We start from the raw sequence: 144,179 nt of genomic DNA, 5'->3' as shown, positions 1-144,179 counted from the left end.
CATCATTGCCGAGAAGCATATTCCAGTTCCTCCACCCACCCACCCACCCACCCACCCACCCACCCAAGTAGTCACATGGGGATTTAGCCAATGGTTTTTATTAATTGGCACCTACTTTGCACCAGCAGAAATAAACTCAGGAAAAGCATTTGTATACATACACCAGGTCTTTTTTTTTTAAAGTGAAAACAGAGTCAAAGTACGATTTGAGTAAACTTTCAAAGTGAAAGCCTATAGTCCTTGCTCCCATTAACTTCCATTTATGCAGCCGATTATCCTGTTTATAATAATGTATAAATAAAAAATCTCTTTGATTGCATTTCACTTTTCAAGCAGTATTAGAGGCAGGGATAGGCTTGAAAAGAGGCTAGTCCAGGTGGTTGAAAAGTTTTGTTTTGTTGCTTTAGTGGTTAAAACACATACGCACCCCAGCTCTTCACCAATGGATTAATAACTCCCGAGACCTGCTTTGCAGAAGAAAACTTCCTTAACCATCATTATTAGGATGTTAACATTTTGGATCCGCTTATGCAAGACATTTTTAACAGAGTTGGAGAGGAAGTTTATGTCAGAAGTTTATAGTGGAGGCATACTATTAAGGACACCCAGTCATTAATGTTATTACTTAGGCACTGACATAGGGGTTCAGTGCCTTGATCGGTTTTCTAGCCTGATAGAAGATGACAAAATGGCTGCCATCCTTCACCGAATCCATGGCAATCCAGGATCCTGGGAAGGACTTCTTCAGCCTGCAGTCTCCATTTTGGAACTGAGTCTATGAGTTGACTTTGTGGCTACAACATTATGTTTCTTACCTTCAACTCCCCCCCCCCCAATTTAATTAAATAAGACTAATAAAGGGCTGGTTCTCTTCTGGAAAACCCACTGGAACTCCCAGTCCTCTTATAGATGGCTTCTTGAGCAGGACTGCATTTGGGAGACTTCACCATAAGCACTCATGTAGGAGGCAAGGCAGAGAGTCCTCAAATGCATCCAGTCTTGTGAGATCCTAATCCGCTTCTCTGACTTTATCAGAACATTTTCTTGAGAGATACTTAACCTTTCTAAGAAACAGATCATAAAATGTCTGGTAAGTCTTGCTCAACTCTGCCTCTTTAAAATAGCCGTGGTACAAATCATAGCCTATAAAGAACACAGGAGATAAGAAGTGAACTGCAGAGGCTTCCAAGAAACTCAGCTGGTGAGATGTGAAAACACGAAGGGAGAATAGTTAAAGCAAGGGAATGAAAGATGTGTGTATTCAGAACAACCTTATTTTACCCTTTCGACCGTGCATTTAGTGCATGTCATGTTGGGACAGTGTCCGTTACCATTTGTGGAGCAGATTTGAGGTAGGATTAGCAGTACCCAGGAAGTGATTTGTAGAGCAGACTAATGAACATACAAGGAAAGAAGGGAGCCAAAGGAAGAAGGGGAAGCAGAGGGGAGAAAGAAACATTGCGCCTCATTGGCGTGATGTTCAGTATTGTTGCAGACCAGACTCAGAACATTAACACACAGCATCAAAATTGATTAGAAAGCTGGGCTTAGGAGCCTATATCAGGGCCTAGGTAAGCCCATAAAGGAAAGGGACACGTAAAGAAAAGGTTGCACCAGAATTTCTCCAATGGCCATTGGGAAGAGCAATGCAACCTCCATCCTTTATGCTGGGCTGTGGGAGGTAGGGTAGGTTAGTGAGGTCTCTTCACCCAACTGTACTGGGCTCCATTGGCCTCCAGCTGGCTGCCAGCTATGATGTGATATTTCCAGAAACGTTTCCAGCAGATTTTGACTGGTGGCATTCAGCAGAAAGCCCCCCTACCACCAAAAAAAACCCAGGCTTTCTGGGGCCAGGGAGGAGAAATGATTGAGCTGCCCTAGTTCTCACAGGATCCCAAATTTGCCCCACTGCCATCTATTTGGGCCTGATCACTGCACCAGCTCCAGTCTGGCACAAAGAGCTGCCTGCTCCCAACTTTTGTCCCAGTTGCCATGTGTGAAGGGCCAGTGGCCTTGCCGCTTTGTAAAATCCCACTAAGATGGTATGATAAATTAGGATTGCTCCCTCAAGCTTTACTACCGTGAACCTATTTTCTCTATATAAGTTTGCACCTGTCATTTTATTCTTTGGATATGTTGTCTTCCACTATTGGAAAAAAAATGGTCTTAAGGTGTCTCGATGGGAGCAGCAGGGACTGGTGGAGGCTAGAGCACTGTGTGCAACACATAGCCTGGCTGTGGTATCTAAGTAAGCCGCCTGCTTTCTGATGCTGTGGAGGATGCTGCTCCTGTAGCAGTGGTGAAGTAAAATCTGCTTGCCTGTCTAGTTGGCTTCTGTATGTGGAAATGGGAGGGGGCACCATGTTTGCTCTTCCTCTCTCTCACATGGCAAAATGCTTTCAGATGGCCATGGAGACCTAAGGTGCTGTGAGCTATTCAAGGAATTCAAAGTGTGAGAAACAAATAAATGAAGTTGTTTTTACACATTATTTATCATTTCATTTATGCATCTCTTCCTATGAAGCACCTCAATGCAATTTTCGAACACATTTAACGCGTACAAAAAAACACTTAAAACAATTATGCGTGCACACATAGAAAACAAATCCGGCACATATCCTGCTTGGGACACAAAAAATAAAATAAAATCTCATTTTAGAAGACTTGTTGGAAGAGGTAAGTCTTTAGCAGATGCCAGAAAAAAATACAACAGACATGGGGCTTGTCTGATATGTAATGGGGAAGAGTTCAAAAGGCTTAGGTAATGCCACACTCAAGACCCAATTCTGACATTGTGTGGGACGGACCTCTCGAGAAGGTGGAATCTGCAGGGCACAGAGATTTGTTTCGTATTTAAGGGATAAGATAATATCATGTGGAACAAGTATAAGTTCAGCTCCTGAGCCACAATGTGAATTGAAGTCCTTAAAGAACAGTAATAATTCCACAAACACCCAGCAGAACAAGAGTTGAGAACTTCAGTTACACCCAGAGAAAGAATCTTCTGGTTCCTGCCTGGGCACAACTAACAACCACACTAACAAACAGGCTTGAAACTTAAACTGAACTAAAGCAATTGCTTTGCCCTAAGGGGCCGTGTCAAAATTCCAAACAGTACAGTTAAGGAATATCCCCAAATTCCAAATGCCAACAACAGATATTCCTCACATTGTGATGCAAGCAATCCCTGAATGATCTTTTCCAAGTGGTGGTGTTTATCCAGAGATGAATAATTTCCTACAGGCTGTAGCCATTTGGCACAAAGTGCTCTCATTGACATGGGCTACTCTGAAAATCTGTGTCCAAAACAAGTTTATGAGTAAAATGCTCAAGCTGCTGCCACATCCTTTGTAGCATCAGCTGTTTGAAATGCTGGGAAGGTGATGATGCCTTGCTTTATATGGTCCTATCCGTACTATGGAATAGGAATACTGTATTGTAAGCAAATGCTCCGTTATTACTTAATGGTGCCTACAGATAAAATTATTTTAGTTGATTAATTACCTGCCTTTTATTTCAGAGAGTTGTTTCAAATCACATTTAAATAAATCACTGTACTATACAAATCTCAATATAGGTGATTTTTATGTAGAGTAAAGAAAGTATGAGATCCTAAGCCTCTTTTATTAGAGGGAAAGGCAATCTTTAGTATTTTATTTTTCATCCCCTCTCATAATAAAACACCGGAGATAAATTAGCCTCTGATTTTAATAATAATAAAGTGCTCTTGGCTCCAGTTTAAAATTTGACCTCACCAAATAAACAAATAACAGCACAATCCTTTGCATGTTTATTTAGAAATAAGTTCCAGAGTATTCAGTGTGGTTGACTCCTAGGTAAGCATGATTAATCCAGCTTTACTTAATTAATCTACCAATTCCAATTGATTAACATTTGGGATTTCAAGCCCTCTTTATTAAACATTAACTGGGATGTAGAAGAACACAGTTTCTTTTACAAAGGAGGTATACATAGGAGGCAGATAGGAACCATCTCTACTGTTAGAGAGCTTTGTTTTTCAACAAGCCTTTAAACCGATTTCCCCTGCCCCCCCCAGACAGTATTTGTATTGGATTTGAAATTGTTGGTGTTTTTATTGTTAATTGCTTCAAGATTGCTTTTATGGGAAACAATGTGTTCTTGTGTGCACATGCGCGCGCGCGCGCGCGCACACACACACACACACACACACACACACTGAAATCAAGCAACTCCCACAGGCTCAATAAAATATTTCACCAGATCTTTAACATTTTCATGAGAGGCCCTTCTCTACTTCCAGATATGGGGAGACATTTGTAATGTTATGAAACAAAAAGGGCCTCCTTTGTGGTGGCACCCCACTGTTTCTGAACTCCTTTCCCCTCTGTTGGCATTCGTTCTTTTTTCCAGATCGAGATACATTTATCTGCTCAGGTCTTTGAGGACTGTTAACCTATGGAAACTGGTGCCATTGTGTAGTGTTGTGGAAAGGTTAGAGATTGTTTAATAAATGTTGTATCAATGATGCTGTCACAGCCAGACCCTGGGTGAGCTTCCTGGCGACCCAGCAACCAATCAGGGCTGGGTGTAGTGTCATCGAATCAGAAGATGGTAGGGAGTTAAAAGTTAGAACCTGATAGTTCTTCTGTCAAGTAGGGCTTATTGATCAGTGAGTCTTTTCCAGGTTAGGGTTGATGGGGATCAATTTTGAACCTGGTTAGGGCTGAGTTAGGGCTTTGCTAGACTGGGCAACCCAGATTGTTTCTCTCAGGGGAAAGTAAAGACCCGAGAAATGGCTGGGGGTGTTCTAATCGTGGTGTAAGACCAATAGCTATTCTAAGAAGAATTCGTCTAATTAGAGACAGGTTTCAAGTGTGAATTTTAAGAAAGTTATTAGCTATCTCTGTAAAGAGTGTTTGCTTGAAATGAAGTGTTGTGCCTTTTCAATGTAACCATTAAGTTATAACCCTCTTGGAGTGTAAATAAGTGAAGTTCTAGTTTAGTCTCAAAAGTGCCAAAGCATAGCCTCTGAGTCAAGGATAAGTGGTCACAAGTTTCCCTTTCACACAATTGCCATACCTTGCTGCTGGTTATCAAGAAATGTTGCCACATACAGTTAATAACAGACTTCTCAAGTGTTCTGACAGGGAGAGTCCAAGTTTTTAAAACCACACAAAAATCTATTACCTCACTCCCATCTTTGTGGAGGGAGGATGCCACAGAAGCTCCTGTCTGTTGGAACTGAATTTTTTGTTTTATATTGTGATTTCATGCTGTTAAGCCCATGCTGGGATTGACAGCAATGAAGGGTAGGCTAGAAATTTATTAAATAACAAATAAATAAACACATAACAGCCATGTTAGAGCTATAGAGCAAAAGCAAGAACTCTTAATAATAGGAATGCAATACAACCACATGAATACACACTGGCAACAGAAATGTAGTTATAAAATGCCATTAAACAGGAGGCATGAAAGAAAGTCAAATGCAAATTAATTCCAGGCAGTCAAAACATTATTATATAACTTCATCCCAATAAGGTCTTGAGAATCCAAATGTGGAATGCATTATATCAAGAAAGGAAATACTCCAAATATAACTCCAAGAGCACTATCTAGCCAAAATTAGGCATTTTTGAAGTCCCATTGGCTTTGGTGGGAGACTTAAGCATTGAACACAGTTGACATTTGATTGGCTTGTGGGGCAGATATGCCAGGATCACCCTCAGCATCACGCACAGAAACATGTGCCCATATCAGGCACTTAAAACAACAAGAAAAAATCCAGCAGGTGTCAAATACTAGCAAGTCATAGCTGAACATAATCCTTAAAACTTTCAGATGGCTGGTGACTTCTGACTCACACAAAATTAGTCAATTTTATCATCTCTACAATTTGCCAAATTCTTTTAAAGCAATCATAAAAATGATGGTATCATTTTACTTCTCTCTAGCAAGCTGAACTTGCCATTCTGGTTGCACAACATAGTTCAGATCATGTCATTCCAGGACAGTAACCTGGTTGAGTAGAAACCAACCAAAATTCTGTTTTTCATATGTATGCATTCTTGTTGATGTCTTCCCACCCCTAATTGCCCATTTATAAAATCATATTTCATGCTATATTGAAGTTTTCCATTTCTGACAGAAGCTCTTTCAAATACTTTTCAGGATGACACAAAAATTGCAGGTGACATTGTGGTCCATTTAAGAAAAACAATAGCAATCTAAATGTGACCGAGGGTAATACTTTGATTATGACTATTCAAATATCTCAATTTAGTGAGCAAGCTTTTGGTATGTTTTCACCCAGCATGATTTATTTAAGTTTGCATAACTCCTCTTGCATTCTAGCTTGAGATTGTTACAATTGTCCAAGAGGCTGATTCTGAAAAAGCTAGAAAGACAAAACAGGCTGAGATATGGATCGTTGGTCTCATTAAATGCAAATGTATCTATTGTGCACTTCCTGAAACCATATATGAACCAAAACATAGCTAGTCTCTCAAATCCACATTTTCCCCAATTTTGCACCAAAAATAAAAAAGTGTACAAAAAGTATGTTACAGAAAGGTCTGTACAAATATGCCCGTGTTAGTGAAAACAGCATGCAAAAATGCATTTTACTGGGGAAATTGCTTAAAAAATGTGTGTATTAGAAGAAACGTACATAAAAATACTTACACATTTTAATGCAAACTTTAAGAAAAGTTTTCAAACTGCCGAGGGCAAGCTGAACTTAAGGATGAAAAAGTTAGAAATGGAGAGGAACCAAAACTGACAATTTTTTGTCAGGTCTTAGCTCTTGCAGTCAATGAGATACTGACTTACATGAAACGGGAGAAACTAGCTATATCTGAAGATACTTGGCAGGGCTTTCTTGACCTCTTCAGGAATTAAGAGGGCATGTTGGTCTTCTGCTTACACTGAGCGGCTAACAGAGAATATTAGACATTCCCTTCTCCCTTTTTTGGTGCTGTTACTATTATTTTATCATAATTACATTTCTCTCTTCCCTCTTGCTTCTCTTTCTTTGTTTGCTAATTTAGTCAGTTGTGCCTTTTGAGGCTTGAGCATTCTAGGGATAGGACTTTCAGAGGGTGGAAGAATACTTAAAGGTCTTTACCGGGATAGCCAACATGGTCTCCTCCAGACATTTTGAACTACAACTTCCATCAACCTCTACTATTGGCCATGCTTGCTGAGGCTGATGGGAGTTGTAGTCCAAACATATGGAGGGCACCATGTTAGCTCTTCTCTAAAGAAGGCATGGGTCCACTTGGGGTGGGAAGAGTTGAAATTTCCATGTGGACCAAACACCTTTGGAATAGAAGTTATTTTATTGTACTGCTACATTTCAGATAATAAAAAGGCCATAGTTGATGGGAAGCTTCGTGTGGAAAGATGTGGTCTTTAGATTTCCTGGCCCCAAGTTGTTTAACATCATGCCTGAAGAAGCATTATGGGGAACTTCAAAACTTGCTCAGTACATTAAGACACTTATTTGGCCCTGATTTAGGTACCTTTGGATATGGGCGTCATATGTTAACAAGTTACTGCTAGTCCCAGGGAAATTATGCTTGGACAGTGATGTTCAGTCAGATTGCGTGACACTTGAAATCCATATAGAAGCCAGGAGCTCTGCTACTATTGGATTTGAAGTAGGTTGAATTATGCGTCTCCACTAATTATCAACTGAAGCATCTTTACTTACATATTTTGCACACTTGGTCTGATTTCAACAAATCTTCCTTTTTAACATTTGTTTCTTGGAGGAAAATAAAAGTGGGTTTCCCTATGTTTGGCAAATAGGCCACATTTTAGTTAGCCCAATTATGTTAATCTCTTACGGGAAGCAATTCGTTTGAAGCTGTGGTTTGAAACTTGTAAGATTGCAATACTTTGGCCACCTCATGAGAAGAGAAGACTCCCTGGAAAAGACGCTGATGTTGGGAAAGATGGAGGGCACAAGGAGAAGGGGACGACAGAGGATGAGATGGTTGGATAGTGTTCTTGAAGCTACCAACATGAGTCTGACCAAACTGCGGGAAGTAGTGGAGGACAGAGGTGCCTGGCGTGCTCTGGTCCATGGGGTCACGAAGAGTCGGACACGACTAAACGACTAAACAACAACAAGATTGCATTAGATAACATCAAATGCCCTTTAAAAAGCATGTGCCCTGCTTTGACTTGTAATCCTGAAGATGAGCAAGCAAACTCAACAGTGTGGGCATGAAATCCAAATAATAGGGTTGCTGCTTCCCTGCCAAAGGAGCTGGCTGGGAGTATGGTGCCTGCCAATCTGTGGCTCACAAACAACATGTAGCTTATGGTCCTTCTGATGCAACTTACACTCCCTTGACTTTGAATTTGAGCTGGTGCTTTTTGGAAATTGGTGCCAGTCCCATGGAGAAAGGACTAGTGGTTTTCTGAGTCTGCAAAGAGGCAAACTGGAAGAGGGCAATAGTTATTGTTTGTATTTAGATAGGAATGTGTGTTTGCTTTCTCGGTCCTAGGCAGTACTTGGAAAGTTCTTTTTAAAAAGGAAGTAGTTCCATTTCCAGTTCACCTTCTTCAAAAAGGAATTAGTTCCACTTTAACTCACCTCCTCCAAAAGGGAACTAGTTAAATTCACAGTCTTGGTGCTTGGCAATCTTTGTCAGCCGTCAGAATTTTACAAATTGCCCTGCTAAAGTATAAAAAATACAGGAAGAAGAAGAAGAAGATACCGACACACACAGTGTTCGGTGAATAATTGGGCCCCACAGTGGTTTAGGGGTGTGTTGCTGAGTTTGGAATAAGAGGTATTGGTGGTGACCAAATTTTCTTCCAGACTCCAGATACAGGCCACTAGTTATTTATTTGTGGTCTTTAAATCCCACCCTTTCCCTCCAAGGAGCTCAGGGTGGTGTATGTGGCTATCCCTTTCCATATTTAATCCCCACCACAACCCTGTAAGGGAGGTTAGGCTGAACAGCAGTGACTGGAACAAGATCCCCCACTGAGCTCCATGGCCTTGTGGGGATTTGAACCCTGGTCTCCCAGGTCCTAGTCTGACACTCCAACCACTACACCACGCTGGATCTCTTCCTGCAACGGGTGGGCGGTTTGTGACCTATCTATGCAAGTAGCACCGCCATTCGCTGCTGCTTGAACTCACTGGTGCACTGCCACTCTCTGCTCAGCTACAATTCCCACGCATGAAACAACAACAACAATAAAAAATTCCCACCCACATGGCATACAGGCACAGGCTTGCTGGCCTTGCCACCTACTGCTGATCAGTTGCCTCACCACCATATGTATCCTCCCTGCTGCTGCTGTGAGCTTCAAGTTGCTGCAGGCAGCAGATGCAATAGGATGCGCCTCCTTCAGGCCTGGTGCTTATCTCACCAATATCACATCCCCTTCATTCCAAGTACTGGAGAACATTCCACAAACAGGGAGCCACTGCTGAAAAGGCCCATTTTCCCCATAGCTATCCTCTGCACTTCATTTGGAGGGACCATTCAGAGCAAGGCCTCCAAAGATGACCTAAGGGCACAGTTAGAGGTACATATGGGAAGAGGTGTTCCTTTAGATAGGAATGGCTAACTTATGGTGCTCCAGATGTTGTTGAACTCCCATCTTCCCTGAATGTTGACTATGCTATCTGGGGCTGATGGGTGTTAGAAGAATAAGAGGGGATGACTGTTATTGTGGCTGGTTGCATCTCCAGTGACAATGATGGATCCACGAGCTGAAGACCCCCCAGACCATGAACACGATCCTTTAAGGTGGGTGAACTAGATCCAACTGGCAGGTTGGATCTTTTTCTTGCCCTGCCCTAAATAGGTGAAGTTTGACAGATGGGTGGAGTCATCCACCTGTCAGTCACTGGTGTCACAATGACATGAGGTGACCTGTTTTTGGACATGTGGCCACTGAGCTGAAGCTGGTGGAGGAAGCAACTACCCCATCTGGGTGGAGGAGCCCCTCCTAACAGTGCCTTTGTCTTATATGGATTGAGCTTCAGTTTGCACGTCATGGCATCTGTGTACAAGATCAAAATAAAACAAAATACACCCCCCCCCCCCAAATCTAAAGAACTATTTAAACCATTTCTAGAGATTTACAGTGCTATGTCATAAATGGTTGGATCGCACCTTCGTCTAGTCCCGTGACCTCAGCCAGGCACTAGTCTAGCAGTATCTTCCACTTCACCAGAACCAGATGAATAAGAGAAATAGAATTGCTTCCATGCCATCTGCATGCTGATGGCAAAGCACTTCAAACCCTGGAGAACCTCGCTCAGCAATTTCCACTAGATATTGTACAGCACAGGGTAGAGTGTCCAACCCTACAGAATCCCAAAGCACAAATCCCACCTCCTCCTGACTATTCACAACAAAGAATAACAACTCCACATTTTAAAGAGCTCTGTTATTCCTATTTTTTAAAATTCATTTAATAACAAAGGCTTCTGTTAAACCTGAAAGACATTCTCCTCTGCTTTGCATAAGCCCCCAGAATGACCCAGACCTTGCTTTCAAGTTGCCAGCATCACACTGAATTTTGACACCAGTTCCACCCAGTTGTGCAAGAGGGCCCCCTCCTTCTGTGTGTGTGAAGTCAAAAGTGGCTTGGAAACATTCATGGGAAAGTCTATTGACTCTATATTTCAGAATAATGAATCCTTGGAGGCAACACCAAAAAAGAAGAAAGGAAAAAATCCCCAGCAGACTTCATGTCCTTGGCTACATGACTGCAAGCAAGCTGTAATAAAGCTAAACAAACAAACAATACTACATGGGATGATCCAAAGGCAGCGTTCTTGACTGAATGGCAGATTAGTAGTTGGCTTTTGGAACTCCTATTTGCGTTCTTATTGGATTAATTGCATTAGTGCTTCTTGAAATTCTTGCCTACCCAACCAATTACAGTACCCAGTTCGACAACTTTGCTCCCAAGGCTGGAACTAGATATTATGAGAGGCTTGTGGTGCTGATGCCAAAAGCAGCAGCCCTGCATCTCCTCCCTCTCTCCCACCATAAATAAACCTAATAAAAAAGATATATGCATGACTCAATGTCATTGCACTGAGTTTCTTTGTTCCTGCAAGTGGCAGAGAATGGATTGCTCACCAGTATCCTTTCAGCTGCCTTCTGGACCAGCTAAAGCTTCCAAGGATTTTCTAAAAGTAGCCTAATGTAGAGCGTGTGGCAACCCAGGCATGACCAAAGCTGACCTCAGGAATGGGTGCGGCAGGCTCACTAGCTTTAGGTACCCCTGACCCACAGCCACCACTGATCATGCAACTGTAAATCTGAACCCAGTAGCAACACCCAATGGTGAAGCTGCTTCTTCATGGGGAGTTCTATGCCATTCAGAGCAGTTTACATTCCTAATCCAGGGTCCAAATGCTTTTGACCAATGACACTTCGGTCTTGTCCTCGATTAAGATCGCCCATATCCAATCCATTACTGATTCCAAGCATTGATTCATAAGATTTGCAGCTTCCTTGATATTGTTTACTGTTTGCTTGTTTTGGCAATTGGTATATTGCTTAGCCACAGGAGATCAAACACAATAAAAACAAAAACAAGAGAAAACAATAAAATATGAATTCTATTAAAAGGCCTGCTATATTATTATTTTTCATGTCTTCAGTAAGTATCAGAAGTTGAGAGGGGCCCTGTCTGACCTCAACTGGAAGGAAATTCCACAATTACAAGTTGAAAAGGAGAGAGATGTCCCTAATAAGCAGATGGAACGCAGCACACCCCAAATCCCCAGATGATCTCTCCCAGCAATTCCATGCAAATATTAAATAACATGGGGATGTGATTGAGCCCTGTGGGACTCAAGAAGCCAATGGCCTTAGGCACTTGGGCCGGCCAGCCCATGAGGCAAGCTGAGGCAACCGCCTTGGGTAGTAGGAACCACAGGGGTAGCAGATCCAGCCTCCAAGGAATGCGTCACCAGCTGTGGCACACTCCCTGGACGAAAGATTTGCTGCCTCCTTTGCAGCCCCCCCCCCCCGAGTGCTGTCCCCACAATGGCCTTTCAGCAAATAGGGGATGCTGCTGGTCTCCTCCCAACCCTAGGAAGGAAACGGCAGGGGGTGCCTTCTGGGGTTCCCTGGGCTCTGTAATTTAGAGCACCTCCATATTGGCTTTAGATTTCAGCTTCAACTGTCAGGTAATATTGAATTAAACCCTGATGTAGATCTTCGCTCATCCCTTCTTCCCTGGGCAGGGAGGGCACCATTTTGTGTTTCGCCTCAGGTGTCAAAATGTCTTGGGCCGGCTCTGCTAGGCGGTGAGCAAGAAACCCACCCAACGCTATATCCTGGAACCGACCCTCAAGAGAGGCCTGAAACTGTCAGAAAGCAGCTCCTTCTAACCCCATCCTTGTAAGGTGGTCTGGAAAGATATCACAGTCAATGTTTTCTCTAATGCCCTTTACCCAACCGGGTGGGAGCCATCGGCTTGTGATGGGATCCCATGCAGCTTCGGTAGTGTGTGTTTTCTGGATTGCAGGACAGAAACTCATTGAAGCAAAACCATAGTGACACTTACTCTACTTAATGGTGATGCTGTGAAGCTAAGCAAGAACCAGGAGTTATTTTGTTGTCAGACGAAGGACTCTGTGTGCATCTGTGTAGTCAGAACAGAATGTAAACTTCCAGCACCGCCACATGTTATGTATCATTTTGGGCAGTAATAGTATCTGAAATGAAGGAGCATGATAACACACATACACATGGCTGGCCTTGGGAATGGTGATCTGTTCCATATGGTCACCACATATGAAAAGCTAAAAATAATATGGAAAACCTCACTGCTGACTCATCTGAATTATGCTCCATGAAGGATGGGAATCAGACAAAAGAGATAGCCTTGCTCAGGGGGCAAAATGGGTGAAATGTTTGTTAAAAGCAGGCCCTCAAACGAGGCTTAGTGAGTTGCCGCATCCTGACCCTCCTGACCAGCTGCAGGCAGACTCTTTAAGCTCCTGGCTGTGGATTTCCCCCAGCATTCTGAGTTACTTATGGTAGCCAACTGGGAAAATGGCTATGTAGGGAAAGTGACAAATCATGTTTCCTTTTTTACCAGCTAGCCTTTTAAATTGGGGGTGTTTGTTTGCACAGCTTTAGTCTCCTGAGATCTCTGGGAAGAGGAAGTAAAGCTAAGAGATCATCTGCAGTAATGGGACAGGGTTAAGGGAGAAACAAAGAGATAATATTTTTCAGTGATAGTACACCAAAAAGATATTTCTGACCTTTGAACAAGTTTTAGAAGCTGGGGGTGCTGGATTTCTGCCAGTAATACCCATGTTCTATAAACAGCTTCATCCAGAAATTTACTTTTTGAAGCAAAGCTAATTCAGAGAGATCAAATCCCACTTCCCTTTATGCCTCCTTCCAAAAGGGCTCTCATTAGGCTATAATATAATTTTCTGCTATTTGATTTTTTTCAGCATCTGATTTTTTTAGGTGTCTCTTTTTGAAAGAAAACTAAGACATCCCATTCTTGCCAAGGCATTGCACTCGTTTTGCACAGGTGACAATAAATATTTAAGGTGACATAAATACAGCTTTATTTTTGGGGAGGAGGGGAGAGTCAATGCTGGTTTATTCTTCTCAGCAGACAGCTGAATGACAAAGCACACCTTCCTTTCTCCTTAATAACAAAATATCACATTGGTGAAATGACATGAACAAGTTGTGGGGTAAAGCAAAATGGTATCATCGCATGCAGATTCTGATGCCTGTTTCTTTGAAGAATTATGGTGTCTTGCTGTGGAACTCTGACCTTCTCCATTTGCAGACTGGCTAACATGGCTGTCCCTCTCCCACAAGGCTGACACAGCTAAAAATCCACCCAGAATAGAACAATCGTAACATTCTACTTGTTTTCTGTTAAGGGCCATATCAGCCATGGCTTTAGGTAGCTTGTGGAACCCAGGGCCTTGGTTTAATAGATTGTGGTAGGGTGATGCCTTCTATTTTTGTTTGTTGTCCTTGTTCATATCAAGGAAATATGACCAAGTATACATGTGGAAACAATAACTTTCAAGCTATCAGCTTGACCTTCCAAAACACCCCTCTTCCTGCTTTCTCTCTTTCTGAGAGGCCTTGTAAGACAAAAATGTTTCAGTCCCAGAGGGGGCAGCAAGCAATGTTTGCTGTAGGTGGCTTCTGGACTAAATATAGGCTTGAAGCTGATCCAAAAGAAGGATCCCTAAATAGTAAAAAGAAGAAGTGTTTCTGTATCTGATGAAGCTGCTACTTCCAATAATTTTTGCTATTCGATATATATAGATACACACACACACACACACACACACACACACACACACACACACATATATATGTATGTATGTATATGATACTCATTGGCAATCACTGCATCCAGACTTGTCTGCAGACCAACCATGCCTTATGTCATACCATGTATATAGATATAAATACATTATGCTGTGCTGCTAGGACATTTCTGAGCTTCAGCCTTATGTTCTGCAGTGGCATATACTGGTGTCAGTGTTGGCCCACCTGAGGTCTTGTAGGAACATTTCTGATCTTATAGGAAGATTTATGATAAAGGCATGTGTGTGCACTTGCCAACAGTCATTTGACTCATCGCTGTATGCGAAAACATTTGAGAAGACACTGACCCCTGTGTTAACTCCAGCCATGCCTGCAGCTCATGACAAGCTTGTCATGTGCACATTCCGCCACATGTGGGATTCCGTTTTTGTCATACCATCGCAAACCACCCTAAATGTGGGTTACCGGTAGCATGACCAAAGCTGAATCCTGAATACAGTTACAGGTTAGAAGTGGTTGAAATCATGCGGCAATTTTTATGAAACTGGGTCACCCACAGCACGCTCATAAAAGAATCCCATGGACTTGGGAAGCTGCCTTCTACAGACGGACCCACTAGCCGTTGTTTGTTTTAAACCAAGTTTTCACGAAGCCAAGATTCTTTGAAATGGAAAGTCCTCTGCAGGAGTCTGAGGTCTGATGTTTTTCCAAGGCGGCTTCCTGTGTTCCTATCTTCCTCAGGCTAAAGACTGGGGGTGCAGTGATGCGGGGCACAGACGTGACATCACGTGTGCACCATGAACCGTGTGCCTGTGACGTCGCATCACGTAGCCTCGTCAGGGGAGGCGTGTCATTGGGAGGAGGCCTTGCAGCCATTGAAACTGTGTGGCGCTGGGCGACTCCTCCTGTCTTATGCTCAAGAGCAGCCTGCCTTTGATGCTGTGCCGCACTAAGCTCAGTGGTTCAGCTTTCTCCACCCACTCAATATTGTGGGGGCTGACAACACCTCTGTCCCCTAGAGTTGGCACATCTGTTGTGTATTTTGTGTTCTCATTTTGTATTTTTATGTTGTGAACTGCCATGGGACCTTCGGATGAAGGACAGTATACAAGTTGTCTGTCTATCCATCTATTGTCGCCAGCTATGATGACTGCTTTTTAGAAGTTTGTATCAGCTTAGACCCATGGATTCTCCTTTCTCTTTGATGTAGCTGAGAAGAGATACAAGTGCAACATGCTAGCCATGTGACTAGTCGGCGCATACCTAAAACTATTAAAAAGCATTATTGAGGAGGCAGTAAGGGAGGCGAGAGAAGCTTATGCTCTTAATAAGTTTGATTTTGTTTTTTAATGAGCCATTTCTGGGAGGTAAAATAAATCGATCCTCTGTTAGCTGATTTAAAAGCTAGTTGTGGGGATGAGGACAAATGTGGACAAATTGACCTGGTTGCTGAAGAAAGACATGACTTCCGTTTACATGTAAAATCCATGACGTCTCCCTCTGCCTAAGTTTACTTCTAGTAAAGAGGAGGATGCATGGGCTCTTGATGGTGCCTGGATGCAGGACTTCTCATGGGTGGAGAGGCACACCCACTACCCCTTTGCACACCGGCTTCCAAGTGCAAATAAAAGAGCAAGGGTGATTCACTTTTTCACTACTCTCTGGTGATGTCTAGAAACAAGTAATAAACAAATAACAAAGGACAGATGATGGCACCACCACCTACTCATCCCCACACTTGCATTTTCGTGTCATGCTTTGATGGCACTTAGCACATTAATAAATCATAGCCATCTGTAAAACTGTTCTTGGGAAAGGAGGCTGCAGTTTTGTTCTAAGTTCAGTTTTGTTCTACGGTTTCTCTCTTGGGTTGGCAGGGCTGCAACTTCCTTTCTTCTTCCTGTTGCAGCACGCAACTCACCTGAGAAATATGCCTTTTTGTCTTGGTTTTAAAAGTACTGTTCCTTCTCCAGCCTAGGAGTAGAGACTAGCAGCAGAAGCCTGCTTTTCAGGTGTAGCAAAAATAGAAATTTCCAAGGGGAAAGTGCCTTGTGTTCTCCCTTTAGAATACAAGATGGGTTACATCTCAAAGCTGCAGGGCTGACTACAATTAGCAAGTCAATTCTCTAGGCTGGTGGTTTTGCCAGCCCTTTCTTAAGGAAGCCCTGCAACTCCTTGTGATACCCTACAAAACCCCAGCCCTCTCTCCCTGTCCCGGTCCCACCCCACAAGATGAAAACGGATAACAAGTAATCTGATTAACAATTGGATCAAAGGAACATAGGAAGTGGCCTATACTGAGATAGGCCACTGGTTCATCAACCTCAGTATTGTCTACAAGGATTGGCAGTGGTTCTCCAGGGCTGCAAGTCAACGGTCTCTCCCAGCCCGATGTGGAGATGCCAGAGATTGAACATGCAAAGCAGATGATCAGCCACTGAGCCACGTGGCAGGTCCCCAGAGCAATTTGCATAATGCAAAGTCAACAGCGATAATTATATCTTCGGTATGCTTCCAATATCATGAACCAAACGTAAACTCAAGGCATGGTGGGCACTAACATTTTGACTACTCCTGGGGGATGCTAGTGGAGCCCAGAAGCATAGCTGGAAAACATTATCTAGGCATAGAGAATACCTTGCTGGAAAAGTTGCCACATATACCAATGTGGCTGGCAAGTCTTTATGACTCTCCCTTCCAAATCCCCATTACCAGGCCATTACAAGTATATAAACCATTAGACTAATGTATGCTGCCGTCATTGCCGTTCATGGAAAGTGAGAAAGGGCTCTTTATTGTATAGTTTTACTCAAGAAGGCTGCTGGATTGCTGGCATTTAAATTTGAGGAGAGAGAGAGAGAGAGGGATAGGGAACAATGAAGCTTTTTACAGAGTCAAGATTTATATGAATACAAGTAGACATTTAAGAAGTGCTCCAGATACGAGGCCTGGCTCGCTACCTCCTCCAACTGCATTTCTAGGCTGTTATCACACACATGTCACTTAAGAGCCTTGCGGACAATAGAAATTAACCCAAAAATAAACCTCCAATGTGGCAGAGTTAAGGTTGCTCTCTGCATTATCTTTCAGAACTGAGATGGGTGATAAGCAAAATAATCCCAAGTTAAGTAAGGGGGAATGATTTGCATGCTCATCCTTGCCACGGGTTGGAGACGTTCTTGTAAGTTTAATGCATGCTGTTTGGCCTCCGAGCGCAGTGTCACTTGGGGTCTGCAACAGAGCCCCCATTGAGGCATGACAATTTAAGATGTGTTGAGATGGCAGCTTCGTGAGCTTGCTGCTTGGCGGTGCCAAATCAATAATTAGGCTAGGTATGCTGTGGTGTGGTGCAGTGATGGTTCAGTCCCCAATAAGGCAGAACTTCCTATGGGTGTAACTACATAGCAGTTTCCCATGTTCTCAGTTCATGGGAGAATTTGTATAAAGCTCTTCATACCCTGAAAAAGGAGGCACATTTCACAAACTGTCCACAAAGTTGTCGTCATCTGTACCTGTTGGGTCTCAGGGACTGGACTGAAGGGGAAAAGATTGAGGAGGAATGGTGGAGGTTGCCTCCCCCCTTCTCCTGGAGCTTCCAGAGGAGAGGAAGACAGCCTTGAACTACAGCAGTGGTTTGAGGAAGGTCACAGCTCAGAGACAGGTGAACAGAAGAGTTGGGAGGTGTTGGAAGAAGGGAGGGGGGAAGACAGAGACAGAGACAGCGGAGACAGAGACAGAGCAGCCAGCTGACAGGTTATCACTGGAGAGTATTTCTGACCCCCCTTCTCCCAGAACTCGGCGTTCATTGGGGGTGCAAGAGCAAAGGTCTCAGAGACAATTAGCCCCTGATGGACACCGTAAACGGAAGTGCTGTTGGTAGGAAGGGAGGCGGGAGGAACTCAGTTGGAGCAATGACATCAAGGGAGGCAGCCTGCGCTCTTTGTCTCCTGCTGTGATGATTGAATAAACTCATTAGTAAGAACTCTTTGTTTTTATCTGCTCCTTGCGGCCACCAGGGGAGGGAGAGAATTCCCCAGAGTCTGACACATGTTTTAGGGGGTAAAGCAACAATACAACCACCAAGGTATTAGGGGCATTGGCACTGTTTGCAATGCAGTTAGTTAGTGCAATCCTAGCTTTTGATAGCTAAGGCTGAGCCAATGTATCTATTTCACTTGATAAATATTAGAAAATATGCTTTATTTTCCTACTCATCACCAAACAAGTTCATCCCCTTACCAGCCCACTGTTACCACATGCTCCTAAGGAAGCCCTTTATCCTGGAACCTGTCATTTAAATGGCATGTGCGTTTTGTTTTGGTACTCTTCGACTTCCTAGAATGCACAGCGCAAGTTCTCTCTGTCCCTTCTTCTTTATTCTGCAGGTCTATTCTTGTTCCGTCCACTTTCCTCCCCACCACGTCTCTCCCACTCTCTTCACAGGATGGGAGCTGGCACTCCAATGGCAGCCTCAGTTTAAATCTGTGGTGCTAGATCTTCCACCTAGCGGCATCTGACAAACTGCAGAGACGCCTGCGACACGGGAGCAATTATCGCACAAAAATACCCGTCTCTGCAGCGTCCACCCCTCTAGGCAAGTCTAGGCAAGACTGTTAATCAGCAAAGTTTTGGTAAATGTTAATTTGGCATTTTTCTCCTAATTGCAATGTTGTACCGAAAAATAATGCAACATCTGAAGCCTCTGTGGCGCTTGAGGAGCGCCCATCAACCCAACACCGCTTTTCACTCGGTTTTATTACAGCAGCTTGAGTCACCATCTGTCATCATGGCTGTTGGAAGTGTATATGTTGCTGTACTAACACAACCTGCTTATATACACAAATCGAGACCTGTGAAAATCTTTCCACCATTTGTGTGTTTTGTCCCTACTCTCTCTCTCTCTCTCTCTTTGTGTGTGTGTGTGTGTGTGTGTGTGTGTGTGTGTGTGTGTAGTTTACATTTTACCCACTCTCTTGTCTTTTTTTTTTTTTTTTTTTTGCAGTATTAATTACAATGAACACTCTTTTGATTTTCAAAATCGCTTCTTTGCTTTTCAGCAAAGGCTCCTTTTCTTTGAAAATAAAGACAACATCCTTTTGGTTTTTTAAAATTGCTTTTCAATTTTTTAAAATAAAAAAGTAAATACATACATAAAGGTAAGCATGTTCCTATAAGAATCTACTTCTACATATGTGATTCACTTCTAAAAAATGTCTTACCAAACTGTAAGAAGTATCAACAATTGCTAATCAGTTTGATTTCTTTTCCATTTTTAAAGCTTTTCTCTGGTTTCTACCTTTGGGCAGAGCAGGGCAGCTGGAGGAGAGGGAAGTTGAAGGACAGAGCTGTGTGTATGCCAGGCAATCTGTTATGTGCCCCCAAAGCTCACCTGTTGCCCTCAGGTGCTGTGTAGGCAGCCACTGTTGAAGTCTGATTCAATATCAGCCTGGTTGGCTCCTGCATGTAGAATTGGGGGTGGGTGACATCTTATCAGCAAATGTCTTCGGCGCAGCTCTGTCAACTGTTGCTGCAGCCCTTCTGTTCAATCTGGAACCACTCATATGATGGTGAACAGTAACTCTGGAGTGCCTTTTCAGACATGGGTCTATTGCACCAACATGAAAGATACCTGATACTGCTGCACATCTTCTGATCGTTGCCTTGAGCAGAGAGGCAATTGAGGAAGTAGGCGTGTTCCCGGCACCCGACTCTAGGACTCTAGGACTCACAGCACAGAGATGGAAGGATCTGTCCATTTCAGTTCCGTGCCAAGGCCCCGTGACCTGCAGTTCCCTAGTGGTTAATAAACACATGGACCTGAGTATTTAGGTTTATGGGTTCAAATAGGACACAACTTAATTGGTTACAGATGTGAGTGGTTTGGCTTAGGCATTGGGTGAAGCCAGGCTATATCTCGACTCCCACCCATCTGCAGGGAGTCCAACTAAGGGTAAACCACCAATAGGGGGGTCCCTATGACTTGCATCAAATAGGGGCACCCTGAGGGTCCCCGTTGGGGTCGTGGCAACCACAAACTGAGTGCAGCTCAGCACTGTCTGTGCCGAATGGCAGCGACCACAAACTGAGTGTAGCTCAATATTATCTACACTGAGGGGTAGGACAGCCCAAAAGTTTTTACAAAAGTGCCAAAACTGAAGTGATATTTTGATTGACTTGCCTAAGCAAGACATCCCCCTGGATGTCAATTCCATCTTTGAAAGTCCTAGGTAAGGCTGGCCTTTGTAATCTTAGGAGATAGTTTTTCTCTCCACCAGGATCGGAACCCATCAAATATGAACCTAGCCTTTAAACTATTGAGCAGAGGCCATCAAATCAGTTTTTAAAAATTCATAAATCACATCCAATCAGTCTGGGAGATGTTTCTTTAAAGCGTTTCTTTAAAAGAGATACACAAAGAGGAGGCATGTCAGTGCTCTTTGCAGTAAGCGAGAATATCTGAGTTGAACTCGTATCACTTGAGCCTTTAGTCTCTGTCCCAATCATTTCATCGAAACCAAATTAAAGGCAAGAGCATTGGCAGGGGGCCAGAAGGACAGAATTTGCAAGAAAGTGAAAAGCTATTCCTGAAAGATTAGGCAACTATCAATCATTTCCTGCAACCATTTCCCCAAGACACTTAATGTTAATTCATACGCGAAGCAGCAACATCAAGCAACAGAGCCCTGAGGAAAGTCTTTGCACGATGTCATTTGCACATCTGCAATAAGCAACTGATCCCCCCCCCACTCCCTCGCTTCATAGTCATTTTCTCTTTCTTTCGTTCCAAAGGGTAATGCTGGATAATGGTCAACTGTTCACCTTTTGCAAAATGAGAGCCTGGGCTCCCATTTGTCAAATGAAAAGAATAAAACTTGTGGATGCATTTTAATGAGGTGTATAAATAGCAACTAACAATCTATTATGCCTGTAAGGCTGAAGTACATTGATACACACACACACACACACACACACACACACACACACACACACACAAGCATGGATGAACTCCGAGTCTTCTGCTAGTAATGGCCAATTGGGAATAAGAGTTATTTCTCTATAACAGATGTGGAGATTAAAGTTCACTGGAAGAGCATTCTCACAGCGAGCTCAGCATGTATTATTCTGTAAGAAGACCAAGACTAGTCCTTCAAGAGACTGTGGAACAACTAATTTCATTATTCAGAGGAAATGAGAGGGAGGGGGAACAGGGAAAGGAGGGGATTAACTCTTTCATATTCATTTTTTTTCTTTTTCCCCCCTCTCTGTTTCCCTCCTTTTTGAGATCTGCTGTACATGTTTCTCATTAGAGGCAAGAAAGAGTGTGGTGCTCATATGGACACAACACACATGTAGGGGTCTGCTCATCAACTTTTGTCATCAGCATAAAAATTCATTTCAAACAGATGTTCTTTCTAAAATTACCAGTTTTACTGGGCACAAAGCTTGGCTTCCCGGGGATTGAATCCTGTGGGCCGATAATAAATCAAGCCATGCCACTTGGGTTGCTGTCTGTAAACAATTACCGCCAATCCCATCCCGCTATTTCTCCCAACCTTTTGAGCAATAGAATAGACAGCAGTCGCAGGGGCCGCAAGACCTTTTCTTTTTTCTTTTTGCTAACGGGTGATGAGGGAAATGATGCAGATTTGAAGAAAGGGGGATATATAAAGATTTTAAGTAAGCTGTTTGCCCCAAAGGGCCAAACTAGAGGTGAAGGTTTGTCATAAAGCTTGCCTTTGTGCAGCTTTCTTCAAAACAAGAAATAGTGCAATTTTCTATCCCCCCCGCATTCTAACTGGGACCATGGAAAGAGTCAATGGTTAATGGTTCTGATCCAATTCTGCTCCCCACTCCCCGGCTATTTTAAAAATCAGCTGTGTGAGGGCAAACATTTTGGTCTTCAGTTTAATTCTGTACTTCGCCAGGGAACTCTGAAGCATCAGTTTAAAAGCGGGTCTCAGTTAAAGCCAGCTCTTAAAACACCAACAACATGGTAATCTCTTCTATGCAGCTGCTTCCCATATCACATGGGCAACGTGAGGAATGGGCCAACCGCATAGAAGTTGGCACATCTACCCATGCCAGTTGCCATGACTTTTTGAGGAGGGGTGGCACTGGTGCAGGAAGTAAAACCACTCTTATTTATTAACTCAAATGTGCATATCTAATCTTTCAGTTGCAAAAACCCACCCAAGGTAGCCCACAACACAATGTTTAGGAATATCCTGCAACACCTTGATATTCAACTGCAAAAAGCAGAAGCAACCATTTATTTATTTATTTAAAATATTCATCAGAAAATCTCAAAGTGATAAAAAAAAAGATAGCATTGTTCTGGAGAGCCTGGGCATCCCAATGGGGAAATCCCTCTCCCATGTCCCTGCCAACTGAGTGTTTTTTTTGGATCACAATGGGATCTAGAGGCCTCCTTGGATGGGCCTTTAAGTAACCTGGCCTCAAGCCATTTAAAATAATAGCTAGTATTTTGAACTGAACCTGAACATGGACTAGAAGCCAGTATACTTTGACCAACAATAAATTACATGCTGTAATTCTCCCTGCCCAGCTCTGGTCAACTGAAAGTTTTCAAACACTTTTCAAAGCCAGTTCCACAATAATAATAATAATAAAATGACATGCATCCAATTATGATGTGACTAAGGCATGTGTTGTTGTCATAACCAAAGCTGTGTTCCATATGGCTTCAGAGCATGGGTCACAGCAATATGGAAATGTCAACCAAACTACACAAGCGCCTCTTATTTTGAGAATCTAACAATATCTTTGGAGATGGACCATAGGGTGATAATACTTGAATACTCAAGCCTAGGATTCAGTTCCATTTGCTGGCTTCCAAATGAGTGCATAGCAGTACGAACAGCAGTTTTACCTATCCTTTTCAATGTCATGGAAAGCTCCATATGTGACTTGAGTTCTGAATCATGGCCTTTCTGTTCTAAAAGGACATCAATTAGCATCTCTTTAATATTTCTGGTTTACACTTGCATTTAGTTTTCTGGCACTTGATGACCAGCAGCTGAAGGTGTATCTGAACTGACTTAGTTGGAAAGTGATAGAAACATTTTCTGGTTATAGTATTTTGACTTACCTGAACATGCATGGCATCACTTGGTACATCTGTTATCAAGTGTTGAACACACATGCATGAATCAGCCCTAGGACTTAAAGTTATACCCCAAAAGGAGAACTCAGTCCTGTTGACCAACATCATTGCCAGTCAAACTCAGGATTCAAGAGATTTTTCTGCTTGCTAGCTTTCTAAAATGATTTTGCTCATTTTTGTTTTGAAATTAAAAGCTAAAAGCTAAAAAATAAAATAAATCATCCGTTTAATCCAAAATGAAAGGAATAATGGATGAACTGATGGTACTGCTCTGTGTCAGAAAACCACCTTGCTATCAATAGTGCCACATAGCACCAGCAAGTGACTAATGTATTGACATTACTAGTGACAGTTCGTTGTCTGAATGCAGGTCCAACTAGTTTTTTCTGGTGGAAGCACAGCCTGAAAGGAAGTCACCCTTATCCTTTGCAGTAAAAAAGTCCCAGGGGTGCCCAATACACACATACATCATCTACAGATGTTCAAAGAAACTTTTGCCCCTGTCCTTCCCCCTCTCTTGCTCTCTAGGTCTTTGCACATGAGAAAAGTGTAGGAATTATCTGGATGCAAAATGCATATTTTGCAGTTAGATGTACTATTAATCTCTTGCTGGTGGATGGAGGGGAGGGGTCCTCATCTCCTCCTTTCATCAGTGGAGTCTACTAGATTTGCTTTGATTTGCTGTACGGAGCACATTTTCTCAAATGCATGAAATAATTAGAGGGGAAAGGTGTTGCTATGGCAGCTGTATGCTTTTCTGCTGGGAGAGAACCCATGAGAAATTCTAACTGAGTCAGCAGCAAGAATTCTTCCCTCCTGGGGCTTCTGAAGCTGCAGACGGCCTCCTACTTCCTGTTTTCTGCTTGTTGAGAACGTGCCACTTGTGGCTGTTTCTGAAATGTCCCAGCGTTTCCCAGCCTTCCAGGTTACTGACTTCCAATTACATTCCTTTTATTTCCCTTTTGCCGCTGCTGCAATTGTAATCGCCGCTGCTGAAACTGTGGCGAGGGGTCCTGACTTTGGCAACAAAAGGCATTTCAAAATCACATGCGAAACTGTGTGCAGCTCATCAATAGTAAAGGTAAAGGTGAAGGTAAAGGTAAAGGGACCCCTGACCATTAGGTCCAGTCGTGACTGACTCTGGGGTTGTGGCGCTCATCTCGCTTTATTGGCTGAGGGAGTCAGCGTACAGCTTCTGGGTCATGTGGCCAGCATGACTAAGCCGCTTCTGGCGAACCTGAGCAGTGCACAGAAATGCTGTTTACCTTCCTGCCGGAGCGGTACCTATTGATCTACTTGCACTTTGACATGCTTTCGAACTGCTAGGTTGGCAGAAGCAGGGACCAAGCAATGGGAGCTCACCCCATCACGGGGATTCGAACCGCCGACCTTCTGATCGGCAAGTCCTAGGCTCTGTGGTTTAACCCACAGCACCACCCGTGTCCCTTCAATAGGAATAGAAATGGGAGTAAATTCCAAAATGGTAACTTTGTTATTCTGTCATATTAGAAAGGCCTGATATCTACTACATATTCAAAGCAATATCATACCATGTTAAGCAGTCATAGTTTAGATCCCATAGTCATAGGGATTGCTAAACTGCCTTGGGCATTTTAGCTCTGTGAGGGAAACAGGGGTCTCTAACTATTGCTAACTATCATGTCTGTAGCAGTATTAACCATGGTTAGCACACACAAACAATGGTCACCACTTAATTCAGGATGTGAAACTTTGGCTTGTTTCAGATCCTGCTTTGAGAAGGATCCTGATCTAGCTTAGGAACATAGCTTATGCTGAGTCAGACCCTTGGTTTATTCCCCCCCCCCCCATTTTATTTGCACTGAGTGGTAGGGGCTCTCTGGGTTTTCAGGTAGGGGTCTCTCCTAACCCCGTTCTATTCACCTTAACTCTAGAGATGTGAGGGACTGAACTTTGGACTTTTGCAAAAGCAAAGCATGTTAAAGATACAGCCCTCTCCTTAAACACAGTGTAGCACTAGCTACAACAAATGTCTTTGTAGATATAATAGTTATAGTGCATGGTTTATTGTGGTCTTAATGGTTAAACCTTGCTGGGGCAATTCATCTTCCAGAAGTGAAGGAGGCTGGGTGTAATCTTCCTTAATTATGTTTATATAATTAGAAATGTCACATCATCTACACAGAGTATCGCAGCATAGAAACACTGAAAGTGTATTCGCAGTGGAGGTCAGTAAATATGTTTGTTTTATACCCAGCAACTTCCCCCCAATTTAAGGACATGGTATTCTCATTCCAGCTCCTGCTCTGTTAATTCTGTTGGACTTAAGTTTGGTCGCAACTGGACTTACCTCCAAGTGTGCGGCATCAACAGCAGCTTCTCTTACCAGGCCATATTGCCATTTCAAATCAGTGCGTGTGAGAGTACTGATTCGAAACTGCAAGTGGGGTAGGGAGATTTAACACCCCTTCTGCTGCTATTTGAATTTTAGAAACGCACAACAGCCTTGTTTAGCCTTGAGCACCACCCACAGAGATGGCCCCTCAGCCCTCGCTAAATTCAGAATGCGGCCCCTGATCAAAATGAGTTCCTGAGCAGCGGTTTCACCACCTGAGCATACACTTGAAATTTGTGTGCAATGTGTGTGTATGTGGACAGCAACGAAGAGAAAAACAACAGGGCTTTCTTCTCTTGCGACCCTGCCAAGGGGTGGTGGGTTCATTAGGGCTGATCCTCAGCTCCCATAAAGCTGTGCATTATTTGTCCTCTCCCACCCAGGGAAGGAGGCAGTCCAGCCTCTGAGCCAAAGCAGTGGGAGTCGAAGAGATACGTGGAATATGTCAGCTGCACAGCGACGTGGTGGGAATTTACAGAACACTCATGCTCGGCTAACAAAAATAACAGACAGCTTCTTCCCAGACGTTATGAAAACAACAAGAATAGCAATAATTGAGAGCCCTAGGAGTGAGGAATGACATCACTCGGCTGCAGTTGGAGAAATGCACGCAGGAGCAGGTTGTACTGCCGGGATGTCTGCTCCACAGCTGTAATTTTAGGAGCAGCTTCAAATCTGGGTTATGTGACTGTTTACTGATACCCAAAGCCTGCGTTTTCTCTTATTAAGAATCAGCATTGCTGGCTTGCACTGCTAGCCTGGGGTGGGGTGTGGGGGGATAGAGAGACAGGGACCCAATGACTGCCCCCCACCCCACTTATTTGGTCAGGGTTTCCTGCAGCCTCGGCGACGATTCGACTCATTGTGGGGCAAGCACTCGTATTTTTCTTTTCCTTAAATGACTTGAAAAGGTTGGCTCCGCTGCGGTTAACCCATCCGAGGCCTCTTCCTGTAAACTCAGAGGACAGCAAGATTCAACATGTGCTGGCCGTTTGAAGAACAGATTTGTGCTGAAACTGATACAGCCGTTTGGAAGGCTAGGAAGGGTGTGTCTCCGCCCCCCTTTAAAAAGGTGAGCGTCTGAAAACAGTGCAGCATTTGATTGTTTCAGATTGACACATAGGGACAAAAAAAAAACACATTAGTAAAATTTGAGGCAACCTGGATTAAAGGACATAAACTGGCTGGGTTCAATAGAAGGCATTATCTCAGTGCTGTAAAGTTGGCTTTTACTGGATCAGGTGAATGGTCTATGTGCCTATGGTAACTTTCCAGATTTCAGTAGTAGGGGATATGCGAGGCCAGCCCTACCATTAGGCATGCTGGGTGTGCATAGGATAGCCCAGGCTGCACACTCTAGCAGGCATGTGATGACCTGCTCATGTGACAAATGCTGGCTGCATTTCTGCATTTGTTCTGAGTGCAGGGTCTGCACAAGAAATATTGCAGCCTGAGACGAAAGACAAGATGGTGCCTCTCCTTGCCATGTACGTAAGTTGAAGCTGAACCTTACATGGACTCTGGTGGTGTCCTGCTCTGCAACAGAGGGCAGCAGGCTAATTTGGGGGGCACCACGCCACATCTCCCAGCAACTGCCGCCTGAGGTGCCTGTCTCACTCTGCCTCATGGTAGGGCCAGTCCTGCTTGAATGGATAGTGAACAGGTATTGGGCAGAGCAGTGAGCGAGCCGCAGCAAGGCACTGGAAGACGGAGCTGCATAAGCCACGTGATCTGTCCTGCACCCCCAAATACAGCCCACTGCCCTCAGGTGTAGTGGAGGACCCTGCAGGTGCAACGGAAAGGGGATGTCATCTTGAGCTTCACCTCAGGCAGCCAAGTGGCATGGATTCTGAGCAAGGTATAAAAGGCCTTCTCTTTCATCTATCCAAGATTTGGACTGCACACTCACCGGAGAGGAGAAGCGCCACTGGTCACAGTGAGACTTACCTTGGAGCAAACATGCAGAGGACTGCGGTACAAATCACAAAGCAAAACCCCCAAACGAAACAACCAAACTAGCTTGCATTTGAAAGCATTTGCCTGGGCTGCTTTTTTTTTTTACATCCCAGAATAACTATAGTGGGGGGAGCCAATATGGTGCCCTCCAGATGTTGCTGGACTCCAATCCCCATCAGCCCCAGCCTGTGGCCAGAAATGATGAGAGTTCAATAATGTCTGGAGGGCACAGAATTACAGAAATGCTATTAGAATAGGTAACAAAAAAATTGGGGATGGCTATAGCTCATCTTTGTGTGTAGCATCTGCTATGTGTGTCAGAAAGTCCCAGGTTCCATCCACAACATCTCTGGGCAGCTGTGGGAATGTCCCCCATCTGAAACCATGGAAAGCTGTTGCCGGTCAAACGTAGGCAGCCCTGAGCTGTATGGACCAATGGCCTGACTTGGTATAAAGCAGATGCGTATGAAAGCTGGCCTAGAAGGATTAGTTCTTTTACGGTAAAGGTAAAGGTACCCCTGCCTGTACGGGCCAGTCGTGTCCGACTCTAGGGTTGTGCGCCCATCTCATTCTAGAGGCCGGGGGCCAGCGCTGTCTGCAGACACTTCCGGGTCACGTGGCCAGCGTGACAAAGCTGCTCTGGCGAGCCGGCACCAGCGCAGCACACGGAAACGCCGTTTACCTTCCCGCTATAAAGCGGTACCTATTTATCTACTTGCACTTAGGGGTGCTTTCGAACTGCTAGGTGGGCAGGAGCTGGGACCGAGAGACGGGAGCTCACCCCGACACGGGGATTCGAACCACCAACCATGCGATTGGCAAGCCCTAGGTGCTGAGGTTTTACCCACAGCGCCACCCACATCTCTTAGTTCTTTTACGGTTCTGCAATTGGTTAAACAACAGGAAGCAAAGACAAGGAATAATTGGGCTGTTCTTACAGTGTAGGAGGTGGGGGAGCAAGCAGCAGGCTCACCCAAGGGCCCTGGGGCCAGTGCTTTCCAATTCTGCCATAGACATCCTCAGCCCCTACACACAATTGCACTCTCAAAGGAGTCCCCGAGAGCTAAACGTTTCCAAGCTGCAGTTTGTCCATACCCATGCATGCAGGGTTGTCTCTGATTCTGCAGAGCTGTACTCCCTCCCCTGGGATAGCCAGAGCCGTGCACGACTGAAGGACATATCATTATTATTTTTTGCTGAATTGTATTTCTTTGTATTTTTGTAGACTGTCTCTAACTTCCCTCTGCTCTTTTTAAAACTTCTTGTCCCCTCTGAATTTCTGCTTTTGACGTTGCCAATGACAATATGCATCACCACATCCTCTGACTGCAGCATACAGTGACACCGACTCTGCCTTCAAAAGTTTGGTTATTGTGCGCGTATAGAGACTCCACATACATCCTCTGCCATTTAACCCACTACTTCACCATATGTCATTGGCAAATAAAGCCACTCCCTATGCAGTAGAAGGGTCTGATTCGCTTGACTTCCCTCCCTTCCCCGCCACATCTCTCCATTCTCACCTTTTCAGGGTTGTAGGTTTGCCGGAATTTTACAGGCACACCCAATTTTCATCTTCCTGGCCAGTTTCCAGAATAAGAAAGCAAAATTTTTGCTGAGCTGTTTTTGCTGTCGTAACTATATGCACGCACCGTGTAGGAATGGTGCCTCAGATTGCAATGTGAATTCTGTATGCTGTGCAACGTAAAATCTCTAGAAATATCTGGATAAGGATTCTGCGCATGCTCAGGACTTATCTGTCAAAGATGCCAACGTTTTTGCTCCCCTTTCTTTCTGCTCTTCTGGCCAAGTTGCAGCAGCAGTAGTACTAACAACATGAAGCTGTTCCCTACTTCAAGTAAGGACCGGTGTGCCGAACTTTTTCAGAACAGGTAGGCAGGCATTTTCTTGCCCAGTGAATATTGCCTCCCATCCTATGGTACTGAATATGTGAACAGTACTGTTAGCAAGTCGGTAGTTAATATGTAGAAGAGGAGCTGTCTATCTTCTAGAGTAGCGTGTAAAGAAGAAGCTTTTTGTTGTTGTTGTTGTAGTTGTTAAGATGGCTGTTAAGATGATAGTGGTTCTTGGCCTTGCTCGTTTCCCCTTCAAAAATAAGAAGTGCAAGGCTTTTTTTGTGCCCCTCTTGCAATTCACATGTCCTGGCACACGGTTGTGTTGAAAGTAGAGATGGGCAAATCTGTCAATTTCAGTGTCTCTCAGTTCCTCATTTTTCTAACCTGAAATTCAGTTCTCCCCATTTCCAACAATGGTCTATGGCTCCCCTCCCCCGTAGTCCTCATGAAAACACACCAGCATTTCTGTGCGAATTTCTTGTTACAAGTTTTTCCATGCACTTTAGCCTAGTTTACATGTTTTAGCAAAACAATTTCCCCTGATATAATGCATTTCCCCCCCATATCCTTTTCACTAATATATGCATTTCTGTACACATTACTTGGCTGTATAAGTGCATTGCAAAATTTAGAGAAGTGCCAAGTTTGAAAGACGGCTGTGGTTCAGTTCAAGTACTGTTTCGAAAAATGCAAATTGGGTGGGGGGGTTGCCTTTAAGTGTGAACTGACTCAAATGTTTCCCCCCATCCCTGGTTGAAAGGGAATATGACATAGCGTGTGGGTGCTATGCTTGATTCAGGACGTGTGCTTCCGACATGCAAATAGTTCTGTTCTGCCTTGCTTTTTCAGATGGGAATCCTATGCACATTTACTTGGGAGAAACTCTGATTTAACACCCTTAGTTGAAGACACAGGCTTAGGAACTAGGCTGGAAGTACTCATGTGTTTTTGCGAAGCTCTCATTCTCGTAAGAGGGCTTTCTGGTGGATCGTGTCCTCTGCCAATTAGTTTTTATGGGCCATTTCAGTTTTCCACTTCAAGCTCCAAAGTGACATGGACTGGACGGATCTGAACAGTTTTAATTTATGCAGATTAGTTCTCCATTTACCATCATATTTAGAATCTAAGCAGATTTAGAGCCAGTCATTGTAAGCTCACTTACTGAGGGCCAAACAAGATGTGACACTATTCGAACAATTGGAGCCAGCCCTACCACTGGGCAGAGTGAGCTAGCTGCCTCAGGCAACAGATTGTGGGCAGTAAATTGTTAGTTATTATTTCTATATTCCCTACTCCCTGGGGGATTTTCTGCCTCAAGTGTCCAAATAACCCAACCAGCCATAGCTTGACCACAATCAGCAAATTGACCTTGCAAGCAATTAGCAGTATCATGAAAGTAAATAATAGGGGTCCCTAGTCCAGATGGAGACTCTGGTGGGAGGGTTTAAAGGGACTTCAGCCCTTTGACCATAACCCACTGTGGTCCTGATCCAGATATGGGACCTCGTGCATCATCTTTAATTTTATTTTTAATGTAATTGCTAATTGTGCGAATGGTGTCACATCTAGTTTGGTCCCTGGAAGCAAGTGGTCATGGAAATATGTCAAAGATTCAGATGTTAGTTATATTATGACAAATTCAACTTCATGCTATTATGTTTGTGCCATAAGCTCAAGTGTTTCAGCTTGCCAGGTGGAATGATCTCCCCTCTCCTCCCACCCATGCCCATTCTCAGGGCTCTCCTTCCCAGAAACTTGTTTTGTTGGATCTGGGCCATAAACCACAGACCCAAGCATTTGTTGTGCAGATTGGGTTGTACAGCTTTGTTCTGGGGCTAGCCCTACAAGGCAGAGGACTCCAGCAGAAGCTGACCTATATATTCTGTAAGGCATGTTAAGAGAGCTAAGCATTGCATTGCATTGCATTAAGTTGGTTAAGCTGGAAATGGAGGAGTATAGCCGGCTTTGTACAGCTGGCTTGTCTCTATCCTGGATGAGCAGTGCTTTGCATCAACAGCACACGTAACAGCATAAAGTAATGCTAGGAGAAAAGCTCTAAGATACTCATGTCTAATATCACAATTTTTTTTTGGTATGCAATTTTGGCTAATGTACATATTTTTGCAAAGCAATTTCCCCTGGTGTAATGGCTCACTCAGTAAAGTTACGGCGAAACCCTCCTGGCAGTGGCATCTCTGTTGTCTACTGGGAGTGGGCAGTGAGGTCGGTGTTGTGTGGGTGCACCAGCAGAGCCAATCCAGTACTCCTGCTGGTGCATCTGTGCAGCCCCAGCCTTGCCCCATCACCTCACATAAGCAGCAGTGGGACCTCTGCCCCATTGAGGGAGCTGCCCCTGGTCCTGGGAGAGGGTTGTGTCCTAGAGGGAGTTTTGAGGTCCCAATAAGAGATGACTGAGGGGGCTGTATTTGGATTCTGGGCCTGAAATTTCCCACCTATACAGTATCATAAAATCATAACATACACCTGTACATTTTTATCTTATTTTTTCATGGGCACCAAATTCTTAAATTGTGAATCCCTATTATTTTAATTCATTACTACTTACATTACCCTCATTTATTTATTTACAGCAGCATTGCTATATCTGAACATAAGAATTTTGTGTAGTTTACATGGTAAGATCTTGCAAGAGCTGAGAAATCACGTATCTAAGTCTTGTTTGTTCGGATGCTCTTGTGTGATGCTGTTGCTTAAATCCTACTCAACTTGCAACACCGCTTTCCTCTTTATTTAATCAGCGTACTGTATTTTTGTTTTCAAACCTTCCGTTGTCGTTAGTTAAGCTTCAGATTGTGTACTTGGCTGCATCGTTTGTCACGCACACGACAACTAACCCAACTGAGAAGCTATCGGTCTGCTAATCAGACAAAGATTTGATGTGTGTTTGTTGTAATGGTGTTATCAGGGAGTATGCAACCATGTTCAGAAAAGATAAAAGATGAGGAAGGAAGGCCATCTCGGTGCAGGAGCAGGTGATGCAAGAGGTACCATCCAGTCCTACCGGAACTATGTTCTAAAAAAGATCTCTGAAGCTTAGCTGTGGTTTACCACAATGCTCTACTGATCAGCTGAGTGGTCAGATGCATAAGGCGACTGAAAGCAAGTTCATTTTCCCACAGTAAGAGAAATGCAGACATGTGCACATATGGGCATGCACATGCACAAAACCTCTCTGCATGCATGCAGAGGTCACTTGTGCATTACAGATGCTGGCTGCAGCAAGGCTTAAGACATCCCCCCCCCCAACCCTTGTGACTTAGGCTTAAGCAGAACATTCACAATACAAACAAACTTCTGTCCTTTAATTGCATCAGCTTAACCCATTCTTCCTTTAAAATTTTCACTTATAAACATAAGCAGCCTTTTGAGTGCATTGTGGATGTACGTGCTCCCACAGTTCAAGAATGCATGAGAGTCAAGCACGATCTCTTTCTCTATAAAAGAATGGAGGCCAGAAATGAACAAAGACTCTTCCATCTCCAGGTCTAAGGACAATGGAACATTGTCGTCTCTCAATACTTGAGGAAGCCAGATCCTTATATAATCATAGGAATCAAAGAAGCTCTGTTGATGTCCTGTTAGTGGGTCCTTGCCCTCGCGGTTGGTTGATGTGTACCTAAAACGAAGCCTTCTCAGTAGTGGCACCAAAACTCCAGGGTTCTCTCTTTCTGGGCATGTGGCAGAATGCATTCATGTATAGCTGTAGACACTTCATTAAATACTTGCATAGCCCTAGTCTTTTGTTACTTAGCATTCTCCTTATCCTTCGTATGTTAAGGTTGCTTTTAGTGTGTGCGAGTATATGCTCAGCTGCCTATATGGCTGGTTGTGTTTGTGCATTAGGATTATATTATTGGTATGACTTTTATTTATTTATTGTACACCACTTTTTAATCTATCAGTTGGACTTATGCCCTACCTTTCCTTCAATATGGAGTCTAAGGCACCATACAAAAAAGGAAACACATGTGTCTATAGTTATCTCTCTCTCTCTCTCTCTCTGTGTGTGTGTACACACACACACACACACACACACACACACAAAGCCACAATTAAAATGTCATAAAATACAGAGATACTTTGTGCAGCGCTTGTAAAACAAAAATAACCTTATAAACCAGTAAATAAATCTAAAATGACAATTTAAGATGCCATGTGAGGACTACACACTATTTCTCTGGTGTATTCTGTGAATCACTGACAAGAACAGGAGGATGTTTAAAATGTGTGCGATGCACGTAGTGTACAAAGGGTTAAGATATCGTCTGTGATTGCAGAAATGGCTTTTAGCACTAATCTTCCCAGACTGAGGGCTGGGTGGGGGTGGTTGGATGGGTCGTTTTAATGCAGTTCAATTTTCTTTTATGATTATATGCACTCTTGTCGTTCCACTTGTAATTTAATGATAACCCTGAATGGCTTATCAAACGGGACAGTTATCTCCTCTCCCCCAATAAGATGTTTGTAGATGGCGAACACAGCAGGGAGCTCAAAATATAATGTCGGGAATATTTAATTTTTTTGCAGGCTTTACTCTGGCATGAGATGGATAGCACCAGCCTTACTCAGCAGATAACCCTTTCTTCAGAGCCCTTGCCTATTTCTTTTTGACATAGTGGCTGCAAGCCTGCTTGTTCTTGCAGGTCCTGCTACCCAAATCTCACTTATCCAAACTTGAGGAATTAGGACCCAAACTTCACTATACACACTGCAGATTCAGATATCCAAACAACTGGACCTGTGTGCAGTACTGTACACAAATAAGCAACCTTAAACAAGCCTTACTTTTTGTGTTTTGTTGGTCCGCGATAGCCGTTTTGCCAGAAACCATGGAGAGAAAGAGGGAGGAGGTAGGAAGGGGGGGGGAATGGTCACATTAGAGAATTTTTCGTTTCCACATTTGCCTTTTGCAAGGTCTCACAGGGTTTTCTTGTCCCCACCCACTTTCCAGAGTCAAAATTCTGTGGTCAGGAACGCATTAGAAATTTCCCCATAGAGATCAATGGAAAATGTTGCCTCGTCATGCAAATGCTTGCCTAACAATATCCTGTGAATGCATTGTTTTCGATAGTGAGACCATCATGTATACCATTTCAGAAAGACTCACACATATTGTCAAGGAGCCAAGATGTCAAATTTGACCATTAGTACCTTTGGTACCACCTAGGTGAGCATGTTTGTGTATGTGTGAGTCATACTGAAACAGTGTGTTCACAGGCATGCAGGATTGCAATGGCTGCATCAGGAAAATAATCAAGAACTCAGGAGGGATAGGAAACAGGTGATAGCAGATCATAACACTTGACTTCTCTGTGTTGTCAACCATTCATCTGAGCTTGCCTGTGGCTAGATTTCTGAAGCTGCACTGCAGGGCCTCCCTATCAATTTCTAACAACAGCAAAGAATTATGCATTTCTAGCACCAATTTTCAACCTCTAGTGGTCCAGACTAAAATTATAATAAGCATTTATCTCCCTGTGTGGTTATCAACCAACCTCGCTGGCTCAGGGACTATAGAACTATTCCAAAGCTGGCACTGGGCAGTGTGATGTAGGGCTGCTTTATCAACCAGTTTAATATCAGCTGCTTTCCCAAATGGTATACTGGTACCATTCTGGATACAGATTGATTTGACTGAAAGTGCAACCCATAACAAATCGCTATTATCCAACTAATACAATGCCTGGGGCAGTGGCCGAAGGTGACATCATCAATGTCTCTGGATTTTAGCAAAGCAGCTTACCAACTGCACATCAGAACCAGGATTAGAAAGGGGGGTGGGGAGGAAATCACATCCCCCCGATTTCTCCTGAATGTCTGCTCGCCAGCTCAAGAGTAAACAGGCTCAGGAAGAAGATCCCTTATTCTCTCTCAAACAGATCATCTGATCCGCCAGACACAATCACTGTTGTCTAGCCCACTCATAACTGTGCCTTAATGATAGGCATTTGAGCCTCACTCTTCATTATTTCACTTCTGGTTTGTGAAGTTAAATCTGGTGGGTGGGAGGGAGCATGTAGTTCTACGATGCGACGAGCAAAACCTAATGCCACGGAGCTGTGCCGCATCAGCCTTCTAGTTCTGCATTTTTCAAACAGGAACTTGCCAGTTTGTAACCATCTGCAATTTTAGGAACAACTGTTACGAAAGCTGTGTGCTTCTGCTAACCGAGGTTGAGCTAATGTTTAAGAAAGGTATTGTCCCTGAAATTTCACCTAAAGCAGAAGAAAAAATGGGGTGGCCCTCCTTAGGTGAAACATTAGAATAATTTCAAGGGAAACCAAAAGGATTTCAGTAAGAGTAGTGAAATGGCTCCAGTGTGTCAATTCTATCCTCACATCCTTGACTGGAGCAACCACCACACAGATATGTTTTAATTGCCTTCAACCTGACCAGGTATAGACCGTTCTCAGGCAGGGAATAGTAATTTTGTGAGGCATAAACTACAGTGCCTGGAATTCTTTGAGGGAAATAATGTATTTTGAATGTGCTTTACAGGCAGTGCTCTCCCCGCCCCAAGTACTTAAGGGTACGCAGTACTGGTACCTCCTTTTGTTGTTGTTGTTAAAAAGTGTGGCACTTACTGTAATAACTTCCAGGTGAGTAGCTGCACCTCTTTTTCTAGGAAAAAAAAGCACTGTTTACAGGTATAGTGTGTACACAGCCTAAGTGAGTGGTGGGGGGCTAGGTTGAAGTTTGGTGGCTTGCTTACACAATGTACATCACTTAATTTTTCTTTGCTTGAGGACTAGGAGCTGAGTGTGTGACTTGACTCCTTTGAAAAACATTGCTTTTGAGTCTATGTCAGGTGTTAAGGAGATTCCATATGTGGTGTATAGTATTTCTGTTATGATGATGCAATATACTGAACTGAGGGTATACATATATGTGAACCAGTGCTATATATAACCCAAGTTGCCTGCAAAAGACTATAGTCTGTTGCAGGAAACTTGGAATAATTTATTAGTTTAAATGGAGAGGACATACCAGGAAGTTGTACCTAGTAAGGAGAGGTAAAGGCAGTGAACAGAAGAAGACAGTGTGGATGAGCACTGCTTTTAAACACATAATTAAACCACATCCGTAGATAGAGACTGTAAGCTTGATGGAACCCTAAGCTTGATTTTTTTAGCTTCTTTTTTATACTAGAAACCCACTTTAAACATTTATATTATTATTACTACATTTATATTCTACCTTTGATACAAGGAGCTCAAGGTGGTTTTACATACTTCTTCTCTCCCTCTCCATTCTATCCTCACAACCACCCTGTGAGGTTAGGTGAGGTTGAGAGTGGCTGGTCCAAGGTCACACAGCAGACTTTATGGCTGATTAGGGCTTTGAACCCCAGCAGTCTAGCCACGAAACCCCAGTGGCTCTATTCAGTGATGCTGGTGGTGTAAAATACCACATGTAACACATTTGAGATGCTGTGAAATGTCTCAAGATTCAAGGCTGGAGTAGAATTCACAGGCCTGCTTAAGACAACACATATGTAGACTAGACACACAAGACATGCACCCTCAACCTGGATGAAGCTAGTAAGTCACTGTGTACACATTGTGTGCTTCAAGGGCCTCTTTTTGCTTGCCCTTTTTTTAAAAGAAAAAGAAAAGCAGCAAGGGAAGATCTCTCTTCAACAAGATTTTAGGGAACAAGATTTTCAGTGGCCAAATCCATTGTGAGGCCTATGTTGGTTTTCATCTCCCCTCACAAAGCCTTGTTTAGGACCTAAAAACCAACTATATTTCATCTTTTTTTCGTCTTCTATTTTTACCCTCTCTGACATTTCTCATCTTTCCCAGTTGGTTTCTCTGAACATTTTTGAAAGTTGGGCAGATTTATGATGACAAGTTGATGCAGCTCTGATGCACAACTGATAAACACCCCTCTATAATAGCGAATATGAGCTTTTGCATCCCTCCAAAATACATTGTGAATGGCCTTAGCAGAAAAGAAGCCTACAGTCCATACATTACAGCTTTCCTTGTTCCTTTGCAGAATAACAAACATCCGCAGTTTAAGTTTGACTTAGTTTTCTTTTTTTCTCTAATAGCTAGATGAAACTCCTATGTCACAGTGTAGAGATGGTAAATCCATTTATATTTTCAACAATTAAGAGTAAATAAATAATATGAAAGTTAACAAATAATAGGAGCAGAGGTGATTTTAGACACTGGATTTCATAGTCTTACCTGGGTGGCTTTTTAGATGGTTCTGAGTATTATTTCACTTACTTTAAAATGTATTAAGCCAGCCTTGCTGTTTTTCGGAACCTCTAGCTCATTCGGCTGAGTGGGGCCCTGGACTTTTGCTCTGAAGTCATGACTGATGACACCAGTGAATTTGATCTTCCACAAATATCTTGGAAGCGAATCTATGCTAGGATGTTAGTTAAGACCACAAGTTTCTGGATCTGTGGAAATTCTATTCCTCTGCTTTGATCTTAAATGTGTACCACACCAAGAACCATATTTTTTCCTTCTACCACCCTGATTTTTTTGGGGTAATCTCTTTTTTAACCCTCCCAAACCCAAATTCTTTGAAGTTTCATAGCTCAAATATATTAGATTACATACAAACAGAACTAAACATACAAACCATAACCTAAATACATGCAAATAAAACAAAACACAGAATTACAAAACCAAATAAAGTATCTTTCCTTAAAATAATAATAAAATGCACATCTGTAGAAGTATATCCTACCTATCTATAAACTACACAGCCTTCATCAGGTCAGAGAGCAACTTGCAACCTTTAAGGAATATATCTTAAATATCAGTAGAAGATTTTGGAAATTTTATGAGGCACAGATGAATCTTGGTCTTCTTCAATGCAGATTTTTATATACATCAAATCCAGCTTCAAACTTTTCGTCTTATTCTCTGAACCTTATGTCACATTCTAGTGTGACCAAGGAACATAAACTAAGACAGGGCTATCTAAATGGGAGCAGGCTTCCTTAAGAAGAAGAGTATAAGGAGAGCTCTGCTAGATCACAAAAAAGCTCCAGCATAAAATTTTTATGTCAACAACATAAAATCAAACAAAACAATACCCAATGTCCATAAATTAACATGACAGTCATGTTTAACCCATAGCTTAACGATACCTATTTCCTTACAAAGGTTTGGACAAATAAAAATGTCTTCAAATTTCTGTTGAACGTGGACAGGGAAGAGGACAGTCTTACTTCCCATGGAACGGAATTCCAGAGGTGGGGATGCTCCAACAGTGAAAGGTCTCTGCTGCATTCCTGTCCTCCTTGCCACCCCCAGGGGTGACACTGAGAGAAGTCCGCCTTCCCTAAATCTGGGCATGTGGAGGAAGGCTCTCCTTGGGTTCCAAGTCATTTAGGGCTTTGTATACTAGTACCAAAGGACGTGGGTGGTGCTGTGGGTTAAACCAGAGCCTAGGACTTGCCGATCAGAAGGTCAGCGGTTCAAATCCCCATGACCGTTGCTTGGTCCCTGCTCCTGCCAACCTAGCAGTTCGAAAGCACGTCAAAGTGCAAGTAAATAAATAAATAGGTACTGCTCTGGCAGGAAGGTAAACAGCGTTTCCGTGCGCTGCTCTGGTTCGCCAGAAGCAACTTAGTCATGCTGGCCACATGACCCGGAAGCTGTACGCCGGCTCCCTCGGCCAATAAAGCGAGATGAGCGCCGCTACCCCAGAGTCTGCCACGACTGGACCTAATGGTCAGGGGTCCCTTTACCTTTACACTAGTACCAATGCCTGAAAGGGGACCTGATAGGTCACTGGCAGCCAACACAGACCTCTCAAAATTTGAGTGATGTGCTGTTCTCTAACAGCTCCACTCCACATGTAATATCTTCATGTAAATACAGATGAGTAGATTAATTTTCCTTTCACTGTGAGGATCACCCCCGCCCCCAAATTCTCTGATCAAAATGTCAATGCTGGTCTCAACAACACATTTATTTTTCAAAGGATTTTAACAATGTTAAAATAGCTTCTCTACACCCCCCCCCTCTTTTTTGGCAAGGTAATTTCCTGCTTGCAGAAAACATTCAAGGTGGAAAAAAATTACTGCTCACTTGTGATCATTTGTCATCCTCAGCTCCTGAACAGGACATGTGGGCTGACAGTTTGTTAATTAAGCTTTTCCAACACAGCATCGTAAAGTTTTATTTCGGCAAAGGCTGTGCTTACTAGCCAACATGCATTATATCACGCAGCTACTAACCCCATTTCCCAGCTGAACACACATATGCTTAAAAATAAAAATAAAAATGATTAGCTTCTGTCAATTTCCTAAAGTTTTGTTTTTTTTAAGGAAATGGGCTGACGGGTTCTCAATAAAAGACAAACACACACTCATAAGTGTTTCTGGGAAGGGCCATAGAAGTGCTTAATGGGGCCAAACTCAAATGGTCTCCAAATTCTGAATTTCTGTTCACTAGTGATAAATTTGGGGGACAATTTTTTCAAGGTTTGTTGTCAAGATTGTGTGTTATGTGTCAGTCACAGTGGGAATCCTTAACCTCCCTTCTGAACACAGTGTACTATCATGGCTGCCATTTTTTCCTCACAACACACTGGACGCAAGGAACTGTGTTCTTCCTACCCTACCTAACCAGTCAGATTACCGAGGAGAAACAGGCACATGGCCTGAAGTTTTATTGAGGTTTCTGTTGTAGCCACTTGTGCTGCAGAAGAGTCAAGCTGCTTTTCAACTTCACATTTTCAACACCATCAGCAACAAAACTAATTGTTTTTTTTCACCATACAGGCAGATACCATATTTCAAACAACCTGCAGGCTTTTCAGCATTTCCCTCTATTTCCATTGTGATCTTACAGGCAACCTCCAAGTTGCTTTGGACTGTGCAACAGTTTAAGAATCACAGATTCATCTAGCAAACAACTGAGCTATTGCAATTGTCTCCCAGTTTTGTTTTTCTCTGCTACACTGAAAGTTGCAGCAGCCCAAATGCAAGCGAGTATATGTTAGCGGACACTTCAAGATAACAATTTGAGTAAAATGTGATTGCTGGAAGAAACATAAATCGACTTAAGTTTCTTTCAAATCCTCTTAATTCTTTCCTTATTGTGCACAGTCAGATTGTTTGTTGGCCAGACAACATACAGGATAAGAAAAAGCAAAGCATTTTCATTCACTATCAAAGAGGAAATGGGGTAACAGTGCTCTCCTCTACATGTCTATGATTGAGTAAGTCCCACTAAGTTTAATGGACCCACTCCCAGGTAAATGGGTATAGAATTGCCGCCTGAATAGCTCTGCCATTCTAGTAGATTCCTCAGATACTGTGCACACAAAGCCACTGCCTGCTTACGACAAAGAACTGTGGTAAATAAGTCAGGGTAATGGCTTTTAAAAAATCACAAACTGTTAATTGTTTTAGGACACATTATTATTATCTCGTTCAGTGATTCTCAAACTATATTTCAGCAAGCAATATGTTGAGGGAAATAATTAGTGAAGTTTGCAATGAAAACTGAAGCCACAAAATATTTGATATATGCTCTTCAGTGAAACCATGCAATTCCACAATTCTCTCAGAAGGCCTTTGTTTGGCAATAGTGATTTTAGGTGGCCATTTTAAAAGGTGGAATAATCACCATGAGGTGACGTTCCTTTGCATTCACGTGGTAAAACGGTTCTGTAAAAAAGTGCAAGGCCATGAGGTACTATGAGAGACTTTGGGTGCTACCTTGCTGCATAGGAAAAGGTTTCATCAGTTCCCCTGCACTTCCTGTTCTGTCCCATTTTGCATTGACATCACTGCGTAGAGAACTGGTTCGTGTCATTTCTGTGCAACAGAGAAACATCCAAAGCATGTTTTGAAATAGAAGCTGTGTCGTGATATTGGCTTCCCCAGGATTTGGCAACCTGAACATTTTGCAAGACCGTTTTAGCGTGTGAACATGGGCAGGAAAGCCACACCACCATGGCTTGTATATCCCAACTTTGTTCCATTGTGGAACTCAATCTAGTGTCCACTGGTTTTCCAGGTGGCCTCCCATCTAGGCCCTCACTGCATCCAGCATGGTGGTTGCATCATGTGACTTCATAAGAAACTGGTGAATACAGGTGACACAACTACCCATTTACCACATTGGCTTGCTGTTCTTTGGTGGTTGGTCCCTATAATAATTCAGGAGGTAGTCTAAGGTTTCTTCCCCCTTACCCATCTAAAACTGGTGGAAATGTTTTGCCCAGAGCTGGGGAATTTGAGTGAAGACAGAAGGCATACAACCATTTTGATGTATGCCTGACACTCTGTGAAGCCAGAAAAGTTATCACAGTGAGTGTCTTCAAGGCAGAGCAAATAAATAAGCAACATTTCCAACTATCGCAATAAATCTGTGAAACGTCTGAAGACTTCTCATGATTTATTTCCTTAAAATAGAGGTCAAGTAGGTCAAGTATATCAAGCTTTAGTATATTGTATAATTCGTTATAGAAATAAGATGGCATGGGGGTGGGACAGGAAACAAACAAACAAATGATGAAAAATCCTACAAACTGGACTTCAAAGCCTGCAGAATACTCATTGCTGAATCTATGCACCCATCAAAGTTGGAATGAATAAATCCATCACCTCCACAGACAAGAAACGGTTTCGTATGGAGAGTTATTTGTCCTGGACTGCCAGGGAAAGCTTTGGTAACCTGGAATAAAAAACAAAACACAGAGGGGATTAGAAAAATAAGTAGCTATTCATTATATTGCATGACATATGAGTAACTCATATCTCAAGGAAAGACGTGTGTTAATTAGAAGAAACAGTCCCTTCGTTTTAATAATAATTGACACCTATCACAACAAACATGCTTAGTGCTCTTTCATTCTATGGTAAAATGCTTTATGACATGAGAAGGGAAAAGGAACTGAAACCTCTATAAAATTCATGAAGGCCATCTGCCTAAAATACATTTGCACTACTGATGTTGCCAAGTTTTGGAACATCGGCAATACGAATCTTAGCAGCACACAATACTTGTCTCAAAGAAAATACAAAGTACCAAAGCCTGCTTTTTCTGGTTCCAAAGCCATTTCCACTCACTCGTAAATTTACCTTCCTCGCTGGATCTCATGGGGAAATCGAAGGAGGTCTTTCATTCTCCTCTCTTGCACATGGCATGCTGCCGCACACGTGAGCCAACTGCACTGGCACCTGCCAAGCCAAGTTGGTTTGGTGTGCCTCACCTGCACCCACCAACATGGTTGCCAACTTGAATAAAATATTGGGGGGGGGGGGTAAGTCCCACCCTGCATATTCAATCAAAAGACATGGCATACTGTTTGAATGGGAATTCCCTTCAACTTTGGGGGAGAGTGGCCCCTTCAACTATTTTATGGGGTGGGGACGAAGGGACCTCAGCTCCTAGGAGTTGGCTTCTATGCCCACCAATTTCAGCATAGTCTGAAGCTGCATGATACAACACCCATGATTGCCAGAGTTAAGCAGGTCAGGGTGGAAAAAAGATTCTGGATGGGAGTCCCCCTGGGAAAATCAGTCAATGCTGCCTTGAGTTTCAGGTTGGAACAAAGGTGGGATATAAATGTAAATAAATGGATGCATGACTAGAGAGATAAATAAATAGATTTAAACTTGGAAAGATTGAATCCCCATGTCTTATATAGGTTACGACTCCAGTTAAGAGATTTCTTACGACAGCTAGTACTACAACACCATCCTCATTTAATATAGCTACCCACCAAAAATATCCCTTGTTTGACTTGTAACAAAACAATGTTAAAAAGACAAGATGTAGCAATTAAAAGCAACCACAACAATAAGAGGTAGCAAAAACCTCCTTACAACTGAGAGCGAATGAATCAAGTTAAGAGTCTGGATTTTAAGTACAATTTGCAAGTCTGGGTAAATAAAAAAAGGTTTTCAGCTGGCTCCAAAAAGATGATGATAAAGGCATCCAGGTAGGCGTCTCTGGACAGAGCATGCCTAAGCCTCTGCCCACAAGCCATGTTATCAGTGTGCAGGTTTGCATTATGGCTGTGAATACCCCTAATCTGATTCAGGGCCTCATTTGGCCCTTTTGAGTGGCCCTAATCTGTTCCTGACCTTGATCCAGGGCTCGAAATGGATTGGGGGCTTGCAGAGTTTTTAATTAGGGCTTAAAACCACAATTGAACATTGGGTGGGTAGGTGGGGGAGGGAGAAGGAGGCAGTGTGCATGTGTTTCCTTCTACTCCTTCCTCACCTCACCTCCTGACCGACTCTTTAAACAGCCACAGATTGATCTGGGAGACCTGGGGCTGCCTCAACCCACTCTGGCCAAATCCTGGGTCAACCAGAATCAGTTCAGGATTTGGGATTTAGCTGGAGCAATGGTTTGCAGATATTCAGCTTTGTTAAAATGAAAAACAAAACAAAAACACCTCTCAATTTGAAGAGAGCACAGAAGCAGTGGTCCAAATCCAGTACATTAAAACACAATGTATGTTGAGCCTATGATATTGCTAATGGTCAAGGAATTCTCTAAACAGTGAGAAACGGCATTACATTTCTCTGGGCAAAGTAAACACTGCATGCGTGGTCCCCCACCCCCCTTGACTTTGTTAGGAGAGGAGTGGAATAGATTCCTTTTAGCATCAATAGACCTGTTTACAGAAAGAGAGTACAATATAAATAAAAAGGAACATAGACTGTGATTACTGCTGATGCAAATGGAAATAGCTGTTTATATGTTTACAGATATGGAATTTGCCTGGGCTTTGTAAAAGGGACACATCCACAGATTAATGTCAACAGGGCAAAACAGCAACGACTGCTTATCGAAACCTCTGACTCAGATGAAAGAAGTGATACGGAAATACTTTATCTTGAATTAAAGCGATGCCTGCCATATGGCCGTATGGCTATAAAGATGAGCCACAGCTGAGTCAGCAAGCTAATGCCAGCCCCTTCTTCCTTCCTTTCTGTCCTCCTGCACTCTTAGCCTTCTCCTGCTTCCTGCCTTTTCCTGCACATCTTGCCTCATCCGCCCTGTTCATTCCCATCCCTTCTCCATTTGGCTATCACTTCTACCATATGCCTTTTCCTAGGCTACCTACTGCCTCCCTCTTTTGACCCCCATGTTTACCTTCTTGCCTACTCACCTGATCTTTCTGCATTTGTCCCCTCTTCCATAGCTCAGTGGTAAAGCATCTCCTTTATACAGAAGGTCCCAGGTTTAACCCCCAGCCTGACACCATGGAGAGCTCCTGCCAGGCAGTGTGGACAGCACTGAGCCATATGGAGGAAGGGTCTGCTTCAGTACAAGATATCTTCCTATGCTGCCTTGTTTCCATATATATAACTCATAGGGAAGTTCACCCAGCCTTGAGATGGCTGAATCCTTCTAACAACAAGCAGAATTTTTTATTATTATTATTATTCACTCCCGCAAGCCTATAAAGTCTGCTTTTAGAAATCCTGCATTGGTCATGTAGCAGTCTATATTACTAGACAATGCCTGTGCACTGGGCTGCTTGCTTCTGTAGGTTTGCATTCCTTCTTTGACAATTATTGTCCAAAAAAAGAAAAGAAAAAGGCATTGGTAATCCTTACAAATAGGCCTAGTTAATGTTAGACTTAATCAGTGGTATTTTTTTATATAGAAAAAGAGGTGCTGGAATTCACCATGAACACCTCCCTCGTTCTCTTAGAATGGCAATGGCACCCACCTGAGAGGTGCTGGAACTGACGTCCAGTGAGTTCTGACTGAACAAAAGCACTGAACTTAATAGTCTAAGAGCAGCCCTCACCCCCAATGTTAATGTGTATTACTCTACATCCTTCTCAAAATGTAGTTAGCTGCTTGCTCTACTGCATTTGGTGGCACACTTACATATTCTGCCAAGAGTGGCCATTTGACTTTTGCTCCGGCAGCACCAACAATTTTTAACCTTTAACCCTTTTCAACTCTGAACTGAATTTAGCTTGCAGATATAAGGCATATTTTATTTATTTCATGTGTTAAAATCCGTACCCAGTTTTCCACCAAATGGTGCTCAAGACGGCTAACAGCCACAATGTAAATACAATATGAGAAAGCATCAATAAAACACATTGTAAAAAAGAACTGAAGTAAGGAAGGCAAAACATTACTACAGTGGTACCCCGCAAGACGAATGCCTCGCAAGACGGAAAACCCGCAAGACGAAAGGGTTTTCTGTTTTGGAGGCGCTTCGCAAGACGAATTTCCCTATGGGCTTGCATCGCAAGACGAAAGCCCATAGGGAAATGCTGGCGGTCGGGAGCAAAGACTTTCGCCCACAGCCGGCCTTCAGAAGAGGACCTCTTCTGAAGGCCGGCGGGGGGCAAAAGTCTTTGCTCCCCCCCGCCTGCCTTCCCCCCGCCTGCCGGGGGCGATCTTAAAATGCTGGCGGGCGGGAGCGAAGCGTTCGCTGCCGACCCCCAGCATTTTAAAATCTCCAAGGGACAGCAGAGAAGTCTCTGTCCCGGGGAGGTTTTAAAATGCTGGGGGTCGGGAGCGAAGCGCTGCCGACCCCCAGCATTTTAAAATCTCCCCGTGTCCCGGGAAGGTTTTAAAATGCTGGGGGTCGGGAGCGAAGCGCTGCCGACCCCCAGCATTTTAAAATCTCCCCGTGTCCCAGGGAGGTTTTAAAATGCTGGGGGTCGGGAGCGAAGCGCTGCCGACCCCCTGCATTTTAAAATCTCCCCGTGTCCCGGGAAGGTTTTAAAATGCTGGGGGTCGGGAGCGAAGCGCTGCCGACCCCCAGCATTTTAAAATCTCCCCGTGTCCCGGGGAGGTTTTAAAATGCTGGGGGTCGGGAGCGAAGCGCTGCCGACCCCCTGCATTTTAAAATCTCCCCGTGTCCCGGGAAGGTTTTAAAATGCTGGGGGTCGGCAGCGCTTCGCTCCCGACCCCCAGCATTTTAAAATCTTCCCGGGACACGGGGAGATTTTAAAATGCTGGGGGTCGGCAGCTCTTCGCTCCCGACCCCCAGCATTTTAAAACGCTGTTCCGAAGGGGGGGGGTGGGGACACCTGCCCCAGCCGCCCCACTTCGGAAAGCTGTTCCGAAGCGGGGAGGGAGGGCGGGGACATCTGCCCCAGCCGCCCCACTTCGGAAAGCTGTTCCGAAGTGGGGAGGGGGGCGGGGACATCTGCCCCAGCCGCCCCACTTCGGAAAGCTGTTCCGAAGTGGGGAGGGGGGGCGGGGACATCTGCCCCAGCCGCCCCACTTCGGAAAGCTGTTCCGAAGCGGGGAGGGGGGGCGGGGACATCTGCCCCAGCCGCCCCACTTCGGAAAGCTGTTCCGAAGCGGGGAGGGGGGGCGGGGACATCTGCCCCAGCCGCCCCACTTCGGAAAGCTGTTCCGAAGCGGGGAGGGAGGGCGGGGACATCTGCCCCAGCCGCCCCACTTCGGAAAGCTGTTCCGAAGTGGGGAGGGGGGCGGGGACATCTGCCCCAGCCGCCCCACTTCGGAAAGCTGTTCCGAAGTGGGGAGGGGGGGCGGGGACATCTGCCCCAGCCGCCCCACTTCGGAAAGCTGTTCCGAAGCGGGGAGGGGGGGCGGGGACACCTGCCCCAGCCGCCCCACTTCGGAAAGCTGTTCCGAAGCGGGGAGGGGGGGCGGGGACACCTGCCCCAGCCGCCCCACTTCGGAAAGCTGTTCCGAAGCGGGGAGGGGGGGCGGGGACACCTGCCCCAGCCGCCCCACTTCGGAAAGCTGTTCCGAAGCGGGGAGGGGGGGCGGGGACATCTGCCCCAGCCGCCCCACTTCGGAAAGCTGTTCCGAAGCGGGGAGGGGGGGCGGGGACATCTGCCCCAGCCGCCCCACTTCGGAAAGCTGTTCCGAAGCGGGGAGGGGGGGCGGGGACATCTGCCCCAGCCGCCCCACTTCGGAAAGCTGTTCCGAAGCGGGGAGGGGGGGCGGGGACACCTGCCCCAGCCGCCCCACTTCGGAAAGCTGTTCCGAAGTGGGGAGGGGGGGCGGGGACACCTGCCCCAGCCGCCCCACTTCGGAAAGCTGTTCCGAAGCGGGGAGGGGGGGCGGGGACATCTGCCCCAGCCGCCCCACTTCGGAAAGCTGTTCCGAAGTGGGGAGGGGGGGCGGGGACACCTGCCCCAGCCGCCCCACTTCGGAAAGCTGTTCCGAAGTGGGGAGGGGGGGCGGGGACATCTGCCCCAGCCGCCCCACTTCGGAAAGCTGTTCCGAAGTGGGGAGGGGGGGCGGGGACACCTGCCCCAGCCGCCCCACTTCGGAAAGCTGTTCCGAAGCGGGGCGGGGGCGGGAACACCTTCTGAAGGCGGGCGGGGGGCGAAAGTCTTTGTCCCCCCTGCCTGCCTTCCCAGGGGCTTTTAAATCGCATCGGAGAGCGGAGAAGTCCTCCGCTGTCCTGGGGTTTTTTAAAATGCTGGGGGTGGGAAGAAAAGCCCTTGTCCCCCCCCCCCAGCCTTCAGAAGAGGTCCGGGGACAGACTGTCCCCGGACCTGGTCTGAAGGCGGTTTCCCTAGGAACGCCTTAATTGATTTTCAATGCATTCCTATGGGAAACCGTGCATCGCAAGACGAAAAAACCGCAAGACGAAGAGACTTGCGGAACGAATTAATTTCGTCTTGCGAGGCACCACTGTAAACAACTCTTAAAGCAAATTCAACATCAAGTCTTAAACCTCAGCATTCTTGTTTCGTATTCAAATTAACAACTAAAGACATTCACAGGAACATAATGCTCAGCCTGGCTGATGGAGACATTTCTCCTTAATCAGTTTTATTTTACTCATTTATTGCTTTATCTTATACATGTTTATTACCAAGCGTTGCAACACCAACTTTTGCAAAACTTTTATTTAGAAGGCAGTTGTTAACAAAGAGCATCAGCCTTTGTATCATAAAAATTGACAAGATGTGTGAACTGAAACATCCCAAGTGGCTTTTGCTGAAGTCTGCTGAAAATCTCAAGGGAATGAATAACGTGGGTGATGCTAATGGCTGCATGTGACGACAAAGCAATCAGCATGGCTGAAAAAGGTCCAATTTTATGCTCTTCCTGGTTAAGTTTTTCACTGCGATGGATGCCAATATTTATGAATGTTGCTGTCTAATATTTATTGAATCAGAGATACGCTTGTAATATTGACTGAAATGTACATCTTCTGGCAAGACTAAGAGAAGGGATTGTGCATCATGTTAACTGAGATCAATGAATAATTTAGAGTGGCCTGCATTTTCATTTTCCTTTATGCATGTAACATAAAGCCCAATACCCATCCTCACCACCGACAGAGCCATATAAAGCCAGGGCTTTACATTACAGTGGTGCCGCGCAAGACGAAATTAATCCGTTTCGCGAGTCTCTTCGTCTTGCGGTTTTTTCGTCTTGCAAAGCACGGCTATTAGCGGCTTAGCGGCTATTAGCGGCTTAGCAGCTTAGCGGCTATTAACGGCTTAGCGGCTATTAACAGCTTAGCGGCTTTAAGAAAAAGGAAACAAACTGGCAAGAACTCGCAAGACGTTTCGTCTTGCGAAGCAAGCCCATAGGGAAATTCGTCTTGCGGAACGACTCAAAAAACGGAAAACCCTTTTGTCTTGCGAGTTTTTCGTCTTGCGAGGCATTCGTCTTGTACATGCACTTCATGCCAAGTAGCATGCTTGGCTATTGACACCAATTGCGACATCCACTGGTGTGTGTGTGTGTGTGTGTGTGTGTGTGTGTGTGTGTGTGCTGAGTGTTGATGGAGTTTGGGAACAGACAGAACCCAGGCCCTTTTCTTTCCTCTGGAGAAAGGTGGGGTGTCAGGGCTCACCATGATATTTGACCGAGGGAACTTCCAAGCTGTCAACAATCTATGGGAAGGGCTGAAGTGCATACTGGGAAATTTAGCCTTGCATAGCTGAAGTGGGTTAAAGCACTCCGCCATCCTAGCACAAGAAATACACTTTTAAAAAAATAAACAGGCTTTTTGCAGTTAGGAAGGTGATGGGGGAAAAGCGTGGAATGAATGAATGATTAACCAGAAGTACGAATGCCCTGAAAGCATATCAGAATGCTCATTGTTGTATCCAGGCAGAGGCTGGGTACAATCCAACCTCCTTGTAAGCTTAGTGCCAGCAAATCAGGATGCTCAATAGACTGTCTGGAGGAGCCATGAAACTGAAAATACAGTGAGAGAAGGCTGAGCTTCTCTTACCTTGCTGCTCCATGAGCATAGTTTAAAAACCATCTAAGTATACAGTGCCTTGAACTTTCTAAATTTAACATTGGATTTTGTTTTTAGATACTTTTGTCCAATTTAATTCTTTTTTCCCCTTCCATTCTGGGGGTGGGGGGAGCAGCCCCTTGGAAATTCCCAACTGACCCATTACAGAGAACAAATAGCTGAGCCTGCAGGATGAGAGAAAGAAGGGGAAAGGAATTATTTAGTACAAGGAGGAAAAGGGGAAGATAGGGTGTGAAAACAAAGTGGAGCAGGGGCCAACAGGAAAGTGATGTGACCAAATTAAGCCATGGCCTAAGAAGAGCCTGCCAGGCCCATCTAATCCAACATCCTGTTATCAGGGGCCAGACACATTCCTATGGGAAAGAGGACTTTTGAATCTCTCTCTGTCTTTCTCTCCTCGCCTCCTGCACCAGCCTTCCCAGCACAGTCAATGGATATTCCCCCTACACATTCTACCACTGTGGTTAAGGATCTGCAGCCAAGAACCAACTGTGCAGTAAACCCAGCAAAGTTTCTCCTCCCCATGTGTATCAGCTCCCTTTAACATTTAGCATGCCCAGTGGCCTTTTTTTTGTTTAAAAGGCAGGGGGGTGGGGGGTGGGGAGAGGAAAGAACTGTCTCCAGCCATTGCAAGCCAGCTGTCATATGTGGGCTACTGAGCTTTCTTTAATAATGGAAGGGATGTGCTTTTAGTAAGCAGTTCGAGACTTGACAGCTCGTGGTGGCCTGTTTGTCCTGCCTGATTTCCACCTTTCGCAAACGAGCCCATATAAAAAAAGCAGGGCTCTCTGGAGAGCGCAGAGTACAGTAGATGAGTCATGCAGAGCACTACTGTGACATCTGCTACCACGGCTATCGTTATGGATCCGTAAGCCTGCCTGTTCAGGCTGACGGTGTATGTGTGTGGGAGGAGTTAATGGGAGAGAGGGAGAGAGAGAATTTCTCTTTCCCGAACTCTGTAACGCAGTGCCAGACTGCAGTTTTCAAAGCTGCAGCTGCTCAAGGGACATGCGAAGGGGCACGGCATCTATGGCAGTGCCTAGGAGCAATCTGTCTGCAGAGAACATACGTGCAGGAGGAATCCAGCCGCACGCTTCTGGGACCAGCTTTCGCAGCTCCACATTGTCACGGAAAGGAGGGCAGGGGCAGGGCATGCCCCAGTGCAATGGCAGTTGTATCCAGGAATGAATACAACAAGGGGAAGGAAGGAAAGGAAAAGAATGACCAAACTCAGTGGGGCCTTGTAGGCATCTAGTGCAACCCCTTCCTTGATACAAGAAACCCATAGCTAGATGATTTGACTAGACTCTGCTTAAAGACCTCCATCTCTCCCTTAGATAACTGGTTCGACTATAGCCTTGTTCTTACTAAGACGTTTCTCCAGCTGAAATCCACCCTCCTATATCAATTTAAGCCCAACAGTTTTATTCCTATCTTCTGGGGCAGCAGAGAACAAATCTTTGCTGTCTTCTGTGTGAGAATCTTTGGGTATCTGAGTGCTGTTGCAATCTGCCTCAGACTTCACCAGACCCAAATTGCTCATTTTTTTCAAGCTTTCCTCATAGGCTTTATTTTCCAGATTCTCAATCATCTTTGTCGCCTTTCTCTGAACCTGTTCTGGTTTGTCTATATCCTTCTTAAAGTGTGAAGGCAGAACTGTGCACAGTGCTTCCAGATGAGCTCTGAACTGTGTAGAATAAAGTGGTGCCTTTACTTCTTACATATTGGAAACCATGACTCTATTAACTGCAGGCTAAAACTGTATTAGCCTGTATTGATGCTGCATCACACAGCTGACTCATGTTCATGTTGTGCAGGCCTTTGATCCAGACATCACAGCCAGGTATTCCCCCCAAATCCTATACTTGTACAATTGATTTCCTTCCCTCTAACTGAAGAACTCTGCAATTTTCTCTGTTGAATTCGGTTTCTTTTTGTTTCAGACCAGTTTTCTATTCCTTTTCATTTTGCCAGAAATATTGACGAACAATGGGAAAACATCCAGAAATTTCAAACGCTATGAAAATTGTATTATATTTATCAGGACACCTAATGTCCATTAATACTTCCATTATTATGTGGCTTACATTATTAAGATTCACTTGCAATTATCACTCTTTTTAGAGACACTAATCAGTGCCATGCTTTACTCAAATCCTGTACTGTGATGTATGGTTGCTTCTGAAGACTTCTTGTGAACAATTAGTACTAAATGTGGCCACCAAACGGCAGGATGGACCACAGAGAATATACAGCCGTACCTTGGAATTCAAACAGAATCTGTTCCGGAAGTCCGTTTGGCTTCCAAAACCAAATCATGGCTTCTGATTGGCTGCAGGAAGCTCCTTTTGCTTTCTGTCTATGGTACAGAGCTTTTTAGGGGGAAGGGTCTGCTGCTTTTTTGATTTTGTTGTTGCTGTTTTTGTAACTGTATTTGGTTGTGATGTTGTTTAGCTGCCTTAGAGTGTCAGTGTTGTGAAATGTGAAACTAGATGAAATAGAATAGAGTGGCAACTGAAATGACAACAACTGGAGCAAAAGTCATCTGAACAACCAAACCCCATTTTAATACACAGTAGAAATGAACATTATTAATGTTTTTGGTGGTGGTGGTGGGGAATGGGACATAGATCTACGCTTGGTTCAGAGTAAAGGTTCTTTTAGGTAGATCAAAAGATGTACATCCCTCTGGCAGTGAAACCAAAGGATATACTGTAGAAGTGAAAGGCAGCAAAACAAATGAGAAGGTTTTAAAAAATAACAAACAACAGCTTGAGAAGAAGAATGCAACCCCCCCTTCAAATCTTCCCAGTAAAGTTTCCCACTTGACTCTTCCCTGGAATCTGTTGTTGTTTCGTTTGGGTTTGCTTCTTCCGGATCAAAGATTTGTTTAGAAGTGCAGCTGAACTACAAATGTCAAGTTTACTGCTCTACTTCCCTTGTGTTATTGTATGCCACTAGGTACAGGGCAGCACAAAGCACCAACCTTAGTAAGAAACCAATGGTACCGAGCAACAACAGCTCCGATCACTCATAAGAAAAATAATTGTCTACAAGATGTGCCTCAGGCTTGGAAAATCCAGCTCCTCTGCTGTTAAGAATTTAACTAGCACTCTAAGCCAGTTAAAACTAGGGAGCCTAGCTCACCTGTTCCTGGACTGTAATGGGGAGGAGAATGGACAAAGCAAAAGAGGGCCACCTGAAAGGGAGCAGGGCGCAACAGGAGTGAACAACAGGTGTGCAGAAGCAACTGGGCAAGACACAAGCCTCTGGACCTACAATTCTTGATTCAAACAATGGACAGAAGAGAACCCTATCCTATGGAAGGGAAGAGAGTTAAAAGAGGTCTTCTGTCCTTTGGCCACTTTGGATCTTCTTGTCAGTGTGTACATAGAATAATAGCATTGTAGAGTTGGATAAGATGCTGAGGGTAATCTAGTCAAACCCCCCTGTAATCCAGGAACTATGCAAGTATGCACACATATATACACACACAGGGAAGAAATGCCCATGTAGGATTATTATTAGCTGACAGTGCTATACTTCCAAATTCAAAATCCCCTTCCATAGGGTCGTTTTAGCTGTACGATACCTGTGGCAGAGATGCCCTTCTGATTCAGCAGGAGAGACCAAGCTAACGTGCCTCTTGACGCTTGGGAATGGGAGGCAGGTCTGCTTTTAAATGGCGCTACCTCTTTGCTTTAGGAATGTGGGCTCCTTTAACATATAATTTCAATGATACAGCAAATGCGCTGCTTATAAAAAAAGTATGAAATGGCCATATTGCTCAGGCTATCCCCCCCTCCCCCAAGTCCTACCACAATGCAACATGATGGCTGAAAAGACTTTCTGGCTCAGGAATCCTTGATTGCTGATGCTAATGTTGTCTTATCATAATTAAACCATGGGATAGAGCACGGCAGCTGTGCTACTAAGTAGTATCAATAGAAGTTAGGGAGGACTAATCCCACATCTTCCATGGATAATTGTAATGTCTGCATTTTAATCCTGGGATTGTATTTGGCCCATATGAAGGGCATAATGGCTGTACTGAATTAACAAAAAGAATAAATCCCGCTTGAAAGCCTCGGGGGGTTGGGGGGACCACGTCCACCCTTCATTTTCTCCTTTTGCTGCTGTGTCAATAGTTGATTGGAATGTTAAAGCAAAAATGGCTGTAAGGTAATTAGTGAGCACCACTGTATAGCACTTAAGCGTAGTCAGTTCTTGTAGGGAGCTTCCTTTCTGAGAATGCATTCTTCAATTACATTCACTTAATGCCATCTATGGGGACAGATCTATGGCTGACAAATAAGCTTCTTATGAATCAGCCACATCTAATATATAAGGATGTGTGAATTAATGGGGCAGGCAAAGACCTCTTTGTCATCGTCATTGTCATCATCATCATCATCATCATTACCACCACCACCACTGTTATTTATTAAATTTCTATACCACCTTTTACTTGAAGATCACAGGGTGGTTTACAATATAAAAACAGAAGAAATACATACCATAATAACAAACCAAAACAATAGAGTGGTACCTTGGTTCTCAAATGTAATCTGTTCCGGAAGTCCGTTCGACTTCCAAAACGTTCAGAAACCAAGCCGTGTTGGACGTTCGGCTTCTGAAAAACGTTCAAAAACCGGAACACTTACTTCCGGGTTTTCGGCATTCAGGAGCAGATTTGTTCGTCAACTAAGCCGTTTGAGAACCAGGGTTCCACTGTATCTCTCTCCCCCTCCCCAGATTAAAAGGTCACAGTTTAATTATCTTAAGGCCTGGGAGAGGAGGTATGGTTTTGCCTGGCACCTAAAGATATGCAAGACTCCCCGGGAGAGAATTTCACAAATGGGGAGTCACTGCAGAAAAGGCCCATTCTCATGTTGCGGTCCTTCAGGTACTGCAGTCCTGAGCTGTTTAAGGTTTTATAGGTCAAAACCAGCAGTCTGAAATGGGCCCAGAAACTAATTGGCAGTCTGTGCAGGTGGGCCAAGATTGGCATTATATGCTCAAAGCGTCATGCCTCAGAGAGCAACCTGGCTGCTAAATTCTGCACCAGCTAAAGTTTCTGAACTGTCATCAGAGGCTGCTCCACGTATAACACATTGCTGTAATCTAACCTAGAAGTTACCAGAGCATACACAACAGCAGTTAGACTGTCCCTGTCCTGATATGGGTGCAGCTGGGCCACCAGCCAAACTAATGGAAGGAACTCCACGGCACTGAGGCCACGTGAACCTCAAGTGACAGCAAAGTACCCCCGAGCTATGTACCTGCTCCTTCAGAAGAAGTGTAACCTCATCAACAGCAGACAACCTCCCAGCCATTCAGTCTAGGGAACCACTCACTAACAATGCCTCATTCTTATATGTATTGAGCTTCAGTTTATTGGCTCTCATGCAGTCCATTACCAAAGCAAGAAAATGGTCCAGCACATACACTGCCTCACCTGCAAATGTAAAGGAGAAGTGGAGCTATGTGCCACCATCATATTACTGACAACATTCTCCAAAACACTAGGTGATTTATGACTTCACATGCAGAGGACATTATCTGGCATGTGGGTCATTATGTGCATTATAAGGTTTGCATAAATGTTAAATGCAAAGATTCATTTCATGTCCCATTTACTTTGGCCCTGAGCCATATGCCTAGCCCTAAAGTACCATGCCCCACAACCCTATGCTTGGTTCTTGGCTAACCTGTAGTGGACACAGAAGGCCACCTCCATCGTTCTGCCCGGACACTGAGGTCCAGCGCCGAGGGCCTTCTGGCGGTTCCCTCATTGCGTGAAGCCAAGTTACTGGGAACCAGGCAGAGGGCCTTCTCGGTAGTGCCACCCGCCCTGTGGAACGCCCTCCCACCAGATGTCAAAGAGAAAAATAACTACCAAACTTTTAGAAGACATCTGAAGGCAGCCCTGTTTAGGGAAGCTTTTAATGTTTAATAAGTTATTGTATTTTAGTGTTTTGTTGGAAGCCGCCCAGAGTGGCTGGGGAAACCCAGCCAGATGGGCAGGGTATAAATAATAAACTATTATTATTATTGTTGTTATTATTATTATTATTATTATTATTATTATTATTATTATTATTATTAGTGGTGGCTAGAGAATATCTAGGTCCAAGGAAAGATCTGTTCAAAGCTCCCTTATTATTTTTGATGTAGACAGATGGTGCAATCCTGCTACATTTATAGTACTGAAATGTTGTTGTCTTTTGCATGCTCTTATGTTCCTTGTATGTTGCTGTTTTATTATTGCTGTTGGTGTGAAATTATTCTTACAATTGTTGATTATGTGATGTGTTGTTGTTCTTGTTGTTGTGGACAACACAACATCTTTTTTGTGTGGAAAGGCGGTGTACAAATAAAGTGATGACGCTGATGATGTTTGTCAGGGAAGCTCACTCCTAGGGTAAGGGTGCATAGGATTGAAACTTTAGATGCCTACCTAAAAGTTGAAATGTGGCAAACAGATAATTGCAAATACATTTACGAGACACACACTTGCCAAGCACTGGCTGCCTCATGTTTTTGCCCCATGGTAGCCCTAAGATCCATGAATCGTGTTCAGAGTTGTGCATCTCTCTTCCTCTCTCTGGGCTCCAGGAATTAAATACCATGTCCCTAATTTCAACCAGCTATTACAGTGCAGGCATTGTGGGCATTACAGTAGCACGAGTGATGAATTATAATAACCACAATAAACCTAATTAACAACCTGGTGTTTTTATCTTTGTAATTAAATCTAGCTGCCATAATGATAACCACTCTGGAAATCCTGCTGCTGCTGCTATTATATTATGATCAAAACAGATTACCTTATGGTAGTATTTTTAACCTCTGGTCCTCAGACGGCCTCTTGCTGGTTCAGAGGCTGCTTCCTGCCACTCTGGAGCAAGAGTGGCATTTGAGCCTTCTGCTGCTGAGGCAGAAGCTCAATTGCCCCTTCCTTCGACAGAAAGGGAGTCCCAGAGCCAGATCACTCTGCAGCTAGATGAAAGTGGGGAGATGAGCGAGTGATAAAACTCAACTTTCAAGGCAGGCTATGCTCACCTCCTAAGAGGCTATTGCACATGTGTCATGGTTGCAACATTTAAGAACAAGGGATAACCCACGCTACAAGATGAGTATGAATCATGTGCATCAGCCAAAAACCGTGGCTTCAAATTTACTTTTCTTCTTTTAATTTCAAAAACACAGGCTCCAGTGCCATGGCAGAAATGGAAAGGTGACTGACTATTCAGCGGCTAAGTTTATATGGCCCCTTTCTACCAATGCATACAAGACGATTGGCGATTTAAAATAATGGCTTATAAGGCACAGTACAAAATGAAAACAAAGCAGAGAAATAAGAAAACAAGCAAATGGAGTTATCAAAGATACTCACTGTTTCCAGGGGAATTTATTTTTCATGTTCATCATAGTTTTGATTTTTAAAGCTTAGCAGCCTAAGGCCAGGGTGTGTAAAGGACCACCACTTTCAACATGAACTTATCTTCAGAGTCCCTTCAGTCTTCTGGGGGCAGGGAGGTGCTTGCAAGCAAGGGGGTCCTTTTAGAGGTGGTGGCAAATTATGGAATCCTGTCCCTAGATATGCTTTCTGGGATCTTTCCTTAGTTATATGTTGGGTGCCAGGCAAAGATTATACTGTTCTTTCATGCTTTTAATGTATCTAAGATCCTCTCATTGTCTTTTTTTTTTTTTTTTTGTCTTTTTAAGCTGCTGTTTAATTTGCTGGCCTTGATGTTTTTATCTTGCAGTTTGATTGTAGTTTACTTTGCTGTTTGGTATTGTTTATTCTTCTACTGGTTACTTGAGGTATTGACTTTAAAAAATGGACTTTTTATAAAACAAACAAACAAAATAGTTTCTTATCTTAATTCAGGGGCAGTGTGATGAACATACCTAATAGCAAACAGCGTACTGTAAGTGTTAACAGGTCTATCTCCATGTCTGGTCCTGTCCTGTAACATCTTGTGAAATTCATTGTGCGATATGACGTCCTCTGTCGAAAACCTTGGTTATGGGGCATCATGGAAGAACCATAACTAACAGCTAACTACACACCCACCCACCCCATTTTGAGCTGCACTAAGTGGTTAGGCTGCTAAATTTCATTTAAAAAGGAGAAAAAGAATTTTGAAAAGCCTGGCCTGAATTGGACACTTCAGATATGTGTCCATCTTTACTTTTACAGCTGGTAACTATTAGCATCTTCTGGTAATTATCTGCACACACATACAGTATACACACACATTACAGTTGCTTAATATATATATATATTCCATTCTCCTTCTACAAATGTTATGGCTCCATTTGTTTATGTGAAGGCATAGAAGAAGAGAAGGAGCTATGCCAAAAGAGAGACATATATAAAGAAAACAGCCATTTCAGCCACCAGAGCAAGGTGTCTCATATTTGACAGTCAGCTATATACTATTTCCCTTTATCATCTTTTGTCCAGAGATAGGAAAACAGCTAACCAGGATTGCATCAGAGGCACCATGTTTTTGTTCCCAGCATCTGGCTAGCTGGAGGCCCAGCCTGGGATGGGGGGCATGTATCTCCAGAAGGGACTCACACGGGGAACCAAGATAGCAATAGCTTCTCTGCTCCATTTCACACATTTGATAAGTAACTGTCCTGCAACGCTCAGTTGTCCTGTAGCAAGAACAAAGAACTAACAGGGTCAGAAAGAATAAAGCAGAATAAAGAATAGACTTCAGGCCCTCTGTGCGACCAGGTTTTCACACCACAGTGGTGCATGGATATAGGATCTCTCTGTGATACGCTTGACCACCATGATTGCTCCTGATGCCATTGCAGCACGGAATCACAGCCACACAGGGTGGTTTTCTTAAAAAGGTGGGTATGAACCTACCTTAGACTAGGTCAACCTCAGGGAATGCTTAGCCCAATTCTGCACATTTTCCAGTTGGTGGCAGGCATAATACCTAACTGGAGATGCCAATAATTCAACTAAACCCACACATACAGAACTCAAAATGCTGTAAATGGTGTTGGTAGGTGGTCTCCCTTCTGTCTGGATCTAGACCTGCTTAGCTTCAGTGAGGGCATCATGTGCCCTCATAACAAAGCCCTGGCTCTTTGTGCTCTACCACAGAGCTTTAGCAAGGGGCCACATCCTGATACACTAGAGCTATGTAGGTAGGTGGCTTGCATTCAGATGTCTCACAAAATGCTGAACAAACTACAGCGAGTCAGTGTTCAGAAGCCAGTGCCTTGCTTGAATAAAAATCATGTGCGCCTCTCACATTCCCGAACAAGCTATCATCGGACCTGGGCATTTTGCTATCATCCTTTATTATAGATTACCTGAGAATACCTCCACCTATGGCACTTGATGCTGGCTGGTTCAGGCAAACTAGGTACAACATCTTTCAGCTGTTGTAGGATCAACTGCTGAACCTTTTCCTTGTCTGACTCCAAGTGGCTAGTTCCAAAGGGAACAGTGGTGTGGACAACAACAGATGGAGCGACATCAGGTGATTCTGCAAGAGACACAAAGAAATATATATATTATTTGGCATCCAAATAATTGTGTTCAAGATTCAGCACTGTTTTGTACCTTAAACGCAGCTTCACTTGGAATCCAAAAGCAACTAATGGCATAGTAGCTCCCTAAGAGTTAATATGGTTAGCGCAAAGTAAGCATTATAACCTGTTTTCTCTCTGAACAACATTTAATTCAGGGATGGGGAACCTTTTTCAGCCTGAAGACTGCATTCCCTTCTGAGGGCCACATGCCAGAGGTAATAAATGTATTTTTTACTTTTGTACAATGGGCTAGTGTCTTCACATATCCACAAGCCCCTCTCAGTCATCTATCTGCGCAAGCAGGAGGCATTATTGGAGTTCAAGGACACAATATAAGCAGGCGAAAACACTAAAGTTCTGGCTTGGGAACAGGGGGTGTAGCTTAGAGAGAGAGTCTTGAGGACGATATAGAGAGGAATGTACCACCTAGTAACTAAAGTATATAAAAGCTAAAAGGTAAATGACCCCTGGATGGTTAAGTCCAGTCAAAGACGATTATGGGTTGTGGTGCTCATCTCGCTTTCAGGCCGAGGGAGCTGGCGTTTGTCCACAGACAGCTTTCCGGGTGGCCAGGATGACTAAACCACTTCTGGCACAACGGAACATCGTGACGTAAGCCAGAGCATACAGGAATGCCGTTTCCCTTCCCGCTGCAGCAGTACCTATTTATCTACTTGCACTAGTGTGCTTTCGAACTGCTAGGTTGGCAGGAGCTGGGACAGAGCAAGGGGAGCTCACCCTGTCGTGGGGATTCGAACCACTGACCTTCTGATTGGCAAGCCGAAGAGGCTCAGCACTAGGCACACAGTGTGCCGAGGATGCAGAACCTGTGGTCCTCCAGATGTTGCTGAACTCCATTTCCCATCAACCCCACCTAATATGATCAATAGTCAGTGATGAAGGAAGTTGTAGTCCAGCAATATGCAATATGTTGTAGTAGGTAAAGCGTTAGACTAGGACCAGTGCGTTCCAGGTTTAAATTCCTACTCAGCCACAAAGCTCATTGGGAAACACTTGTACTGGTCGTATTCTCTTCACTTAACCTATTTTCCAGAATTGGTGTGAGGCTAAAACAGGTTAGCGGACAGCCATGTGCACCACACTGAGTTACTTGGAGAAATAATTGTAGTAAGACAATAAATCAAAGTGTGCTGCCACCAGTGAGACAGTGGTAGATCCTGCTGCCTGGTCCTGTCAGCTGCTTTCTCCCTTCCCTCACTATTCAGACCAACCATGTCCCTACTAACCACATTGGGTGAATGCATTAGCAGGATGAATTAGGGGTGTGTTACAGTGGAAAATTTAATGCCATGAATCTGATTGCAAGGTGGCAACCCTGAGATACTTCCAGGGGTAGAGGCAGTTCTTACTAGACCTCCTTCAAGTCTCTGCCTAGCTTCAGATATTCTTTCTTTCTTACATCTTTTGCAGGTCACACCTAAAATCCTCCCAAGCCACCTGAGGCTGCTTTGGGCCTAACTTTGTGCAATGTGTAAATGATTTATCTGCCAACACAAGCTCTTCTCAGCTCGTCCCCAAAGGGGTGCTGTGAGGGTTGTGTTGCCCAGGAGCAATGAACCACAGAGGAGATGGGAAGCTTCCTAGTAAAAGTAAAGGAAGAGAGGGATGCTGTGCTCACTCAGCAATAAGAAACGGCAACCGAGAAGCTGTTTTTTTGTTGGGATGGCAGCAGAGAACTGTGTGTGACTGAGGCTGAAACCCAAACTGCGATGGATTTAACACTGAGGTAACTGGAGCAAGATCATTCTTAAAATTAAGGGTTATTCTTAGAAGCTGACATTCTAAAACACGCGAAGCGAAATCGGATTCTGAAGGGCTATGTTTTTATGGGGGCGCAGGGGAATCACAGTTAAGTTCCATGAAAATGGTGGTGTGGTGAAATGCAGAAGCTGACCAAAACTAAAAGTGATACAATAGGAGTGCATCTTCCTGTATTTTGCATATTTGCTGCTCTTTCTACACTTTGCTCAGCATGTGCCTCATCTGATTTCAGGCACAGAACTCATTTATCACTCAGAAATGTCAAACATGCTTGTGTTTGGAGCCAAAATGTAAACAGGGCTCAAGCACTTGGTACAGCCCCAGTTCTGTTGCGTTTGACCACCAGGACAGTCTCAAAACAAATCTAAAAAATTTGTTACCGCTCAAAGGCTAGGGGAGGATTATTTATTGGGAACCAGAAGCTTGCTATGGTGAAGTATCACTGCCCACTCCGAAAAGATGGCCGATACCACATGGAAAATAAACAAATAGCAGTGGCGAGTCTAACTCAGAGAAACAAGATATCACAACAGTGAAGAAAGAGAGGGAGAGAAAGAGAGAGAGGCCAATAAGAAGAAAGTACCATATTTGTGATTTCAGCTATAGGAAAGATCTTGGTACCAATGGCCCTCCGGCTTATTGCCAACTACCATTCATTCACTCATTATTGCCAACTAAGGAATGAATCAGTAACATTCTAGGAACTGGACTAACACAACTAAATTTGGTTAGATGCTTCCAGAACAAGTTAGGCAGCAATCGTAACCCTACCTACCTGGGAATAAGCCCCACTTAACTCAATAGGACTTACTACTCAGTTAGGATTGCCAACTACATGCAAAGGCATTTGGGTCATATTGATGCTCCTGTTCATCCTTCTCTCCCACTGCGTCTTTTTTCATGACTCTCCTGTATATGTTTATAGGCATACATTTCCTGCTTTGTCTCCTGCTAATTTGATTCTTTCCCTTTTCTTGACTGAATTATCTGAGCGATTTCTTCTTCGTTCCCAGGGTGTACCTGCAATCCGATGGAGGAACGTTATGATTTGAGGTGTATGAGTTGATTGGTTTCTGCTGTAATTATTGATTGTTACTGTATGCTAATGTTTTATCGTTGACGGCTAGAGAACAGTGCTATGGGGAGACAGATAAATATTGCAAAAAAAGAAAAGAAAAAAGCCTGCTCTTCCTTTCCTCCTTTTTCTTCAGCAGTTACCATATTCACCCCATGGGCTGTGAGCAGTAGATGTCTTTGATGTTTTCCAGCCCTGCTGTATCCATGCTAGGCTGTTTCCCCACACCCCTCTTCTTGGTATAGTTAAAATGTAAGAGAATAAGGCATTCTTTTTTCCCTTTTGCTTTTAAAAAGAGTCCTTTCATCCCTTCTTCAGAAGGCAGAAAATAACCTAAGGAGAAAAACTGCAGTTGATCCCCCAATTTCTGATGCAAATTATTCAGAGTGTTAGAGATTTTGCAGAAGTCTTTCCCCTGTAACTATCAAACAAACAGCCCTTTCACTGCATTTATAGTCGTCTTCCTGCCAGGGGACCATCATACTACTTGCATTCTGCATAGAGGAAAGTTCTTGGGATAATGAAACCTCATGAAGATTTTGCACTGGACTGTTCTAAGTATTTTTGCTCGTCCCCCTGCCACCCGCTTCCCTCCCAGCCCATAGTGTCCTTATCTGTTTGCCTTTCTATCTAGTCAATTCCTTAAACTAGACAGGTTTCTCCGTTTGCACTCTGACTTGCAGGTGATTATTCCACATGAACCTTCCTGTGGATCTGTTTCAAGAGCTCCATTGCAGTTCTGATCCCAGTCCTACTACAGCTCACCTTTCAAATAATTGACAGCCTATGGGACCGATGCTGGTGGAAAGGCAAACAGAAATAAGCAAGTCAGAATTTGCTCAGGAAATAACACCAGAACATGCTGAGTCACTATATGGAAATATACATCAAGTAGCACTGTGCTGTGGCCCCTCGCTCCATACACAATGACACTGGGAAAAGTCAACTTCCAGCACATAAAAAAGGACTTCTCCAATCTGGCTGGCACAACTCCATAATAAAGCTGGGGAGGTGGAGCCTGTAGTGCCTGGGTGCTACTCTGTCCTCAAAGCTGCTGTCATCACAAATATTGGCAACAGAGTTTGAGGTTGTCCCTAAAACAATCACCTATTAGCTTGTATTGACTGCTGCTTGCATAGCCAACATGGGCAAGAAGACTGCAAGCCCTTTTGTGACAGTTTACTAATACTGTCACTTGATGCTAACCAGTTACAGATAGGTAGCCGTGTTGGTCTGCCATAGTCAAAACAAAAAAAAATTCCTTCCAGTAGCACCTTAAAGACCAACTAAGTTAGTTCTTGGCATGCACACGAAAGCTCATACCAAGAACTAACTTAGTTGGTCTTTAAGGTGCTACTGGAAGGAAATTTTTTTTTGTTTTGATGCTAACCAGAAATCCCTCTGGTCAGAAGTCCAGGGTGTATTTAGTAAGGTTGTAGCATTTGGTTAATTAATTGTTTCAGTTGGCATATTCATGTTTTGACTGGCTAGAAACTTGTCACCCGATGAATTGGGAGGCTATTTTAAAATAACTTACAAAAACCTGTCGGTATTAGCTGCTATCTTAGTAGAGAAATTCCCTCTTGAGCAAAGGATATGTTTTTTTCTACGTGGCTTCTGCTGTGACAAATGCCTGCATTGTCCAAAAACAAAAGAGGTTTTCTATTCTATGATTTGTTTTATTCACTCGTAAAACCATGCAGCTTTGATCAATCAACTAACCATTCAGCTAAAACTCATATAGTTAATCAGCTAGGGTTTATCATTTTTATTGTGTTGTATTTAGACTCATGAGCTGAAATAAAAAAAAAGCAAAGAGACAGGCCAAATAAATTTGAGGAAAGATACAACGCAAAAAACCAACAACTTGGTTTCCCAAAAGTTCTGATTCTAGGACTTTTGTAGCCACACTGACTGTTTTCAAACCATCCCATTAAAAAATTGTTTCAATGAATTGGCCCACATCTGATATTATGTAATGGGGGCTATGAATCTTAAGTTGGGGAAAATATATTAGCACTGTTGATGTCATACATCTTAAAATATTAATTGCTTTCCATTTTCATTTTATCAGCTGAAACACAGAAGGATTACAGCACATCAATGAAATCATTTAATCTAATCTCAGTTGAACAGTATTTTTGTTCTGTGCTAATTCACATTTAGAGGTGAACCCACCTAATTTACACTTTCTGAAACAATACATGAACCAAACAAAACATGCCCATTTCTTTAAAATTCACACTTCTCCAAATTTTCCAGTGTAGTTTTTGCCCCAGTGATGTGTACATAATAATGTAAATATTAGTGAAAATGATATAAAAATAGGTTACAGTGGTACCATGGTTGTCAAACTCCCTGGAACTCAGACGTTTTGGCTCCCAAACGTTCGAAACCCGGAAGTGACTTTTCCAGTCCAATGGGGCTTCCGGGGCTTCCAATTGGCTGCAGGAAGCATTTGGAAGTCAAACGCTTTGGAAGTCGAACGGACTTCCAGAACGATTCCGTTCGACTTCCAAGATACGACTGTATATTAGGGAATTTATATTATATTTGCTTTGCAAATATGGCAGCACTGAATAAAAATGTGTATATTATGAGAAATTTGCATTAAATGCTGAATTTTCATGAACACCTTTTTAAAAAATTGCAAACTGAACTGGAAATGTAGAGAACTGAAGACTGGAAAAATGGGGAACTGGGATAAACTGAAAGTGATAACATAGCTAACAAGTAGCTATGTTATTGCTACTTGTTTCTGATAAAAGAAGGACTTTGGGACGGACAGATATGGATATTGCATGCTTTCCCACATATTTTCAAGAAACAATTTTGTTCACATGTATTTTGCCTATGGGAAAATGGATTTTTTAAAAAAAATGAATTAAAGAAAAATAAGGAGTTTAAGATAACTACTGCCAGAAAGGGGTTGGGAGTATCGCGATAAAGAAAAGTTCATGTTAAAGAGGCATTAAATGTTTAAGAAGTTATAGTGATTTAACTTTTTAATCTTAATGATTAAAAGTGCTCGTGACATCTATGAGGTTTGAAGGAAAGAAGTATCAGTGAAAATGGTTCTACATTATTCTTAGCTAAACTACAAACCTGAGCTCAGTAATGTCTAAGCTATCTTAGCAGATTGTAAATCATGAAGAATTAAAGGTTTTGCTTGAGCAAATGTCTCTCTCAATACACTTCACAACGTGAGAACTCTTCCCGTGGAGACTGGAGAAGGTAGAAATTATACGTAGTCTATGAAAGTGGGAAACAATACAGCAATTCAGGAAGGTTTTAGAAAGTGGTGAGGTCCGAAAACAACAGTTTAAAGTCAAGCAGGCAGGGATGCCTTGTTTGTTCAACCAAGAAACTTCTTTTTGCAAAATTCGCTACTGTGTTTGCCAGCTACCTTTTCACTTACAGTATTTCTTATACATGTGAAATAAAGGTAAAGGGACCCCTGAGCATTAGGTCCAGTCGTGACCGACTCTTGGGTTGCGGCGCTCATCTCGCTTTATTGGCCGAGGGAGCCGGCGTACAGCTTCCAGGTCATGTGGCCAGCATGACTAAGCCGCTTCTGGCGAACCAGAGCAGCGCACGGAAACGCCGTTTACCTTCCCGCCGGAGCGATACCTATTTATCTACTTGCACTTTGACATGCTTCCGAACTGCTAGCTGGGCAGGAGCAGAGACCGAGCAATGGGAGCTCACCCCGTCGTGGGGATTTGAACCGCCGACCTTCTGATCAGCAAGTCCTAGGCTTGGTGGTTTAACCCACAGCGCCACCCGCGTCCCACACATGTGAAATAGGGAAGGAATAAGCCACTGACAGCCAATGCGGGATTTTCCAGGTGCTGTGGGACTCTTATTCCCATCAGCCCAAGTTAGCATTAGACAACGGTCAGGGATGATGCAGCTTCTGAAGGGCACCACATACCATACCCCCATGAATAAGTGGTCTCTGCTCTTCTTATTCATTTTTTAGACAACCGCACAGAAAGCCACAGAATTAGAATAATTCTGCCCTTGTTTTAAAATGCTGTTTTGACAAGTTATCAAGCAAGTTCTCACAGAAACTGACATTTCTTATAATAAAAAAGAAAGCTCTAAAATCTTTGATTTTTCTTTAATATAAAAAAACACAAACAAACTGTATTTGCCCAAGTATAATCGCATTCTGTGCAAATTGAATTGGTGATTGTTACCCAGTTCTGAACTTAAAAAAGGATTTGATGCCAAAAGTCCCTACCACAATCAACACTTTTGTTCACGGTCTCCACAGGGATACAGAGAACAGAATGTGCTGAGAAACTAAACCACATTTGCTTTTAGAAGTGGTAGTTCCTCCCGTTTGTGAATGAAGTGGTATTTCTAGGGCAAACTGAGGAAGCATGTGCTAGTTTCCATATGCATCTCTGCCCCGTGGTTCATAGTGTTTTATTTTATTGATGTGTGTGAGAGAGAGAAAAGGTGAACAGTATGACTATAAAAAACCTCTTTTTAAAAGAACCATAGGTATTTGTTGCAGGCCTGGTTGAGATCTTCAGTCTTCATGCCAACACATACAATGACCTAGAATCAGACCTTGGTCACTTTGTGAAAGGTCGATATAAAAATGTTGGGTGTAAACATGCAAATAAATCAATAATCTCCCTTTAAAGCCATCTGAACTCACGTGAGAGTTGGGAGGTTGCATGTAATGGATGTGCAATGTGCCTAACCCTTCTCCCTCCCCAAAACAGCCCTTCCCCCAACACCATAATTTATGTGATCCTGGGCAATTAGGTTTCTTAAGTCTCATCCTTATTCTCACCATATGAATGCTGTTGCCCAAGGGCAAAATGACCAAACCACATCCTCGGGCTTCCTTAAAAAAGATATTTCAGTTAGCCACTTGATTTTATGGTACAGCAGACATTTTATGGTATGGTGTACACATAGCATATGTTCAGGACTTGTAAGTGGTAAGAGACAACACTCTGACTTTTAGCGTAGATAGAATCCGCTGTGCCATGCATGTTTTGCCCTGAAATATTGCTAAAACAACGGCAATTAGTCTGCCTACTGAAGCGGGGTTTGTGCTCACTATTTTTTAAATGTTGCATTTGTGTCCTGATCTAACGATCCGTTCCAGGTGCGCAAATTCTGACGCATGCCCTGAGTTCATTCCCTGCAATGGTTTTGCCATTCATGTCCTGTTTAATGGGAAGTTAAGACCTGCTTGTTCAGGAAGATCGCTGGCTTGCCTTTTCTTTTTTTAGTTTTAATTAATACTGCTTATTTTATTGTGTTTTTTTAATCTTGCTTTATTTTACAGGATCGATATATGGCTCAATCAGCAAAATCTCTAAGTGGTTTACATAAAATGCACATTAAATTTACCAATAAAATCAGATGCTAAAGAAAGTTAGTCTGAACTTTTTCAAAATAAACCCATGATGTTAAAATACATGTCAAATGTGTACGTCTAGGTAAGCTTGCATAAACAAAAACGTTTTTAGCAGGCATCAAAAGCAGTACAGTCTCAATGAGCAGGGAGTTCCACAGTGTAGGTGCTGCCATGGTGAAGGACTGATTCCTTGCAAGCGCTGAACGAATATTATGTGGCACTGTATTTTTATAAGCTATTAGCTATTAGCCACTTCACAGTCCACTGTGCTGAGACTGCACAATTAGAATTTTTGAAATAAATAAGAAAGCATTTGTACAAGAGGTTAGCCTCCAGTGCAATTTATTTTAATTATATAGAGAGAATGGCAGGAAAAAATGCCATTTCTGACTACTCCCCTTTCCTTTCTCCTAAAGAACAAAGCAGAGGTCTCCAACCCAGTGCCCATGGGCACCATTGGGCAAGTTCCCTAGACCCCGAGTGTTCATTTAAAAAATAAATAAAATCTCTAGCTCTCCAATAAAGAAAGCTGCAGGACAAATATGTGAGAAACTTTTATGCCATTTTCTGTGAAATGAGACTGGTGGTGTGGCTACCTTGTATATTTTTCCTAGTGCTTAGGAATGATATTTCTCTCTCTCTCTCTCTCTCTGTGTGTGTGTGTGTGTGTGTGTGTGTGTGTGAGAGAGAGAGAGAGAGAGAGAGAGAGAGAGAGAGAGAGAGATCTCCATAATCAGGACCAGTAGGACATAGCTAACTTCCCATGGAAAGCATAAGGATGTCAGGGGTGCCCGTCTCTCTAATTCTGAATTATGCCATGCTCCCTGTGGCAGCCATTTTGTGATATGCCATGCCTCCTCCATGGTAGCCATTTTGTGACTGGCACTTCCAGCCCTCTTTCAGAATTTGAAATGCTCCCCAAAGGGCTGGCAACCCCTGAATTAAAGTCTGAATGGCAATCTGTGAGGGAAAATGACACACACAAATAGAGATCTAATGACAAGCAGGGTGAGAAGAAAAAAACCTGGAAAGTAGGTAATCCGTTATTTGAGCGGACTGGGTGCCTCTAAAATATCTATCAAGAAAAATCATTTTGGATTTAATAAGATGTATCTAGCTATGAATAATGAATAAAAATAAATTCCTTCGAATCTAAAAATAAACTTGGAATTTCCTCTGAAATGTCAGTACTGACGTTAATGTACTACTTTGCAAACGGATGGGCTGTTCTTGGTTTTTCTATTAAAAATTCACATGGCTTGTCGAGTTTCTTCTATTCCTCCTGGAATCGCCTTAATGTATAGAGCACATATCAGAGGGAGTCCTGCAAAGAGAATGCTGGATAACCTATTCCGTCTTTCGTTATCTTCGTGAATAATTTCTTAGTGGCCTTGAAAGGAGCTACGAAAGGGGCTATAAAGCAAACCGATAAAGCAAAGAGGAGTCAAATGTATTGGTGGAGTGACCTGCTGATGGAGGCAAAGTAAATAAAGGCCTTTTTGCAACAGGAGGAGGAGACGAAACTGTATATGCGGAGGCTAGAGCAAGCTTGAAAAAGCTGAAACCTTTTCCTGCAGATTTCTTAACTACAAAGCAAGCCACAAGAGAGGCAGTATGCAGCATGTCTAGTGGTTAAGGATGATGATCACTGTAGTTCAATAACTTCTGGAGGGCCACAGGTTCTCCATCCCTGATCTACTGAGTCTCACCAGGCGAGAATGAGCCTTGCAAAGAACTCTGTTTTCTGCTCTGTCTGATGCATATTGGCATGACACAACTGGCACCATGTCAAGAAGCCTACACAAAGCTTGTAGGCAGGACAAAGAAGAATGACACCTTCTGTCTGCACCCTATGGCTTGCTTCTTCTTTCGGCAAAGCCCACTCTTTGTGGGTTTCGTGCACCAGAGTTGGCCAAACATGTTATGCACTGCGGACTGAGAACAATGTGTATGAGTTCAGTTTTAAGCACTTATTTATACCCTTGTACTTATCTTCCTTCCAATGGGAGCACAGGGCAGCTGACATGCCTGTGCATGTGAAGCATCTATAATATCTATGCAATGACTGTGAGCATTACAGTTTTGGGGAATCTAACTATATCTATCTATCAATCATCTATCTATCATCTCTCTATCATCTCTCTCTCTCTCTCTATCTATCTATCATCTATCTATCATCTATCTATCTATCTATCTATCTATCTATCTATCATCTATCTATCTATCATCTATCTATCTATCTGTCTGTCTATCTATCTATCTATCTATCTATCTATCTATCATTCTATCTATCTATCTATCTATCATCTATCTATCTATCTATCTATCTATCTATCTATCTATCATTCTATCTATCTATCTATCATCTATCTATCTATTCCTGGCTAGATAGTCTTTATCATAAGCATCCTGGCTTGCAGTAATGCTCATTAAACATGGCAAAAGATGTATGTCCTTAAGGACAAAAATCCCCTCACTCCTACTGTTCTCATTCAGCTATTTCATTGCTATTTTTTAAAATTAAAGAAAACCCAGAGAATATGGAACCATCTCATAAAACCCCTGAGATTAAATAGAGCCCTTGCCATCACAACTATTTCTGTTTTGCTGCTAATAAGCACATTGTCCTACTACTACTTTTCTTGGAACGGAGTTGCAATTTGCAAAATTCAACCGAGTTAACAAGGGGCAACAGAGTACAAAAGAGAAGGAGGACCATATGTCATAATGAGGTCTTGTGGGAAGAAATTCATCTGCAACTGCTGGTCTTCAGCATTTTTTTTAAAAAAGCTTATAACAGTTATATAGTTCACTCCCTCTGAGAAAGCTGGTTATCTTAGACAAATTACTGCCAACAAATTTTTCTCCCCCACCCCCACCTCACTCCCAACTCTCAATTTATAAATCTGTGTCATGAAGGATGAGCATGCTTTGATACACTGTGGCTTTCTCTTAATCCATCAGGAGCAGCTGGTTAAATCAGGCTTACATGTATACAGGCACAATGGCATGATATTTCAATCAACGGAGGCTGACATTTTATTCCCCCTTCCCTTCATGTTTTGTTTATTATTAATTAAACACAATAGAAACAATAATGGAGTTGGCACTTCATTGGGCAATACAAGTTTCCTAACAGGCACCTGCCCATCCCATTACCGTAGCTATTAGCCCTAAATATTTCTCCCCAATGTTCCAGAAGTGGCTAGCTGCTTCCGTTGTGCATTTTCTCAGCTTGCAGAAGAGAAATATCCATTTGCAGGTGTGGTCTGAATCCAAACTGCACCTGCAAGAACGTTGTCAGGTGGGTGGGGCTGTCCACCTGCCAACGTTGGCCACAGGAGGCGGGCCCTTGCAGGATTATGGTTGATCTGGGCAAGCACAGCTGCCACAATCGCAGGACCATAAGTTGGTTGATGCCAAGATGGCAATAGAAGAAGAAAATGAAAGAAGCAGCTAGCCAAGCCAGATTCCCTGACAAACCATGGAGAATTCAGGAGAAAAGTTATGTCTTTCCCCTATTCTGAAAAAAGATGATGTCCTTAAATATCAATTCTTAACCTATACTTTAATATAACTAATATATTTTCATGTTTCAGATGTTTTAAATGTGAGAATCCTCACAGCATACATGATTTTGTACTGAATGCAGAATATAATAGATGGAAGGTTAAAATTCCTCTCCCACATCACAAACATAGACCGTAAGCCAACTGGGAGAGCAGAGCAAGATTTGGGGAACAGTCCAAGAGATGCTGATTGAAGTGAAAACTGGGAAGATGCCCTGGGAATTTTATGGAAGGGTACGATATGAATCTCTAAAATAAATAAAACAAAGACAGTATGACTGTTGTTGACAATGAGGACAGATAAAAGTAGTTATTAATAACTGTATTTTTCTGGTTATAAATTGAGGTGTGGGGGTGTTACTGGCTTGATTTGGTTTTGTCCTTGTTTTTATAATATATTTAGTGCTTTTATCTTGTATTTTTATGCTGTGAACCACCCTGAGATCTACAGATGAAGGGTGGGATACAAATTTATAAATACTACTACTATTTTTTTTATAAAAAAGCATGTCTTATATATGGTTCTTACACTGTTGGAAGTCAGGGCTTGCCTAATAATAATAATAATAATAATAACAATAATATCCTGCACAACCAAACTAAATCTGTGCAATTTTTATTTAGTGATCTGAGCAGAGAAATGAAGGCTGGGAAACATATAAAGTAATTTATATCTAGATCTATACATACATAGACATAGATGGCTATGTATATATAACCATATTTGAAAGAAGGCCAACTTAGAAAGCCGTCTAGGAAACAGCAGGCTGCAACTGAAAGCACATCACTCTAGTACTTCTCATGCTTCATTGCCCTGTGTTCAATATTGGATTTAGGTCAAGGTCCAGATCTTGACCTTCTATGCCCTTGGTGGGCTGCACCTCCCATGGCCTCCTGATATGACCTACATGACAGATGCATTCATTAGGGATGCTGCAGTTAAAGGGACAAGGGTGAAACGGGTAGGAGCAGAGGGCAGCCTTTCCTGGCAGATGGCCCACAGCGGTGCCCTTAAAGAGCAGAGGCTCGAATGTCTACAGATTGTACCCAATTGGTGCAAATTGCCACTGCACTTGCACCTTTGCAACAGCACCTCTGCAGAAAGAGCTTGGCACAATTTCTCCTGAAAGAATACATTGTACACAACATGCGGACTGTGTGCGTTCCTGCCTTGGAAAAAGGCAAGACTCACTTCAAGAAGACACCTTTGAAAATATACAATCTAGAGGGACTTCGAAGGAAGGTGTGCTGGAAATAGGACTTCACTTTCAGGGGCCCACGCCACTGTCCTTCGAGACAGATAGATGTCGACAACCATTTGCACATCATTAGAACCTGTGGCAAAATGCAGAATTCTGGAGACTTTAGAGCCAAATGTGTGGTTTGTTAACCGTGTCTTGGAAACTGCAATGTAGGAGCAGCTGAAGTTGGGGGGAAGCACATCCTAACTGCGACAGGAGAAACGAGGTGGGTGGGTGTTAAAACCTTTCTTCCCATGCCACAGTCCTGATGAAAATCTCTCCTCCTCCAAAGAAGGCATTTGCCTTAGAAGGGGGGGAAATAAAAGTGGCATCCAATGTCTTTTCCACAGCCATTTTCAACAATGTATTCCGAAACACTGACAGAAGCAGCACTTTGCAAAAAAAGAAAAAAGAAGAAGAAAAAAAGGTCTTCTCGAATAATATATGGAATTACGGAAACGTCATGGTCCTTCCATGCTAACCACACACCCATGTCACTAACACAGGACTGGGCTCAGCAGCCAGGCCTACACATTTCATTTCTGGAGCCAAGCATACTCAATAGGGAGGAGTGACGAAGGGTAGTAAAATTCTGGATGGACGGTAGAATAAATTGTACAAAAATCAAAGCTTTAAACAGCAGAACCAGGGCATTTCTTGGAATAGCCGGGTTTTGATGTTTTCCTTTGTTCTTCCTCTTTCTCTTTTTAACCATCTCTGACACTGCTTTCATAAAATGCTATAATATAAACCATGTGTCGGGTGATGATGATGATGATTTTAAAAAATCCTTCTTAATTTCATTGTGCATTTTATTACAGGCCAAATGTGACATTACTTTTTTTTTTTTTTTTTTGTTAATCCCCTACGGCATGGAGTTAAATACTTGCTCTGTTCAGAATAGCAACACTCAATTAAGTCGCTTCTCCCCCCGCCCTTCATGATCTACACCCTCCTTTGTTACTGTGCTTAAAGGGAATAATGGGAGCACTGACCTATATTGCGCTTCTTATTATCAATGGAGATGAAGCGTATGCAGGGATTATCGGAGATGTACCGTACTGCCCAAGGGACATCAATCTGTGTGCCGGCTTCATAAAAAAGGCCCAGAGCGTAACGAGAGGAGTAGCTCACAGATTCCAGTTGCTGCCTTTGACTTTTGTTAATTACTGTGGAGAAAAGAAAAGAAAGACAAATAAAGGAATTAGACAATTACTTTTCTCTCAGAGCATTAAACCTGCAAATAATGCTATAGTTAAGCCGCTTAGACTTTTCCTAAAACAGCACTCATATGTGCCTAGAAATAAAAGGGAGGGGGGTTGGGGGCAGCAGAAGCCATGCGCCGTTGCATAGTTTCAAATGACAGAACACGAATGTAGTCCTGGGTCTTTGTTACTGTCACACAGAGGGTCATCAGACAATTTTAAGGATACTTAAGAAGCCACGTTTTATGAAACATGGGACATATCCTTGTGCGTAAAATTGAAAGGGAAGGAGAAAGGTAGATGCGAGCGGAGGTGAAACAGAACAAGGGGTGGGGAGGCGATATAAGCCACTTGCAGACCCCCCCCCCCAAAAAAAGGGTGTGTGTGGAGAGATTTGCCACAACAGAATCTTGAGAACACATTATGGCTAAGAGGAAAGTCCTGCAAGATAAAATCGTATCATCCACAAAATATATGTAATCGGATTACTAGCTAATGGCTATAACGAGGAGGAGGAGAAGAAGAAGAATTACATCTCACAAAGGGTATCGTATCACATATTAATACATTTAATTTGGGACATTTCATAACTTACAGTAAATTCTAAAAGCCCACTCAAGAACAGAGACGTGGTACTCCATTCGGAAACCCGTTCCAAAAGTGTTATTAGGCAAATAGGAATCCATTTCCTCTCAAGGAATAAAACTCAAAGGAAATCCCAAGAGGCCGTGTCCCTGAGTGTACTTTCAAATCTTTGTTATTATTGCTATTACATTTCTACCCCACCTTCCCTTCAAGGACCTCAAGGTGCCATATGTGGTTCTCTGTTATATCCTCACAACAATCCTGTGGGGTAGGTTAGGATGCGTGATAGTGCCTGGCCCAAGGTTGCCCAATGGCTGAGTGGGCTTTCGAACCTGGGTTTCCCCAGTCCTACTCTGACACTCTGACCACTACAACACCGTGTTAACTGTGAGGAGCCTACATCATTATTCATGCCCTAAGAACTACTTTCAGATTTGCTGGTGGAAGTACAGTGGTACCTCAGGTTACAGACGCTTCAGGTTACAGACTCCAGAAATAGTACTATTTCTGGGTTAGCGGAGTCTGTAGCCTGAAGCATCTGTAACCTGAGGTACCACTATATCCCCAATAATGCAACAAAACAAAACAAAACAAAACAAAAAAAACCCCTGCTCATTCTATCCGAGCTAGGCCATCTGAGCTATTGAGGAAGTTTCCTCATTCAATATACCATCAGCTGACGGAGATCCCCTTAGGCATAGAGCCCTGAGCCCCCAGAATGGTCTGCGGTGGCCATCTATCCAGGGCTTCGCTATTCATCTCAGCACCAAACTAGATATGTTTTGTCGTGTAGTTTGTTCTTTAACAGGTCGGTCTAATGTGGTGGAACTGGATCATGGAGTATGGCATGGTCAGAATGGTCCCATTTGGTATTGTACACCTATCCACAGTGGAAGGTATATAGAAAAACTATGGAACAAACATTTTCTTTGGCCCCCAGTGATGAGGTCAGCTTTGGTGTGTAAATAAATATCAAATATGTGAATGGAGTTCCCCTGGTGGTGAATAGGAAAGGGTACTGTATATGCAGGGTGGCGGGTGGCGCTGTGGGTAAAAGCCTCAGTGCCTAGGGCTTGCCGATCGAAAGGTCGGCGGTTCGAATCCCCGCGGCGGGGTGCGCTCCCGTTGCTCGGTCCCAGCGCCTGCCAACCTAGCAGTTCGAAAGCACCCCCGGGTGCAAGTAGATAAATAGGGACCGCTTACTGGTGGGAAGGTAAACGGCGTTTCCGTGTGCTGCGCTGGCTCGCCAGATGCAGCTTTGTCACGCTGGCCACGTGACCCGGAAGTGTCTCCGGACAGCGCTGGCCCCCGGCCTCTTGAGTGAGATGGGTGCACAACCCTAGAGTCTGTCAAGACTGGCCCGTGCGGGCAGGGGTACCTTTACCTTACTGTATATGCACCAGGGGCTGCTGTGGTGGTCTGGGCTGGTGACCTTGTCCTCTTATTATAATGCAGACATAAATTCAAGAATGTGAGTCTTATTTTAGTCTCTTTCTCCTTAAAAGTAGTCAAGGAGAATACTTTCAAGCTTCCATAATAAATAACAATACATACATAATATTGTACTCAGTAGAATTACCCGCATGGGTAGATTTCCTTTGCGTGCAAAAAATTACTAAAAAGTCATGCAACCACATGTGTGCATCTGCATGTTTGGAATTTAGAACAAGGACTCCAGAAAATATCAATCTTAAGCACCAAATAATCTTTTCATTACTAATCAGCAACATTCTTGACAATGCAGACTCAGTTCTTGGTGACCTCTAGATCTGGGAGTTCATGAGTACAAAAATATATATGTCTATGCTGCTGTGAGTATAGATAAGATTGTGAGTCGTGGACAAGAACCAGTGCATTCACGATTAGAGATTAAAAGTGCTGTTTCATTTCAACATGGCTCCAGAGTAATTTCCCCGGACTAAACACACATGGAGACATTCATTCATTTATTTATTCCACTTTCACGCCTGCTAAGGACCCTCAAAGCAGTTGGTACCATAAAACTAACCCCCCCCCCACAGAAACATGCTTATATATTTGCAGATTTCTTGACAAATAAACAATTTCAGATAAGAACAGAGGAGACTAACTGCTAACCTAGTAAGAAACCATTAACTGGTTACTACCTCGCTAAAGCATGGTAGAAAGCAAAAGTCTACATTTCTAGCAATTTCAACAGAGCCACCCGTTCGCACATTGAGTGAGAGAAAATTCCACAAAATCAGAATGGTATTTCCTGATAACAGATATTCTTGTTCAGGTTCAGTACAGAGGGGCTTTAGGCTCAGTGGTGGGGTACCTGCTTTGCATGCAGAAGGTCCCAGGTTCAATATCTAGCTAGGGTTGGGAGATACCCTGTGTGAAACCACAGAGAGGCAACGCTAATCAGTGCAGACAGTCCTGAGCCTGATGCAGCAATGATCTGACTCAGTATAAGGCAACTTCCCATGTTCTTAATGGTGGCAGCCAAAGTTTTATAAGTCCATTATTCTCTTAAGGTCCTCCGAAATATGGCCAGCATTCTGAAGAGTGCTATTCATTGGGGAGGCAACATTTTCACATGTCTTCTGTGAAAAGGAAAATTATAGTGCTCTGGCCTGAAAAAGAATGCCACGGTATGTGATATTATATTTTAAAAAATTCATTAGGAAAAATGAAGGAGCATCAGGGGGGAAAGGATCCACCAGAACATTGTGTAAGGCAAAGACAAATACAGTGGTACCTCAGAAGTTGAATGGAATCTGTTCCGGAAGTCCGTTCGACTTCCAAAATGTTCGGAAACCAAGGCGCGGCTTCTGATTGGCTGCAGGAAGCTCTTGCAGCCAATTGGAAGCCGTGGAAACCCTGTTGGATGTTTGGCTTCCAAAGAACGTTCGCAAACCAGAACACTCACTTGAGGGCTTGCGGCGTTCGGGAGCCAAAATGAAGAAGTATCAAGGCATTCAACAACCAAGGTATGACTGTATGTTCTAAATGAAGGTGATGCTTCCTTGAAACTGCAGAAATCGCCAGTGCCATCTGCAGGTAGTCACAGCTGTCACTGCTTCACGTCACCCAGCAGTGGTTTTGAAGCAAACTCCAGAGCCGCAAGCCCCACAGGGCAATAGGAAGGGCTGCTAATCCATAGCTGTCATGCACTTCAACTGTATTCACAGCCTCCGCCCTGACTACTTGACTCACCCTTTCATCGGTGCCTCGTTCACCCCACGGGCATTGAAGTTTAATGACTCTTTAAAACACTTTATATACACCAATGAAGTGGGAGGCGACACAACCCAGTCCGCCCTCCCCACCCCCATTTCATTCAGCTGAATGCAAGAAATCTGCAGCTAAAGCATCCCCAACAGTTATTAATTTTATTATAGAGGTGAGGAAACCTCCGCTCCTACCCCCAGTCTGAGGGCAGTATTCCCTCATGAGAAACCTTCCAGGAGCTACATGGCAATGATGGGCAGGGCCCGTTGTGAAAGCTGGTGAAGCAATGGCTGTGATTCGTATATTTGCACAGCAGGATGCATTCAAGCTGTGCAAACGTCAGAAGGTTTCCATACAGACATCTGTCTATCCTCCATCCATTATGGCAGTTCAATGACACATTTTAGCCAGGCAAAAGCAATAAGAGAGGGTGTAGGTATGTGGCTTTGTGTGTGTATTTTTATGGGGGGGGGGGGGCAGATTGGAGAACAGCTAGGAGAAGCCAGGAGGCCTGAGGTCCTGGGCCCTATGTTTTATTATAATTTTTTATCATAATGCAGGGGTGGTGAAGGGACGCGGGTGGCGCTGTGGGTTAAACCACAGAGCCTAGGACTTGCCGATCAGAAGGTCAGCGGTTCGAATTCCCGTGACGGGCTGAGCTCTCGTTGCTTGGTTCCTGCTCCTGCCAACGTAGCAGTTCGAAAGCACGTCAAAGTGCAAGTAGATAAATAGGTACCGCTCCGGCGGGAAGGTAAACGGCGTTTCCGTGTGCTGCTCTGGTTCGCCAGAAGCGGCTTAGTCATGCTGGCCACATGACCTGGAAGCTGTACGCCGGCTCCCTCGGCCAGTAAAGCAAGATGAGCACCGCAACCCCAGAGTCCGCCACAACTGGACCTAACGCTCAGGGGTCCCTTTACTTTTAGGAGTGGTGAACTGGTTTTAGCCCAAGAGCTACAACCAAAGGGGCAATCATTCAAGGGTGGGTGGAACCAAATGCCAAGGGTGGCCAGGGCCAGAGGCAAAAGTGAGTGGGGCAACAAACATTAATGTTAGCTTTGTACCGTATGTTACCTGGTTTCTACACATACCTCTATCTATCCTCCATCCAGGCAAGCAAATGCCATCATCAGAGCTTCAGAACACATTTCAACATGAAAAGAGGGGCTAAAGCAGGGTAGATGAGGAGCATGACCTAGGGAGAGGTTGTGTGGCAAGAGGAGTCTCCAGAAGGTCAGATAGGAAGGCCTGGAAGACTGCACCTGGCCCTCAGATCTGAGGTTCCCCACCCCTGATATGAAGATTTATGCCTCACTTTTTTAATACAGACAGCAACCGTTTTAGGAGTATCCAATATGTGCTCAACAATGTACACGCATATTGTGCCGAACCTGGAAGTGACCCCAAAACATCACCAAAATGTCACCAAAAAGGCGACCGAACGGGGTAGGCTGACGTGGGCCCCAACGATACGCATGGGAGTCCGGAACTGATTGTTGCCTGTATATATGAGCTATTCAAGGCACCCTGCAATAATTAAAATCACAGTAAGAAAATACAGCAACAAGAAGAAATATATATAAGAGACACAGGCATGGCAGATAAAACAGTCCTTCAATAAAAACACCTCAATGTGGAAAATTAAAAGATTGATAAAATAAAAGGATGTCTTCACAAGTCAGCAGAAGGCCATCAGAGAGGAGGCTCCCCAAACCCCATAGAATGAAGCATTCCACCATCCTAGTTGCTGTGGCTGTTGTCCTGCTCCTCATCAGAACTGAACATTCTCCCAAAGTGGGACATAGACAAGGGCTCTGTGGTGGCTACCCACTCCTGCTTAGAGACACCCTGTGAAGTTACAACCTGGTGCCACCATAAATAACTGGTTCCTAAGTAAAATCACTCTTACTATCAATAGTCCCCCCCCCAAAAAAAAACTTCAGTCAAATCTACCCTCCTGTAAATTAAGCCCATGAGGTCTAGGCATGCCCTCTGAGGCAGCTGAGGACAAGTCTTTGCCATCTTGCACGGGGCAGCCATCCAGGTTTTTGTAGACTTCCATCATATCCCCCCTCAATATTCCTTTAACCTAGTTCATAGGACTTTGTTTCAAACGCCCACCAGGTTCCTTGCTCTCCTCTTAATTTGCTCCAATTTGGCTATATATTGCTTAATATGTGGTGCCCAGAACTGGGCACAGTACTCTAGATGAGGTGTGACGACTGCAGGATAAAATGGGACTATCACTTATTGCTACTCGGAAACCATGTCTCTATTAATGTAGCCTAAAACTGCATTTTCCTTTATTGCAGCCATGTTACACTACTGACTTACGATCAACTCATGATTGCCCACAATCCTGAGGTCTTTTCACTACAGCTAAGCCACTATACCCATGGATTTAATTTTACCTCTGTCCTGTATACCTGAAAGAGCGTCTCCACCCCCATTGTTCAGCCCGGACACTGAGATCCAGCACCGAGGGCCTTCTGGCGGTTCCCTCATTGCGAGAAGTGAGGTTACAGGGAACCAGACAGAGGGCCTTCTCGGTAGTGGCGCCTGCCCTGTGGAACACCCTCTCTTCAGATGTGAAGGAAATAAGCAGCTATCTTCTTTTTAAAAGACATCTGAAGTTTTTAATATTTAATGCTGTATTGTTTTTAACACTTGATTGGAAGCCACCCAGAGTGGCTGGGGAAACTCAGCCAAATGAGCGGAGAATAGATAGTAAATTATTATTATTATTATTATTATTATTATTATTATTATTATTATTACCCCTCCCCACCAGCCTATATCTGTGTATCTGATTTCCCTCACCAAGCGCAGCACTTCAAAATACGAAACACACCAAAGTAGTCCAACTACATTCAATTCTACAAGTAAGGGATGACTAACCTTTTCAGGCCTGTGGGCACACTTTAACCCTTTAGCCACTTATCTCCCCCTCCTCTGGATCAACCTCACTAAGAGACAGAGATAAGGGGGCATGCACACAAACACACTTCACTTTTCCAAGAGATCTATGTCAAAGTCGGATCTTGAGGAGTTAATCTGACCTTTGAAAAACACTTAAGATAGGAAAGAGGAAGTGGGAAAGAATGTGGCACATCCAGCTTCTGCTCCATGTATTTTTCAACAGAGAAAAATGTAACCACCCTCACCACTTCATGAGCAGTGAGTTGTGTGTGTGTGTGTGTGTGTCTGTGTGTGTGTGTGTGTCAGAAGACTTGTGGGTGCTAGGGAAAGAACTAATGGGTGCCATGTTTGTGACTCCCTTCTACAAGTTGTGTTTCCTTAGTTGTGGCTCTTGTGAACTATTGAGTGACAGTATTCCATGTGCCAGATGTTTCAGGTGAAGGCTAAGCTGAAATGAATACCATTTTACATTCACATGGGATAGCTGATCATCTGTGAACAGGCACAATCTGGATCTTATGGAGTCCCCACGTGTGCTCAGACTTCTGAATGAAGCACCCTCCCCGTGGCGCCCTTCACCTTTTGTTAGCTATCTCAGTAATAACTGTGACTGAATAGTCACTGGAAACATGGCTTAAATCTCAAGGTGAAACACCAGTTAAATGATTAATGTGACAAAAAAGGATATAAAGCAGACGCTTCCCTTAAAAGAGTCTGTGCCAAACTAACCAATCCTCTACTAGCTTTATCTTTTAAAGTAAGTTTATATGATTATTCAAATTACCAATGCACTTGCACCAACTTTCTCCTTTAATTGGAACAGATGGATATATATACACAAAATATGCACTATCCTCCCCATGGATCTACATTACTGTGATGTTTCATTATTAAGAAGCCATTTGGCAGGTGAAAGTGTACATGTATGGTCGTGTCTGAGGGCCTATTAGCATCTAGTCTGAGCAAATAAAAGCCTTTGTGAACTGAACGTCAACGTAACATTCAAGTTTCGAATGAAAGACAAAAAATGTTCACGTTAAGTGTTGTCTTTCACCCATTGCCTAGATCAGATTAACAGAAATATTGCATAACAATGCACAGTTATATGCCTGGCATTGTGACGATTTCTACAAAGGACAGTGAGGTGAGTCAAGTTCAATCAAGGTGAGAGTTTCAGTTTTGGGAATTCTGCGTCTGTTGGTTTGAATTTGAACAAGGTAGATGATTTGACATTGTTTCTAAAATAATATATAAACCTCCTTCCTTCCCAAAGCAGGTATGATTTAATAACAACTCTAGAGTGTGGGTGTTGGGGGCAGAGTTGCGCTCTTGCTTTTAGACTGCACTCATACAGAGTACAAGATGCTGGAGCTCTCTGAGAGTTCTAAAAAGCCAAGCTAATTAAGTCATGGATAGAAGGTTTGCAACAGACCACCACAACTGGAGCATAAACGGAAGCCTTGGTCATAACTGTCCCACTGGCAATTTAATTACAAAGAAACAGAGATGGTTATTTCCCCCTGAAACAAACTAAAAACAAAACTGTATTATCATTCAGATGTAGCAACACCTCTCCCATTACGACTTAGAAAGAAAAACCGCTATCCTGATGCTACAACATTCAAACAAAGATGCTAGTGCTCTATCCTAATACGGACAAGTGATAAATTAAGGACTCCAATGTGCAGAAGCCAGAAGACACTCCCATGTACCATGAGAGCTGGGAGATAACCACGTTGAGCACTTATAAATTAAGAAATGAGAACCAACAAACTCTCTATAGAGAGTGACGGAATTGACCTGAATACCCAATATTGACTTGGAAGTGGTAGAGCAGTGGGACAATGCCCAGCAAGAGTCATCTGCTGGGTCAAGGACAGTGATGACTTGTGTGTAGGCTCTAGGTTGGTGCAACTGGATGAAAGCAAAGGGCAGGTGGGTTCTGTAAAGAGGAAAGCAGAAAACACATGGCGGGGGTTCAAGGTATGCCTCACCTTGCTAAGGCTCCCAGATGCAGGGGAAGGGCTGTAGCTCAGTGTTAAGAGTACATATTGTGCATGGAAAAGGTCCCAAGTTCAATAAATGGCATCTCCAAGTAGGGTTGGGAAAGAGTCCTGTCTAAAACCCTGGAGAAGTGTTGGGTAGCCAACACTGTGCCCTCCAGATTAACTGGACTGTAAATCCCACCATCCCTACCCATTGGCCATGCTAGAGATGATGGGAGCTGGAGTTCAATAGCAATTAGAGGGCCACAGGTTCGCCCACTTTTGCTGTAGACAATACTGAGTGAGATGGACCAACAGATTGACGTGCTGCATCCTGTATTCCTTATAAGAGTGGTGGTACCCAAGATGAAGCTGAATGGGGCAATGAGCTAGGAAGGAGAGAAAAAGAGACCCATGTCCTTGATCTGGCGGGAAAACCCCTCATAAGCAGTAGTATGTGTGGGAATTAAGGACCATTTATGAGCAAGGAAAGGGAGACTGTAGGAAGTGGGATCAGTTGAATGAAACATATTAAATGGCAAGGAGAAAGGAAACCAGGGATAAAGGAGCTCTTGATAGTAAAAGAAAAGAAGAAACAGGCTCCTTGTATGAATCTTCTTTATACTAGGTCAGGTCATTTTGCAATGTACTCTCTATTGATTCATCTATTTGGAAAAAATCATAGTTAAAAATTAGTGGTGTGCAGTAATAAAAACACAACAAATAAGGCAGATTAAAAACAGTTTCCCAAAAGAAATCTGATATCTGACATTGAGTCGACAGAACCTTTTGGGAATAGTTTCTAGCATCTGATGAAGTGTGTATGATGTTGGTACTTGTCTAACTTCAGTGGACAGGCCTGCTTAAGGACCTGATCTGAGTCACCATGAAACAAACCTCTGGTGCCCATGGAGCCATGAGGTGGGCCCATATAGTGAGCAGACAGGTATATAGGGAGTAAACTGATCTCTCAAACATCCTGGTGTTTAGGGCTTTATACACTACCGGTAAACTTTAAATTTGGCCCGGGAGCATATTAGCAACCAGCGTAGCTCTCAGTGCACTAGTGTTATGAGTTGACTCTGATGTCCTACACACAGAGATATGCTGCAAACCAGGTGAGGCTGTTTACCCACCTTGCCCAATGTTCACTACTCAGGCTGGCTGTGACTCTCCAGATTCTCAGGCCAAAGTCCCCCAAATCACCTGATACTTCAGGTAATGGGGACTGAACCTGGGAACTTTTGCATGCCTGAGGCAGTATGCTTCTGAATACAGTTGCTAGAAACCAAAGGAGGGGAAGAGAGTCCTGATGCTTGCTTCTGTGCTTCTTTCCCCCATGATTGTTTCTTGTCAAACAGAGGTTTGAATCAGTAGAAAAATCTAGGGCTTGGTGAACTACCCTTCTTTCACGTCAGAAGGTTGATCTGATATGGGGAATATGTGGCGATGAGGTGATATTCTAAAGCTTTTGGGGAGGGTTTAAATATTAGGTGGCTGAAAGTCTCTTTCTTTCTTTCTTTCTTTCTTTCTCAAATACTTATCTCACCTTTTCCTCAGGTACAGTGTGCAGTCCTCCTTTCTCCTCATTTGATCATCACAACAACCCTCAGTGACCTTCATGAGAATTTGAACCTAGATGTCCCCAGTTCTCTAGCTCTGATACTTTAAGCACTGAATTATGCTGGATCTATTCACACAAGGAAAGGTTAAATGAGACTGGCAGATCTGGACTGCTCAGTAGAGGAGCATAGAATTGTATTGTTCACCTTTTATTTTGTTACTTTCCTTTTGTATGTATATACCTATGCTTGGGGTTGTGTGAACACACACACACAAACACACACACACACACACACACAATGTTCAATGCAGTTCAAAAAATATATTATTTCTTCCTTCAACAGACTGTTTTGTTTAAGATGATTTTATTTGTAGTGTCTGACTAAATCATACTTTGGCCAAGAATTTAAAACTAGTCAATTAGATACAGATTGCCTGAACAAGCTGTAGTATTTTGAAGCTGCTGCTGATTGCTGTTTTAAGTTAAAAAGGAAATTGTGGTTAAACTGTAACATAGGTATTTTTAGCGTGGGCATTCTGTTTAACAGAATTCAGAAGAACATTTGCCCCGACAGATTATGCAGCCTGACCTTTTTTTTACCTTGGAGCTGATGGTTGCCAAGACCAAATTCCAAGAAGAAGGGATACAAGAAAAGATGTGGTGTTAGTTCCGTGGAGTTGGAATGTTCCAAAAAACAAGGAACATCGATTGTGCCATAACTAGCAATAGGATTGTTGAAGTGGTGCCCAATTAAATGTTCTTTTGGGATGACTCACTGGAGGGGATCTGACTGATCCAACAGACTCCAGGCTGCGAAGGAATCCTCCTCTTCCCACCCCCCACCCCTGGCTAAATTGGCTGGAGACCCTGGGAATTTTATGCCTTCTCCTTGCATTGTGTGGTTGGGCTCTTTGCCTGAATCATCTACAGCTATTCATAAGTATCTTGTTGCTGCGCTGCACCTGCTCCCTTGCTTGTTGGCCAACGTGGACTAGATTGTGAAGGCTGCCGGGTGGACAGATACAGCCCTTGCTTGTTTCAGGGGGTTAAACCAGAACACATGTAGTCCCTTTCCCCATTCCATGAGACTGATGGCAAAGCAATGAATGTCTAGAATAAGGGGGTGGGGTGGGAAATGGAAAGAAAGGCAACTTCCTGAAATGTTTTGATCAAGGAGATTCATTTACTCATGAGACTAAAAGCCGTGTCTGAACATGCATGGGAAGATACCAGGGGGGGGGGGATGATTAATACATGCACAACAATACCTAAGAGAAGAACAATACAAAGCAATGTTCAAGCATTCTGCAGTTCCCACTATACTTGGGAGATGGATCCAGATTTAATCACCCTTTAGAGAATACTCAGAAATAAATGGGACTTCAGCTAGTGATGATTAACATAATCTCCATTGATTTCAGTGAATGTACTCTAAACTGAACTGGAAATCACAGAATCATAGATTTCGTGCCACAAGATTCCTCAAGCAAAAGCACTTCCACATAGGAAATGTTTGGTATATTTATAACCCTGGCTTTCTTCCCATTATGGAACTCAAGGAGATGTACATGGGTTTCCCAGAATGTCTAACATCTAGGCACTGACAAAACCCAAACCTGCTTCACTTCAACTAGATTGCTGCCTCATGTGCCCTGTACACCACGCACTGTGGCACAATACCTTGAATCCTTAATACGGGTTGGCATATGAAAGGAGCACAAATGTGGTGAAGAGAAACAACGATTAGTTGCAGCCAGATTACATGAGCGTGCATTTTTTAAATGGGTATCACATATCTATCTTGGCAATCCTATACATGTCTCCTCAGACGTAGGCCCCACTGAGTTCAGTGGGAGTTACTCCTACGCAGGTCAGTATAGGATTTCAGCCTAAATCCATTGAGTATGCTTCCTGTGCACCAACCAAATTAATTTCAAACTAGGTAAAACTCAAGTTAAACATTAGCACTGAACAGACATATAAGCAAAGCTTCCACATGTTACAATAAATATGCTATTCTGGTGTGTCATTAAGGGTGTAAACAGTAACAATAATATTTAATAACTGACACCTCAATCCTAGGCATGTCTGCTCAAAAGTAAGGCCCATTGAACAGGAAAGTATGTACTGTATTGTAGCCTAAATTTTATTCAAAATTGTTGGTAACTGGGAGCTCACACATAGTAATTGCTTAATTTTATGAGTGAGTTCAAGACGGTTGCTCTGATACCAGTTGTCTGAAGCCCCACCTGCTATGGTGACATGCAAGTCTAGAGATAGGTAAGTTTTTTGATTCTGTTTGATTCTATAAAGCCAAACCTACCTAATTTGTATTTTCCGAAAGAATACATGAACCAAAACACAGCCATCTTTCAAAATTTACACTTCTCTGAATTTTGCAATTCTCCAGCCAATGTGTATACCAATGAAAGCATCACACACAATCTGATTATATCAGGGTACATTGCTTTCAAAGAATGTGTGCATTAGGCAAAACTGCACACAAACATCTTTATTACAACAAATACACACTAAAATGATGGTGAATTTTCATGATTATTTTCTTTTCTAATGCAATCTAGAAATGGAACTGTGGTAAACTGAATTTAAGGCTAGAGAAACAGAGTGAAATCTGTCTTGGGCCCGGTCTTATTCAACATCTTTATCAACGACTTGGATGATGGACTCAAGGGCATCCTGATCAAATTTGCAGATGACACCAAACTGGGAGGGGTGGCTAACACCCCAGAGGACAGGATCACACTTCAAAACGACCTTGACAGTTTAGAGAACTGGGCCAAAACAAACAAGATGAACTTCAGCAGGGAGAAATGTAAAGTATTGCACTTGGGCAAAAAAAATGAGAGGCACAAATACAAGATGGGTGACACCTGGCTTGAGAGCAGTACATGTGAAAAGGATCTAGGAGTCTTGGTTGACCACAAACCTGACATGAGCCAACAGTGTGACGCGGCAGCTAAAAAAGCCAATGCAATTCTGGGCTGCATCAATAGGAGTATAGCATCTAGATCAAGGGAAGTAATAGTGCTGCTGTATTCTGCTCTGGTCAGACCTCACCTGGAGTACTGTGTCCAGTTCTGGGCACCACAGTTCAAGAAGGACACTGACAAACTGGAACGTGTCCAGAGGAGGGCAACCAAAATGGTCAAAGGCCTGGAAATGATGCCTTATGAGGAACGGCTAAGGGAGCTGGGCATGTTTAGCCTGGAGAAGAGGAGGTTAAGGGGTGATATGATAGCCATGTTCAAATATATAAAAGGATGTCATATAGAGGAGGGAGAAAGGTTGTTTTCTGCTGCTCCAGAGAAGCGGACACGGAGCAATGGATCCAAACTACAAGAAAGAAGATTCCACCTAAACATTAGGAAGAACTTCCTGACAGTAAGAGCTGTTCGACAGTGGAATTTGCTGCCAAGGAGTGTGGTGGAGTCCCCTTCTTTGGAGGTCTTTAAGCAGAGGCTTGACAACCATATGTCAGGAGTGCTCTGATGGTGTTTCCTGCCTGGCAGGGGGTTGGACTCGATGGCCCTTGTGGTCTATTCCAACTCTATGATTCTATGAAATTAACAGATCCACCCATGTCTATAAGCAACTTTGGACATTTGTCTTACAAGTAAAAAGTTTATTTAGGCAATTTAAATTCTGCTTATCCATAAAAAAAAGCAGGGAAAGTTTAAAAACATACTCTTTATGTAAGACTATAGAGAATTACTGTTTGCGTTATGGAGAAAACTTTTAGAAGCACTTCTGAGAACGAAACCGTAACATAGGAAGCCGCCCTTGAACACTGTTGCGACTTGTAAGGGTAGAGCTGTATTTTTAAAACGCAATGTGAGAACGAGCCTGAAATACTTTATTTCCCTTTAGAATAAAGGACATTTTGCAATCAGAAGCGACACTGTTTCAACCTGACAGGCCTTAAACTCTATACAGCATTATGTCTGAGGTCTTGAATTATACAAAATTACACATTACATTAAAAGTTGATGAAGTCAGCAAGCAAGAAAACCATTCCTTCCTTTGTGGGATTTCTCTACCAGAGAATCAGAAGCTGCTTATTAAGATACTATCTGTGAGGAGGCTATAAAGAAGAGACTTTAAAAAGAAAAAAATAGAAGCCATTTGTTAATCATTAAGGGTTTTTTTTTTAACTGTCACAGTGAAAGGATGCTGGCTTCTTGCCACCGCATAGGCCATTTCCAGCTGCAGAGCATTTGACTGCTTTTATACTTACGTAGGAGGTAGCAAAGGTTATGAGAAAGACATGGTCCTTGAGCTGCGTTTCCTTATCATGTCTTCAGATTTTAAAGGGCAGCACTGCAGATAAATTCAGCCATGTTAAGGCTTGCACAATAATGGCAATTTAAAAAAAGAGATATGCAAAAATGTAAGTGCATATCGAATATGCTGAACTTCCACTTTGGTGTTTCTACTGAGCATAATAGTTATCTTTGCAAGAGCACAGCGCTTAGGAACATTACGGCAATTGTCTATTAACGAGCGGCATTTCTAAATCACTGTCGTCATGAATGGTTTCCTATAAAGTTTATTGCCTGAAGTTTGTGACACGTGAAAGATGTGTAAAGGGTACATTTATGGAGTTATATAATCAAAGCAGGGGAAAAGACACAAAGAATTACGTCGCAATGAGTTTTATGAAGTAACATAATGAGTTACAACAACTTTTCAGGTGCGTGTATCAGTTCAGTGAAACAACTGAAAAACAAAACCTGGCCTCCATTATAAGAAACTCAAGCAGCTATTCATATAAAATCCTAAATTACTCAGCTAGAATGCTGTTCTGATACAGGCCAACTTAAGTGGAATACCCTGATTCTAAAAATATTACGTAGGCATATGCCTCTCAGTGATATCACTGCCACATATTCCCAGATCAAATGTGCTATCTGGCTAAGGCAAAACACCCCTGTTCTCTTTGGGAAGGAGTTAAGTACATCCTCTGAAAAGTGCAGCAAAAAGAGCTATAGCTGTGTAAACTTTCATGCATCGAGATTATGAATCATCTTTCTAAATACAGATAGTGCATGGAGAAAACAAGGGCACTCAATAGTAGTTTATTGTAAAAGGTAAAGGTAAAGGTACCCCTGCCCGTACGGGCCAGTCTTGACAGACTCTAGGGTTGTGCGCTCATCTCACTCTATAGGCCGGGAGCCAGCGCTGTCTGCAGACACTTCCGGGTCACGTAGCCAGCGTGACAAGCTGCATCTGGCGAGCCAGCGCAGCACACGGAACACCGTTTACCTTCCCGCTAGTAAGCGGTCCCTATTTATCTACTTGCACCCGGGGGTGCTTTCGAACTGCTAGGTTGGCAGGCGCTGGGACCAAGCAGCGGGAGCGCACCCCGCCACGGGGATTAGAACCGCCGACCTGACGATCGGCAAGTCCTAGGCGCTGAGGCTTTTACCCACAGCGCCACCCGCGTCTCTATAGTTTCTTGTAAGCTCATGCTTAACCAGAAAAGCCTTCCTCCAAATCCAATCACAATGATTTGGAGGGCCCTGCTCATAAATATGCTGTTTCATTATGCAAAGGGGAGAAATGGCTCTTCTGTTAGCCTAGGCGTTGTACTGGTGGGTGGTGAGAGCCACTCTGGATGCCTGCCTGTGCCAAGAGATTGGAACGTAAATTACACCCATCTGACAGGCTGCACCTTCCAACTGTTCAAAGGTTTGCTTCATAGAATCATATGCACACGTTCCCAAAAGGAATAGATATATAGATTTTTTTGGTTCATTTATTTCCCACCTTTCTTCCAAGGAGCTCAAGGTGGCGTACATGGCTACCCGCTCCCAATTTCAGTCCAAAGTTGCCCACTGAGCTTCATGAATAAAGGAAGATTTGAACCCTGGTCTCCCAGGTCCTAGCTGAACATTCTAACCACTGCACCACACTGGCTCTCCTTATGGTTGTGACCTAGGTTTTAATGTGTTCATAGACACTTCCTAGAGTGCTACAGGACTAAACAGCTAGAACAAGTGTGGTTAATGGAAAAGGGTATAGCGGGCATGACTAACCCCTAGTTCTATAAGCAAATTGAGTCACTAGGCAGTTCCTGAGCTTAGCTAAGCACCACACGTGTTAGAATTGCAGATCTTGTTGCAATCATGCCAATAAAAATTGTGGTCCTGGCTATCCAATATTCTGATGTCTTATTTCTTTCTTCCAGCAAGTACCTGCACCAGCATTACAAGTGAGATCTGTAACAAAATGTTGCATTATATTGCCCCCTAATAATAGGAATACTTCTGTTCTAGGTACCAGCCAGCCAACCAGCCAACCAGCTGTGCCCTCCTTTAGGCTGCAACAAATCAGGAAATGGTAGCTTGTGACCACCCAGATGTTGTAAAATTCCAATGTCCACCCGTCTCAGTTAGCATGGTCAGTGTTCAGGTATGATGAGAGAACAACAATATATGCTATAAGGCATTAAGAGGTCAAACTGGGCATTTCACACCACACAACTTTCTTCCCTTTCTGACACTCAATCTTCTGTAGGTAAATACTATACTCCGTTCTTATTGGGGTTTTGTTTTAGGAATTTGGGTTATATTTAATGTTAATCTTACTCAGAGTAGACCTACTGATGTTAATAGACATGACTAACTTAGGTTCCTTAATTTCAGTGGGCCTACTTTGAACAGAACTTAGTTGAACACAGTCCTCGCCTCCTTGGGTTTTTTTGTGTGTTAAAAATTTGTTGTGCTTCGGTAAAACATAGGGTTCCCTTCAGCATACTGATACCTCTCTCTTCTTTCTCAGTAACTCCATTTTGGCTACAATCCTGTTGGTACCTTGCACGCAAGTTCACTATTAGAAGGAGTGCTATTTAGCTTAGGGGGTTCAGTAGTTCATATTTTAGCAAACCCAGCTTCTCCTCTGGGGATGGGTCATAGAGCATCTGCTTTGAATGCAAAAGGTTGCAAGTTCAATCCCTGGCACCTCTAGGTAGGGCTGGGAGACAATTCTAGAAAATTACTGCCAGTCAGTGCAAGTGCAGACAATATTGAGTAGATGGACTAATGCTCCAACTTGTTATAAGGCAACTTTCTGTGTTCCTGAAGTGCACACATACTGTATTCTGTTCTGTGCATTTTGAAAACAGGGTAACTGGTTCACTTTTATCAAGTGATAAAATTATGAATTCCAATTGTCTGACTTTAAGATCATGTGCTGGCAAAAGGGTGTGTGGCATAGCAACAGCCTCCCCCCCCCCCCCATGGATGTATTTATTAATTAAGCTGGAATTACTCCATGGTCTTTGTAATCATTTGGACCACGCCATGGCAGCTTTGTTTCCTACCTTGAAGTGCGGAGATTTAGACAATGAACCTTTTCACGGTACATGCCATAAATATAAAACTCTCATTGCTTATATAATCTTAATTACAAAGCACTTAGCAAATAACTTTTGCATAAAGCATAGCATGCCTCAAGCAGTTGAGGTGAACAATGAAATAAGAGCATTCATTTTCTTCGTGCATGACACTATTTGCAGAAATGGCACTAAAAGCCTTTTAAGTCACACAAAAGAGAATCTGGGTTTCTGAGGTGGCCCCTCCCTCGTCAGAGAACAAAGGCGCGTCTAGTGATCTTGACCGACCTGTTTATCTCCTCCACACTCATGAGGGATCAAAATAATATTTGGTTTAGGAGAATTCACTCATGCACCTAGCTCTAGCTGGTAGATCTCAGGTTTTACACACCTGTGCTAAGGCACCTGGCTTAACCTCTGTACCACGTAAGCCAGGGATGGGTAACTTGTGGTCCTACTGTTGGAGTCTAACTCCGATGAGCCCCAATCAGCATGGACAATGGTTCAAATCACTTGGCTCCCCATCCCTGATGTAAGCAGAAAATGCTTACTTCCCATTTGTTCCAACATTCACATGCTGGAAGAACGGTGCTTTGGAGCGGGCTGCCCTCTGTGTACTACCCAGATCTATGTATTCTTTCCCTCTGAACCAGATAGGGGCAAAGGCAGAAATCGAGCAGATGAATCTCTGTGTCCTGATGTCATTGCTCAGTGGGACGCTTAAAAGTCTTCCGGGCAGGAGAAGTGAGAAGAGCAGGCCGAACGTGGCCTAAAGCATGAAGTCAAAAACAACTGTGAGACCAGCTGGAAGGGAAAAGAAATAAAATATATGGGCAATACCCCAGGTTGGCGGATCACAATTTAAGGCAATCCCATCTTCCGTAGGCACAACACCAGCTTCCTTTCCTGTTTCATCCAGAGATGGAATAGACCCACAAGATTCACAAAGCTTCCTTAATGCTTCTACACAACACAGACTGGCCCAGTGATTCCGGAGTGGGTAAGAGGATCTGGCCAGATCCCAGTTCTCCATGTACCATGCTGACAGGGAGGCAGGGCTGCCCACCTGTCAATCACCTGGCAAGATGCCAGGAGACACAACATCAAAAGAAATAATAGTTTAATAGCATTCTGAGTGCGCTCCCCATTCTTTCCTTTCTTCCTTTGCAGCCTGGCTTAGACACAAGTCAAGCTACACCAGGGGGTTCTCAGTTGGCTGATTGGCACTGACAACATGCCTTTCTTACCAATGAACAATTAGGTGTGAATTCCAAGGCTCCCACTTGTTCCTTTGCAGCTGTGTCTTTACCTGTCCCCCCCATCTGTCAGGTGTGGGCCAACTGGGTGTTATTTGTGGAATGGCCTCATGGGCCAAGTTGGGTCTAATTTTGCCTGTGGGCCATAGACCCCCCACTTCTGCAGTAATGTACCACCACATTCATTTTGCATGGCTCATTTTTTGGAGTCAGAATATTGACAGATCTTTCCGCCAAGTGCAGTCTTAGTTTCCCTCCAAACCGAGCTTCCATTGTGCTACAGACACTGTCAAGACACTGTCAAGGATTCTCAGCAGCACCACACAGAGTTGCTGAAGTGAAAACAATGGCTTGTTACCTCCAGCAGATTGGAAGCCACTTCTCCCCACTCTTTGGGGTGGGGTGGGGCCCTGTTGAATGGAAGGGGAGCAGGTAGAGTGGAAGTTCACATGTGAATGCATCCCAGGCACAAAAATCATCTGACCCAGCCTATCCTTCTGGGGCCAGAACAAAGAGCTGACATCTACTCCCACTTAAAGTCCTCAAGTGATTCAGCGAAACCACATCAAAACACTATGGGAAGCAGCTGATGGGCTGAGCAGCACAAAAGACATACTATAAGCATAAAACAATCTTTCTTCACTTCTGTGAAGCGAAGCATAGTCAACCCCTGTCTTTTCTGGTCATGCTTTCTTTTAAAAAAAAGTCTCTTACAACATACAGTGGTACCTCAGGTTATATACACTTCAGGTTACATACACTTCAGGTTACAGACTCTGCTAACCGAGAAATATTACCTTGGGTTAAGAACTTTGCTTCAGGATGAGAACAGAAATCGTGCAGTAGTGGTGCAGCGGCAGCAAGAGGCCCCATTAGCTAAAGTGGTGCTTCAGGTTAAGAGCAGTTTCAGGTTAAGAACAGACCTCCAGAACGAATTAAGTTCTTAACCCGAGGTACCAATGTATACCACTTAATGCACTGTCTTGATACACTTGCATATTGCTCTCACAGCCCACCCAATGAAGTATTGATCCTTCATTGCAATTGCTGCTCCGCTTTCATTCCCATGAACATATCACTGTGTATAAGAAACAGTATTTCTTACGCAGGACTCTCTCCTCATGATCGCATGTCCTTAACATTATGGGCTGGTTAGTTTTACTTCCACTGATTAATCCCTCTGTGTATTTTCCCCACCTGGCATTTCCCTTTAAAATGATTCCTTCCTGTTTTTAAGAAACATTCATGGGGGGTTGTGAATGCAATTTTTAAAAAACTAGTCCACTTCATATTTGGATAGAGGGTCTGTATTATACACCTGGTACAGTGAGTTCTATGTAAGCTCACACCATAATAAAGCAATTCACTTTGGGGGTGTTTGTAATCAGGAACAGCTTAAAGCAATGAGGATCTTATTATACTCAGCCAAAGACTGAGAACCCACCTCCCAGATGGGGGAGGAACAAATCTGTCAGTTTTGGGTTCTCTCCTTTTCTCACCCACCCCTCACACACACAGTCCTATATCCTCTCAAAACAACCTTTGGACGCCAGTGGTTGGTGCTGGTAGTGTAGTGGCAAATTCAGAAGTGCAGGGTTCCTTTATGACAGTCATTCCACACCTCCTCACAGCCATGCCGCCTTCTAAGATTGTACAATCTTCTAAGATTATACATAAAAAAATGAGCTTTCGGTCTCTTACTTTGTTTGGAGCTCTGATGAACAATATATGCAGGATCAGGGTATGGGTTTGTTTGTTTTTAGTTCATCAAGAAGACGACAAAGGTAGAAAGAGCAAGAGGCTTGGCTTTTGCTGAGAATAAGTTACAACTCCGAGCAAATCACACAAACACACGCTCAGAGCAAAACATTTTTGGGTTTTGTAGAACAAAGCAAAGCAGCTTTTAAAAGTTTCAATAACACAGCCCAGAAGTAATTTTTTTTAAAAAAAACAAACCAACCCTTACAGGGCAGAGACATAAATGTGCAGAAATTAAATTACAAGTCCTCAGCTTCAAAATACCAGGGTCCTTCCCAAAGCAATAGCAATTTGCCTTCAAATGATGCCCGTTTCAAGTGTTTCCCCAGAGGGGAGGAGGAGGCAGAGAGCAGAGCCTTTAGATAGCCCAGAATGTCCTTGGCAATGCTCTTGGCAAGGACATTCTGGTGCAAAATTGCAAAACTGCCTGAGGGAAAAATCTTGGGTGCTGCAGATAATGACCTATTAGTCTCGTTCTTTAGCTACTTAGAGGGCAATTAATATGAGAACTTTGCAGCAGCAATGCATAAGTCAATGCAAATCATCACTCATTGGGAGCTGAGTTGTAGGGTGCCAACATGGGGACTTTCCTAGAACTCTGCTCCCACAAAACATAATGGATCAATGACCCGCAACCCTGGCTAACTACACCCTTGGTTGGCGCAATCCTAAACTAACCCAAGGTTAGTTAAAGTTCAATGCACTAGAAAAGTCTCTTGATGTTGTTTAGCGCACAAGTAATTGAGCAAGAAATAACTATAAGGCTAAACCCACTGACTCCAGGCTACAAAGTGAAACAGGAAACAAAATATAACTTCACGGTCTTTAAAAGAGATATGGGAATTGCTATGGCAGAATATAAATGACATTTTTTTCTTTCCTGTCCCTACATTTCTTTGAAAGCAAAATCTCAAGTGAATTGTGTTGGGCCAAGGAACCGTTTACTTCAAGGTGGAGACAGTGAATCATGAGGAAAAACTGGAAGTGCTGGCAGGCATATGCTAATCCGCTGTACAGTTTGTTCTCTTGACATATATTAGGAAATTGCTTAAATAATAATAACAATATTAATATATTTAAGTATTTCCAGCTGGCATACATATCCTTGATCCAGCACATTATCTGCTGCACCAGCTGGGTTAACCGAAATCCGTTTATTAGTGACAGAAAACAATTGTCACTGTTCTGGTCAAAAGGCGCTGCTCAATAAGGAAATTAAACTCCCTGCTTTCTCCTCAAATTTCACATCACCCTGATTGGGCAGATGAAAGATATTTGATAAGATAAGTGGAAGTAATTGGCATTACTCAAAATATGTATTAATTACCTGTGACTGGATGTATCAAGTTATTCAAGCTTGTACATTAGAAATTAATGAAGGATATGCAATATTTGCCAGCGAGGCTTCGAGAATCTTCGGCGATCTAAATATATTGCAGATAACAGCCTTCTAGCATTGTCATGTTTTCTGTGCTTGCGCCAGATAACCTTCAAGGTTCCTGTCTACATGTGTGACAGAAGGCCTGTGACAGAGCTGTAAGCAAATGCCTTCACAAAATTCTCTAACTCAGAGGTTCTCAACCTTTTTAAGTCCACGGCTCCCTTGACCAACTGCATTCTTTCTGCGGCACCCCTGTGGGGCTCAGGAGCCCAGTTATGTCACCCCTTGCCTGCAGAGCTGGCAGCCTCTCACCCTTTTTCGAACACCCTCCCTTGTGCAGTGTTCTCTCAGCTTCCTCTCCTCTCCCCTCTCTTGGGAGTCCTCTGGGCTCTGCTGCCCTGGTGTCTGAGCTGCCCCTACCATCCCAAAGAGAGGTACCTCCTCACACTGCCCCACAGGGGCCTGGGAAGAGGATGCACCAAGCCTTAGTAGTCTAATGGAGACTGGCCAAAGGTGAACACTTTACCTTGGGAAGCAGCAGTGGGTGCTGCAGGGCCTGCATGGTGGAAAGGCTCCCCTTCAGCACCGGTCATTCTGCTCCCAGGCAGGTCTTGCAGACAGCAAGCACAAGAAAGGCCAGCCCAGTGCCTGCCTGCCTGCCTGCCCAGGCTCCCACTTATCTGTCCATTCCCAACTGCAAGGGCTGGTGGACTGGCTGGCTAGGCTCCCTCACCTGCTTACTCCAAGGCCGCCTCAGCTCCAGGCAACAAGCACTCCCTGATCAGCCCCAGAGCCACCACTTGCCTGCGGAGCTTGTAGCCAGGGCTGCTGCAACAAACAGATGTGCAAGCCTTGGGGAGGCAGAGATGCAGGGGGGGGGAGGAAAGAGGGGCAGAGGCCAGTGTTGCCTGTGGCACCTCAGGCACGGCACACTGGTTGAAAACCCCTGCTCTATTCTATCTGTGGGCAAAGAAACTGATGTGTTAAAAAGAAATAAATCCTGAACTTCTGCAGTGGGGAGTAAAAATTATCCCAAAGGTGCTATTTTTCTAGAAAAAGAGATGCTGGAACTTATTATGAGTGCCTCCCTTGTTCTCTTATAATGGCAAGGGTGCCCACCTAAGAGGTGCTGGAGATGAGTTCTGGTGAGTTCCGGCTGGAAAAAAGCCCTGGTTCTAGTGGTGGAGAGTACTGGGTCTCACCAACAACAGTCACAATAGCACACTTGAGGTTGTTTGTTTGTTTGCTTCCCTTTCAGGGTTGGGGGTTGTTGTTGCTGCTGCTGCTTCTGCAGGTGGGAGCAGTAGCAACCGTGCTGGTAGTCTGGCTACCATTTAAGGTAAAGGTAAAGGTAAAGGTACCCCTGCCCGTACGGGCCAGTCTTGACAGACTCTAGGGTTGTGCGCTCATCTCACTCTATAGGCCGGGAGCCAGTGCTGTCCGAAGACACTTCCGGGTCACGTGGCCAGCGTGACATCGCTGCTCTGGCGAGCCAGAGCCGCACACGGAAACACCGTTTACCTTCCCGCTAGTAAGCGGTCCCTATTTATCTACTTGCACCCGGGGGTGCTTTCGAACTGCTAGGTTGGCAGGCGCTGGGACCGAACGACAGGAGCGCACCCCGCCGCAGGGATTCGAACCGCCGACCTTTCGATCGGCAAGTCCTAGGTGCTGAGGCTTTAACCCACAGCGCCACCTGCGTCCCCGAGGCTACCATTTACATCCCTCCAAAAATCCCTGGACCTACATAGTGCCATTCTGCGACACTGGAGGAAGGTGGCCTACAGAGAGGATGACATCTACTCTCTCTCCCCCCCACAGCCAGCACATGATGGAGAAGATTATGAAAAGCAGACTTTTTCTAGCTAAGAAAAATAAAAGATTTCTTCCACAAAAAAGGTCTTCTGAGAAACGTCTCATGTTATCCTCAGCTCCAGGAAGCACAGGCAGAAATAGGATGGGGCCAGGAACTTGTTGCAGTGGGAAATGGTGGGTTAAGGAGTTTGGCCTGGCAAGTCAGGAGGCAGACAGTTTGGGTGGTGCTCAATGCTAGTCCTACTCAGAGTAGACCCACTCAAATTAACAACAATCAATGACTAAGTTAGTTCCACTAATGTCATTGGGTCCAATGTGCACAAAACTCTCCCACAGGGGTGGGAAATCGAAAGATCAGGAAGAAACATCCATTAACTATTTCTGCAGAGAATGTGATGTGGTAGATAAAATGTTAAGCAGAAGCCATTCTACAATAGTGATCCTCTGAACACAGCCTCTGTAACACTACACTCTCGAGGTCGCATTATATTTCAGTCCATCTCAGATCTCAGTCCTGAAAGATTGTTGGCAACAAGGTGAAAAGATGAAAAAGATTGCAAAACGCATTGCATACCATTGGATCACCTTTCTGTGGAAATGATACTGGGTAGACTTTTAAGCAAGGCATAATAATTATTCATGACATGATGCAGATTGTGATGAACAGTTCTGTGTACCTGCCAGTTGTATATTGCTGCACCTATGAAAGTTGAGCTTACCTATAATGGATTTGACTGCAATCTGAAACACGAGAGATAGGAAACCGGCGGCCCTCCAGATGATTTGACCCCCAACTCCTGTCAACCCCAGCTATCGTGGTTGAGAACAACAGGGGTTGTAGTTCAGCAAGATCTGAAGGGCAACAGGCTTCCAACCCCTGCTAGACACACCTCCCTGGGAGTAAGTCTCGTTTAACTTAATGAAACAAGGTTCTGAGTATAGGACTGCCCTACAAGTTAGCTGCACGATGTTCAACGGATGGGACTAAAGGGAAGTTTTCCTTCTGCCCATACCTGCTGCTCATCAAAACTTGACTTAAGTCCCATTGATTTGATTTGGATCCTGACTTAGTCTGGATCCAATGCATTAATTTTTCGTACTTTCAAGCAATGGAAAGGAAATGTCCTAAATTACTGAGAGATACATTCACACATTTCCAGCACAGGCAGAAAGGCTAGTGAGGAGTTTTGCTAAGAAAGATTGCCACAGTGAACCGATAAAGGTGAAAGCAGCTGTCCCCACTCTTAGCTTGTGTCATGGAAGGTGGTAGTGGAGGGGAGGGATGACAAAGGCCAGTGTCATTTCAGTGCAGAGCCACTGTTGACATCAGAAGAAATCCTCAGAATCTGCATGCTTGCAACCAGGAATGCTAAAAGGATTTCCTGGGCCCAGGATACTGCATGTGCATTGGGTCCCTTGCATTCTCCCCTCCCCAAGCAATCTACTGCCAAGAATCAGGGGTGGGTCCTAGGGGCCCTTGGGATCAGATAGCGGTAGGCATTTTGTCCCCCACAACTTGTTCCTCCTCAAATGACACTCCTCCTCCGCCCTTGTGGCCCCACCCCTTTAAAATAAATCTTTACCAATATGGCAGTCCCCTCTTGTTAAGGAAAAATATAAAATTTTGAATTTGTTGGGGGGTAAGACTCACCCATTTTCTATGCCTCACCTCCAAAGGAATCAGTTACAGATAGGTAACTTACTAACTTAGTTGGTCTTTAAGGTGCTACTGGAAGGATTTTTTTTTTCTTTTTTCTCTCCAAAGGAATCATTATGGTTTACCATGCTAGTTATAGCCAGATTATAGCAACAGACTGAGATCTCCCTGGAATCTTCCACACAGCGTACAGATGAAAAATAATTTCAATTTTGGCTGTTTCTGTTTGTTCACTTCTCTATATTAATGTTTCCACACTCAAAAAGTGTGTGTCGGAGGGCAAAAACCATTCTTTACTGGCATTTGCAGGAATCTTTGAAAATATGCACTTTGAATAAATAACTTTCGTTATTCACCAGGATTTTCTACTCGCAACTTAAACAAACTTAGACATCAGAAGTTTTCTAGGATTGATCTTTATTATCATGTGCCCATTATATTGGTACACCAATGCACAAGGCGGAATAGTAAATTAAAGTCTACTTTCTTAAACTAAATACTTTTTTTAAAAAAAAAGTTAATTTGCTTTCTCAAAATAAAAAAAAGCCTTTCATAATTATTCAGCTACAATTCAACCACATGTGAAGCATGTATACAGTGAACAAAAATGGCACACTGAAAACCCCAAGGGGATTCCCCTCCCACAATCTTTGATCTTCTGGACCTCATCCTAGTTTTGCAGAGAGAGAATGAACGATGGGTTCAATCACAGCTCTGGGTTCACTCCTTGGCTAAAACCCTTAGTGGCTAAGCTAGTTTATTTCACAGCAACTGTACGGGGAGGGGGGCAAGGAGATGTTTCAGTTTATAACTTCTTTTACAGAGCATGCAAGGACTCCCCCGCCCCCTTTAAAATGCAAGGTAAGAGTCTATGTGCCCTGCAGGGTTTGCATTTATCTGCCCTGAGCAAATCTGCTCATTTCCTACGTTTTGTCAGTTTTCATGGCAAATTAGCAAGTTGTATTGGCTTTAAAAAAGGATTTTGTATCCATAAAATAACGACACAGTATATGTTACGCTGACATTATTGTAGCCAAATGTTATCGTTTATCTTTAGATACAAGGGCAACCAATCACATATACTTGGCCAAGTCTTTAGTTCTGCAAAGGTCCATTGTCTCTACAAAAGAGAATGTGCTGAGCGATCTACTTAACAAAAGAAGCAGATTATGTTGAACATGATTCCTGAATCTAAATATGAGCTTGATGAACAACGTATAATCTGGTGTGTGATGCCAACAACAACAACAACGGGATAGGGAGAAAAAAACTATTTCAACATGTTGGATGGGGTAATGTGGGGAAGGGAATACAAGCTGTGCCCTGGACAGCAAAGTCCACAAATCTCTAATTTCTGTTAGCTCTTCCACACTCCAAATTAAAACTTTTATTAGATGCAGATATAGATAGATTTATCACCAGATCATTTTTCTCTTCTCCCACACCTTTTTATTTTTATTTTTAAGAAGCTGTCTAGTCTAATGAAGAGTTGTGGACTGCTTGAAAACTTGAAGATCTTTTTGTGACATTTTTGTTTGCCTAATAAAAAGTACTGCCCTACTTTTGAAGTGAGTTTATTTTAAAATAACCATAGTTCATGTTAACACAGTTTCATATGCGCCACCAAAAGAACCTGCTTTGTCAAGCAAAAAAATAATAGAGGAGCACTAGTCTCAAGAGGAAAATAAAGGTTGGGGGGGGAGAAAGGGGTGGACAAAGGAAGAATTTCAGAACTAGGCATTGGGGGAACATGTTAGACCTTTAATCTGAATATGGTGGCTTGTCATCTCAAAAGATGTTTGGAGCATACCATGCAAAAACAAGCATAAAAAAACTGACTTTGGTTTGAGAAAGTGAAGATGAATCATGGGGCTATGAATCATGAGATTGATTCCTATTGTGCATTCTGGTAGCCTCAGAGAAGGCTTCTAGTGAGAGACCGAAAGAGGACTCTTGCTAGATGAAATGTATCAGAATGAACGGGGCACAGATAAGCAACGGCAAAGGAAGATATAATCTGGGGAAATACATACAAATACACACAGACACACACAAACACATATCTCAGCCTTTGGTTGATTACTCATCGCTAGAGAACGTTTTATTGTGTTGTGCAAGTCCTTTTCATTTCTGAAAATTTTTAACCCAATGGCCCACCACCTTTATTACATACCACAAATCCCTTCCTTTTAAAATAATGGTTATAGTTCAGTTGTCTATTTCAAACAGCGCGTAATTGGCATTTCAGTTTTAAACAAAGTATGCCTGGTACACACCTTTCTTGCCCTTATACTGGGAAATAAAACTTGCAGATCAAAGCACAGCTTTATAGAAAGTACTATCTAAGCGAGGGGGGAAAAACACTTTTGTGGAGTATCACTACATTAGTATGTATAATTTAAGTGTGTTTGGGGTCTGAAGTTCTGAAGGACCCAAATATTGATATGAATTTGCATACCACTGAAATTCCATAATTTATTGATAGGGAAGCCTATTAAATAATAGAGGTGATGCTTGCAGCAGTTAGAAAGCTTATGTATAATTTACAAATTAAAAAAAACCACATAGGTGGAATTCCAGTTTACTTGCACAGAAGTACTGTGCATACTGTACATTTAAAAGTCAACTTCTAATTTCTATTTCCACAAGATGCATTTTGAGATCTTGGGGGCAAGTGAAAGCTTTGTTTGAGAAAACTGGCTTTGCTAGATAAACATCTCTCTGAATATTAAATATTCCCAGTAATCGGAGACCCTCGTGTTACCCAGATCAGGAGCTGGCCTGAGCATCAAGCAGAGTGAGGCAGACACCAGTAAATTTCTGTTCTTAATTATAAAAGGAGGACAGAAAGCATGAGGGTCACTCCCTTCTTCCAGGACCTGGTACCTTATTTACTGAGAAAGATTTATATCTTGCAGGGATGATGAACCCTGTGCCTGTCCAGATATTGTTGGACTCCAACTGCCATCATCCCTGACCACTGGCCATGCTGCCTGGGGCTGGGGGGAGCTGGAGTCCTTAAAACATCTGGAGGGCCACAGGTTACCCACCCCTGATATACTGCTTTATCATAAAACTCTCTAAGTGGTGAAAGAAAAGTAATACAGGAAGGGACACTGCAGATTGGCACCGCAAAAGGGAAATGGTAAAACATCACTAATCTACACCATCACTTGACTAGAAGAACACAGAAAGAGCTTTCAGGATCAGACCATCTAGACCAGCATCCTGTTCTTGACAGTGGCCAACCAGATGCCAAGTCCAGAAGAGGACCCGAGGGAGAGAGATCTCCCCGCTCCTGTGGTTTCCTGAACCATCCTCTCACCGGGTACCGCAACTGCAGTTTTTCTCGAACACACCTATGGAAATCACTCTACTGTGCCATGCTAAATTATTCTTTGTACAAATAAATGGCCACATTTTCTGCAGTCTCAATAATGATTGTGGGGGATCAAACATAAAACGGCAGAAAAATGACTGGACACCACATAAAATGTGAATGAACCAAGTATGGCTATTCTTGTATGTAACTGTCTCGTATGGAAGCATCTCTAATCTCTACTTGAGCTATCTTATTCCTAACCACAAAAAGTCAGATCAAATAAAAAAAATATGGTTTAACAAGATTTTCAGAAAATGCCTAGGCTCGGACTTTAGCAAGAGCAAAAGTGACTGGGCAGATGCCAAAAATATATCCCCACATGCCCTCCGTACTGGCCTTGTGCACTGCATTGCTGACTGCTCTCCTGGTTGAACTTAGAGCTTATGATGGGTGGTCTTTTAGGTACACAGGACCAAGACATTTTTGCAAATGCAAGCCTTGCTTTTAACAGCATCAGATCACTTCAACTGGCACCTCCTTGTTCTAGAGCTTGAAGAACAAGACTGGTGTCACATGAGAGCTGATTTAGTTACATGCCACTGAAAACGAGCATCTCAGAAGCCTTACTTGCATAACTTAATTTGTTTTATTATTATTTTTTCAAAATTTGAGAAAACGTTTTCAGGCTGAGACAGGCCGCCTGGAGCAAATTTTTACAGCCGAGCAATAAACCTCTTAAAACATGGGCTTATAATGGAAATCCTGTCAGGGCCTTAATTAAAGTAGGCGCCACAAAAGCGCAACCACTTAGACAACAAATGGATTTTGCCGAGAACACTGGGCATCTACTGACCCGTCTGCCTTAAATGCTTCCATTTCTATTGAATTCCCAACCCTTTTGGTCCATTATTCCAGACTATGGTTCCAAAGACGTCTCTGAATCAGATCTCTTGTTCATCTTGCAGTAGAATTCGTGTTACACAAAAGCCCCATTCACTCGCTGTCCCCTCATGTGATTACCACTGTGTAGGGGGAAGAGTAGGACTGCACTCGAAGGCCCAGCCCCCCTCTTTAACCCCCTCCCCCACCTTCCATGCATGGAGGAGGGGAAGGTCTGAATGAAGGTGACCCCTAGGAGAGTAGACTCCCCACATGGTTTAGGGCGCTAAACCCACATGGTTCAGAACTCTACACTCAGGTCCTGCATGCAAGCTCCCACGGGCATCTAGTTCACTACTGTAATAGGATGCTAGACAAGGCACATCTACACCATACATCAGAAGCACATTTAACACACATTTAAAGAATATGGCTTGCGCCCAAAGAATCCTGGGAACTGTAGCCACCAACATATTGTTAAAAGGGCCATAAAGAGTTACAAAGTACACAGACTTGCATAAAACCGTCACATGCTAATTTATAGGCATGGATGCAAATTTGGAAACAATTAGTAAAATTTAAATAGAAATAGTGGGATACATTTGTGTGCCTGGTCAAGTCTGTGACTCAATATGCTCATTGTTGATGAGAAACCTCAAGGCCCCTATCTACTCTTCCTTAGTGGAGTTATTTTTATCATTAATCTGACCTTGGACTGGACACCACTTCCAACAGAGAACTGTCCTCTGAACTTGGAAAGATCAGGGTTCTTAGCTGAAAGGGAAGTCTTCACAAGTAGAAAAGGTTTCCTGCTGCAGAAGTAATCAAAGCCAGCGCATCTTGTATGATGGCAGGAGTGCGTCTAATCGTGTAGCCTTGACACCCTTTTCTTCTCATGTTAGCTTTTCAGGACTGTAATACCTAAGCTCTGCAGAGGGCTTAGGAATAAGTTCTAACCACAGCATGGCCTTCTGTTAATCCCTTCCCTCTGTCTAACAGAGGCCCATGGGAATATCCACGACCAAACTTACTCATAACCAATGCAAAATGTGAGTGTTAATGATCTGTATCCCACAGACTTGCCATAAGGTTTAATGAGTTCGTCACGCCTGCAAAGCAATTTGCACTTTTAAATGCACTCGGAACCATTTCTTGGCAAACTGGGGCAAATGAGACTTCAGAAAAGAATTCACATTCAAATAGTGTAATGTGCTGTAACCTCCTACAGGGATCACAAAGGCACTACTGCTTAAATGTTAAATATGGTGTGTGCATTTTGAATCCAACTATATATAAACACCAAAATACATTTGGAAATTCACTTGTCAGTTCCCAACTCAACCTGGAAGTGGATGGTGGAAATGTACTTGGTTGTGACAATTCCCTGAGCAGAAATCCCCCCCCCCCCACAACATGGGGTGTGCTTGCAGCTGTTTCCATTCCTATTTAATCTGTATAGTCCACATGACGCTACCCGCAAACACCAATCTCAGTGCTTTCCCCTGAGATTGGGGATCTGAACTACCCTGGTCTAATTTAAATAGGAAAAGCATGGATTAATAGCCAAATATTGCTCAAATATGAAAAAGGCCTATATAGGTTTAAAAATACAAACAACCCTCTGTTGTTAAATTCCAGCTCTCATCAGACCCAGCCAGCTTGGCCAATCGTCAGGGCCACAAGTTCCCCATTCCTAGCACACTAGGATTCACAAGAATCAAGGCCCACGTGAAAGCTGGTTGTTTGATGTAAGAAAGTGAAGGACGTCTGGGAAATGATTTAGAATGAGATGGGGAAAAAATGTTGAAATATACATTTGTTAAAAAACCAGAAGCCCTTCTATTGGGTATTGTGGGTACAGAAATTCATAAGAATGATAAAAAATTCAATTTTTATTTTTATTTTTGCTTGTCAGGGGCTCAGGAGCAGAGGCACAGGGGAGAGAGGAAATGGAGAGCGAAGGGGAAGAATCTGAGGGCAGCGTAGGGGAGTATGAGACTGGCCCGAGAGATTCCATGAGTCTCTCCAGCGAATCAGAAGATTCCCAGAGGGGGGCGCCGATGGCCAGAGCAAGGGGGGTCCCAGGGGGGACACACCAGAAGCAAGGGGCCAGCGGGGAATCCCAAAGCAGCAGCGGGAGAGCAGGACCAGCTCCTCCACCAGAGCGTAGTGAGGGGGAAGAGTCACATGTATCAGGGCCAGCTTCCCCTCCAGCAGGGAGAGAGGATGAGTCAAGGGTGGCCACGCCTCCATCGCAGAGTGAGGGAACGGAGGGAGAGTCAGGTGCAGCTAGCCTCCCCGAAGGGGGAAGCAGTGACAGGAGCAGTGTAACGGTCAGGAGGAAGGTGGCCGGCTGGGCGTGCGCGCCAAGTTCGAATGTACAGGCGCGCGGCACAGCAGGAAACCAGGATTGGGAACCAGGTCCTAAAGCCCGCCGGAGGGAGGGGGAGGACTCAGGAGACTCAGCGTCAGAAGAGTCTAGGAGAGGCGAGACCCCAGCGGACAGGCGGGCCCAGAGGAGAAGAGAGCAGAGGAAGAGGTGGAGCAAGGCTAGAGTCTTAAACTGGTGTCTGGGGGGAGGAGATTCAGACGGAGCTTCGGCGGTCTAGAGTTTGAGACGTAGAGCTGCGCGCTGCGGCTGTGAAAGCAAAACTGAGCTTCAATAAAGACTGTTTTATATTACAACGAACTGGCGTTGGTCCTTTGTGAGCTGGGACCTAGGGCAGCTCTGACATTGCTGTTTTAATGTTCGGTGTTGTATAATGAATTGAGACTAATAAATAATTAAATAAAAAAAAGAATGATAAAAAATTGTTTTTATATGCGGTAACTGCAGCAAGGATACTATTAGCCCAAAGATGGAAACAAGAAGAAACACCAACTAAAGAAGAGTGGCAAGAGAAACTGATGAGCTATGTTGAGATGGAGAGACTAACAGGGAAAATTCGGAAGCAGCAGGACCAAATTTTCCTAAAGGAATGGAAGAAGTTTTGGATATATTTGGAAAGCAATTGTAACCAATTGACATTGCTTGTAGGGTTAAAAGAAGTTTTGTAAGGAGCAATTTATAAATTATTGTGAAAAGAATTAAGAATAGATGTATTGGAAATATGAGTTTATAGCAATAATTATAGTAACAAAATGCATACTTAGAAAGACTTTAGAAAACCATCAGTTGAGGTTGAAGGAAGTCTTAGGCTGTGATAGCCAAAAAATTCGAAATGATGTTTGAAAGGATGTTATGCTGGAGAATATGTGTAAAAACTAATAAAAAATTATTTTAAAAAATAAAAAAGAAAGAAAAGAAAGCTGGTTGTTTGAAGTCTGCTCATAACTCAAGTGTTTAACTTCTGAAAATTGCCACACGGGGCAAAAAAAAAAAAAAAAAAAGGCAACCTGTCTCAACCACAATGCAAATTAGATGTGCAAAGTGGCACACAAAGTATGCAAACCATTGTTAGTGGTGGGGACACACACAATACTTTTTAGCTGTGCTACAGAGATGTTTCAATTCTATATCTCCCCACCTCTTTTTTCCTCCTGATTAAATGTACTATCTTTTATTTTGTTCCCAGATCTAAATACTTAAATTACTTGTATTGACTTTGTCCATACATCAATAATATTGATTTATTGTTTATGTTTACTGTTTGTATGTTTACAAAAGCCTTATATTATAAGAAATTAGAAATTGGGGGTGGGGATAAGAAATGAGAAAAACTGCAAGTCTCTACCAGAGGCGGCAAAGACTCTTCATAGACATAGAGCATCCAAGGCCAAATGATCGTGAAAGGGACTCGTAGACAGGATCAAACCACTTTATCGGTAATTCCAGGAATGAAAAGTATTATACTACTCAGGTATATATTAAAAAATGTAATGTGTGAAGTGGTGCTTAAGCTTTCATGTTTTCTGGGTAGATTAAGATCTGTAGTTTTGATGTCCACGTAGGGAAAATGTGTTTTAAAATACTTTTCTCTAATAGTATTTCCCCCCCCCCCCTAGTCAGACAAGTCTCCTATAAATCTGCAAGTCAGTCGTTGCAGGGGTTTGTAAATGATCTAAAAGTACAATATGATTAAGCCTTTAATGGACAAACTGTAAACCTTAACAGATGCACTGAAATATTTAAAAGATCCTTATGACCTAGTTCTGATTCCATTGTTTCACCCCTCTAATGATGTTTTGAATTACACTATAAGCATTTAGAAGCTGCACCTACTCATAATGCTGGCAACTTCTCAGAGTTTTAAGCATATTATGTTATTACTATTAGCAATCCCTTGCTGGTATTATTTTGGAATTATGTTCTTAAAGCATCCATTTTAAAATTATGTCTTTAAAATGCCCTAACAGAGGATGGAGGGAGGCAGGCACAAAATCACATAATATATTCACATTTCATTCTTGTAATTTACCAACAAAACAATCTGCTATATCGAGCACTATTGTTGTCCTTATATTAATTTAATTTTGAGAACTAAAATATAAGTTCTCGCTGTGTCATTGTGAAGCCTTCATCTCATCCACAGAAGTACCTGTAGGGTTTTAAGGACAAGAATCTTCTGGGAAAATATTGCCACACAATGTCATAGGATTTTTAAATGGCTAAGCTAGATACATTAAATGAAGTTGCAAAAGGGCGTTTTTTTCAAGTATTAAAATACACAAACTTCAAAGCAACACGTAGAACAACCCTGTACACTTCTGAGTTCTTTGCATGAAGGACAATATTCAAATATGGTTACGAGAAATAGTGGTACAGTGGTACCTCGCAAGACGAATGCCTCGCAAGACAAAAAACTCGCTAGACGAAAGGTTTTTCCGTTTTCAATTTGCCTCGCAAGACGAATTTCCCCTATGGGCTTGCTTCGCAAGACGAAAACGTCTCGCGACTTTGTTTTCTTTGTCTAAAAACAAAGACATGTTTTGTTTATAAAGTTAATTTATTTTCCCTTCAATTTTTGAACTGCTCTTTACAGTATGTGTGACTTTAAAGAGCAGTTAATAAACTGTTGTTGTACCAAATTTGGCTTTGTTTGGACTTTTTTTGACCATAGGAACGCATTAATTGATTTTCAATGCATTCCTATGGGATTTCGTGCTTCGCAAGACGAAAAATTCGCTAGACGACAAAAATTGCGGAACGAATTAATTTCGTCTTGCGGGGCACCACTGTAACTGAAAGGTTCGGTGTGCTAGGAGTCATGAGGAATATGATCCTCTTGCATACCTTGGAAGGCTGCACAATGGAACAGCCAACACAACTCAATATTAGCACAGTCCCTTCAAAGTGTAGCAGTTATAAAGCTACAATAGGAGTAAATGCTGTCTGGGGGAATCGTTGCATTAGGAGAAGGCGAAGAATATAACCCACTGCATAAATTATTAAATCACAGTTAGTCTCTGCACCTTTCTATAGTAGTCTCAGGTTTCATATATTGACTTGGCATTCCTTCAGTTCAAAGCACTTTAAAACACAATTAGAAAATTGTGCAGCCTTTCCAGTTGCAGCAGGGCCTCGGGACACCAAATCCACAATAAGTTGTTGCCATTACTCAAACTCTGTTTGGATGCTGTCCTTTGTCCAAGGAACTCAAAAGTGTGCACAGGGTTATCTTGGAACAATCTGATGACGTACTTTAGGCTGAGAGACTGTCCTCCCCAAAGCCACCTAGACTATTTCATAAGCCTGGAATTCAGGCTTGATATCATGTTCTTTAATGGCTATCTGATAGGAAGTGAAACAGGGCTACCCCGAAATAGGGCAGCCATAGAGAAGCACGTCAGGTTGTGTTTTCAAAAGACAATTACATTTTACAAAATTGCATTCCCCCCACCCTGTCCCTTAATGGCCAGAGAGCCCATGCTTTTCAACTTCCAGTACCGATGAAACGTTGAGCACCGAGTCACAGAATTGTAAAGTTGGAAGGGACCACAATGTCACCTAGCCCAGCCTCCCACAATGCAGGAATCTTTTGCCCAACTTGGGGTTCAAAGCTACGATGTGAGATTAAAAGTCAGGATGTCTGTTCGAGAGAAAGAAGGAAATGTTTGTTGGGGGCAGGATTGGCCTTCTGGAGCGCTAAGAACCTATGACATCCTTGAGGTGAAGTCCTTTCCCTGAACTATGGGAGGAAAAGAAAGAGTGGAAAGGGGGGGGGGGAATTACCAGAACCCCCTGATCCCAAATATAGCAATAAAGTACTAGGGTTTGATGCGGGCGCTACAAGGCTCCTGAAAAGGCACACACTCTCGTGAGCAATTAACTGTTTAGAACCAGTTGCAATAACTGATGCATCTCCAGTAGAAGCACATCACTGCTTTGAGTAGCGATGCAGGACATGCAACCTCTTTTCCCCCAATGGTGCTTGAAAAACCAAATGGAATTTTGCTAATCTAAGTGGATACATTCATTGCTCCATTCACTCTGTACTTCTTCCTACCGATCAGGATTTTTCTTTCTTTCACTGCACTGTTTTCCCCATCTTTTGTTATTGCTTTCCCCGTCTTTAGTTATTACAATAATCAGCCTGAAGAACAACCACATCTCAAGAAGTTGGGAGGAAAAATGTGCTTGGCCACTCAAAACGCGAAAACTTTTGACATCTCTTTTTTAGGCTGGAAAGGAATTAACCAGCAACTTTCCCCTTACTTTAAATTATCAAGTAGCTGTGGTATCCCAGCACTCGTTCACATGAATGGTTATTTCATAACATGGCTCTAACTCACTTTACACCGAGCAAGCATTGAAAAACCAGGAAATGAATAATGAAAGCTACACTTAAAAAGACACCCAAACAAGTTAAGGTATGACAACATACAGTGCAAGTGGAGATGAATTTGAAAATCACTCCAGATAAGCAAAGAAATGCAAAAGTTCATGTAGTGGCTGTGAGTGGAAACTTGAAAGCCTCCAGCTGAAATTTCCCCTTATCCATGAAGTTGGAAAAGCAAATAGGAATAGGAGTATTTCCACCTTGTGAGTGTTGTAAGAGCTACAGTAACACAGAATATTAGTAAGCAGAATTATTACCTAACAACTCAGTGCTTTTTGTTGAAATTATTGCATTTAATAAAATATACTTTATTATGCTTAATTGGCACAGAGCATGAAGACTGATCTAGTGACTTCTTGTACTAAAAAATAATAATACTCTGTGTTCTTTTTTCTTTTTTTGCCATGCTCTGCTGCAGGAAAAAATAAATAAAATCCAGAGCAGCTTTCAAGTATCCGTAGGAAGACTGTCCCTGCTGTTAGGCCTACAATCTAGTAGATACACAAAACAACAAAATGGGTTAGCATATGGAACTCATGTGTGAGTAAGCCCTGGCATCCTTATGAACAGGGAAGCCCATGACTGGCTAGAGCTCCATGTGCTCCAAAAATGCACATGTGGAGCATGAGAACTGTGCTGTTTGTGAAATGGCGCTTGTCAGTTTCGTGGCAATTTTTAAAAGACAGAATGTTCTCTAAATTCTGGAAAGTAAACAGATCAGAAATGCAGTAAGTGCTCCCACTTATTTTTGCACGATAAGTAAAACCTCTGTTCATTAAATATCAGACAGCCAATTTTTATTCTACAAAAGATGACTGTTTGGACAGAAAGACATTCTTTTAATCTAGCGACGTCTGGGCATTCTGTGTTTATGAGTGGGAGCTCCCTTTAAAACGAACATGAAAGGACAAAGCTTATACAAGAAGCCCATCCACAGTCAAGAAAACAATAAATAACAGAATAAGATCAGACAGATAATACAACAACACTTTACACTTCTCTCTTTTTTTTAAGTTCAGAGGTCCCATTTCTTCTTAAAAGCATGATAAACCCGTACATATTGTAGCAATCATATAATTAAGATTTCAGAAGAACAACCGATGGGAGCGTGGGGGGAGCTATGATAACAAACGCCTACTTTAACATATTTGGGCAGCAAGACCCACACAGCTCTCTGAGAACACAATAATCTCTCTTCATGTTGGGATTCCCACAAGTTAAAAAGAGCTTCTTCTTCTTCACTGTGGGTTCCCATTATCCTATGGAAAATCTGCTAAGGTCCAGAAAGCTAAAAATAAAACAATGACGATCATACTAAATCCGACCAAAATTTATGATTGGGCTGGGTTAACAATAATTGGAAAGGAAAGGAAAGGAAGGAAGGAAGGAAGGAAGGAAGGAAGGAAGGAAGGAAGGAAGGAAGATGAAACAGTAACAGAAACATGAACAACAACAACCAGAGGCAGGTAACCATCTATGTCTATAATCAATGGAGTCATTCCAAGTGATAAGAGCCGAGTGAGATTTTTGTAGGGGAGGACATGTCAAGCCAGAGGTGGAGGAAAGGCAGGAGGGAAGGCAACATAAGATCAGCAGCCAGCAGTGAGCATTTGGGGGAGGATGTGCATATTTGTCCATTTCTCATTCATGTGACTTCTGCAAGTGTTCACTCCTAAGGCCATCCCCTTTGTGCATCAATCTACAACCTCTTTTTCTTGCAAAGTGAATTACTCAGTTGCACCAATGATTGCACAGGTTACCATCAATGAACGAATACAAGGAAAGCTGTTCTGGAAGCTAACGGGGGCCTTTGTAAAAGTTATTGCCGCAGGACACTTTTGACACACCTGCAAGTGAGTAATGTCTGATAAACAATTAAATCTGAATGGTTATTTTATAGCACTCCCAAGGTAGATGTCAACATCTTTACCAGTTTTGCTTTCTTTAAACAAACAACAACAAATGTAAGACGAACCTGCTGGATCAGACCAAAGGACCAGGTAGCGCGGCATCTTGTTCTCCCAGTGCCAACCAGACAACCAAGGAAAGCCCAGAAGCAGTACCTGAACACAACAGTACTTTCCCCACATGTGACTTATTTTTTATTATTATTAATTTTCTATTCCACTCTTCTGAGCAACGGAAACCAGGGCAGCAAACATCAAAATATTAAAATAGTACAATTTAAAATAAAATAAACTCACGTTTAAAACAATGGAAAACATTTTAATAGTCAGCTGTGACTATAAACAGACATGTTCTATGTGTGGAAGGAATCCTGATCATATAGACAAGTTCCACCCACTAGCTGATAATAATACAATAATATAATATAATATAATATAATATAATATAATATAATATAATATAATATAATATAATAATAATTACTTATACCCTGCCCATCTGGCCAGGCTTCCCCAGCCACTCTGGGCGGCTCCCAACAGAATATTAAAAACATCAAACATTAAAAACTTCCCTAAACAGGTACATGTGACATAGGTAGGAACCTTGGAAGCTGCCTTACACCCAGGAAGAACAATGGTCCGTCCAGCTCAGTATTGTCTAAACTGATTTGTAGAGGGTGGAGACACGGGGAATGAACTGCTCATGCAGCAAAGCATGACCTGCCCTGCTGAAGGCCAAATGACACACGGCCACATCTTCATAGTTCTGTCTGAGTATTTAACAACAACAAAAAAATGAATTGTCACCATAGGGGCCCCAATCTAGACTGGGACCCTACAGTATGAGGAATTAGGGGGGCTTCTTCCTTGGTCCTGATTTGGAATAAAAGGTCCTACTGAAACTTAAGTCATAGCTAAGTTAGCTTGCAATCCTTTAATCTCTACTCACAAGCAAGTTCCATGAGTCTGATGGAATTTACTCCCAAGATAAGTGGGTATAGGACTGCAGCCTTAGTCCAATGCCTGGGTAAAAGTTTATTTAGTATCCTGATCCAATGCTATGGGGGTATTCAGAACTGTGGAAGAAGGACCTCATAAGATGTCTGGATGGTGGGGTGGCAACTTTTCGTTTCCATGTCTGAGACTCGTATGGAGTAATTATTTTGTTAAGATGAAAGTCAGCTACACAGTGCAGCAATGCTGAAGCTACGTAGGCGTAGCGAGTGATCTGTTGTTAAATGAGAGACTTTTGAGAGTCTTATAAAAGTTGCTCGGTACTTTCCAAAAGGAGATGAGTCAAATAAATAAGTAACTGGAAGTATCCTTAAAATAATTCAAAGCAAAAGCTAGGAGGATAGAAATGGGAAAAGAATACACATAGAAGAATACTCATGCAGCAATGCAAAATTATGACATTGCACTTCTGCATTTTAAGAGGGTCACAGAAGACCATCCAAAGAAGACATAAAGGATCATTGTTCTCCTATGCAACACAACTGCCCACAGGAAATTAACATGGCCCTGAGAGGCTTTGAGACATGCTTTAGAAATCTAATTCTGTACTTTTTTACAGCAGATTTGTAGATTTTATCTTTAATATATCCTAGATGGATGCTGTGTCTCCCGCTTCCCCCCTTCCTTCTCTTTATCTGATTGCTGGGAAAAGGCTGAAATAATTATCATCTTAATTGAGAATGAGGTTGTTGGGTTTTTTTAAGTCTTGGAGAAGGTTTTCACATTCTAAAACTGAGGAATCATAACTCATGCTCTCGGAAGGTAAAATCCACTGCCAACCAAATTGCTGCTAGTTGCTACATCCCATGAAAAACGTATCACACTTCTTTACCGCTAACCAGTCAGCTCCTATATGTACGAAGGGAGACAAAATCAAATGGCAACTAGTCCTACTTTTAGAAAACAGAGCAGGATAATAACAACCTGCTCCATTGCCCCAGTGATGTGCACTGCCCCCCTCATTTATGAGCTAAACAGGCGCAAACTGATTCTGCAAAAGAAGTTGCTTTGCAACCTAATCCAACACGGTGTGCAGTCACAGTCCCTCAGAGGTTGGATATAGAGGCACAAGTGGGAAGGAAATCTATCCTTTCTGGAATTTCTAGAATCCAATACCAGCTCTGGAGCAGCAGGTTTTACATCTGTTCATCAGACTGCTTTAAAATTCCTTAACTATAGTTTGTGCTGCAGCAGACAGAAGTTCTCCTGAGTTACACGTTCATCATTGTCACCTGTGGGCCCTAATTATATGCTGGGGCCTTTTAGAAAACCTGTCTGTAAAAAGAAATAGCTGAGTATGGAATATTGGCTGATTTTGATGTAGTCCTTGCTTGTTGATTTATAGCTGCCTTGGTCAACCTGGTGCCCTTCAGATGTTGTTGGACTACAACTCCCATCAGCCCCAGCTAGCTCTTCTTAATTTCATTTATCTGTCTCTTTCCAGGAGTGACTTATAGATTCATGGGGTTTTTTTCCAGCTGGAACTCGCTAGGACTCAGTTCCGGCACCTCTCAGGTGTGCGCCATTGGCATTCTAAAAGAACGAGAGATGTTCATGGTGAGTTCCAGCACCTCTTTTTCTAGAAAAATAGTGCTGATTATAGCCATTATGTAACTATCCTCTAGGGATAACATGCTTAATAAAAACGTTTTGGTTTTTTTAAAGGAATCAGCTTTCAGTGAACAGCAGGAGCAGCACAGTATTTCAAGCATTAAAAACACTGAATGAAAGGCTCAAAAACCTACCATATTTTTCGCTCTATAAGACGCACTTTCCCCCTCCTAAAAAGTAAGGGGAAATTTGTGTGCGTCTTATGGAGCGAATGCAGGCTGCGCAGCTATCGCTGAAGCCAGGAGAGCAAGAGGGATCGGTGCACACTCCTGCCTCTTCGCTCAAGAGGCTTTGCGTTGCTTTCTTGTTTCTTCTTTTCCTCCTCTAAAAACTAGGCGCGTCTTATGGTTGGGTGTGTCTTATAGAGCGAAAAATACGGTAATTTCCAAACCTAATTTCCAAATTATTCTAGACGCATAATTGCTATCTCTTTTCTTTTTTTTAACATGACTGTTGGCAGTGAAAGTGGTTCTAGATTCAATACTAGTAGGAGATGATTTTTGTTGTCAAGTTAGACAACAAATTCTGGATGTTATCCTGTAGGTAAGCAGCCTTGCCAAAAAAATTAAAAACTGTATCATGTGATTACAACAACAAAGGTGATTATGACAACAAAGCGCACACACAATTTCAAAAATTGAAATCTACCCCAATTTTATATTTCCTAGTTAGGACTGGAACAATACTTGCCAAGGAGCCCCATGGCCAGCAGTTTCAAGATCATAGACTTGCCCCTGTTCAATGCATTCTATGGTCACTCAGGAACCAATTTCCTTATGAGTTTTATTTAAGGCTAGGTCAAAGCTTTATTCCTTTCTCTAGGTGAAAAGGAGTTTCAAAGCTGCAGAGGGGTTCTGAGGTGCACTGTTTGGGTCATATGTGGCATGGATGTAGAAACTGTTTCCTTACAGATGTTGGATACCAACTCCCCTCAGCCCCAGCTACCATGACCAATTGTCAACCATGATGAGAATTGTATACAACAACAGCCGGAGGACCACAGGTTCCCCAACGTACTGATGCTAACTCACAAAAAGTCCAATCGCCTAATAAACCTAATAACGAGGAAGGACAGCATTAGTCTTAGCATTATATGTTTTGCCTTGTATTAATTTCTTCCTGTGAGCCTGTCTTGTAAGCCGCAAAACCTCGGTTTTTCTCCTTTAATTGGAGCATATGATTTACAGCTTTCTTCTGTAGCTTTTATGAAAGACATTTTTAGCTGTCCCGTGTGAGTTGCTAACATCTGCACTGATGAAGAAATTGCAAAAAGAGGGGGGGAGGGAATGCATCTCACAAAGGATTACAACTATCAGATTTTTAAAGAGCAGTTATATATTATAATTTGATGTGCTGATAGTTTTTGAAGTACAGTCCAATGTAAACTTCAAAAGATAATGAATATTTCATTACCATGGAGCTGACAGAAAAAGTTCAGAATTAGGACAGTTAGACTATATATAACCACTTAAACGGCCTCAACCGTATTTAGAGGCTTCAATTGTATTTCCTGATTGGTTATGAACTGTCCTTTTCTGCCCTGCAGTACTGAGGGATGTTGGTGAAAACTGCAGGCGCATCAAGATCTATCAAAGAGGGCACCAGGAAGCCTCTCTGGAGTGGAGGTTGACGGCTTCCCTAATGCCTCGCTTCCTCTGCCCCATGACAACTTCCACTCTTCTCATCTCCAAAATAAATATTTTATTCTTCTTTCTGCTCAGCATCCTGAAGGGTGTTTGTTTTATTTTATTTTATAAAAAATATTCATTTTTGCCAGAGTTCCACTGTGGGTGGGCTTGCAGCGAAACAATGCTGAATGAAGATGCCCTATTTTTCTGAACTGGGAACTGACTAGGGAGATTTCAAAAGCAATTAATCCTACAAACCCAGCTATGCCGGTTTGGGAAAGACCTTTGAGAGGAAACACCAACATGCTGTGTGGAAAGTGTGCCCTCCCAAAGAGAAGCCACCATCCAGCCTTTGTGGAAATATTTAGACTGAAGGGGAGGATACAAATCCATTAAGTTCATACATGCACCCACCGTTTGCTTGGTTCTTGTGCCTCACTGCTGATCAGCCTGCTCTCCTTCCCACTGGGTAGTATTTTTAAAAGCAGGAGCATAATGCATATTACTGGCTAGAGCAGTGTCTCCCAACCTTGGGTCTCCAGCTGCTGTTGGACTACAACTCCCATCATCCCTAGCTAGCATGACCAGTGGTCAGGGATGGTGGGAATTGTAGTCTAAAAAACGGCTGGAGACCCAAGGTTGAGAAACACTAGACTAGAGGGTATCAACCCAAGGCAGATCTACACTCGTGGTTTTTAACGTTAAGGAAGGGTTAAGGAATGGTTTTGATAATATCGACGTCCTACTTTATACGTTCGTAATGCATTATTAACTTGTCTTTTTATCACTTATTTTTTAATCGTTTTATGCTGCTATATCGGTGAAACACTGCTCGTATGTCCCTAGGTAGTGTTTTACTTTTTTTTTTTTACTGCATTCAAACTCCGACCTCCCTCCATTGGTATTTGAAGGGCAGATAACAAAAGACAAGAGGCGGCGGGGGAGGGGGTTTAAAAGGTGACCCCAGAGTGGAGCAGAGCAACCAGCATGGAAGGAATCAGCATTTTGGAAAATCATGTGGCCGGGTATTACTTACATTTGACCGGGGGGGGGGGACCACCAAGGTAAAAAATGTTTTAATCAACAAGTATGCCCTGTTTTAAAAGTTTTAAAATGGCATATCTAATGTCATTCTACTAGGATGAAATAATGTTAAAGAGGTCGATGTAGATCCAGCCCCAGTGGTGATAGTTAAAAAGGATATTTCTGAGAACACCTTCCCAAAAGCTGGCATTGGTATATACTAATCAATGAAAGTGCACGGGGAGCAAATTTGAGCAGGGCTACAAGGTGCAAGGGAAGAGTTAAGCACCTGCTCCTTCTCATGCTGCCCATCTACTCTGACTGGCCCAGCCCCTCCAAACATTGAGGAATGCATCTACATACACACTATTGGTTTGTTTAACCCTTTCCCCACACACCACATCCGTGCTCCAAATTGCCCCCCTCTTCTACGCATCTTTTGGGGCTTAAAGAGGGGAGATACACATTCAAAAACTCAGTGGGATGGACACACTACGTGCAATGCACGGATGTCAAGAAGACTCATGTATTTATTGTGTTAGCCATAGCATGTGGCACAGTTGCCTCAATTTGCAAAGTGGGTAACTATACGGTTAAATTTTCTGGCGGACTATAAAAATCACTAAGCTGAAAGTAGCGACCAGTTGAAGTAATTAATCAAGGAGATAACCTTTGAATGCATTGCTCTTTTCAGGAATATGGTTGCTAGTTAAATATGAACATCTGGGAAGCCATTATGAATTCACTGTGCATAAACCTACTGACCTGTACATAAAACTCCATTTTATTACAAAGAAATTAAACGTAATAAGGAATGAAACAACAGCAAAAGTGTGCTTTCCTTTGCACCGTTCCCAGTCTCCTGCTCACTAATTACAAAAGACAGCAACACCTTGACAAAAGTTTGGGATACTTAAGTACAATGTCTTATTTGTTTGGACGGTATAAGGCACGTAAGCATAGAGGTGTGTGCATAAAGAAAACTCCTGTCCTTTGATACCTGCTCACATGAAATGGGAAAGATTCTACAGAGAAGCAGATACAAGATCCTGACATTTTTCAAGGGCTCAAAGTAGTGATTACATCGAAGTTTGGAGATGGGGCCCATGCGAAGCCAAACCATGGTGAAAATACTCAGGACTGTGTTTTCTTTATATCTTTGGCTCTGGCTGTTGCATCAGGTAAGGGAACAATGAACAGAGCATCTACTGGTGTATGTGGATCCCCATTCAGCATGGGACATGCACACAGAAATCCACTTCTCTGGCCCCAGTTGGATTTGGACATCCAAAACATGTTGCCACTTAGAAAAGTACCTTTAAAAACAGGCCTGAAGAATCAGGTACTGAGATAGAACAGAACAGAACAGAACAGAACAGGGACCCCAAACACAAAATGTTCCAGAGAGCCAGTGTGGTGTAGTGGTTAAGAGCGGTAGATTCGTAATCTGGGGAACCGGGTTCGCGTCTCCGCTCCTCCACATGCAGCTGCTGGGTGACCTTGGGCCAGTCACACTTCTTTGAAGTCTCTCAGCCCCACTCACCTCACAGAGTGTTTGTTGTGGGGGAGGAAGGGAAAGGAGAATGTTAGCCGCTTTGAGACTCCTTAGGGTAGTGATAAAGCTGGATATCAAATCCAAACTCCTCCTCCTCCTCCTCTTCTTCTTCTTCTTCTTCTTCTTCTTCCAAGCATTGCTGCATCAAATTTTCAAGCTCTATTTGGGTTTTTGCTTTGTTCCTGCCCTTACATTGGTTTGTATTGTGTTGCGCTTGCGTGTGTGTAACAAAAATCCTAAACAGATTTTTTTCTTCTTCACCTGCTCACTGCAAAGATTCAAAATAAATCTAATCATATGTGTGCAAAACACCCAAACTTTTAATGGGAGCAATTGTTTGTGCTGGAATATACGGTGCCTTGTCTCTAGTACGAAGAACTAAAACCAAACAAGTGGTTGATTCTAACTGAGTGGGAGAATTAAAAGCAGTACTTAACAATACAAAATCCTGCCACTTCACTTTGAACACATTGCTACCTTTTGCCTGGGGGAAAAAAAAAATACATTTGGAGATAATCACGCCTTCTTGCTGGGGCAAGATGAGAAATTAGGGAAACCTTGAACAAAGCTGCCAATTAGCACTATCATTTCAAACCAAAAGGAAGAACTGATATAATTGAGCTTACAGATGAGATGCATGGCTGCCCAAGTTAAATGGTACAGTGACTTCCTCCGTGAAATTCAGAAGAAAAGCGAGAAGCAAATATCGGAAAGCCCTTCAGTTTTACATCTAAAACTGGAGCTGGAGAACAAAAGCATATAGCTCTGCAGTTTTCAAAAGCTATGACTCAGCAATACCTCATCCCCTTTCCCAGCTTTCCATTCCCTAAGAAACTACAGCCACCCGTCTTTGTATATATGAGGCAAAATCTATGGGAATAGCTGTATAGGCACAATGTTTCAAAACCTAAGGCTCCAAAAAGTTAACACAAGCCTTCATTTTAACACTTGCTGTCCTGGGAGATGCGTTCTTCAGCTTGCCTAAGGATTCTGCAAACGGTTGCCAATTTTCAGTTTTCCACTGGATAATAAATACATTTGATTGCTATTATTAAATAGATGTTCGTTCGACTTCCCTATAAAAACTTTGTATTCAAACCAGCTGACAAATCCCAACGCCTCCCCGCACTCTGCTGTGTATCAACAACCATCAGTAAAAGTATAAAATATAAATTCACACGCATGCACACAAATTATACCTAAACCACTCTTAAAACACACGGCAGTGACAACAAAACAAAGTACAAAAGCAGCTGACCACTTTGACACCAAAAGCCTGCTTGGGGCTTAAGCACACATCTAAAAATGGGAAGTGAAGGAAAACAGATTTGCACATATAATAATAATCAGTACAGCCTCTGATTATATGCAAAAGGAAGAAAAAGGTTGCGCAGTTTTACAGGAACAGACAGTTTGGAAAAGCAACATAAAAGGAAAAAAAAGACATGAACAGAAAAACTGAGCATGGCTATGCATCAATTAATTGATCTTGATAAGTGCTCAAAGTGTTGCCTTAGTCTGCAGTTCCATAAATACTATCTGAGAATAAGTCCCATTGAACTGAGTGGGCTTATTTCCAAATAGATATGTATAGGATTCCATGGGACACAAGAAAGTTAACTGATCTCCTAAGTATACTTCAAAAGATATGTGGTTATAAATTAGTGAAAGTCTTAATCAGGCATCCCCAACCCATGATCCCTAGCTTAACAGGACCAGTGGTCAGGGATGATGGGAATTGTAGTCCAAAACATCTGGAGGGCCGAAGGTTGGGGATGCCTGGTCTTAATCATATGGAAATAAAACATTATTACTGCCTCTGAGTCTAGGAGTAAAATGATCTATGATCATAAATAAATCTTGTCAATGATAATTTTGATCAACTGATAATTAAAAGCATGACAGATATGTAACTAGATGGAACAAGTAAGAGATATAAAAAATAAGTGTTAGTTTCTATTTTTAAAATAATCATAGTAAGAACGCCACAACACATGTTTAATTCAGTAAGCGATGAATCACTTTATATGAGCAACGAGATACTGCTAATACAGCTTAAAAACAATGCAACAGAGTACTGGGGGTGATTTAGAGACCCCCAAATATTATAAAATATTGCACACTAGTTTTACCTGTGAGAGATAGCTATACCCTCAGCATTTCATCATGTGCTATGATTAAATACTTGCAGTGCTAATTAACAATTGGTTTCAATAACTTTAAAACTTGAATACTATGTGGTTACCAGTTTTGGAACAAGTCAGAACCTTAAACCAACTTAAACCATGGTTTAATATCGAGGTTTGTACCAAATGGGAAACTATGGTTAACTGGAGATTTATGACCTCCATTCAGATGTGCCAGAAAGGAAGGATGGAAGTGGCTGTGGGAGGCACAAGACTTGTTCCTAAGTGGTTATTACACCAAGATATGAGAGTCTGAACCTAGCCTTTGTCATAACAAGAAATGACAGTAATTTTGCTGCCTCAGAAAGTACCAGCTTCACTAATCTAATTATATTTTCAACATCTACAATTTAGGGACCTGATTTGAAGGGTGCAAACAGAAGGACCAAACGTGATTTAAAGGTGTGTTGGCTGAATATATCCATAGGATGTGTAGCATCTTGATGAAAATTATATTTAAGGATTTTATTTAGGCTGCTCAATAACAGTGTTCTCTGGGCAGCTAACAATATAAAATACAATACCATAAAACAACAAATTGTATCATAAAAAAATTACAGCAGAGATAGCAATAAAACCAGTTTTACAGCATGACTGAAAATACACAGCCTATAAACAGACTAAGACCAGAAGTTATCTAAAGTTGTGGGAGAATAAAAACAAAACAAAACAATTTCACTTGATATAAAAATGACCATAAACATGGTTCCGGGTGCACCTCTCTGAGAAGGGCATTCCACAGCTGGGGTGCCACCATGGAGAAGGCCCTACTGAGAAGCAGATTTCAAGATTGGGATAGATATATGTGAAGCTATCTTTCAGGAATCAAGGTCCTAAGCCATTAATTGTTTTAAAATGGGAAAATTACCATCAGACTGACTTATCCAAGAAATGATAGAACTATATTTGGGAAGCAAGTCCCAGAGAAATTTAACCTGCGGCAATAAAATTTTAAAAATGGATTTATTTTTTAATATTATTACAAACCGGGAAGAAAATAAAAATGCATTGCATTGAGTGATATAGCTCACAGGAGACCAAAAAGAAAGAACAAATCTAACTTCTTACATGTATGGCCGGGCTGAAAATTATGAAGTATGTTTGGAAATAAGCAATCTTTCCATGATCTCTTTGCACCTTTAAAACCAGGTCCCCAACTTAAAAATACATAAATAATAAAACTAATAGGTTGTGACATTTTATGCCACATGCAGTTCTCACACGCAAGACGTATAAAAAAGAGAAACAGTAGGGCACATATTAGAAGCACAAAACAATCTGAGCAAAAATAAAATAAAAAAATAACTTGGGAAAAGGAGTTTTAAATATCTGTTTGAAGAATGTGTTAGAAAAATCTAATTTTGGCAATTTTATAAAATTACAACAATTATATTCCTGTGTTTCAAACAGGAAAAGACATTACAGTACAGTGGTACCTTGGTTTACGAACTTAATCTATTCCGGAAGTCTGTTCTTAAACCAAAGCCTTCTTAAACCAAGGTATGCTTTCCCATAGCAGTGGGGTATTCAATTTACAAATGGAACACACTCAACAGGAAGCGGAACACGTTCTCCTTCCAAGGCAAAGTTCACAAACCAAAACACCTACTTCCGGGTTTGCAGAGTTCTTAATCCAAGTTGTTCATAAACTAAACTGTTCTTAAACCAAGGTACCACTGTACAAGCTTTCAGAGAAAAATAGGTTTTTGTTTGAAACAACTAAATAATATTTTGGGGGAATTGCAAAAACATGCACAGATCCCAGGTAAAAGAGATACAATTGTAACCTCAAGTTTCAATCCTAAAGCCCATTCAACACAAAGGGCGTTGACTTCAGATAGACGGTTATGGGACTACAATTGTTAATTATGCTAACACGTAGTACAGAAATCTTGAGTGATAATATCCACCCTGCAACTTTCTGCCATTTGCTCTGGGATTCTACCTAAGTTTGTAAAATGTTTCTCTCACCCACATATTACTACCATTTCACTCTCTCGTAACTTTTCCCAAGGATGGAAATTTGGGCATAGAAGATTTGATATAAATTTGGGAGTGGGGGGCGCGGTTCAATAACAGAAGAACAATCATAGAAGTGATTCTCCGATTGTTCATTTCTGATGCTTGATGTGAAAACAAGATGAAATTAAAGCACAGCTTTATTTTATGTTGTGGAAAGACTTCCTTCCTTCCTGTTGTGTTTTATGAGACAGCATTTGCTGAAGAGAACGGTGCTGTGGAAATGAAAGCTTGCATGCATGAGCAGCTGAGGTGGTTCGGAGGAATTGGTTTATAATGCTAAATAATGGAATAATTTTCCTAGCAACGTCCTTGGTAAGCACACAGAGCGTGGCACGCTAGCATTAATTATACAGTCCATTTTCATCTCAGATTGCCTGAGTTTAGCATGAATTGGTGAATCTTATTCATTTGGAAGGAAGTTCTTCAAGGCATCAGATACAGCTCTCTGATGGCGAAAAGGTCTTCTGAGGGCCCTATCTCCTGGCATTGCGTAACAAGATGTTCATCCTTTTTTCCATGTTGAAAAAATAACAATAATCCGGTAGAGTAAATTCTGGCTGCATGCAAGATGGATGGAAAAATTCCACAACTTTATATTCAAATTAAAAATTCAACAGATGGGAGGCATATACATCCCATGAACAGCCCACGTGCTTTTATTAATATGGTTAGTATGGCTTCTGACAAGACCACGGTCGTCAGCATTGATCACTGTGTAACCAACCAATTTCCCCTCTCTCTAAAGACAGCTCACTTTCTTATACCGCGCCACTGCATTTCTACCCAATTTCAAATATTTATAAAGCATCCCTTAGTTAAAGAGCGACAAGTTCAGAGGACTCGGAGAGCGGCTACGTTGTCGCAATTCCCCTCCGTCTCAAGGCACCAGAAGAGAATTGCCCAGATTGTCTCCACATGTGCCCTGATTCAGCTCAAGACGAACTGACCCAAGCTGCAGCCACACACGTTATATAACTGCAATAGCCAGTGCTTATTCTTAATAACTGCTAAGAACGGCACACAGATACACGCTGCAGGAACTCTGCCTGAATAATCCCCCTGCCTTTACTGTTCTACGATGCACGAGAAGCCAGGACAAACAACACTGAATTTCCACATCCGAAAGTATGCTCAGGGCACCTCCGGGTTAGTGCACCAAGGAGGAACAGAGCAGGTTCACAGGCCATCACAGCAAGCTGTTTTGGTCATCTTGTATTGAATGTTTGTGGGTATGGAGAAGCAATCAGTTAAGGGCTCATCCATACGTCCTATTTAATGCAAACAGTAGGCTTCCTGTGCCTCCATTAATCCATATGAGGTTCCCCACCAAATCACTGCCTTCCCACATGTATCCCCTCTGGATTTTTTCATACTAAGGATACTCTGAAAAATAGAGCATATGAGAAAGTAGGAGAGGGTACAAGCTTACTATTCACATTAAACAACACTATAGATGAGCTTTGGGTTCCTTGAACTGGGCCCAGATCATCACGGTTAATCCAATTTTCAAGCACCTAATGTTGCACTAATCCCAATCTACTGCACCATTACAACATCTGCAGCCTTTTTATGGCGTTTAGAGTGGTGTGCTGAATTTAGATCTTGGGCCACAGGGGAATGCTCAGATGCTCACTTCACAAAAAGCCCACGTTCCACATAGGCTGATAAAAAGATGACACATTAGATTGAAACCAGTCCACCAAAATGGTTGTGGGAATTGTCCCCAGGAGCTTGATTTCTAGGGGGAATTTTTATTTAGAAAAATGCTGCCAACAACAAAAGCTTGATAAGGAGCAGAATGTAACACAGTAAGAATCGTCATATCAGTGAATTCCAGAATATCAATCACCATGAAGACTTCGAAGACATAAAAGCATACAAATACTACGAAGGAAATTCAGAAATTATTTTCGTAATTTATGGAACACGTGTGCCTTGTCCGAGAATAAAAAGACCAAAACCGAACAGTTTTGATTTGTTACAGTGTCAAAACTGCCAACATCTTTTCCAGATGCCTCTACATCACTCAGAAATTAGAAGGCAAAGTTGTGAATGCAGTAGCTACATGTTCCACAAGAACTGTTGTTGTAACAGAGCTTTTGTCTCCCATCCAATAATTAGCTAACCAATTATGGAAAATATGATTGTGTACTTCCATCTAATAATATCCTAGCTGTGTTTCTCTGTCCTTATTGCTGGATCTAAAATACATAATGCTTTAGACATGGTCTTGTGATGTACACTTTCCCCCAAACCATATTCAGCTGTACGTTCTGCCATGGGTGCAGAGGTAGGGAGTGGGGAAAACTGCCCCATCTGGCTTTTTACCTTAGACCTTCAGTGCAGCAGTTACAGACCACAAAAGAAGGCCGTGCACAAAACTGAGCAGGTATTCTAAAGCCCACCCTTGACCCCTTGAAGTACACAGCCTTCAGAGTTCTGTATACCCACCTTTCATTTTGGAAACCATCCTGTCCCCCAGACACTTTTTGCTCAGGTAGACCTTCCTCTCAGGCAGCAAAATTTTGCAGCCTTCCTGGGTTGCTCCAGTCACCCCAAGGGAAGTGTGGAGGATGCTACAACCCCAGCCAAGTCCGTTCTTTGCCTCGTTCACTCCATTACCTTCCTTGTTGGGTTAGTCAGGACCTTTAAGGGTGGGACACAAAACTATGCTTTTTCCTTAAAGGTCATTTCCCAGTATTTCAATCATCTGGGGAGGGTTCTAAGGAACACAAGTTATCTATTAAATACAAGACTAAAGGCAACCCAAGAAGGCTTATCTACCTGTGGATGACATCCAGGAACCTGGGCATAGACTCTCTAGGAACCTTGACATAAAATCATGGTCTTTAACTCTTGGGTCACTGGGGAATTTGGGAAACTTGATTCTACTCAGTCTCCTCTTCTTGCGACAAGTAACAGCACTCCACTTCCTGGTTCCCCCTAACCATCCCCATTTCTCAGTTTCCCCTGTCCTTTCTGTTCTAACGGGAGCCAAACCTCCTCCATTCAATTAGTTTTCACTACTGAATTTTCAGCTTCTATTTCAGCCTACCAAATCTCTAGCATCCCACCCTGCTTCTGTTAAGCAGGGGTCAGCAAACTTTTTCAGCAGGGGGCCAGTCCACTGTCCCTCAGACCTTGTGGGGGCCCAGACTATATTCTGAAAAAAACACCCCACAAGAATGAATTCCTATGTCCCACAAATAACCCAGAGATGCATTTTAAATAAAAGCACACATTCTACTCATGTAAAAACACCAGGCAGGCCCCACAAATAACCCAGAGATGCATTTTAAATACAAGGACACATTCTACTCATGTAAAAACACGCTGATTCCCGGACCGTTCGCGGGCCAGATTGAGAAGGCAATTGGGCCGGATCTGGCCCCTGGGCCTTAAGGTTGCTTTAACACATGGGTAGGCAAACTAAGTCTCTCTTTCCCAATCTATCCCTATCACAGAAGCAAAGCAGCAACTGTAAGCCATTAGTCCAGGCATGCTGGTGCTTACGCATACATTCTACTCCCAAGTAACCATTTTATGATCTCTAACCATTTTGGTGGTATTAACCACACAGCCCTTTCCCTCCCCGATACCGTTTTGGTGTTATGCAACTAAACCCACGCTGATTTAATCCAAATTGAGACTGAGTGGTATGGTGCTAATTCCCCATGGCAACTGACATGCAGAGCAACATCCTCATGGAGACTCTGGGCCCAAGATCTAAAAATATCATGCCTCTGCAGTAATGTTGCACATGAGTTCATGTGTTTCATGTGATCAGGAACACATGTAGGCTTGGCAACATGATGTAGTGCTTCCTTGGCTGAAGACTTAAGTTGGAACAAGCAACAAGAAAGAGGAGGACTGGGCCCCAACATCCACTTGAAGAAGCTTTACCATGCTGCAGCCTATCCCCGTTGGATTCGCTGCACACACAATTTACCAATCTATGTACCCACGTTGTTGCAAGGACACAGTCAGCAATGAATAAAGACTCAGAACAGTGTGACAACCTCAGTTAAATTCCAGCATAGGCTGCACCAGACAAGCATACCTTTAGTAAACTTAAACTATTAAAGGTCTGCATAATGTTAAGATCTACCGCATGCTTTAACCACCTTATTATGCTCTCTGCAACTCTTCTTCTTTGCCAATGTAACTGGTAAGTTTGCCAAAATGACAACAAAAGAAAAGCTATTTAAGTGGGCTACCTGTTTAAGTATTAGATGATTCATTAATTATTGTAGGAAAAGGTTTGTTTGAATTATGCAGATATTAGATAATTTCTGCTCTTAATTTCAGTCATCCTAAATGTTTCTGGATACTATTATGATTCATAATTTCCCACGACTGTTCCTCCTGTGTTCCATTAAAATAAGTTAAAATAGACACAGTACATTCATTAGTAACCTTAAATGTTGATTCACTAGATAGGTTTATCTATGTGAATCAATGTTCAGTGTTACTAACCAATTTTATCATACAGTTTAGCACATATAAACTATATAGTACATATATTATGACAGTAATCTTATGTGCTTAAATATGTGATGTTATCTGACAGCCTTTCAGTGTCTCTGTGGAACAGCAAGAAAGACATCCATTCATCCACAGTTTCTGAACTGTGAGGGCAGGTGAGCTTTTAAGAAGGACTGGCAATCTTTACACCTGCAGATGAGAGATGGGGAAATGATTGAGAGAGATCTCAGAACTAGGAGATAAGGCTACCATACAAAATATGCAAATTAACTGTGGTGAGACTCACCCCCCCACCTGCCTGCTACATTTTGAATGCTACCATTTTATTTCCTTGTTGGATAATATTCTCTCTTCCATTTAGTTTTGAGCTTTTAAATTAGGTTAGCTTATTTGTATTGTTTCTGTATGGATTTTTTTATTTTTTTGCATTTATTGACATTATTTCTATCTGTTCTTAATGAATTGTTACATTTATTATTGCTCATTTGGTATGTAATGAGCCGTTTTGAGCACCACTGTGGAAAAGTGGAATGCAAATGAACTGATGATGATAGATCTTAAAACAGACTCGGCTTTCATGTTGCAAGCCAACCGCCTTATTCCCCCCCCCCCCCCAAAATGAGGGCTCAGTATTTCCTTTTTTAAAAAGAAACAAAACGCATGCAGAGCTGAAAGACCAAACTGGCTTCACATTAGAAGCTGGATTCTGACATTCCCAGGACAATTATGAAGTTGTGCAAATCTCTAGCTGCCTGCTAGTCAGCAGAAAATAACTCTATAAAAAAAGCAACCTAAACAACAACAAAAAGCTTACTTCTTTTAAAGACATACTTCCTCGTATCATGACAGTATGGAAAATGGTGTGATGTTTTCAGAAAGGCAAATGTTATACAGATACTCCTACAGAAACTTCACTGGGTTGATAAGGGCTTGGAATAAGCAAATCACCAGTGTTATAAAAGCATGGGAATGTTTATCTTTTGGCTCCATTAGCACCTTTTTATTTAACAATTTTGGCTGAGTGAAGGCCTCTCAAGCTAAGTGTGGGGTGCTGGAACATGACAACAATAAGAAATTATGCCTGCACAATATCAGACGTGCACAATTTGTGACCCCAAAAGCTGGATTCAGCCTACTAGAAGCTTAATAAATCTCCTGTTTTTACTGCCTGCCTGGGCCTGCAAAAACAGGAGTTAAGGACTTGGCAGGCTACAATACATTTGGGCTACATTTGGTTGTGCAGGCCAGCCTGACACCTTTTGAAATTCCCACGATGAAGCAAGACATGTTATATAGGCTGTTACATACACACACACCTCAAGTTAATTGCATGCAAAAACTGCAAAAAAAAATTAGCAGGGGCAATCAGAATAAGATCTATTATTTGATTAATTTTCTAACATTGCTCAGCTTTTTTTCTTTTTCTTTTTAATCAAACAAAAGCCTATTGGCTCAACATGTTTTCTCTGTGGCTAAAGGATCATGTATCAATTCTGCCATTTGTATTGATGTAAACCTCCAGAATGTATTTTGTATGCTAACTATTTAGCTCTATCCCCAGTATATTTTTCTATATTGCTACGGCTAGTGGCTAATGAAAATAAAGTTTCTATCTATCTACCTACTAAACTCAAGTTAATTGCATGCTTGTTGAGGTATGAAGGAAGTGAGGAATAACTTTATCTTGGTGTATATGGAGATTAGCATTTTTGTGATTGAACTACATGTACAGTACATCCCATCATTTCTCTGAGGAGAAGCAGCGCCCCTCCATTTTCTTCCCCTCATACAACCTGTTTGTGGGCTAGACAGTATGTGGCCACCCAATGAACTTCAAATATGAGGTTTTTTAACCTGGGTTTCCTCAGTCCTGGCCTAGCCTAGCCCTCTATTAAGGATACTACCCAGGTTCCCAAGTGAAGCACTTACTTATACAGGAGCAAATTCCTAAGGAAGTAGGTGGTATTTTACAGTTTGGGTACAGTTTGGCTCTCACCTAGTAAAAGGTTTTAAGACATATTTCACACATTACTTTCTCTTTCTCTTAATAGTCTGGTCTATTGCATTTGCAAGCATAAATATTAGAATCTACTATCATTATCATTATTTAAATAGGGCTGCCATACTTCAAAAAGTAAAAACCAGGGCACCCCAAAAGTGGTTGAGCATTTTTTTTAAGGAAACCCCCAAAACGGTTGAGCTTTTTAAAGGCAAACCCCAAAATGTCAAAAAACACGCGACTTTTCGACTGACTTGCCTAAGATCCAGGACAAAGCGCAACAAATAAAAACAAGAATCGCGAAAAACATAGAAACAAGGGTTGAAAACAATTAAACATCATATACACTAAAAAACAACAACACATACAAATATTTACAATAAGAGCAGCACAGCACCAGTTATGCTTCCTCCCTATCACGGCCCTCAAAAGTCCTGGCTCTTTCAGAATGATTTTCTTCCCCCAGCTACACCCCCACCCCCACCAGTTTGTGACAACATGGTTTTCACAGAAAGCAGATGGTATGCTAGATATCAGCTTTCCATGCTTCTGTTTTAATACAGCTTACAGCAGTCTTGCGCTTCTCTCAAGCTAACTCTTGATGAACAGGCGGGGATGAAAAGGAAGCTCACGTGCGTGACACCGTACCCAGCTGAAAGGGGACAGTCACACAAACCAAACTGCCGAATGAGAGTAAAGAAAGAAAGACAAAAGGGAAAAGAAACATTCTTGTTTCTTTTTTCCCTTTGGAGTCCTATGTTTGGGGCACTTGCTAAGTTCCAGGGACTGTGTACTAATGCAGGTGGTGGATGGCTGATGGAGGACCCTGGATGCAAATGTCAGTCTCCCAGGGTGAGATGTTAGGAGGAAAAAACAGGGGTGCCAGGTGAGAACTGGGAGGGGCTATTTGTGGGTAATAGGGGCTGAAAACCCTTTAGGAGACGACTCCATATTTTACTTGTTCTGTTTGTATTTTTTTTGAGCTGTTATTGTATTGTGAAAAACTTGAATAAAAATATTATTTAAAAAAAAAAATACAAACAGGGGGAAAAAACTGTCGAATGGAGGGAATGCATGCATGCATACAACCCCAAGAAGTCAATATAATCACTTCACACATCTGAAGTGTTGGTGGTATGGTACTATCGTCTTTCAGCTAACACTATTATCAGGGAACTCTGATAGCAGTGTTAGCTGAAAGAGGGTATACAACAGATAGGAGACAGCCTTGCCCAGCCAGCATGGCCAATGCGAGTTGCAGTCCCAAACATCTCGATCAGAAAAAAGATGATCCACTCTGCAGCATCCTTATATAGCCGGCTGGGACAACTGCAAGCTGCAGAGTGAAACAGAAGACACTTGCTTATTCCTCTTGATTAGCCAGCCTCAGCCTCTGCCCTTTTCCTCAGTGAAGACGACAGCTTGACTGCTCCACTTCACCCTCAACCATACATTAAAATGGAAAGGGAAAATAATTGACTGAAGATTCTACAAGTAACTGACTGTGCTATGGAACAATTGTGTTGTGTAACGGTATGGAACAAAGCCATGGGGAATTGCTCTAAAAGGCATCAGAGAACAAATGTGAATTATCATGCCCACTGGCATTTTCATTAATGCAAAGCGAGCGAGCAATGGAAACTTCACCAAGGAGAGTTCTAGATTTTTTTTTGCTTTAGCATCCGAAATTCTCCAGTCCAAATAACATTGTTCAAATAAGGCATGAGGTGGGTCTCCTCTGTTTCCAAAACTTGGAATATTTTGACACGGATTTGAATGGAAGATGAGGAGAGGGGGGAAAAGAGGGAAGAAGCCTTGAAAATGGAAAGGTAGAGTTTTATGGAACGAAGACACAAAGACATTTATTCATTCACTCACTCACTGACAGTATAACACAGACATCTGCCGGTATACAAAAAGGCTTTGAGTTGTCAAAGAAGGCCCATTGAAATGAATGGCTATAATTAACTTTGGTCTGTTAATTTCAATGAGTCTACTCTGAATAAAAGTATATTTAAACAACTCAGGACCTCAATAACTTAAGGACCACCTCCTTCCATGTGAACCTACCCAGACCCTGAGATCATCTTCTGAGGCCCTTCTTCGTGCGCCTCCTCCTTGAGAGGTTCGGAGGGTGGCAACACGAGAACGGGCCTCTTCTGCAGTGGCTCCCTGTTGGGGAATGCTCTCCCCAGAGAAGTTCGCCTAATGCCTTCATTATACACCTTTAGGCACAAGGTAAAAATGATCCTCTTTAACTAGGCCTTTGGTTGACTGACATTCAATGCCCTTTTAAAATGTATTTTTTCCCGGGGGTGTTATTGGGTTGTTCTTGTTTTTATTTTGATTCTGTATTCTGTGTTTTTATATTGTGATTTTATCCTGTGAACTGTCCTGAGACCTGCGGGTATAGGGCGGTATAACAATACTACTACTGTACTACTACTACAACAACTACTACTAATAATAATTGATGACAAACCTTTATTGCTTTGCAGTTCTTATTGAATTTTAACAGAACATGCCAACCAAACCCCCCCAAAAGGTACCGAGGGCTAAAAAAAGTGTTATTTTAATGGGAAACTTTGGGGAAAGAGGAGCTAGGCAAGGATGCGAGCTTAAATTTAGGGACTGCCCATGGAACCCAATGAATGCCCCAACCCTAAAATTAAGGAATGGACCCACCTTGTGATTACTTCTGTTGGGACACCCTTGCACTCCCAGTTCAGGAAAGCCTTTATGTTACTACAGGGGAATGTTGGGGTGGGGGTTTATTTATTGAAATTGAAAATAATTCCTACTCTCCTGAAATCCACCTGAAAATCTGTAAAAAGCTCTGTTAGTGCTTGTTTACACACAATTTTGCAGTTGTAAGCATGTTAAGTGGTGACCTGCATGTGGGAATGAGCTGCCAAGGATCTAACACCATATTTTAATCACCAGGCATCCCCTCAACCTCCATGCTGTGCTGGAGCTGTAAGTCATCAAGGGCGAGTCTGGACACCCTTCATCATGTGTAGTGGCCGACAGTGCAATCCTATACACAATGTTGCTAGCCTGGTCATCCCAGACATTTTATCAGTTTGGCTTGGGCTGATGGGAGTTGCAGTCTAACAACATCTGGGGAGCCTCACACTGGCTACCCTTGCTTTACACACTTTGTTGTTGTTTAGTCGTTTAGTTGTGTCCGACTCTTCGTGACCCCATGGACCAGAGCACGCCAGGCACCTCTGTCCTCCACTACCTCCCGCAGTTTGGTCAAACTCATGCTGGTAACCTCGAAAACACTATCCAACCATCTTGTCCTCTGTCGCCCCCTTCTCCTTGTGCCCTCCATCTTTCCCAGCATCAGTGTCTTCTCCAGGGAGTCTTCTCTTCTCATGAGGTGGCCAAAGTACTGGAGCCTCAGCTTCACGATCTGTCCTTCGAGTGAGCACTCAGGTCTGATTTCCTTAAGAATGGATGCATTTGATCTTCTTGCCGTCCATGGGACTCTCAAGAGTCTTCTCCAGCACCATAATTCAAAAGCATCAATTCTTCGGCGATCAGCCTTCTTTACACACTTACCTGGGAGTAAATCCCATTGAACTCAGAGGCTGTTACTTCCAAGCATCCATGCTTAGGATTGCACTGTTAATGTGATGGATAATTAAAATCCCACTTCCCTACACATGTGTGGATGAGGAACTCCCTATTATTTATTACATTCCCCCCTTCAGTTTTTAAATAAACCTTATGAAGTCAGCACAAATGTTTTAATTGCAAAAACATTGATTTGGAGGCCGAAGTTGAGCTTGAAATAATAGCTGGCGTTTATTCACAGCTAAACCGAACCTACCTTCCGATTTTTAAAGGCGTTTTGATCTAGCCATTTCAAAGGCCATTAAAATGCTGCCATCCACTGCCTCTTTAAAACACTGCAGCTTAGAACAGGATTGCCTCATCCCCTGCAAGACTGCTTCCAGTGCAACATACGAAACACTTCCAGGTTCATTAAATGTTAACCCCTCAAGTGCCAAACATTTCTCCTGCCCGATAAATCCAATGCACGGAAGTGCTAGACTTGAAACATGTCAACATATTGGTTCTTTTGAAGCTTAACTCTGGCAGTTAAGTGTCACAGTGGGGATTCAATTTGATAAACTTATGCTGCTCCTGGTTTTTAAGTTTTAGCTTGCAGGCTTTTTGCATTCTGAAACTGAATGTTTAGGAATTTGTGTTTCCGAAATCTCTCCCCCCCCCCATTCCGTGGAAACTGGCAATAGCCACTGAATGACAGCAATTTTTTTGTTTTTAAATCACCGACTCATTTTGAGAAAAAACATCTTAATAATTAAAATATTTGCACATGTAGGGTGAAATTGCTAAAGGTAAATGTCAAGTAAAAATAAGCTTAAACTTATAAATGAGGGAGCAGCTTTGGTCTTCCCATTAAAGGAGTCTATTCATTTGAATGTGTTCGAACTGATCAGGATAAATATTAGGCTGCAGCCTGCTCAAGATTCTGTGTCCTGTGAAATAGCCTTCAATTGCAGAATCACATCCACAAGAGGAAAGGCATTAAAGCAACAATGAGAAACAAAAATAAAATTAACATAGATGAGAAATGTGGAAATGCCAATGCCTCAGTTCTAAGCGACAGAAGCAACCACAGAAATCACTACACATCTCTCAGTATTTCCAGTTATCACACTATCATTTCCTTTGTTATGAGACCTGGTAAACAGATAAGATAAACCAAATTATGTACTGCCCCCAAGATTAGGTCCAGACCCCATTCAGAGCTTCAGAAAACAGCATGCCTCAATCTGAAGGGTTTTGAAGACTATTTAACTCAGTTTTAGGGTCCAAGGCAAAGTCTCTTTGGTGGTGGGAAGGTTTCATCCTCCACCCCTCAATTTGCTGTTGGGAAATAAACAATAATTTGTATTTTTTTTTCATTTTGAAAAGTGGATGGAATTTGCATGCCCAGCATCCCTCAAGAGAGGATTAAAACTGCCAAAGCACAAGCAAACAGGTCCAAGAATCTTTCTACTGGGCATGTTGAAATTCTGATTTTTGATTAATATTTTTTAAAGGAAAAGCCTTACAATTTCCCCTGCAACTGTGGCTAGAACTAGGTGAGAATGCTTAGTAACTCCTATACCTAGCTTTCTATGGGCTGGGATGTTTTGTTTATTTATTTATCTATCACCTGAGATGTCCCTTTCTGTACCTGTAGTCTAAAGTAGCACAACCCAGGCACCTTAATGACAATTATGCCTTCAGTTGTCCTAGATGTAATGGACAAAGTAATTACGGATTTATTTAGAGAATTTCTATGCCACACTTAAAAAACAAAAGCAACGAACCTCTCCGGATGGCTTGCAATAAAGACAACTGAAATACAAAACCATTCCAAGATGGAATCTGCATCAAAATGAAACACTTCGGCAGAACAGACAAAACCTGACCCAAATGAGCTTACAGCACAGGCCAGAATGCACAACAAATACAAAGATCTTTGTCCGGTGCAGAAATAACATCAAAGACGGTGCCAGAGCCTCCCTAAGGATATTATTCCATAGATTCCCTTTTCAATCATGGCATCTCATCTCTCCAATCGCCACATGCCTAACATCAAATGGCTGGGGCAGAGGGGGGCATGGAGGCATGTCCCCGATAACCTCTGCAAAGTTCAGATATACATTTCCATATAACACTACATTAAAACACATATAAATTACATTAATAACTGAACATTGTGGTCTTCACAATGCCAGTATGAACTGGAAGCCCTGGCTGCAAATCCTGTCAGCCATGACACTCGCTGGAAGACCTTGAGCCACTCTCTCTCAGCCACACCTACCTTGCAGGGTTGTTTTTTGAGGATAAAATGGGGGGTCGGGGAGACAACCACGTATACTTCTTTAAGCTCCTTGTGAGAAGCAAACAATATAAATATAGCAAGCAAACAAACAAACAAGTATGTAAAACTAAACTAAACAAGGAACCTTACTGTTCACGATGTCTCCCTGAAGCTGAAGAATCTGTGGGACAGGCATTGTGAGAATAACTATGTCAAACTGGTCCGAGGAGCCTGTACTGACGCAGACCTCCCACTTCTCATCTCTGAGGCAGATTTGTGTGACGTGGTGGTTATAGAAGACATCAGCACCTGCTTCGAAAGAAAGAGAGAACCTAAGAGATATCTGAACCAATTAACAAACAAACATCACCCGTGCTTTAGTCACATCAAGGTTGATGCTACACACTTTTCTCACAGATGCCTTTGAAGGCTGTCCAGCAACTTCATCATCTTAAGAACACAGCTGCGCAGGTTTTGACTGGCCACAGTTCGGCAGAACATGCGACTCCATTTCTTTCCCATCTTCAGTGGCGCCTGGTCTGCCTCAAGTCCCACATAAACCTGCTTGTGCAGTATATCAGAGCAGCCTTTTCCAAATTTGTGCCCTCCAGATGTTTTGGACAGCAACTTCCATCAGTCCCAGTCCCTGCTGCAGCTGACAGGAGTTGTAGTCTAAAACTACAGCACCAGGTTGGCAAGGGAGGCCCTCCTCTGGGTTTTTCGGCCATCTTAGATGAGGTGGGTTGTGACAGTGGAGAGGGAAAGGTTCTCCACTGTGGAACCTCACTTTGGGAATTCTCTCAGCGCTTTCCTATGCATATCTGCTGAGAGGCAAATCCCGTTCAACAGGACTTTCTCCTGAATATGGGATAGTGCCTGAAATATTTTACACACTTCCCTGTGATTAAGAGCTATTGAACCCAACAAGGCTTACCTCTGAGTAGACACATATGTTGCAAATGCCTTTTCGGTGACAAAGACCTTTACATTTTCTAAGGTCTTTAAGTTTCACATGGTATTTTATGTAGCTGTTCGTTATTCTCTTTCATTTATAACTGTTGTTTTTAAATTGTATTGATTAGTTTGTATCTTTCTTTCTTTCTTTTTGTCACATTGAAGCAACTCCACTGCAACTAATGGACCTTATTTTCACATGGTTTTCCTCTAGCAGCTGAGAATAAGCCAGCTAAATATGCCATAGGTTCTTGGCTTTAATCTCACCTTAAAAAACAAAGGACCTGTTCTTCTCTGCTCCATGAAGAGACAGAAAGAAAAACCAATCTGCAAATATTCTTTTCTCCCCCAGCACCTTCCTGGCCGGACCTCACTTGCTAGCTTGTCCTTCTGTCTGTCCTGCCACACCAGCTAATACAAGTGATATATTAACTTTCTGGTTTTCTCCTCTGACATGAACTACTGTACACAGAGGGTGGACTATGAGAGTCAAAGTGTAAGTCTGGGACACTGAAACAAGCAATGGTAGAGTAGGGTAGGCATGTAAGAGAATGGAAAGAATTTGGGGCTCTGTTTCTTCCAACTGGATGGAACCCAACTTGAAGAGGTTCAACAGCTTTTTCTTTGGTCTTCATTAGTTAATCTCAGGCCTGTGATAAGGAAAGCAGCCATCCTCCAAGAAACAAATCTGTCTTCATAACTGACACCTGTTTGGTTAAGAGAGCCAGCCAGACCTTGCTCACCTGCTTGGAGTGGTAGTCAGGAAGGCAAAGTAGCACATCCCCGATGGCTTTTAGAATGGGCTGCAAGACCTTCCTTATGCAAATGGCAATGGGGAGGTGAGGTCACTTTGGCTGGATATTTAACTGCTGCAGCAGATGTTTTACTTGTCTGCAATTTGCTTTTATTAACAGTGGATGCTGCAGTTTTAATTATGAGTGAAGAGCCTACCAGCTTCTCCGGAGCCGTTTTATTGTCATAACCAGGTTGGAAGCCCAAATGAAAAAGGCCAGAAACTGCTTTTCCACCATGCACACAATACTTTGCTCAATTGAGCATAGGATGCAGAGAGAGAGAAATCTTTTAACTAAGTTAAGTACAATAACGCATAGACAGGCCAAATCCAGTAGTTCTATTTCTGTTCCACCATTCATTAGTATATGTGTGGGTGTGGAGAAAGAGAAGCATGAATTTATACTAACAAATAAAAATAGGCTATAGGGTTTATAGACTATAGTGTAGGATTGCACCGAAAGATTCACTTTTAAATGTGGGGCATGCTTCCACAATAATATATTTAGGATCATTGTTTCAAGGTCTATACCTGACTCCTTTAAATAGTGCTTCACAATTGATGAAATTCCCTCTGGTGTTACAAAATTCTCCGCCCCTTCCTTCATCTGCATTCCTTCTACGGGGGCAGTCAATGGCCGCAGCACTCCGTGAGTCAGCAGATCTTCATAGAAGCTGAAAACAAGCAAAACAAAAGCATAAATGTCAAATTGTCTATAGCGACTACGTCCCCAAAAGGATGCTTCTGTTTGAAATACCCAACTTAAAGTTGAGTGATCAAATCCACAACCATTAAAATCAGAAGGAAAAAAATTTCCACATGCGCAGCAACGGCCTTTGCATTCACCAGAAAGCTATTGCTACTTAAGATAAATTACCAAGAACTGATTTCACAGCCCTAATTTTAAGATCTGATTGACCAGTTTATATGTGCTTGTGTGTGTATATGAAGCTAACCTGCTGCCCTCAAGATGCTATGTAAGACAGTTGTCAACCTATGGGAAGCCACAGGTTCCCATAGGTTGGGAATAACAGCACTCTCCCCATTTGTGATCCAAGCAACTGGCATTCAGAGGCATATTTCTTCAACAGTGGAGGTAAAACCCCAACTACCAAACCCCAGTCAGCACTGCCAGTGGTCAGGGATGCTGGAACTTCAAGAACATCTGGTACTAGGCCACTTTGGCCACTCCCAATGCTTGACAATACATCAGGCCTGAGGAACCTTTGGCCCTCAGGATATGCACAGAATGCAGGCATGGAGACAGGAATCAGCTGCCTGAAAAAGTCCTGAAAGTGCATGAATGTTGCCTGTTGAAACCTCAGAAGTCAAAGGTCTGTTAGTGCCAGTATCCTCCTGCAACTAGTAAAACCAGGACAAAGGATGCAAAATATCTGAAATTGCAGTAGAAATGATTAAAGTAAGAAGAAGAAAAAAATAAGCAAACTGCAAAATATGTTTATTTTAGTCAGGTCTTTATTCTCTTCTGTGATGAATTAATTGCTACACACCCAGTTTAAAGGGAATGCAATGTGGTCTTAATTTGGATGACTACATTATTGGGTACTCCTATTGTTATTGTTCTATTATAAAATCTTGAGCACAGCCTTGGGAGGGCAATTGTACCCTGGGAGAGATTTTTATAACCCACTAAGTAAATAATAAATAAAAATAAAAATTGTCCTGATTACACAAGTCACAGATTCTGGCTTTCCTTGATGAAAGGATCTGGATTTAATATATTTCATTCTAGCACAGACTCTTTTCAGCCCAGTTCAAATAACATATTCCTAGTTTCCATGGGAAGGAAACAGCAGGTGTAAGAGGACTGCACAGCTCACCCAACGCATCAGTGGTGGGCAATCTGTGCCCTCCAGATGTTGTTGGACCTCAGTTCACATCAGGCAGTATGGCCAATGGTCAGGAATGATGGGAGTTGGGAGTCCAGGCCACATTTCCCCACCCTTGCCTTATGTTCTGGTTGGGAGAAGCAAGCCCTCCTGCCACGCCTCTCAAGATAAAGAAGCAATCTACAGCTGGAAGCAGGTGTCAATGTGCCCAACTCCCTCTCTCTTCCTAGTGAAAGATGACTATACAGTTGCTCATCATCACACATTTATCATCACACCCATCAAGCTTACCAAGAATGGAAGCTACTCACATTCTTGTTGAAGCTACCCACGTTCTTACCACGCTGTCGTGTCCGAAGGAAAACACAAGGATAAACAACGTGACCAGGGAGAACATGAAAAGGAAATGATGCATGCCTCAGGCCATAAAGACTTTGCTATGTTTCCACAAAATAGTCCTGTGTAACAGAGATTCAGCAGGTGCCTTCTCTTTCAACTTCAAAAAACATGCTGAAAACTTCCGTATTCTGTCAGGTTTATGCAGGCAACTAAGAAGGCATATTTCTGTAACAGTTAGCTGATTTTGAATGTATTTTTTTTTAATGGTATGGTTTTGTGAACGTGAAGAGTTCACTAGCATGAGATGTAGTAGTGGCTCCTCGGTTACATGTGTGGCAGCAGCTACTACCCACTACGTACAGAGAAACAAAACAAATTGGGCCCAAACCTGTCAATTACATCAGATATCCATGTTCAAAGCTACAAATGGAACTTTCCTTTTAAAAAGCAAGTGATTTAGATCGGGGTTGTGCCATATGTGAATGGAAATACCTGTCTAGGGTCTCCCTTGCCATGTGCTGGGTTGCTTTGAGCCACCATTTTAAGTTTCCCACAATACCTTGAAGCACTTGATATAGCATTGTTCGAGACCAGTAAAATGGTCGCCAACAGGCACTGATTGGCAGAGCAGCATCACGAGGTAAGCCTACCGGATGCATGGAGGACAATTTGCCGAGGACTGCTTCAAGCCTGTAGTCAGTCGTAAGGAGAACAGTCCTCTTCCAACAAATACTACTTGTGAGCTTCCATAGGCACTGGATCAATGCAGACATGCCAACTTATCAGGCAAAAATAGGCTGCCAAACTCTTAAACCTTTCACAGGACTTTGATGTCAAGAAATTAACAGGTGAAGCTTTTCACAGAATGGAGATAGGTAGGGCTGCCAGCTAAAACTGACTGCTACTCACACTAAAGGCATAGGTGCATTAGCTGGTTGAGAACTTGGCAACCTTACACTACCTGCTCTCTGAAACAGAAGACTAAACTTGATGGGGGGGGGGGGAATCTCAACTTTCACAGCATCCTTATGTTAACAAAGATTTGCAACTGCTCTTTCATATACTAAGAATGTGCAAAAGACCTACATGAGCCACTTAGGATGCTTCAACACAGTCATTCAGACACCAGTGCTTCACAAATGATGAAACACAACTGTAGCTTACAAGTGTGTACAAAATTAAAGCAACCTCTTATTTTTTTAAAAAAAACAAAACAAAAAGTGAAACAGGAAAAAGCTGAGCATGAACAGAGAAAATGCCAACTGAGATTCCATCTCAAGAGTTTCAGTAAGATCTAATTAGCAAAATTAAGGTACTTTCATTAGCAGTGTCACTTTCCTTCTTAAAAGTCACTTTACCAAATTCCCTTTAATCTTCCATTCATTGGTGCTCAGCGGTAGATTGCAATGTAATCAATAACCACGGGTTGCTGAAACAGTATTGGCAGGTCTCACCCTTGACATATGAACCCCCCCACTCCCCCAAAGAGAAACCCAGCCCGTTGTCATTCATTTCCCCCGCTCACCCTTGATGCTTTTTGGCATATTCGGGCATCCGAGTGACGTACTGGGCTCCTAGATCTGCCGTGCATTTCGGATCCTGAGTGCTGCGGCTTGTAGCCATTCTTCCCCCTTAAAAATCACGTGCGTGGAGACAAGAAGTTTTTTAAAGCACAGCCGCGCGTATCCAATCAGCTTCCTCCGTGGGGCAAAATAAGCCAGTGGCGCCTAGTAACTGGGAAGCGGCAGGGGTATGGTCAAGTCATTCCGAGCAGGGGGCGATGGTTTGTTGCCTAGCGCTTAATTAAGAGCTCAATCCCAGATAAGTGCATCTATAGGATTGCTGCCTAAAGCTGTCTGCTTAGGAATCCGGTTCCAAGTTATAAAGACCCAACAACCCCAGCTTCGTCCGGAATGGGATTTTTCATCGTGTATATCGGGGGAGAACAGACTTCAGGGTTCTTGTGTTTTCCCTCCACCCCAAATCCACTAGCTGCAGCTAGGTGCAAAGGACACGCATTCATTGAATGATTGATTGACTGACAGACTCTACAAACCTATACATATACCTAAGCGATGTAGAGGGTTGAAGCACAACAACAGCTCTTCCACACAAAAATCGAGTCCGGCTAACTCGAGTTTTCTGCGGTCTAATTTGGAAAGCGCTTGCGTCATTTTATTAAAACAACGGTGAGTAAGAAATCCTTGACGCTCCCTTGGCAAATCAGCCGCAGATCTATTAGCAGATCCCGATCTACCTTTATCCAAGCTTGAGCATAATGCACTCTGCCTCGGAAATAAGCCCTGCATGGGAGGACGTATTCTGAAGGCGTGCGCTATGCTTAACGCATTTACCGCCGGGACTCGCTCAACTTTTTTTTTTAGTTTAGGACGGCGCGGCAGGACGGCCACAGACGCTGTGCAAAATTACCTGCGAGTCCCAAGGAACACGGCGGGACTTGCCTCTGAGTCAACGTGCAAAGAATTAGGGCGGACACTTTGCAGCGTGCTCATGTAGAGAAGCGGAACTTGGGCGCGTTTATTCTCCTGCCAGCCTTCCCAGATCCCGCAGCCTGCCTGCCCGGTTTATTTTTATTTTTAAATTCTTTTACCCGACAGGATCTACTACGGCCGAAGACGAGAGAGACCCACCTGCGCCGCGCGCCTTGTCCCACAGCACGATGCGCAGGAGGCGCTGCGGCAGCTCCCTGCGCAAAAGCGCAGCGCACAGGCTGCCCGTCAGCCCCGCGCCCACAATCAGAACCCGCGCCATGGCAGGACCGGCCGGCGGATGGGGGTGGGATCCTCTCCCTCTTCCTGGGTTGCTTGTGCAACCGGGAGGCGGAGCCGACTCGCTGCGGGCCGCCGGCAGAGGGAGATCGCGCCGCTTCCTCGAGAAGGCAGCCGCTGCTTGGTAGCTTGTTCCCCGGTCCTGGTGCCACTGCGAGCGCGGAGGTTCCTCAGAGGCGGCCTTCTCGGTGGAGGAGGCAGGAAAAGGACCTTAATTTCTCCAAGTTGGGAAGCGTGCATAGGAACCCTGTTTTGTGCAAAAACACCCCCCGCTCCCTGTTCAGTTGGATTGCGCACCAGAACCAAATTACATACTTAATTACCGACGCAGGGCCTGCCCAAGACATTTTGGCACCTGGGGTAAACCACAAAAGAGTGCCCCACTCCCCACAGGGGAAGAAGGCGGGGAGTGAAGATCTAAATCAGGAACAAGCAGGGGAATGAAAATATACAATAGGATCTGTTGCTGCTGTGCATCCTGCCGCCTGAGGTCACCTTGCCTCCCCTTGCCTCATGGGTGGGGGTCCTGGGCAGCCTTGTCCTGACTGGAAAGGAAACGAAGAAATATAATGAAAGATGCATGCGATTTTTTAAAAAAAGAATATATATATAAATTACAGAAGCATCTTCATATGTAATAGTGACACATCTCAATATTAAGAATATTTCACAATACTCAAAACAAAAAAAAATTCCTTCCAGTAGCACCTTAAAGACCAACTAAGTTAGTTCTTGGTATGAGCTTTCGTGTGCATGCACACTTCTTCAGATATCTTTTTTTTTGTTTTTGTTTTGTTTTGACTATGGCAGACCAACACGGCTACCTATCTATTTTGACTATTTTTTTTGTTTTGACTATGGCAGACCAACACGGCTACCTATCTGTAACTCACAATACTCAGTGTAACATACATTAAAACGTTCCAAGAAAAGTTCACAGCTCAGTTGCATTAAGCATGTTTCTTGCTTTGAGATGAGCAAACCATAGTTTGCAGCAGTGTCTCAAATGTACACAGGTCAGCTCAGCCACAGCTTACGTTTTCAAATCGGGTGGAAGCTGGTTTGAGAGAAAGTGCATCGAAACAGTAGCATTTCTCAAGAAAGTAACAGAATGCATATGGATTGTGGCCAGTGTTAGGTGTACTTAGCTTGACATACCAGTGGTGGGAGTGCCGTGGATCTGGAGTACATTTCAATGTGCGTACAGCCTAGTTTTCGTCATAGGGTGAAGACAGGGCCAGTGCTATAATTAGGTCAGCTAGACAGTTGCCTGGGGCAGAGACCTCAGAGAGGCGCAGCTTTATACAGATTAGTTTTTGTTATAGCTGATAAATTTCTGAAAATATTTTCCTTTTATTTTATATTTTGGACAATTTTATCATTTTTGAAGTAATTGATACATTAGAATTGTTGGGGGATTTTTGGTATATGGTACACACCCTCAACTTGCATGCATTTAACTTGTGCATATTCAGCTTTATGTGCTTGGCAAAATAAAAGTTCATAAAAAGAAAAGGGGGGCGGGGAGAGGACAGGCATCTGGCTAAAAAAACTTTGGCAAACCTGCCCACCATTGCAGCTAGAGTGTTTGGTTATACCGGATTTTGGCTTTAGGTGCGATCCCCAGAACCTAACCCCATGTAATTCGTGGGCTTACTTACAGTATATGAGATAGAACATAAAGTTGATTGGCATTTATGTTTCATGTGAAAAATTACTTAATTTTAAATATATTACAGTCGTATCTTAATTTTCTTTTAAAATGTATGCATTTTTCTAGTGAGCTATGGGTGATAAAAAGCTACCGTCTGGAGTTCAGTGCTGCAAATGAAAGGCTAAGAAAAAGCTAAGGAGCAAGGAAAGCAAGAGGGTTTCCCCCTGAAATACCTTTGTGCACAGAAAGAAACGGAAGAACAAGAATATGACTATACTATTGTTGAAACTAGCACTGAAGGAGCTGAAATTGATTGATTGGTTGCATTTATAAACTCTAAGCCGGAAGTTTCACAAATTGGAGATATTTCTGGAAAACACAAAGAAAAAAAAAGGATGTCAAGAAATGTGAGAGGACTGTAAAGTCTGCAAAAGAAGGT

At 42.8% G+C, this 144,179-nt stretch overlaps 1 protein-coding gene across 2 annotated transcripts; it reads right to left on the bottom strand.

Moving 5' to 3' along the window:
* Positions 1–41,988: 41,988 nt before the first annotated feature.
* Positions 41,989–142,118, bottom strand: RNLS (renalase, FAD dependent amine oxidase). Of its 2 annotated transcripts, none has more exons than XM_028729682.2 (7): positions 141,949–142,118; positions 140,823–140,928; positions 137,640–137,782; positions 135,512–135,673; positions 73,428–73,601; positions 59,158–59,333; positions 41,989–42,284 (listed from the first exon to the last, which is right to left on the bottom strand). In XM_028729682.2, exons 1-7 carry the CDS (start codon positions 142,067–142,069, stop codon positions 42,132–42,134), a joined length of 1,035 nt encoding a protein of 344 aa, XP_028585515.2. In that variant the 5' UTR covers positions 142,070–142,118; the 3' UTR covers positions 41,989–42,131. The 2 variants fall into 2 exon arrangements, with proteins under 2 accessions (XP_028585515.2, XP_028585516.2); XM_028729683.2 differs by having other exon boundaries at positions 135,512–135,670; positions 141,949–142,115.
* Positions 142,119–144,179: the final 2,061 nt, after the last annotated feature.

The sequence above is a fragment of the Podarcis muralis genome, chromosome 6, assembly GCF_964188315.1.
Source record: "Podarcis muralis chromosome 6, rPodMur119.hap1.1, whole genome shotgun sequence".
Taxonomy (NCBI): Eukaryota; Metazoa; Chordata; class Lepidosauria; order Squamata; family Lacertidae; genus Podarcis; species Podarcis muralis.
The sequence above is the reverse complement of the archived record's forward strand: the minus strand, read 5'-3'. Positions and strand labels throughout refer to the sequence as shown.

Bases quoted from the DNA above. Each gene is read 5' to 3' on its own strand.
- RNLS (XM_028729682.2), bottom strand. From the start codon at position 142,069: ATGGCGCGGGTTCTGATTGTGGGCGCGGGGCTGACGGGCAGCCTGTGC. The intron at 137,783-140,822 runs GTGAGCGGGGGA...GCTTGTTTTCAG, and splicing joins TATGCCAAAAAGCATCAAGG to CTTCTATGAAGATCTGCTGA. The intron at 59,334-73,427 runs GTCAGTGCTCCC...TGTCTCTTGCAG, and splicing joins TAATAAGAAGCGCAATATAG to AATCACCTGATGTCGCTCCA.